The sequence below is a fragment of the Sorghum bicolor genome, chromosome 8, assembly GCF_000003195.3.
Source record: "Sorghum bicolor cultivar BTx623 chromosome 8, Sorghum_bicolor_NCBIv3, whole genome shotgun sequence".
Lineage (NCBI taxonomy): Eukaryota > Viridiplantae > Streptophyta > Magnoliopsida > Poales > Poaceae > Sorghum > Sorghum bicolor.
In genome coordinates, this window is record NC_012877.2 from 32,774,382 (window position 1) to 32,918,560 (window position 144,179).

General features: G+C 47.4%; 1 protein-coding gene across 10 annotated transcripts; it reads right to left on the bottom strand.

The window, feature by feature from the left end:
• Positions 36,427–107,953, bottom strand: LOC8086164 (SAGA-associated factor 29). Of its 10 annotated transcripts, XM_021466187.1 has the most exons (10): positions 107,606–107,953; positions 105,036–105,195; positions 88,793–88,886; positions 73,742–73,818; positions 73,535–73,665; positions 57,760–57,842; positions 57,162–57,221; positions 49,376–49,526; positions 39,637–39,650; positions 36,427–36,750 (listed from the first exon to the last, which is right to left on the bottom strand). In XM_021466187.1, exons 3-10 carry the CDS (start codon positions 88,876–88,878, stop codon positions 36,648–36,650), a joined length of 705 nt encoding a protein of 234 aa, XP_021321862.1. In that variant the 5' UTR covers positions 88,879–88,886; positions 105,036–105,195; positions 107,606–107,953; the 3' UTR covers positions 36,427–36,647. The 10 variants fall into 10 exon arrangements, with proteins under 10 accessions (XP_021321862.1, XP_021321858.1, XP_021321853.1 ...); XM_021466183.1 differs by lacking the exon at positions 105,036–105,195 and having other exon boundaries at positions 57,171–57,221; positions 73,535–73,644; positions 107,606–107,952; XM_021466178.1 differs by lacking the exon at positions 105,036–105,195 and having other exon boundaries at positions 57,171–57,221; positions 107,606–107,952.

Sequence of the window (144,179 nt, forward strand, 5' to 3'; positions counted from 1 at the left end):
CCATCCTGTAAGGCCTTTAAGCTATAGGTGCAGTGCCAGGTAGTAATTCGTAATAATAAATTCATTGTCTCTGGTTAGGTAGCATACCTGACAACTTGTCTGAAAATTCATCGGGAGACTTATTCACTACACAGTCCGGAAGATCAACATCATCGTCCAGCTAATTCACTGTAGCTGTGGGTAGAGCCTGTACCGCTACATCACATTGATTCTCTCTCCCTTTGGTGTTGTTGCAACTATGACTTTCTCTTTGCACTTAATCTCCATAATATATTTCTTCATCCAGTCCAAGCCCCTATGCCTGAAGTTCTCATAACCATAGGACTGACAGGGAAATCTGCCCCCCTTAAAATGAGATTGATCGGAGGACACTAGGGACTTGTTCTCCTATCCTTTTTGTACGCTACACATCATAGTCTTTTACATTCGTTGTACCGAGTCTCTTGATCCAAGGTTAGTTTCATCACTAAGTTCCAATTATCGATACCTTTATCACATTTAAGTTGCTTCACTCTCATGTTGTATATATAACTTTGTAGACTTTAGTGTCATCTGATTCTCATAACATAACTCTCAATACATGAGTATCAGTAATGACATAAACCTCCATTGGTATTAGCACTCTCAAAATAGCATGATATCTTGAACAAACCAACCTACCAAGCACTTGATGTCCTTGTAGATGTTCCACTCATTAACCACTTCTTCTCTTGTAACTTCTTGAATTAGGCTACCCCCCTTAAGAAAATTCAACTAGGGGACCAGATAGCTTACATATTTTCCAGACAAGTTAACTAACATTGAGAACTTATGACATCCCAAAGAGCTTCTGTGCAAGAGAACAAACATGTATCCTGAAATTTTTCACGCGATATGAAAAAACACCAGCATAGAAAAACAGGTGTAACTCTCATTCTGTTAATCCAATAGAGTTATAGCTTATATCGTTAGAAAACTTATGAAATTCACCACAACTTTCCTGTAGAAGACCTCCTTAGATTCTGTCTTTAAGCTTAGGTAAAACAACCAAACATAATATCCTTCCTGATAATGTCTCCGCAAAGGTGCTGTAAATTCCAGAAATTATATCTCGAGCTACTTAACTCATCTGGAGATGATCCTTACATTTTTGGAAAGATTAGGAAATCCTGTACAACTTTCGTATACCATGTTTTCCCAGATTCTGTCTTTAACTTGGCTGAAAATAGGAAATGCCGGATCTGTCCAGATTTTGAAACAGAACAGAAACATCCAAGTGTAAATATCATATCTCTGGTTCTACTTATCCAATTGTGTTTCAGCTTATACTTTTGGAAAGCTTAGAAAATTGTTTTCATCTTTTCTGTAGAACACTTTTCCAAATTCTATAGCTATATTTGTCTCAAATAGTAAGCAACCAAAACTAATCCAGATTCTTGGCAGCACAGTTGTATCATCTTGTGATTTTTGTAATTTCCTAACCATAATAGCTATGAGGGTGATTCTTGCGGTCAGAGAAAGATCTTGGAGTCTAGTTATTCCTAGAAAAAAATTTTGTAAACTTTGCATGATCAGATCTTCAGATACACCAGAACTATTACAGACTGCTCCAAAAACCAGCAAGGGACAGAAACAGAATTTTAACCATACCCAACTATTTAGTTCATTAATCCTTATGCCTTAGGCCTATGAACTAATGAAATTGTGAGGAAATCCCACAAGATCATTGCACTCATTACAAAGATCCAAATCAAGCATAAGCATAATAACAGACCAATTAAGCATTGAAGGTTCACACATCACTCAACTTGCGATACTATCGTTCTCTTCATATTAAGGGTAAGGAACCTATAACTCCTATTTCAAAGACGCCAAAAAGTGGTAAGACAAGGTTCTAAAAGCATATCAAGCAAGGAGTGGGGATGAGAACTGTTGACACTAGCTAACACCACTTAGATACTAGGTTGTCATCCCTAGCATGGCGCCAGAGTGTACAAAGGTATTTATAAATGTAAAGGCTCTCTAGAAAATAATCTATTCTATCCGCAAGCGCACAGATAAAACACCTCATTGTAGCATTTCACCAGGATAAGTATTCCAGGTATCGTTATTTATAATTTTGCTCAAGGGGATCTCAAGAAGATGGAATTAAATCAATGGGCAAAATCTATCAAGGCATAGACTAGAGATAAACTTGCAAGAACATGATTACTAATGAGAAACTCGTCACACAGTCACTTACTTTAGCAGGGGGTAAACCATAAAAATAATGATAATAAAGTATAAGTTCATGGGTAGATAACACAGCGATTAGAAAATAGACTACTCCTCATATATGTAGGTGATGTCGGATTAGCTAGAGAATGGATTCTAAGTTATCTACTAACTACTAAGTCATAATCTACTCTAGTTATCTACAAGATCATATATAGCATAAAAGACTCTTCATTCATGTATAAGGAACATTGATAAAGTAAATCAGAACATCGCATGACTTACTCCACAATACCGGTTCTGCCTGTCCTATCAACGGAGGGTGGACTATATAAGAATCAACGAAGCTGTCACTATCGCGAACTACCACACGACTCGGCCAATAGGATACATTTGCAGATAAATAACATCTAAGCACCACGCTCACATGTGATCTATCACCTAACTCCCTCGCGTCAAGAGCTAAGCGCTTTGCAAACTTATACATAAACTCATTATCAATTAGAACTATATCAAATATAGAACTAGAGCAAACTAAGAACATAATAATTAGAGACATAATGCAATTAGAACAATAGAATTAGAGAAAGATATGAATAATACCAATCTTTATTACCGATGATCCGAATCCAGAGCGTATTGCTCTACTTCTCTAATTGCTATCTAATCAAACCTCTAAACTTGAAGGATTAGGGAGTAGCTAATTCTAATTCTCTGTGGGAGAGAGATCTAAACCCTAACTTTGATGGCTACCTCTGAATAATGATTTCTCCTCTCCTCCTCTAGGGGCCAGGGGGTCTGGTTTTATAGTCCCCTCAAGTGAACGTGAGCCATTGGATCAAACCGACATAGATTGTATGGTTTAGATTGATCCTTTAGGTCGGTGGAGTCTTGCCCCGAAGCAGAGTCCTGATTGGCCTCTTGGCCAGGGCGGGCACCCAAGGGGGGTGGGCGGCCGCCCAGCTCTCGAGCCCGATTCGCGTCCCGTTCGTTCCCGTGGCTTCTGGATCCTTCTAGATTGAGGAAAATTGCGCGGCACGTAATTATCTCGTTGTAAACATGACATGTGGGCCTTCTCTCCCTATTTTCTGATAAACCCTTGCAGAAATAGATAAACACCAAAGCTCGTGGAATTCTGTCAGATAAAACCCTAATTCTAGATGTTTGTTTTATATTTATCCTTTTTCATGTTTATTTGATTATTAATTTTAGTACTTAAGGACTGTCAACAAACTCCCCCAAGCTTACCCTTTGCTCGTCCCTGAGCAAACAGCTAAACTCAGATGGATCAGGAGTTGCTTCGATGTTTTCTTTCCTGACAGGCACACATGCTTTTACATAAAAATTCTTCCATATTATAGTGAAGTGTTATGGAGTTTAGCACCTGCACTTAAGTCTTAAGTAATCGAAAGAAAAAATAGTTAAGTCAAGCACTATCCCCCCTGTCTATACTTCACCTTTGTTCTAGAGTTTTTTATAAGTTTTTAAAATAAAACTCAGAGTTCCCAGCAATGATTCTCTCAAGTCTCTCTATATGTGGTATTTGTGGATCCTTACCATAATGTCACTTACCTATAGCTAATGGAATATTTAAGTGGAGCTTATAGGAGTGGAAAACAGCTCATACATATGTTGTCTAATCGAGCCATGGATCCAAAGGAACTCAGCATATAATTAAATCAAGATGTGCATGTGTGATGGAGTAAATGATAATGATGGTGAGAATGCATAAGTGTTAATAAAATTTGGTTCTCATTGCTCCTCATATTGCTATCTCTCCTCTTCTCTAATCTTTGCTTTGGGAGAACATGGGCTATCTTTTTTCTCTTCTTTTTTTTCAGGTGGGTAGTAGATACCCCTAATTCTACTGTCGGACACTTGTCCATTTTTTTCCTCTCGAGTGGGCATTTTTGTACCCCTAATTCTACTTCGGACATTTGTCCATTTTTACCTCTCGTCTCACTCTTTTTCTTTCTTTTTCGAGGTTCCGGGCACTTGCCCCTTTTTATTTCCTCGCATATTTTTGCATAACCCATGCCTCTTCTGCATTGAATCTTTTAAGAGAGAGAGAATAACAATATTCGGGACAGTGAGTGAAAATATTTTTAGCAATTTTAATGATTGGTGATGAATGCTGTGGTAGATGTGTGCAAGTGAATATCTTAATTTAACCACATGAAAAGCTCCTAAGGGTCTACACAGCTCGATCAAACTCAATGTGAATATAGTAAAAGATGTTATAGCAAGTATGGCTGTGGTAGGTGGTTTGCAATGCTAGGAACTCATCATGTGATTTGTAAGTTTTCAAAATAAATCTCCAGAACTTAGTGTAGTAGGAACAAGATAAACAGTAGCTCAACTTTATATCATGTCTTTCTCTTACCTAGACTTTAGTTTTATGCTTCCCAAAGATAGTAATTTTAGTTTTAGTAATTCCTGGAAGAATTCTAATATAAAAGCTAGGTACTTGTAAGTAAGCAAGCAGCTGTTCATCATTTCCATCATGCATCTTTTTGGTCTTTTTATTTTTTTTAGAGATTAAACTTAGCAGAAAAATAAAGCACACTTATCTACACACTCTTTTTATTTTGTTTTCATGTTTATAAAGTGCAGTAAATTAAAGCAAGAAAATATTTATTTGGTTTTCTAAGTTTTCCTTTTAAGATAAATAAAATACTAGAATAGAAAAGAATAAATAAGAAGAGCAAATAAAAACTTACTTGATAAATTTAGGGAGGAACTCCCCCAAGCTGGATGTTGACGTCGGTCTTACCCGATGTTCCAGAACCGCATCATGGTTGTGATGTTGTTGTTCATTGTTGTTGTATCTTGTCTCAGCTCTTGTACTGCAGCGGCATGGTCCTGGTTCCATTTTTGTTGTTCTTCCAGGAGTCTTCCATGTTCTGCTTGCGTGTTCTGGATGTCGAGGTGGGTGTTGTCGGTACGAGTGAAGAAAGCACCGGCCTCTTGATAGTAGTCATTCGTGAAAGCGTAGGAGGCGTCGGAGTATCGTCCTGCATCAAATTGTGGTGGAGGTCTGGATCCTGAAGCTCCATATGGATCAGTGGAGTACCTGCCCGTATGAAAAGGCGGGTTTGTCCACTGGTGATCTTGGCTCTCCGGCCATGTCTCCTCCGTTGGCTCTTGTGGTTGCGCATGCCGAGCCCATGGGTCTCGAAGGACTCGTGGATTGCAATAATGCAGGTGCGCTGCTTCTTCTGGTCCAGGGTCAGCTCCATACCAAGTGCGTTCTCGGTGAGTGGTTATCCTTTCAGATGCCACTCGCTGTGGAGTTCTCTGGTTCACTGGTGTTGCTGCAATCTCAATCAAAAAGTTTTGCACAGAGTAGAGGCCAAGGTTCGGGTTAGGTAACCGAATCTTGCCTTTATCATCATACAGCATATACATTATATTTCCCTCTTTCTTTAACATCCGAGCTTGTCTAAATGTGTCATAGCCATGATAAATTCTTAATTCTTCTATGAAGTCCAATGATGAATTTTCTAGTAAGTGAAGATTAGTGGCTAGACGAGTGATAAGTGAAGTACATCCTACTGGTCCCTGAAGACTAGGTATACTAAGCCAATGTGAAACTAATAATGTAACAGGTGAAGTAGGTACTTTACTAATAGCAGCATATAAAAGCTGTAAATCTCCTACTCTTACTTTCCTAATATCGTCACGATAGAAAAGATTGTACCCAAGCCATTTGTGAAACATCCTAAGAGTGGGGTGTTCCATGTCACTGGTTCCGGCTTGACTGTAAAAATTATCTCTAGATATTTCTCTCCAAAACTGGTGTCTCTCAAAGTTGGGTAAATCGGAGTCAATGTTCAGGATGCATCTTGAAGAGAAACCAAGATGGTCGCTCAGCTCTCTCCAGGATAACATAATTTCCTGTTTGAACATCCGAAAAACAATTCCCCCCTCATAGTATTGTAAGGTGCAAAGAAATTCGAGGGTGAGAAGACGAGAACCCAGTTCGGTTATATTCCAAAAATTTGTCCAACCCATCATTTGAAAAATTAAGTCAAATTCAGTGTCCATACCTGTTTCTCGTAGTAGGATTGGATCGATAGTAGGGGTGTGAATGAAATCTTTGTTCTTCAGTTGCTGATAGACTTCCTTCTCTCTTCGGGTCTTCAGTCCAAGGTCTCCTATATTGAGAAGGACCTTGACTTGCTGGCCTGATGAAGATGATGGAGCTTGTGTGGGTGTCGGGTCGACGTTCATCTCTGATGGCTGTGAGGAGTGTCGGGATGAACTCCTTGTTCCAATGTTCTTGAGAGCCTTCCCTGCATTCTTCACCTTCTTAAACATCCTGCAAACAAAAGTTGGCAAAAACACAACTGGTGGAAAATGTGAGAATAAATGTTAGTGGTCAGTTGTCCGGAGTGTCAGTAGTTCGGGGGTTAATCGTTCAAGACAAGTTTCTATTTTAGTAGAGCTTCCCCCTAAACAACTTTTACTTCCGCTTCGACAACGGGATCACTACTTGCTAGGTGACAATCATTCTCTCAAAAGAACTCCAACTTTTCCCTTCCACTCTCCTCTTTCTCTCTACTCTCTTCTCTTCACTACAAAAGCTCCTTCTCGGGAAACTGAGTTGTGTGTGGTTTTCTGAAGTGTTTGTGTGAAGAGAAAGGGAGCTGGAGGTGGCCTTTTATAGGCTGAGCAGGGGACAGGGCGGGCACCCAAGGTAGGTGGGCGGGCGCCCACTCCTGGTGCCCATCCTGGGTGTGCCTTCTCCACTTGCGTCCTTGCTTTGATCTCACGCAGAATAATATTGTGTTGGTGGTGGTTGGACGGTGGGAAGATGTCAGGTGAGTGGAAACATATTGGTGGATGAAATTATGTGATGGGATGTATGTGAGGTGAAGTGTATGACATGTGGGACCCAAAGAGTGTGGGTCATGCTTCTAGAGTATCAATATAAATAAATATAATGCAGGAAAATCTATGAGAATTGAAACTAATTGAAAATGATAATGGAAAATATTTTTTTGTGCCTCCACAATAATTAATAAATATGGGTTGTTACACACCACAAATATTATTTATATGGGGCTTTTTGATTATTATAATTATGCTATGACTAATGCAAGAATTAATTATGCAAGAAGTTAAATATGAGAAAACTAATAATGCGGATAAATACCGATTTACCTCCCGGTGAGGGTTTGGGATTTTTAGGTCCCCCAAGCTGGACCTCCAAATCTTTTAATCTTCTGAGTTTCCTTCCTCTGGAGATGGTGTTTCCAGTGGTTCTTCATGAACTTCCTTCACTGTAGAGTCTCTCTCTGGTCTGGGTTTGAATGTGAAGTGTTCTTCTTGACCGTTTATATTGAACTTGATTTCTCCTTTTCCGACATCAATGTGGGCATTGGCAGTGCTCAGAAATGGCCTTCCAAGGATGATGGACACTTTTGAGTCAGGACTCATGTCCAGTACTATGAAGTCTACTGGCACCAGGAAATCTCTGATCTTGACTGGAATGTTCTCGGCGATGCCCAACGGGTGTCGAACCGATTGATCCGCTAGTTGTAGGCACATTGATGTTGGTTCTAAGGTTGCATGATCAAGCTTTTTGTAGACTGATGCTGGCATCACACTGACACTTGCTCCGAGATCAAAGTGCATTGTTGAAGTGTTGGTTTCCGATCGAGCAATCAATAGTGGGACATCCTGGGTCTTCCTTCTTCTTTGGTGGCTTGTTGAGGATGGCTGCACTATTCTTCTGTCAGCTTGATAACCTCAGTGGTGGGCAGTGGTCTCTTCTTGTTAAGAATATCTCTGATGTACTTTGCATATGTAGGTACCTGTATGGCATCGAGCAGAGGTATGTTGACATATAATTTTTGAATGACCTCTACAAACTTACCAAACTGCTCATCCGACTGCAGTCCTCTGTTTCTTCTGGGAAATGGCAAATAGTTGGTGTCGTAAAAATATTTCCTCATTTCTCCAGTTCTTGGTGGTTGGAGCAGATCTTCTGCTTCAACTGGGCTTTCTTCTTCTATCACTGCTGGTTGCACTGGTGCTGATGTTCTTTCTTTCTCTTTTGGGTATGGTGGATCTCTGGTAGCTTTGCCTCCTCTAGTAGTTATATTCTTTACCTGCTCAATGTTAGTAGCAACAGGCAGTGCAGCAGCTAATTTTATTAATTTAAGCTCTACCCTTTTATTAAGAGTGTTTTGCTCATCAAAGGCAGTTAGTAGAAAATCCATTTTATTCTATATATCTTTTAGAGATGATTCATTTGTATATAGCCTTTGTTTAACTTCATCATTAATTTTGGTTTGTTGAGCAATTATCTCTTTTAATGAAAGTTGCTTGAAAATATTACCTGAATTCATACCTTTGCTATTGGGTTGACTCGAAGTTGGTTGATATTTGTATGCTGTCTCAATGGCCCTTTGATCTTCTTTGAACTTAGCCCTCTGGTCAATCCAATGGAGCAAATTTTCCATCTTAGTTGATAATGCATTTACTTCTTCTGGTATTTCTTCAGTTTGATGACAATGTTGAGCTTTATCTTGGAACCAGCTTTGGTTTTCTGCTATCTTATCCAAAAGTATCTCTGCTTTTCCAGTTGTAAGCTCCAAGAATGATCCTTTCGCAGATGCATCTAGGCACTCACGAGCCTTCTGTGTTAATCCATGGTAGAAGGTCTGCATAAGTAACCATGTAGCCATTCCATGGTGAGGACAATCTGATATGTATCCTTGAAAACGCTCCCATGCTTCTAAAATGGCTTCTGTCTTCTGCTGTTGGAAACTGACAATATTTCCTCTTAAGGCAGTTGTTTTGCCTATAGGGAAAAACTTTGATAGAAAGGCATCTGACAAGTTCGTCCAGTTGTTGATGTTATCTTGATGAGTGTAGAACCACTTCCTCGCTTTCCCTTCTAGTGAGAATGGAAAAAGGCGAAGTAGTATGACGTCTTTGTCAACTCCGTTGATGTGGATTGTGCTTCCAATTTCTAAGAAATTCTGCAAGTGTGCACAGGCATCTTCATGTGCCTTTCCACTGAATTGTGTAGCTTGTACCAAATTGATGAGGCTTGACTTGAGCTCAAACTCGGGTATTCCTTCTTCTACTGCAAATCTTGGACCGGTTGGAACGTTGTCAAGACTTGGGGTAGAGAATTCTTGCAAGGTCTTTTGTGCCATAGCTTCAGCAATTGGTAGCTAGCTTCTTCTTCTCTTGATTGCTTTGGTTCTGATGATGAAGAGTTGAATGTACCCAAAGTCAATCCTGTTATACCCAGTATAAAAATATAAACATAGAAAAACAACAGGGTGAACCTGTCAAAGCAGAGGTGCCTTGTTATGATTTCTCACTTAGTAGTTGTTTTATGCAATTATTTCTCTATAGTCTAGTCTAATGTTTTATATGAATAACCTTGATTGATTTTCTGGCTTTCCTTAATATTACCCTTTTGTTCCCTTTAAAGACTTAATCCTGAGACTCATATAATTCCTATAATTCCTATAAGTATCCCCGGCAACGGCGCCAGAAATGCTTGTTGACACTAGCTAACACCACTTAGATACTAGGTTGTCATCCCTAGCATGGCGCCAGAGTGTACAAAGGTATTTATAAATGTAAAGGCTCTCTAGAAAATAATCTATTCTATCCGCAAGCGCACAGATAAAACACCTCATTGTAGCATTTCACCAGGATAAGTATTCCAGGTATCGTTATTTATAATTTTGCTCAAGGGGATCTCAAGAAGATGGAATTAAATCAATGGGCAAAATCTATCAAGGCATAGACTAGAGATAAACTTGCAAGAACATGATTACTAATGAGAAACTCGTCACACAGTCACTTACTTTAGCAGGGGGTAAACCATAAAGATAATGATAATAAAGTATAAGTTCATGGGTAGATAACACAGCGATTAGAAAATAGACTACTCCTCATATATGTAGGTGATGTCGGATTAGCTAGAGAATGGATTCTAAGTTATCTACTAACTACTAAGTCATAATCTACTCTAGTTATCTACAAGATCATATATAGCATAAAAGACTCTTCATTCATGTATAAGGAACATTGATAAAGTAAATCAGAACATCGCATGACTTACTCCACAATACCGGTTCTGCCTGTCCTATCAACGGAGGGTGGACTATATAAGAATCAACGAAGCTGTCACTATCGCGAACTACCACACGACTCGGCCAATAGGATACATTTGCAGATAAATAACATCTAAGCACCACGCTCACATGTGATCTATCACCTAACTCCCTCGCGTCAAGAGCTAAGCGCTTTGCAAACTTATACATAAACTCATTATCAATTAGAACTATATCAAATATAGAACTAGAGCAAACTAAGAACATAATAATTAGAGACATAATGCAATTAGAACAATAGAATTAGAGAAATATATGAATAATACCAATCTTTATTACCGATGATCCGAATCCAGAGCGTATTGCTCTACTTCTCTAATTGCTATCTAATCAAACCTCTAAACTTGAAGGATTAGGGAGTAGCTAATTCTAATTCTCTGTGGGAGAGAGATCTAAACCCTAACTTTGATGGCTACCTCTGAATAATGATTTCTCCTCTCCTCCTCCAGGGGCCAGGGGGTCTGGTTTTATAGTCCCCTCAAGTGAACGTGAGCCATTGGATCAAACCGACATAGATTGTATCGTTTAGATTGATCCTTTAGGTCGGTGGAGTCTTGCCCCGAAGCAGAGTCCTGATTGGCCTCTTGGCCAGGGCGGGCGCCCAAGGGGGGTGGGCGGCCGCCCAGCTCCCGAGCCCGATTCGCGTCCCGTTCGTTCCCGTGGCTTCTGGATCCTTCTAGATTGAGGAAAATTGCGCGGCACGTAATTATCTCGTTGTAAACATGACATGTGAGCCTTCTCTCCCTATTTTCTGATAAACCCCTGCAGAAATAGATAAACACCAAAGCTCGTGGAATTCTGTCAGATAAAACCCTAATTCTAGATGTTTGTTTTATATTGATCCTTTTTCATGTTTATTTGATTATTAATTTTAGTACTTAAGGACCGTCAACAAGAACAAGTCTTTAAAATAAGCAACAATGGTGAAGATGAATAGCAATGAAAAGGATATAGTATAGAGGAAAATATCAAGGTTTATAGAGCAAAGATTTTATGACAATTCCAAAACCTTAAGACGACCACTTTCTAACTAGGCTTGCGTCCTAAAGTCAGCATTGCTCTGATACCACTTTGTAATACCCGATTTTAAGGACAAAACCAGATATGCACCATATGTGAGTCTTAGAAGCCAAATCTCACATATAGCTACAAATAAGGGGTAATATCAAAAGACAATGCATAAATTATATAACGAACGTAGTATAAAAGATATAACATTTGATAACAAAACAGCGGATAGACAACTCCAAACTTTGGGTATTAACTTCTCTCTACAGGATCCAACTGACTGGTTGATCACAAGCCCAAAACATCTCCTGAGGTGTGGGGGAAATTGCAAGAGTGAGCACATATCGTACTCAACAAGTATAACCAGGGGTTCTTGAGGCTCAAAAAGCGGACACTGGTTTGACTGCATTTAGCTTTTAATAGTGGATAGCATGTTTAATCATTGGATAGCAAATATCAAGGTAGCATAATTAATCTCATAACCACATGATCAATGTATACAAAAATTTAGAATAACACAAATAAACAACATAATAAACCATCATTTATCTTCATTAATCATGTTCATCAGTGTCCGTCTATTCCATCAGTTTTCCGGGCCGCCCGTATCCGTGGGCACGGCTAGTATACCAGATTTAACACTCTGCATAGGTTGTACATCTTTACCCATGAGTCATGATTTACCCTTTCGCCCGAGGCCCGTCGACCTCTTACCTCACTTCCAAGGAAAGCCGGCAGGGTTCACTATGAAGTCTTTCAAAGGTTCGTTTAACAAGTTAGGGCCGCTTGGTTTCATTAGTCATTCCATGTGATTCACCCGCAGGAATCCACGGTCTGCTATTCCCCAATTGCGCCACACGGGTAACCGCTAACGAGTTAGAAAAGTTACTCATACGTGACTAAAGCCAGAGCCATGTAGCCCACATGGTTGTACGAGTTGTCCCAGCTTTTGCTAAGGGATAAGTCCTTATGGAGGGTCAAGATCAATCTAGGAAAAGCCAGAGTTCTTTCCACCCTTTATGTTCAAGTTGCTAGAAAACTTATTTTATTGTTTATTGTGTATCCAAACATTCATGTTACAAGATCATGGATTATATTCAAGCACTAGCAAGAACTACCCAAATGCATATCCAAATAGGTAACAAGGAATTTAGATAACAAGCATCTATGATTTTGCTAGGGCTGTCAAGGTGGACACATGCATATGATATATGTATTTAAAAGTGTGTAGGTAACAAGGATGGTCCCCAGTTATACTTGCCTTGATCAAAGCTCTCCAGAGCCTGCTGCTGGTCTTCAAAAGCTTGACCTTGATCACCAATGTAAAGCTCACCGACTAAACTCGATCATCAATCAACAACACGCAATCCAATGTAGCCAATCATACACGAAGCAAACAAGGCTACAATTAGAACAATACACCAAACAGTGGTAAATCAAATATAAAAGCTTATAAAAATATTCTACGCAGCGCTACGATCATACAAACGTAAAGTTCACGAAAATCGGAGTTGAAACGGTGAAGTTATGAGTTTTCTAAGATTTTCTATAGATCAATAATTAATTAAATGCTACTGCGAAAATAAAAAGTTTCAAAACAAAGATTTAATACTTCTAACATGTAGAGCTCGTGAATACGAATCTAACGGAATTTGAATGGACAAAAACAGAGTTAAAATGAAGATTTTATGAGCTAAACAAATCCAGTGGCAATTTAGTAAATACTGAAAACGTATTTTTAATCTAAACCGAGCTGTTTACGCTTTCAAACGGACAAAGCGTATTTTCCGAAGGCGTAAAGGACTGCGGGTTTGAAACCTAGAAAACGCAGGGGCTCTTTAGAAAAACTTCCAGCCGAAACGGTATGGATCAATCTGAACCGTTTGATTAGTTTTGCACGGTCGGGATTAAATCGGGGTTGGGAGAGAGAAGCCGGCCGGAGCTGAGGGTGCCCGCGGCGGCGCCATGGCCGGAGTTGTCCGGCGATGACCAAAACGGTGATTTAGGGCACTAGGGAGCGAACCGATAGCACCAGAGCGTAGAGGAGCTCGATGCGGACTCACCTAGAGCGAAGATCGAAACTGAGAGTGTCCGGACAATGCTCACGATGGCGGAAGGCGGACGGCGGGGCTCCTGCGCAGTTCGGCGAAGGTTAGCCGGGTACATAGAGCACGAAAAATAGAAAGAGGAGTGTGGGCGACTTCGCAAGTTCGTTACGAGGCCTGGCATCAAGCTTACGGAGACACAACCGTGGAGGAAACGTTGATCTGCGCTTGGTGTCAAACTGCAGGGTGGCGGCGGCGCTTGCAAGTTAGGATAGGGCAGGATGGAGCTCGCGTCCACGCAAACAGGGAGGAAAAGAAGGCGGTGCGATTCCCGATCCCATTTATAGAACCAAAATCCACGAAAGATTTGAAGCGGATCTCGGTGTTTTGGGTCGGATCAGAGTCCTGCTCGCCCCCGACGCCAGGTAGGAGATGAGGATATCGCTGATAGGTGGGGACCGACTGGCAGTGGAAGAAAGAAAAGGGGAGGGAGTTTGGGCCGTGGTGAGAAGGAAAGGGGGAGGGGTTTTCCACTTGGGCCAGAGCAAGAAGAGAGGATGGCGCGCTGGGCTAAGCTGCTGCTGGGCCTACGGAAATGTGAGGGAGGGTTTAGGGCCTTCGGGCCAAAACAGAAGAAGGGGAGATTTCCCTTTTTCTTTTCTTTTCTTTTCTTTTCTTTGTTTTTTTAATTCTTTTCTTTTATTCCAAAACCTCTTGCAAGACAATCTGAAAACCATTTTCAAATTAGTTTAAAACGATTTTGAACTTGGATCAATTTCACACAATACAATGAAAATAAATGCTCCAAAATGAATGCACAAGCAAGTGGCTAAGTTCTATGATAAGTTTTATTTTAATGAAAAATATTATTTTCCTATGTTTCATGAGCACAAAAATACAAAATTAAATTAAATTCTCCTATTTTAAATACTTGCAAACTTTTGGGCGTTACAGAGCTCTGATGACTCCTTCGAAGACTCCTCCAGAACCCAGGCGTAGCGCTGCTCTCCCTAACTATCAACTAGAACTAATCTACTACATTGAAATGTCTAGCCCTAATTCTCTAGAGGTGAGAGGTCATCCGTTCGAGGGACGCCTCTACATCTCCATAATAATATGGTGCCCTCAAATATGAGGGTCTATCTCTTTATTTATAGCCTAGAAAAGTCTCCCACCTCTTCTAGACAGGCGATGTGGGACTAATTCTTCCACAATTTGCTCTGTTGGACTATTATACATCAACTTGGATCTTCCAATCATCCCTCATGTGAGCCCACTCAAAGCAGCAGCTTGGGGCGCCTCTCTTGGGCCTCTATCATGCCATATGAGCCTCTTCTCACGTCATGGGCTTTGCTTGGGCGTGGGACCCATTAGTGGTAATTCTCCTTTATTTGTAAAATTAATATCTTTTTACTCCATACTTCAAATATAGCAAATGATATGTCCGTTTTGATCGTCTCGATGAGCCCGTCGCAATGGTGCAGTCCACTTCATTTGAGATACTTTTATTGAATGATTAGTTTGCCTTTAGCTCTTTTTCTATGTACCCCCTACAAAACATATATGCACCAAAACTCATGGAATTTATTAGTTCAAACCTCTAAACCTATGTTGGTGAACATTTCTTTGCAGTTATAAAAGTTATGTTAACAGTTAAAAATAGGAGTTAACTACTGTCAACAGTGCTCACCTCGTGGGGATCGTGAAGAGCAACTCTAGTAGAGCGAGACATGAAGGATGACAAGTGGTCCGGCCTGATCAAGTGCTAGAGCTTGAGGTAAGGACTCCACGTGGGAGAGTGTGACTTTTGGGTCACCACTAGCAAGAGGACCGGCGACAACCTTGGAGCTTGTCTCAACCGGGACATAGCTTGGTGGCAACCAAGTGAATCTCAGGAGAAAATCATCGTGTCAACATTGTTCTTCCCGTTGGTTTGCAAGTCCATAACATAAGCTTGTCTTTACATTTATATACTTGTGCTTGTGTAGTTGCTCTGGTAATTAGTTAGCTTGTGTAGCTTGCTAGTTAACTTCTTACTTGTGTAGCTAGAAGTAGTTCCCTTGGTGGCTAATTTTGTTTGTGTAGCCTTGTTAGTTACATTGCTTAGTTTGTGTAGCTAAGTAAGTTATGCGATCTAATTTGGCAGTAATTGACTTCTTATGGAGTTTGCTAGTGAGCTTAGGAGCTATGTGCTTTTGCTTACTAGTTGTGGCATAGGTTTGTGTGACCTTACTCTTAGATTTGGTTAGGTGAGCTCTTGCTAAGGAAGCACCCTGTTTGCTTGTTTAGAATCTTCAACAAGGTGCTAGAGAACTTAGATAGAGTGGTGTAGTCTTGGCTAGACCGATAATTTTAATTTTGCATTTGTTTTAGTTTGCCGATGCGATAAGTTTTAGAAAGTACTATTCACCCCCCTTTAGTCCGCCATCTCGACCCTTTAGTCATCCCCTCTTGCAGGAACCATGGCCTAAACATAGACCAAGGTCCCATCTTCCAACTACTCATGGCTCCTAAAGTAGTGAGGCTTCTTTCCTTCAGGATACCCCATAGAGCTAAGCACCCTCCAAAGCAAGGTAGGCATGCCAAACTCTCCTAGAAACTTGCTCTTGCATTGGGAGTTCCGAGGAGCTAGCTGGTGGCAAGGAACCCTTCCTCCAACAGATTTGTTAGCGGTACTCTTGGTGCGAGCCATCTGTAGCAAGGTAGCACTTTTGTGAGAACGAGAATTAAGTTATCAGTTTTATCCAAAAGAGATGACGTGAATGAAATGAACATGATGCACACATTCCATATGATCTCACAAACTTAGGAACAAAAATTAATTCTAGCGATATACACGGTGGCAATATGTCAAGGTACTGATCTTGATCACCAAAGTACTGCTCACCATTTATACCCAATCACCAAACATCAACACACAAGCAATCGGCCCAAACATACATGAAGCAAACAAGGCTATGATTAGAATAGTACACCAACTATAGAAATACAACAAGAAAAGTTATAAAATGATTCTACGCATCACTACAATCACACAGACGTAAAGATCACCAAAATTGGAGCTTAGACAGCGAAGATATGAATTTTCTAAGATTTCCTTTATAAAAGTAATTAATTAAATAGGGTCATGAAGTTAAAAAGTTTCAAACTAGTGAACCAGTGACACTAATATGTAGATCCTTCAAAGATGAATTAACACAATTTGAATGGATCAATCAGAAAGTGTATTTTGACCTAACCCGACTTGAAATATGTTTTCAGATTTAAGAAAGCATAAAACTGAGGGGCACCAAGGACCGTGGGTTAGACACTTGAAAAAATCTAGGGGGTTTTTATCAAAATTGCAAGCCAAAGGGGTATCTTGTATTCCTAGTAGTGGATCGTGTGATGGATGGCTGAGAAGCAATCTGGGGAAGGGAGTTGGCCGACTGCGGGCCAGAACTGAGTGTCGGCATGGTGGTGCCATGGCCACCACCCTAGAGCTCATCGGAGTCCTTCAATCCAGCAAACCCATGCACCAAACGGCAAACAAAAGACACAGAAGATAGAGGGGAACCTCGTGAACTCACCCGAGTCAAGAGAGATCAGAGTGACCACAGTGCTCGGTGTAGCAGAGAGAGGCACCGATGAGATCCAAAACTATGGTTGCATTATGGCTAGGGCTTGGATAAGTGCTTAGGGAAGGAAACAAAGGTGGTAGAGAAGCCTTTGCGTTTTATAAGGCACGAAGTAGCCAAAATCACATAGGACTAGAGATTTGATTGCTTGCGATGGGATCCAGTTGGTCTCGAGTCCATCTCGGTCACAGTGCTGTGATGAAGAAGGAGGTGTGGTCACTGCTAGTTGGGTCCTAGGTGTCAGCAAGAGGGAGGAGGGGAGGGAATGCGTGGCTTGGGCAGATGCTGGGCCCTGGTGCCACTACACGCGCTTGGGCTTGCTGGGCTGTGATGAGGTCAACTGCGAGACTTGGGCCGACCTGTCTACATGCGCGTAAAAGGAGGGCTCAGCCGCTTGGAAAGGAGACAGAGAGCAGGCCGCTACTGGGCTCTGGTTGCCACTTAGGCCAAAATCTAGGAGAGGGAGGGTTTATCCTTTTTATTTAGTGTTCTTTTTATTTCTTTTATTTCAAAGTCATTTCAAATCATTTCAAAAACATTTTGAAACATTTTGAATTTTAGACAAAACCACTCATCATAGTAAACCAAATGTACCGGCATGCATGCACCACAATGTTGCTACATCCTATGATGAACTTTAATTAAATGAAAAATATTATTTTTCCTATGTTTTTATGAGCACAAAAATACAAAAATAAATTATTTTAGTTCTATTTTTAAGGAAGCAAATTTTAGGGTGTTACAGATTGAGAGATTTCTTACTCTTTAATGGGTTCAAGATGGGCAAGCTTGACACCACTCTCTTCACCAAGAAAATTTGCAAAGACTTGTTTGCGTTGCAAATCTATGTTGATGATATCATATTTGGATCAACCAATCAAGAACTTTGTGTGGAGTTGAAAACATGATGGCTAATGAGTTTGAGATGTCAATGATTAGAGAGCTTAGCTACTTCCTTGGACTTCAAATCAAGCAATTGAAGAATAGAACATTTGTGAGTCAACGCAAGTACATAAAAGACATGCTCAAGAAGTTTGGAATGGATGATGCAAAGTCAATTAGCACTTTAATGGGGACAAATGGAAGCTTAGATAGTGACACAAGTAGAAATATGATAGATCAAAAGATGTATTGGTCTTTGATTGAAAGCCTACTCTATTTGACCGCATCAAGATCAGATGTCATGTTTAGTGTATGCATGTGTGCAAGATTCTAAGCCTCACCAAGAGAAATTCATTTAAAGACAACAAAGAGAATATTGAGGTACTTGAAGCATACACAAAATGTTGGTTTATGGTATCGCAAAGGTGCAAAGTTTAAACTTATTGGATATTCTAATTTAGACTATGCAGGATGCAAGGTTGATATAAGAAGCACATTGGCACATGTCAATTATTGGGAAGATCACTTGTTTCATGGTCATCTAAGAAGCAAAATAGTGTTGCACTTTCATCCGTTGAAGCCAAATACATTACCGCTGGTAGTTGTTGTGCATAAATCCTAGGATGAACACTACACTGAATGATTTTGGAATCAAATTCAAATAAGTGCCATTGCTATGTGACAATGAAAGTGCCATGAAGCTCATCAATAATCTGGTTCAATATTCAAGAACAAAGCTTATAGAAGTTCGCTATCATTTCATAATGGATCATCAACCAAAAGGGGATATTTGCATTGAGAGTGTGGGCACTGATGATCAACTTGCCAACATTTTCACCAAGCCACTTGATGAGAAGAGGTTTTGCAAGCTAAGAAATGAATTGAAATACTTTACTTCTCAAATATGTGTTGATGCACCCTCTTTATATGACATGCCTCTCCATCGAGCAAAGCAAGGTAGAATTGGTTGACATGTCATTCATCTTTTGCTAAGGAGTTGTTTAGTGCATCTAGTCGTTCCTTACATGTCTTACGATCATTCATGAAAATCAAATGAATTTGATGCTCGCATGGTACCACTATTGCTTCCATGTTTGAAATGATCTAATGGTAGCATATGACATGTTTGTGGACTTGCAATCTGAGTGTTTGACCTAGAATATGAGCTATAAGTGTTTAACACAACATGGTACAAGATAACCCTTATTTGAGGTGTGAGTTAAATATTTTAGGCAAGTAATCTAGATTGAACTGAATTTGGGAAAATAATCTCACGTCACATGGTTTCACACTAACCTATCTAAAATTTGAGCTCACCTTTTGTGGTCAGTGATGACAAAGGGGGAGAAGTAATTCACAGAGATATGTTAGTAATGACAAAGCGGGAGATTTGATAAAAGGATTTCATAAAAGAAGGGGATCAATTAAAATGTTGAAGCACACAAGTAGGGGGAGCAAGATCATAAACTTATATGTTGCACTACATCTGTTTACTTGCATTTTCATTAGTTTTAAAGGTTTTTCACTGATATCTTGCTTGTGTGGTGTATGCTAGTTGTAGGTTTGATTGATAAAATGAAGAACTAGCATGCATAGGAAGTGTAACTAGACATTTGTGCTTTCACAAGTTGTACTAGAGCCTTGTTTATAATGTTAATCTGATGGGGTGTTCTAGTCTTGTGAATGTCTAGTTACTAATGTTTCTAAGGATGGTGTACATTAACAACTCCAATTGGTATCTGTTGGCATTTCTTAACACAATCACCAAAGATAGACAAAAGCCTAATCCCCAGCAACAGTGCCAGAAATGCTTAATGACATTCGTTAGTGCAAAAAGAAATATAAAAGATTCCACAAACGCATAGAACATCATCATAGCATTTTACCGGAAGTATTACAGGTATCGTTATTTATATTATACCACAGGGAAGCTAGGGTTAAGAATCTAATAATTCACTATCCTACATCTACTAACTTAGAGTATCAACTAGACTAAAGCAGGGGTAAACAATATACTATAAGATAAATCAATTAAGTGCATATAAGAGAATTCAATGATAAATGTATAGATAGTCATAGCAGGAGGACAACGGGAAAGATCAAGGTTCCTATGTACTTCTCTATTAATTAGGTTCTAATATAACAGAAGATGAAAAGATATAGCAGTCAGACAATGGCACTTTGGAGCAGCAGGTCCTTTTCGACTCTTGAAGAAGACTGGGAAGAAACTAGTGGGGGGAAGGCTGCCAAAAGCTCTACGAAACACCAACCCAAACATGGTGGATTACAAAGGCCTGACAGGGCTATCACCCCTAGGTCTACCACAACTATCCATGGGATTGGGTGCAAACTCAGGTAAACTATAGCCTAGACACCACGTCTACACTAGCGTTTACTACTCTAATTACCTTGCATAACTAGAGCACTCAATACAAGCGGAGATCCCATGCTAAGATATAACAACTAGACTAATCATAAATAGGCATAAAGTAAATAGAGAAGATAATATATTAAAGCATAAGTCTTACAAAGAAGAGATACGAAGACATACCAAAACTCTGAAGACTCCTCTAGAACCGGAGCGTAGCACCGCTCTCCCTAACTCCCGACTAGAACTAATCTACTACATTGGAATGTCTAGCCCTAATTCTCTAGAGAAGAGAGGTCATCCATTCGAGGGACACCTCTACAACTCATAATAATTCTTTCCATGGGGCAGACCCTTTATTTATAGCCCCCTAGGAAGCACCACAACCCTTGAATCAAACCGACTTAAACGTGCGCTTAAGATTAATCCTCAAAGTCGGTGGAGACAAGATCTGTGAGGTTGGCTGTGATTGGCCATATGGGCCGGGCGGGCGGCCAAGCCAAGTGGGGCGGGCGCCCCTGTGTGGCTGCCAAATTGGCCCCACTTTGTCAGGGTTACCTCCTCGGGTCTTCTAGATTGTTCTAGAGTTGATGTTCGGGTCTTCTCTCTATGTCAATCTGACATGTGGACCTCCTTTTGTTCTTGTTCCGATAACCTCCTGCAAAAATAGACAATCAGCAAAACTTGTGGAATTCTGTTAGTGATAAACCCTATAGCTAGATAGTATTCTGATTTTAGTCCTTTCTCATGCTATGTTGACAGTTAAAAAGAGTACTTATCTACTGCCGGAAACTCCCCAAGCTTAACTTTTGCTCATCCCTGAGCAAAGATAGATTTAGTGATAGATGAGGAGTTGCTACAATACTTTCACGCCTCACAAGTACACAAGCGTTCGAACAAGGACTCTCCTCCGGATTAGAGTGAACTATTCTGACTCAAGATTCACCCATAGTACCTCTAACCATGGAGCTAATAGCTATCATTTAGGACTTGGGCAGTTGAAAGACAGAACAGTTAAGTCGAGCATTATGCTACTCACTCTTTAATCAACTATTATTCTGGAGTTTGCAAGATTTTCAAATAAAACTCAGAGTTTCCTTGTATGACACTTTCCAGTCTCTTATATGTGGTATTTTTGGATCCTCTCCAAGGCAAGTGAGTATGCCTTCTCTCTACTCTTAGAATCTGTGGTATTTGTATCACTAAGACATAGTTGCCTTCTCTCTCACACCTTACTTCTAATTGGCTTATGTGGAGCTCATGGTGGGAAAGACAATTCAAACCTACTTGCATGTATTGCATTGTTAAACCATGGATCCAGAGAAACTAATAATACAATCAAGTCATATATGCATGTGAGTGTAGTGAAGGAAGTGAGTGATAAGAATGAAAGTGGTTATGAGGGGTGATAACTGATGGTAAATATCTTATTCTACAATTGCTCCTTGGGGATAACATACCTCCCTAATTTGAGAACAAGGATTTGGCTATCTTTGTTTTCTTTTGCATTGGGACTTTTGTCCTCTTTCTTTCTTTTTCTTTTTTAATAGAGATCAGCCAACCCTTTTAATGCACTGATAGCAGTACGGAGCATCAATTGAAATAACTGGAGCTTTACTGGATAAGTAGAATAAGACATTAAATATTTTTGTGTGTCTTCTCCTAGTGTAGGAGTAGAACATTTTCTCAGTGGATGTGGAATGTGGATGGTTGATGAATAGAGGAATACGTACTCCTAGGGTAGGAGCAGCATAAGTGCATGTCTCAAGTATAGAAACAACACAGAGTATAGTACATATATGTGGGTGGTACTTCCAGGAACAAAAGTAGCACATAGTGAATATGGTGGATGTAAGTGGTTGCATACTTCTGAGGACAGAAGTAGCTAAGATCAATGGATGGAGAGCACATAATATTGACTTTAACTGCATGACTAGTTCCTTAGGGTCTACACAGCTTAACTATCCTCAATGCTTATAGATTGAAATATAAGTGGAAAGGTTTCCCTAATCTAATCAGCATGAGTATTTGGCTGTGGTAGGAATTTAAAATCTCGTCATAAAGGAACTCATCATGTAGCAATCTAAGATTTTCAAATTAAAATTCTCCAGCACTCTAGCATCTCTAGGAGCAAGACCGATAGCAGCTCAAAACCTTCCCATATCATATCCGTCAACTACCTAGACTTAGATCAAGCATTTGCTACCCACAAGTTTTAGGCTCAAAGCAAATATTAAGTCTAAACAGTTGTATCTAAAACTCAACAGAGTACAAGGTTGAGAACTAGGTACTTGCTGTTGACGGTCCTTAAGTATCAAATTTAATTATCAAATAAACAAAGAAAAGGATCCAAATGAAATCAACATCTAGACTTAGGATTTTATCTGACAGAATTCCACGAGTTTTGGTGTTTGTCTATTTCTGCAGAGGGTTATCAGGAAATACGGAAGAAAGGCCCACACGTCGGGATTACATAGAGATATTAACGTGCCGCGCAATTATCTTACATCTAGACGACTCCAGAAGCCACGGGAAGGAAGCGGAGGCCGAACGGGGCTAGAGGCAGGGCGCCCGCCCTGACTTGGAGGCCAATCAGGACTCTGTTTCTCGGGAGATCTCCACCGACCTAAAGGATCAAGGATAACCGTTCAATCTAAGTCGGTTTGATCCAACGGCCCATATTCACTTGAAGGGACAATAAAACCAGACCCCCTGGCCCCTGGAGGAGAGAGCCTCTCAACCCTAATTCATTATTCTTCATGGGAGAAGAAGCCTCTGATCAAGATTAGAGCCACCACATCAATTAGATATCTAGATTAGCATAGCTACATAGGATTAGAACTAGAAGGAGTCAATCTTCGATTGGTTTTCGGATCTGTCAAGAGGATTCTTGGTAATTCTCTAATTGTGCTTCTAATTGTTCTTCTAATCATCTTTGTTCTTCATTATTAGGAATATGACTTTGTTCTACTTCAATATATTGCTTATGACTTTGCTCTACTTGCTTATATTCAAGATTATATTGTTCTTAGTTTATCATGGTTATGTACTTGGCTTAGTTAGATTGGAACTATATACATGCTTAGGATCGTATAGCGTTTATCCATCAGATCCATGGGTAAATGATAGATATTGTGTAGCCGTGGTGCTTATACCGTATTTATCTGCGATTGTACCCAATATGCCAGATCGTGGGGTAGTTCGTGATAGTGACAGCTTCATTGATTCTTATATAGTCCCCCTCTCGTGTATTGGGCTGGCAGAACAACATTATTACAGGGGAGTGATTGCTATGTTTCTCATTTACCTTGCTAATATCACTATACATGGGCGTAATCTTGTCTCGCAATGATTGCTAAGTATGCTTGCACTAACTATGATAATGCTAGACTATATAGTTGAGAATAACTTAGGAAATATTCTTGTAGTTCGTTCTAATACCATGCTAATGACTTTCTAGAGTATCTAATTGAGGTGCTTATCATATTTATATGTGGCTGATCAGATTAATTATCTTTGTCACTATCATTATTTCAAATATCTTTTATGTGACACTTATCCCTGCATGAAAGAGTTAGATAACTGTTCTCAATTATACATGCAATGACAGATACTCAATCTCATATTCTATTCTGTAATCAATATTGATGATTGTTAATCCCTTCCCAGTGGTAAAAATATAAATAACGATACCTGGAATACTTCCCGGTTAAAATACTACATCGGTATTAATCTGTGCGCTTGCAGATCCCATTCATTATTTATTTAGAAGAGCAATTGCATATTTCAATACCGCGTCTCTCATGTCATGCTGGGGATGACAACTTGGCTTAAGTGGTATGAGGGATAGGTTTGGCATTTTTGGCACCGTTATCAGAATTAGAAAATTGTCTACTTTTGGTAATGATGTTAAGAATACCCAACAAGCATTTTTGGTGCCATTGTCGGGGAAGGTTGATTACTAATCAGGAATGGAATAAAAGATTTCGAGTTATCATTCACATCACTAATATGATTGAGCTTATCTATTCTCTCATACAGTTTTACCCTGATATTTTCTATTTTTATCTTATGTAGGGGAATGTATGAATAGAAGCAGGAAATTTTGTTGACAATCCCGAAGCGTTATTCAGAAAACCAAGAGCCAAGCTCAAGAAGAGATCATCAACACTTCAGCAAGAAGCTTCATCCAATCAAGAAGATCACCAGAACTTGTCTTCAGAGTTCGAAGCCATGGCGAACAAATCAATCCGCGAGTTCTCAGCTCCCACTACGGACAACATCCGCACTGGACCTGCTGCAGAGATCGATGGCAACTTTGAGCTCAAGCCTGGACTTATCAACATGGTGCAATCCAACCAGTTCTGTGGGAAGGCACATGAAGATGCTAGTGCTCACCTCCAACACTTCCTGGAGATATGCAGCACATTCACCATATCAGGAGTCCCCAGAGATGCTATACTACTTCGCCTCTTCCCATTCTCACTGTTAGGAAGAGCGAAGCAGTGGTTCTACGCTACAAAGGAGAAGAATACTACGTGGGCACTCTGCTCAACAAACTTCCTGGCTAAGTTCTTTCCCATGGGCAAGACCAATGCTCTCCGTGGGAAGATTACAAGTTTTCAGCAACAAAATGATGAATCTGTTCCAAAAGCATGGGAGCGCTTCCAAGACTACATCCTAGAATGTCCCCATCATGGAATGGAGAGTTGGCTACTGATGCAAACATTTTATCATGGGCTCGGCAACAGTGCCCGAGAGACCATGGATGCTGCAGCTGGAGGAGCATTCTTATCACTTACTATACCACAAGCCACAGCTCTTGTGGAGAAGATGGCGTCCAATCAAGGCTGGAATGAAGAGAGGACCCAGACACGCAAGAAAGGTGGAGGTATGCATCAGCTCAAGGAGGTAGACATGCTGTCTGCAAAGCTAGACCTGCTCATGAAGAAGCTCGATGATAGAGCTAGAGATAAGAAAGAAGTTATGCAATCACTCTCACATGACTTGTGAGGAGTGTGGAGATACTGGACACTCAGGCAATCACTGCCCTAAGATACTTGAGGATGTGAACTACATCATCAACAACAACTACTACTACTACAATCGTCCTCAACAAAATCAAGGTTGGAATCAACAGAGGCCTAACTACTCAGGTAATTATCAAGGTAATAATTCTTAAAACAATAATAATGATTTTCCACCTCTGAGAGAGTTAGTGTCTAATCAAGGAAAGCTAATGGATAATCTATCTAAGAAATTGGCATCTAATGATAAAATGCTAGAAAATATAAATAATAGAATGGATAATTTTTCTACTGCCATCAAGAATCAAATTAGCTTTAATAAAATGATTGAATCTCAGTTAAATCAAATAGCTGCTGCTGTTCCTACTACTAACCCCAATATACCATCACAACCGGAAGGATTAGAATTTGCAAATCTTGTAGACATGTTTGATGCAGGTAATTGGAGTAACCCCGTCACTGAATTCACTACTGACCTTCTGCCGGTCAAGAAAGGCGATCCAGGACGCCCCGTCATCCCGATCTCCATCGGCATGGTGGACGTCCCAGAAGCACTCTGCGACTTTGGCTCTAGTGTCAACATTATGCCCAGGGTAGTCTATGAAAAATTCTTTACATATCCTTTATTAGAGACAACCATGTGTTTGCAGTTTGCAGATCAGGCGATAAGTTTTCCAAAACGAATATTGAAGAACCTTTGTGTCCGAGTTGGTACCTTATATGTCCTAGCAGACTTCGTAGTGGTAGAGACCGGTAATGATGAGAGAGCACCTATCATCTTAGGGAGGCCATTCTTAAACACCGCGGGAGCTATCATCTACGCTAGTGCTGCAAAGACCAGTTTCTACATCAAAGGGAGGAAGGAGACATTTTTCTTCAAGAACAAGACTACACAAATCCCAGATCAATCCAGACGTGAATCAAGGAAGAGGACCAACAGGAGGAACAGGAACAAGCAAGTGTGGACCGAGTCAGCTAAGATGGTCACTGCAGTTCATGGAGGCTAAGATCATCAACTTAAATCACTGTTTCTAACCAAGAAGGACGACCTAAGAATGCCAAGCATCTACTGCTCCATAAATGGATACAGCTTCCACAAGACGTTTTGCAACACCGGATCGGGCGTCAACATAATGGCCGCAGTCACCTATCGGCTCTTGTTCGGAACCATGCCCCTAAGACCAACATACATTCAGCTCCAGATGGCAAATCAGACATTTCGAGAAATTAAAGGAACAGTAACTGATGTCCCAGTCAAAATAGACGATCATTTTGTCTACACAGACTTTTAGGTTATTGACATGGGAGAAGATGAATACGATCCACCCATCATCCTTGGAAGACCAATCATCTACATTGGAACCGGAGAAGTCCATATGCACTTCCCCTCAGAGAAGGTACGCCGCTATTTTATTGATCCTGACTATATTGTTGAAGAATCTAAGCAGGTAAGAAAACGACGCAAACGCAACCAGAGGAAGCAAAACATTAAGGACGGATGGGCAGACTATGAAGGAGAGGTTGAAGACGTAGAGTTTAAACAGAATTATCCAGAGGAGACCGTAGCACTAAGTCAGGTATGGAAAGACAAGATAACTATACATGAAGAGGAGGCGCCGCCGGAAGTACCGACTACGCCACCCAACGAATCCCAGGACAATTGAGAAAACGGAGAGTCCCGTTCGGAGGACTTAAAAACACCGAACGTCATGCCAAGAGGTAAACTTGGTAGTTATCCTTTCCCTTTCAATTATTTCAAATAGTTTACTTAGTTAATCATGTTCATACTATCCTAAAAAGAAAATAAAAATGTGAAAAACAGTAAGCCCCATGTGAGTATACGAGTGGCATAAACCCCATAAGTACATTCACTGTGGTGGCATAAAAATAAAATAAATATTTATTTTCTACTTTGTAAAATGAAAATATAAAAATAGGGAGTAATAATTACTAAGGAGTCTCAACATGATAAAGGCTAGATATTTATGCTAACACTTAATCAGTAGCACAAGCTTTGTTGTCTATTTGAGCTCCACAGAATTTAAGAATCAGGAAGACTAGCAGACGGAGGACATTCTAATTGCTGTCAGAATGCTGCTGACTTTCAAATACACCTCTGCCACCTGCTAGCTACATCAAGGGAAATTACGTCAAAATTCAGCTTGGGGAGAGCACCCCCACTTATCCCGATAAGTATTTCTATCTATCTATCTTTATACTTATATTATAATAAAATATAACTATGAAAAACCAAATAAAGATTTTATGCTTATATATATATATATATATCTTTTGCTTAGTGTGTTTAATAAATAAATAAAGTGGCTATGCTAATCTATATCTAAATAAAACTCTAGCATGGATATGATGAATAGTTGCTCTGCCTAATTTGCACATTTTAAGTTCTCTCTCAAGTTTAGACATAACTGTTATAATTTAAAGCTTGCTCTAGACCTAAACTTGTGGGATGAAAACTTGATCTGAAGTCTAAGTTGTTAACGGATACAATATGGGAAGGTTGAGCTGCTGTTTATCTGTTCCTAGAGGTGCTAGAATTCTAGAGAATTTTATCTTTAAAAATCTTTAAAATATTGCATGATGAGTTCCTATATGATGAGAGTTTAAATTCCTACCACTGCCATATATACATGCTTGCTAGACTTTGAGCCACACATTTACTATTTACTGCTTATGAGCATTGAGTGTGGTCAAGCTGTGTAGACCCTTAGGAGCTTGTCATGTGGTTAAATCAAGATTTCACTTACACGTTCATTCATATATGCTACTTCTACTCCGGAAGTACCATCCACATATATCCATCCATTTCCATCTCCAGAACCACCTAAAAATATTCTACTCCTAATCCGGGAGAGAATAGCCAAAAACATTTCTATTTTACCCCTGTGAAATAAATGCTCAAGTTATCTTGTTACTACCACTTGCTATATTATCTCAAGAGATGAGTGCTCTAAAAAAAGAAGAAAAAATAATACGAGGAAATAAAAAGTGGCAAGTGCCTGGAACCTCGAAAGAAAAGAAAAAGTGAGACGAGAGGTAAAAATGGACAAGTGTCCGACAGTAGAATTAGGGGTACAAGATACCCACCTGAGAGGAAAGAAAAAGAAAATACAGAGCATCTCATTCTCCTCACTATTCAAAAAGCAAGGAAGGTATGTATCCCCTCAATAGAGCAATTGCAGAATTAGACTTTCACCATTGTTATCACCATCATCACCATACACCATTCATTCGCCACACATGCACATCTTGATTAAACTTATTGATTTGTTTCTTTGGATCCATGGTTTGACTATACAATAAATGTCTTGTAAGTATGTATATTTTATCTCCCACATATGAGCTCCAGATATTAAAGCCTTATTAGAGTAGGGTGAGAGAGAAGGCAATGTCACTATGCTTTATACCACAAATACCACATACACTTTGAGAGAAGGCATATACCATCACTGCCTTGGTAAGGATCCAAAAATACCACAAAAGAGAGATTTGAGAGAATCATACAAGGAATCTCTGAGTTTTATTTGAAAATCTGCAAAAACTCCAGAGCTATAGCTGATCAAGAATAAGAGACATGGCACTTGGCTAGACTGTTCTATCTTTTAACTACTCAAGATGGAAGTGACGGTTACAAGTCCCATGGTGAAAGGTAAAGTAAGTAAGTTTTAAGTCTTGACAGTTTACTCTAACTCAGAGATGAGATCTTATTTAAAAAAGCATGTGTACCGTCAATTTTTAAAAGTATTGCAACAACTTCTAATCCATCGCTGAGATTATACTTGCTCAGGGACGAGCAAGAGGTAAGCTTGGAGGAGTTTGTTGACGGTCCTTAAGTATCAAATTTAATTATCAAATAAACAAAGAAAAGGATCCAAATGAAATCAACATCTAGACTTAGGGTTTTATCTGACAGAATTCCACGAGTTTTGGTGTTTGTCTATTTCTGCAGGGGGTTATCAGGAAATACGAAAGAAAGGCCCACACGTCGGGATTACATAGAGATATTAACGTGTCGCGCAATTATCTTACATCTACAAGACTCCAGAAGCCACGGGAAGGAAGCGGAGGCCGAACGGGGCAAGAGGCAGGGCGCCCGCCCTCCTGCCCTGGGCGCCCGCCCTGACTTGGAGGCCAATCAGGACTCCATTTCTCGAGAGATCTCCATCGACCTAAAGGATCAAGGATAACCGTTCAATCTAAGTCGGTTTGATCCAACGGCCCATATTCACTTGAAGGGACTATAAAACCAGAACCCCTGGCCCCTGGAGGAGAGAGCCTCTCAACCCTAATTCATTGTTCTTCAAGGGAGAAGAAGCCTCTGATCAAGATTAGAGCCACCACATCAATTAGACATCTAGATTAGCATAGCTACATAGGATTAGAACTAGAAGGAGTCAATCTTTGATTGGTTTCTGGATCTGTCAAGAGGATTCTTAGTAATTCTCTAATTGTGCTTCTAATTGTTCTTCTAATCATCTTTGTTCTTCAATATTATGAATATGACTTTGTTCTACTTCAATATATTGCTTATGACTTTGCTCTACTTGCTTATATTCAAGATTATATCGTTATTAGTTTATCATGGTTATGTACTTGGCTTAGTTAGATTGGATCTATATATATGCTTAGGATCGTATAGCGTTTATCCATCGGATCCATGGGTAAATGATAGATATTGTGTAGGCGTGGTGCTTATACCGTATTTATCTGCGATTGTACCCAATATGCCAGATCGTGCGGTAGTTCATGATAGTGACAGCTTCATTGATTCTTATATAGTTCCCCTCTCGTGTATTGGGCTGGTAGAACAACATTATTACAGGGGAGTGATTGCTATGTTTCTCATTTACCTTGCTAATATCACTATGCATGGGTGTAATCTTGTCTCGCAATGATTGCTAAGTATGCTTGCACTAACTATGATAATGCTAGACTATATAGTTGAGAATAACTTAGGAAATATTCTTGTAGTTCGTTCTAATACCATGCTAATGACTTTCTAGAGTATCTAATTGAGGTGCTTATCATATTTATATGTGGCTGATCAGATTAATTATCTTTGTCACTATTCATTATTTCATATATCTTTTATGTGACACTTATCCCTGTATGAAAGAGTTAGATAATTGTTCTCAATTATACATGCAATGATAGATACTCAATCTCATATTCTATTCTGTAATCAATATTGATGATTGTTAATCCCTTCCCAGTGGTAAAAATATAAATAACGATACCTGAAATACTTCCCGGTTAAAATGCTACATCGGTATTAATCTGTGCGCTTGCAGATCCCATTCATTATTTATTTAGAAGAGCAATTGCATATTTCAATACCGCGTCTCTCATGTCATGCTAGGGATGACAACTTGGCTTAAGTGGTATGAGGGATAGGTTTGGCATTTTTGGCACCGTTATCAGAATTAGAAAATTGTCTACTTTTGGTAATGATGTTAAGAATACCCAACACTTGCAAGGAATTACGGCAGAGCAACTATTCATCATCTGCATATAAGAGTTTATTCTAGAGGTTCATCTTAATAGATTCATTAAAAGCTTTCCTAGCAAAATATAATTATGAAAGATAAAATATTTATAGGGTTTATGTGAACCTCCTTTTGTTCTTGTTCCGATAACCCCCTACAGAAATATACAATCACCAAAACATGTGGAATTCTATTAGTGATAACCCCTATAGCTAGATAGTATTCTGATTTTAGTCGTTTCTCATGCTATGTTGATGGTTAAAAAGAGCACTTATCTACCGTCAACAGTATCACACTTCAAAGGTCCATTCTTTACACCTTAGCATCACTTGCTACAAATTGACTCCTATATTTCCAATTCAAGTATATGTGCAAGCTTTCAAATCCAAACTCTTAGCACATATATAGGGGGAGCAATTGCTACCATTTCAGGTTTATGTAACTTGTCCATATCCTTTACACATGGTATAAATGCTTGGGCAAGCAACATGAATCCAAGAAAACTTTATTGAAAATCTTTGTAAATGGGTTGTCATCAATTACAAAAAAGGGGGAGATTGAAAGCCCTAGTTTGGTTTTGGATAATTGATGAAACCCAAAGTACTAATCTCTATGCTAAGTGTGTGATTTAGATGAGGTTCGTACATGCCAAGTGGTGGAGCAAGAGATGATCATGGTGATGGTGGTGATGACCAGAAGGTGATCAAGTGCTCAACTTTGGAAAGAAGAAAGAGAAAAACAATACCCTATGGATATCAAGGCAAAGGTATTGCTTAGCGTTTTGGTTTTGGTGATCAAGACACCATAGAGGGTCTGATGACATTTAGCATAGATAACCGTACTATAAGGAGGGGAATTCTTTGGCTAAGCGCTCTATCGAGTGCCACTAGGTGTTATTAATCATATGCATGCATTTAGAACCTAGTGTGCTAACTTAACCATTGAAAATATACTAACACACGTGCACAAGGTGGTACACTTGGTAGTTAGCACATTTGAGCAAGAGTTCAAGAGGTGGAGAGGGGTTTGGGTTCCTATCTTTGTGCTTTCGAGAAAATAAAATGCATATTTTTTATTGCACCGGTGGAAAGTTTTGGAGAAGTTACGGTAGTGTTCCTCTCTGAGAAACACTCACTGGATGCTGGCCACGGAGGCATCGGACGCTGACCTAGTGTCTGGTGCGTTATGGCACTTTGACATACTTGACATATTTTTGAGCCTAAGCAAACACCTCCCACTTATCTCCATCATTGATTCATAATCATAGTGAGATTGAGAGTGATTCCAAGTGCATTTGCATGAGTGATTGCATCTAGTGGCACTTGGGGATCGTTTGAGCTGTGGTTTTCTTGTTACTCTTGGTGGTTGCCGCCACCTAGACGACTTGGAGTAGTGAAGGAGCATTTGCATGACTTGGTGATTGTTCATGGCCATCTTTTAGTGATTTTGGGGTTCTTGTGCCTTCCGCGGCGGAGCGCCAAAGGCAACTCTAGTGGATTGCACGTGTCATTAAGCTACCTCACTTGTGGGTAGGTTCTTGCAATGTCCTACACTAGGACGAGGTTCGTGCAACACATTTTAGCCACTGAGCCACCAAGTGTTGGTTGACACAACGGGGACTAGTGTGCCGGCAAGCACGTGAACCCAGAAGAAAAATCAGTGTCTCAATTGTGATTGATTGGTATTCTCCTGATGATTGATTGTTTAATATTCTCCCGATGGTTGATTGTTCATATTTTGGTGATTGGCATTCTCCCCTACACAGTGGTATAAAGATCACATTCTCTCTATTTAAATTCCCGCAAAGTAGTGCAATTAGCTTTAGTAGCTAGCTTTGTCTGGTGTTGCTTAGTTCACTAGTGTAGCTTGTAGTGATATAGTTCTTGTGTGCCTAGTGACTCTACTAACTGGAATTGTTACTATAGGTGGCTTGCAAACCCTCAATTAGAGATAGAGCAAAAAACTTTGCTTTTGTTGTTTACTAACTTATTGCTCTAGTGAGTTTGTAGATTTTTAAATAAGCTATTAACTCCCTCTCTAGACATATTAGCTTTCAAACATTTTCATACTTTGTAGTAAGATTCGCTTACACCTTGCCATACTTAGAAGTACTAATATTTTCTTCTCTTCTGTAACTGAACATTGACTAGTAGTAAAAAAAAATTCTCTTTCATAATAGCATATAGCCATTTACGGTATTAGAGATTTGCCATATTTGCCTCTTTAATTAAACGTAAATACCTATAATTTTATCTTTTGATTTCTCTCAATTAGCAGTAAATGCCTATATGGTAGTAGAAACACTGCAACCAATCATGTAACCGTAGTTTATTTTGTGGTCCCGCATATCTTAGCCGTAAAGAGCCATTTTGATGGCAATTAAAGCTTTTGTGAATACGATGTAGACCTCCGTCCATGCAGTTATTTTGGGTAGTATTTTTACTTTATTCACTTGAATACATAATTTGGGTCTGATCGTTTTTGAATTATCAAGATTTTTCTCATCTCAAACTGTAAAAAGCAACCATTCCAAAAGCAAAACTGTGATTCTTGGGAGTCTTCGCTTTGTAGTAATTTGGTGCTATTGCAACAATAATCAGGAAGAAAATAACAAAAATCAAATACTAACAATTCCTCGTGGTATAAAAAAATCCTCGTTGTATCAGTAACATATTACATGATTTTTTGGTGCAAATTAAACAAAATTATTTATAGTCAACAAAAATTTATCAAAAAACAAAAATCTAAGAGTTTGGAGTTCATCCATAAAACACACAAAAAAATGCAAGAAGCTACATCCACAAATGCATGGGGTAATGCATCTCTTGCAGCTGGGGAGCCGAAAGCTATTGGGAGCCCAGGGCTACAAATAACTATAGGAAGCTAGCTCCTGCGAGCCACCCTACCTAGCCCAGCCCGGCCTGTCTTATGAACTTCCGGAAGGCATAACTATTTGTCATCCAAACTCCAAATTTGGTGAACCAAAACTTGAGTTCATGTATCTCGACGAACTCATCGATATGGTAGTCAAAATCAGCGTTTGATGAAGTGTTTTTACATGTATATTGCCACCTGGATCACATAGTCAATCATAACTTGTGGATATGGTTAGAAATAAGCTCTATGACTATGGTTTATGTCATTTATATCACCAATTTAGGCATAGTTGATGGTATAAAATGGGGTGTTAATGACCATCAACAAGCCAACTTTACTTGCCATAACACTACTCCACCCCTCCAAGATAGCTTCTCCTCGAGGCGTGGAAATTGCTGGAGCGAAGACCTTGTAGTCTACTCAAGTAAAAGTTCCTGGAAGAGAGTTATCCCTATAGGAAGATAGCAAGTAGCAACAAGGTAGGGTCAGCTGGCTCATGAAGCATGCCACACAAGACAACTGAAAACCGAGGGACTAGTGGGGTGGTGGCTTCTTTGACGCCACTACATGCCGCACGGATGAATCGCCACCACAGAAAGTGTTGAAATCCCTGCTGAAGTTGGAGAATTCCTCCTTCTATTGGGCAGCCAACACTCAAGATTTTTATGATCTGTTTCACTTACCACTTTCACCAGAGGCTTTTGCACAATACCAAATCCTACAGGCTGAAGTACAGAATGTGACCCTCAATAATACTCCTGACCAGTGGTCGTATATATGGGGCTCTGTTCTTTTCTCTTCAAGCAGGAGTTACAAACATCTGATTGGCCATCATCAGATTCATGTGGCTTTCAAATGGTTATGGAAATCTTGCTGTCAAAACAAGAGAAAATTTTTCTTCTGGTTAGTTCTCCAAGACCGTTTGAATACAGAGCTCTACTCAAGCGTAAACATATGCCCCTTCCAGATTACCAATGTGTGTTCTGCAATTCAGGAATAGATGAAGACATTTTTCACCTGCTCTTCCATTGCCCTTTTTCTTTGGCTTGCTGGTCCAATTTGCAGCTAATTATCCCCAATTCTCAAGATGTGGGCTTTATTGTGGAAAGCATAAAAAGACAGCTGCATCTGCCCTTTTTCATGGAAGTATTGATATCAATGTGTTGGTCCATCTAGTCAATGCGAAATGATGTGATTTTCAGGAATATACCTCTTTCAGTCAACAGGTGTAAACAAGTCTTCAAGAAAGAATTTGCTCTGGTTATTCTAAGAGCAAAGGCGAAATACCAACCTCACATAGATTTATGGCTTCAGTCATTTGTATAGGCATAAGCATGACCTTTATGATTTTTTTCCTAACTTTTTTTGTTTCCTAATTGTAATTGGCGGTTTAGCCTTTACCTTATATTTAATAAAATTCCAGTAGGGGCTTTAAAACCCCTCCTGTTTCATAAAAAAAAAGTTGATGCTGTCAGAAGTAAAGAGCTCGGACAGCCAATACAGGTGGTCCAGAGAAGATCATCATGGTAGCCCCGCTGGAGACCTATGCTGCAGTTGTAGTCGAGGCCGAAGACACACGACTCCCCAAAATCAACTCCGTCCATGGAACCTGCTTCTGCAATGGTGCATGATCCATTCCTTCTTACTACGGGTGCAACTGAGCGGGGCTGGACTAGTGGCAATGTGGCATACTCTAAGCAGCCGATGGAGCTTTGAAGGCATGTTGCTCAGCAGGTAGGGAATCCACACGTGCAGACAACCATGGCCATGCTCGTGATGGTTGCACTACCGACTGATGAAAAAGGATCCGTGACAAAGGCACCATGACCACCAACATTGGTACAAAGGGTGATTGCCTGTGTTGGTGACCCTAGTGCTGGTGGGGTTATTGGTGAAGCCAGTGATGAGACTGTTAGTCATGGCAGCCAAGGCCTTTGCTGGTGGTGTCACAATTGTCAAGGTAGGGGTCGTCGTGGCCAGAGATACTAGTGGCTCAGAGATGATGTTGAACACATGTTACACACATGCGATATGCCATTCATGAGGCCATGGTGCTTGTTAAGGGTGACAAGGTCATGGTGACAAGCTAGGCCAAAATGATGTCAAACTTGGCAGAGATGGTCGCAGGATTTATGTCGAGGCTGGCCATCGCCATGGATGGCAATGCCTCGGTAGTGGTCTCTAATACCCATTGATATGGTTTGACTAGGCAGCAGAGAGAACCCTTTTGGTCTATACCACTATTTCTTATGTTTTTCTTGCTTGATTGCAATTGATACCAGTTTCTCTTTTATAGAGATAATTGACTTGACTCCTAAGGAAATATCCTAACCAATCCAATCTAACTTATCTCTTTCCTAACAAACCAAACCAATCTGATCTAATATAATTCAATATTGTTCACGTGCTACAGTGCCACATGGGCCCCTAGACCGACTCTGCTTGCCATAACGATGTAAGTCAATTTTTAGCTCATGATGTTTTTTCTCTGCGAAACATGACCCTCCACATCATTAAAAATCCTAATCCTAGGTGTCTCTCTAGATGACCTATGAAACTGTCTAGGTGTAGCAATGCATTGCCCCTAAGGAAATTCAGCAGATTTTTTTTTTGAAAAGAAAATTCAGCAGATTAACCACTACTAATATGATACCCTGTTTTGTTTTTTTTTTATAGAAAAGTGGTTCTACTTACGTATCTGTAAAATTCATCTTTGCTGAGCTGATCTAACTCTACCAAAAATAATTTGGGATAAGCGTTTGGAGGCAAACATTTTTTTATTACAGAAAACAATAGATCCATATCTATTTACAGGATATAAGTTGGCTATAAAAGTTATTTCATCTCAAATCGCAGGCGCTATAGCCTGCACTTCAACGTGCGCCGAGCTGCAGAGATATGACCACGACATTGTCACACTCAAGACATCTATCTTGCGTTATCGGTTACACTACAAATGCGCAACCGCGTCAAAGATCTTCACTGCCGGTGGCCCTCCGGGAGGGCAACCACCCTATAGAACGGCACAGCTCTTTGCGGCAGAGACCCGTCCTCCTCATCATCATCGAACTCCAGAATATAACTGTGAAAAGATAAGTAATAGTCACAAAATAGTTTCAGGAAGACATAATAATACTACTTTCGATTACAAAGTACCACCCACCCTCAAAATGTTATGTATTTTAATTTTGTCCTATTGACTTCTCTGACTTTTGTCTAAGTTTATCGAAAAATGCAACAACATCAAATCAGTTTCATTAAATCAACCATGGAATATGTCTTGATGGTATTTATTTGGCATTGTAGATGTTAATAAATAAATCTTATTTGTGCTTCATCAATGTTTATCTATTATTAGTCCACATTGACAAAAGTAAAACTTATCAGTGCTTCCAAAACAATTCAAATGATATAACACCAATAATACACAAGATTGAGCTGTTGCGGGGTTCAAACTTCAAATAGTGCCATAGTGTCAGTTGAATATCCTGGCTGCACAAAGCTTCAGATGAGAGGTTGAAATTGGAACAGTTGCAGGGGATAGTGCTATTTTGCCTATTCTTACTGTAGAGAGAGATAGCAGAACATCTCAGCCTTTAGTACATTTACAATTAAACCCCTATATATATATATATATATATATATATATATATATATAAAACCCCCTAGTCATAGTAGCAGGTTCATAGACGCATAGACTGGACCGAAAATCAGTAAATAACTGTACAGGAAGGCCCTTAGTCATGATATCTGCGAAATGATGAGAGGACGACACATGGAGAACACACGGATAAGTGAATGTCGATCTCAATGTGCTTGGTCTTGTGATGATGGACGGGGTTTGTTGTCATATATACAACACTGACATTGTCATAGAAAATTGAGGAGGGTAGTGGTAGATGGAGCTCCTATAGAAGCTAGTGCAACCAGCAGCACTCGACGACGGCGTGCGCGATGGCACATTACTCTGCTTCAGCACTGGAGTGAGAGAGTGTTTTGATGCTTGGACGACCAAGACACCGAGTTGTCGCCAAGGTAGACGCAGTAGCCTGATGTGGAGCTGCAGAGGTCAGGGCACCCTGCATAGTCCGCATCATGTCGTGAGAGACTGGATAGGACTGGTGCCAATGTGGAGACCAGTAGAAAGAGTGCCCTTGACGTAGCGAAGAATGTGCTTGGTGAATGCAAGGTGCGGCTCCCGAGGGTCATGCATGAAGAGGCACACCTGTTGGACCGCATAGGCCAGGTCAGGGGCGAGTAAGAGTGCCCTTACTGTAGCGGCCGCGGTGCTACGGTACTCGAATAGGTCGACGACTGGGGCACCATCTGTAGCTAAAAGCTTGGACTTGGAGTTCACAGGCATTGCGATGGGATGGCACTCGGACATGCCAACACACTGGAGAAACTCAACAGCATACTAGCGCTGCGAGAGAAACAACCCATCAGAGGAGCACGTGATGGAGATGCCAAGGAAGTGGTGGAGCACCACAAGGACAGCCATCACGAATTTTGAGCTAAGGCGCCCAATGATGCGATGCAGGAGGTCCGGACATGACGTCATCGACTTAGAGCAGCAAGTAGGCGATGCTTCTCGATTTTTATAAATAGAGACGCATCAATGGCGAAATGCGTGAAGGCGAGGTAACGAAGATACGTGCCAAACTGTTGGTGCCAAACACGGGGTGCCTCCTTTAGGCCGTAGAGGGACTTCTACAACAGATGTGATCAGGTGAAGATGGGTTGACGAAGCCAGGAGGCTGCTGGCAGCGGATGATCTCCTCAAGACTGCCACGGAGAAAGGCATTGTTGACATCAAGCTGGTGGATCAGCCAGCGACCGCAAGGAGACGATGTTGAGGACAACGCGGATCGTGGCCGGTTTGACAAACGGGCTGAAGGTCTCCTCGTAGTCCATGCCGTGGTGCTGGGAAAAACCGCGAACAACCCAGCGAGCCTTATGGAGTGACCGACACGTGGGAAAGCAAAGTAGGCATGCGGCGCGGGTGGGGTGGAGGTGCCAGTGTGGTAAAGCATGAGTAGAGGAAGGAGCGCGGCTAAGGGGTCTGCATGTGCAAAGGCCACGAGCAGAGGCATGCAGGAGCGCAGCGGAGGGAGAAGCGGCGCTTGTGAAGGAAGTCGACACGCGCCGGAAACAGCAGTGCGCAGTAGAGAATGGGAGTTGATCACGTGGCCGAGGATCTGGGGTGCAGAGGAGACTACCGTGCGCGGACAGGTGGCCGCTGAGGAAGAGTGATGGGAGGGGCTCGAGCAGCGACCGGAAGGTAACCAAGGCTTGGCACGGTCGAGGAATGACGACGCTGGAGAGGGGAGGTCGCGGACAAGGGCGCGTGATGAGGTGGACGCGTGGCTAGGGAAACAATGGCGCGGGAGAGATGCTAGAGCAGGGGACACGTAGCTAGAAGGGGTCGTCGGTGTGCTGGAGGAGAGGAACTGGGAAAGAGACAGGAAGAGAACCTGAGCGGTTGATACCACGTAGAGAGACAGGGAGATAGCAAAACACCTCACACACATTAGGGAGGGGTGACTTCCATATATATGGACACAAGGCCTTTAGTACATTTACAATTTAGACCCCTAGATATATACATATATAACGCTAACTATTTGGTTAACATACACCAATCCTACATTTTTTTATCTCAAACCTTTTTCAACTATTGCAAAATTAAATCTTAATGCTATAGTTCATTGGTGGGAATTAAAATAGAATTAGGACCTGACATTGATCAAAATGAGCAAAGTAAATAAATAAATTACAATGGCAAACTCATAACGCTAAATGGAAATTCCAGCTAAATGTAAACACTCCATTGTTTGAACCAAATGACATGACCCATGTTATAGGAGCAGACTGCAGTTTTCCGAAGGCGGACTAGTATATGAATTGAACCTAAAACAAACCGTAAACAATGAACTAGTATGAGATTGTAAATGCACAAACAACTTACTCATCAGACTTCCTCTGGAATTTTTGTAGCCCGGTTTCACATCAACATGATGACAGAAAGACAAGAGCATTAATGACTAAGCAAGCCAACAAAAAAGGAGAGCCAATTAAGAACTACTAGTATCATGTTTAGTGGTGGTCATAAAAGAGCCACAGGTGAATTTAAGAAAATTAACAAATGTCCAGCAATTACCTGCCCAACATCCATGTGGATGTACCATGTCTGTACAATGCATATAAGCATATCAGTTTATACATGGCAACACATAGTATACCCGCTGTCTTTCATGACAAATATTTCTTACATGATAGTTGTTTTTGTCAAGTGTATGAAGGCTCTTATAGATATGGCCCATGAGGCTATAGTCATCTCCACCTGTGGAGTGGTCATGCTCTCTGGTACCAAAGGTTTGTAACATGGTACCAAAGCCATGGATTGGGGTTAGGATTAGACTATTCTAATTCCCCAGTGATCCATTTTTTTTTTCTTGGGATACTTCCTCGGTTTCATGTGGTGTGTCGCCACAGCTTTCCTCTGATCCGCACGGCCGTCGCGCCAGTCTTTCTTTTCCGTGCAGCCCGTGGTTACGCTCTCTGATACCAAAGGTCCGTAACAGTTTTCAAGGGTGGGGCCAAAACACAGGCAAGGGAAGGTGCTAACTACACTGCTAGTCTGAGTATGTCTTGATTCTAAGCATAGTTTTAAATATCCCGCTATAGCTGCCGCTATAGCCCGCTATAGCCTTTTGAGGCAGAGTGCCGCTATTTGTGTTCATGTATAATTTAGCCGCTATATTCCGCTATAGTCCGATTTAGCTCCGCTATTAGCTGTTTTAGACATGAACCGCTAAACGTCTTAGCCCGCTATTTAAAACATTGATTCTAAGTATAAGATGCTGTGGTGGCAACCAGCTGGACCAGCATTTTGTAAGTTTTTGTTGCCTGGACCGGTGCTGCAGCACCAGCCCTGTCTCTGCCTGTTATGGCCAACGTACAACAGATGGCTAGGTGGTGCCTAGGATAGATGGCGCCATGATTAATGGGCTGATAGCCCAGCCCAGTTATCTTTGTTAGCTCAGTTATCTTTGTATTTGCAATTTATATTAGTCCTAGATAGGTTATTTAGCAAAATAGGTGGAGTAGAAGGGACATAAATATCTGCAAACTCTATTGATACAATTAAGCAAAGAAGCAACAATTAAGTTGCTGGCTTCCCTTGGGAGCCAGCCGTCCTTGCCCTCTCTCTCACATGAGCACTACGGCTGCAGCAGCAGGAGCGGCCATTGTAGAATGATGGAAAGATTAGGAGAACACCTCTCACCCAACGTGGGGGGGTGACATTGATATATATAGCCAATGCAATGGCAGGTTACATGCAGTACATGACAGGTGCTAATCATACTAAATATAACCTTGCCTAATATACACTTTCCTAATGCAATACATGGCAGATGCTAATCATACTAAATATAGCCTTGCCTAATATACACTTTCCTAGTAGACATATCTATCAGCCCCCCTCTGTCGAAGCGTCAGGATGCCGGATGCACAGACTGGACCGAAAATCCTCAAAGAGCTGAATCGGCAGCCACTTGGTCATGATATCGGCGAACTGATACTTGGAGGGCACATGGAGAACACGAACCTCGCCGAGAGCCACCTTTTCACGGACGAAATGGATGTCGATCTCAATGTGCTTGGTACGGCGATGGTGGACTGGGTTTGCTGTCATATAGACAGCGCTGACGTTGTCACAGTAGACAACTGTGGCGACCTTCAAGGGAACATGAAGTTCCTGAAGAAGCTGTCGAAGCCAACAGCACTCTGCAACCACATGAGCAACAGCCCGGTACTCAGCCTCCGCACTGGACCGGGACACTGTGGTTTGCCGTTTGGATGACCAAGACACCAAGCTGTCGCCGAGGAAGACGCAGAAGCCTGAAGTGGAACGGCGGGAGTCGGGGCACCATGCCCAGTCAGCGTCGGAGTAGGCAATCAGCTTGTCGACAGGTCCAATGCCAATGTGGAGGCCAGCCGACAGTGTGCCCTTCACATACCGGAGTATGCGCTTGATCAGCGCAAGGTGAGCTTCGCGCGGATCATGCATGAAGAGGCACACCTGCTGCACAGCGTACGCCAGGTCAGGGCGAGTGAGCGTCAAGTACTGAAGTGAGCCGGCGAGACTCCGGTACGCGCTGGGGTCGGCGACGGGAGCGCCCTCCGTGGCAGAGAGCTTGGCACGAGAGTCGACAGGTGTCGATGTCGAATGACACTCGGCCATGCCCGCCTTCTGAAGAAGATCCACCGCGTACTGCCTTTGGCTAAGGAAGAGCCCGTCGGAGGAGCGAGTGACAGAGATCCCTAGGAAGTGATGGAGCTCCCCAAGGTCCGTCATGGCGAACTCAGAGTGAAGGCGATCGATGATGCGGCGGAGCAGAGCATCCGAGGAAGCCGTGAGGACGATGTCGTCGACGTAGAGCAGCAAGTAGGCACTGGCGCCGCCCTCAGTGTAGACAAAGAGGGAGGTGTCGGTGGCAGAAGCGACGAAGCCGAGCTGTCGAACGTACGTGGCGAAGCGCTGGTGCCACGCCCGCGGGGCCTGCTTGAGGCCGTAGAGGGAGCGCTGAAGAAGATAGACGGCGTCAGGGCGCGGCGGGTCGACGAAGCCGGGGGGCTACTGACAGTAGACGGTCTCGTGCAGGTGACCATGAAGAAATGCATTCTTCACGTCCAGCTGGTGGATAGGCCACTGACGAGAAGCAACGATGCTGAGGACGACCCGAATCGTGGCAGGCTTGACGACCGGGCAGAACGTCTCGTCGTAGTTGATGCCGTGTCGCTGGGTGAAGCCGCGGACAACCCAGCGAGCCTTATGGCGAGCCAGCGTGCCGTCGGAGTGGAACTTGTGCCTGAGGATCCACTTGCCGATGACGACGTTGGCGCCGGGAGGCCGGGAGACGAGGCGCCACGTGTTGTTGTCGACGAGAGCCTTGTACTCCTCAGCCATAGCCGCGCGCCACTGAGGGTCAGCAAGGGCCCCTCTGTAGTCACGGGGAATGGGCGAGGCAGTGGAGGAGGCAGCGACGTGAGCAGCTGGTGGGAAGCCATAACGAGCAACAGGCTTCAGCGAGCCGGTCTGGAATCGCGTCACAGGCCGGCTCGATGTAGGAGGCGGCGGAGGAGGCGGTGGTGGCGGGGAAGGCACCACAACTGGAGTAGAGGCCGGCTGTACAGGGACAACAGGCGCCTGCTCCACAGCCGGTGGAGAAGGTGGTGCAGCGGCTGTCGCAGGGGCTGGTGCAGAAGTGCCAGCACGCCGCCGAGTGTATACCCGTAGAGGTGGAGGGCCGGCTGGAGCAGGACCAGCCGGGGCAGGGGCAAGGACCGGGCCAATCTGTAGAATAGCCGGGTCCTCAGCAAGATCCTCCAAATGACCACTATTTTGTGGCTTCGCAGCATCAGCTGGTGGCGGCGTGGCAGTAGTACGAGGCACAGGTGCAGGACCTGTAAGAAGAAAGTCCAGAGAGCTTGGCAGCACACTGGGAGGGTTAGTACTGAACGGAAATTGCGTCTCATCGAAGACAACATGACGGGAGATGATGATCCGTTTAGTTGTGAGGTCGAGACACCGATACCCCTTGTGTGAGGAGGGATATCCGAGAAAGACACAAGCTGTGGAACGAGGGGACAGTTTGTGTTTGGAAGTGGCGGTGAGGTTAGGATAGCAGAGGCAACCGAAGACACGGAGAATGGTGTAGTCTGGGGGTTGCCGGAAGAGTTGCTCATAAGGAACATGATGCTGAATGGCTGAACAGGGGCGCCTATTGATGAGATATGTGGCTGTAGCTAGTGCCTCTACCCAGTATTTAGGTGGCATGTGAGCGTGGATGAGAAGCGTGCGGCATATGTCGTTCAGGGAACGAATGATGCGTTCAGCCTTGCCGTTTTGAGAGGAGGTGTAAGGGCAGGAGAGACGTAGGTGAATGCCGCTAGAGGCAAAGAAGGTGGCGAGGGCATTGTTGACGAATTCAGTGCCATTGTCAGCCTGAACAGCCTTGACAGGAAGGCTAAACTGTGTGTGGACGAAGGCGCAGAACTGAGTAATGTGAGTAGCTACCTCGGACTTGTGGACTAGGGGGAAGGTCCAGCAAAAATGGGTGAAGTCATCGAGGATGACAAGGTAGTACTGTGCACCAGAAATGCTAGCGACCGGGGATGTCCAAACATCACATCACAATGTATAAGCGCAAACGGTAAAGAGGAAACTGAATTAGAATTTCCAAATGGCAGCCGCACATGCTTGCCAAGTTGACATGAGTGACATAGAGTTTGGGCTGATTTATTACAGGAAATCGAATTATTTTGTCTAAGAAAATGGAGGGCAGCAGCTCCTGGATGACCAAGACGATGATGCCATAGGTTGGTGGAGATGGCGAGGTTGGCCTGTGGCGTGGCAGGGACGGTGTAGAGGCCGTCGGAGCTATTGGAGCGAAGAATCACGCGTCTGGTCTGCAGGTCCTTAACAGAAAAACCAAACGCGTCAAATTCGATAGTGCAATGGTTGTCACGAGTGAATTGGCGAACTGAAAGTAAGTTGCGCACTAGAGAAGGGACAACTAAAACATTGCGAAGCGAAAAGGGAGACGCGTGGCCTGGTAATGTGGAGCTGCCGGAGCAAGAGACAGGAAGATGATGACCATTGCCAACAGTGATGGATGGAATAGAAGAGGGTTGACGGGAGAGGAGTATACCATCCGAATTGTGCATGTGAGAGGTGGCGCCGGAGTCCATGACCCAGCCGAAGTTCTGGAGCGCCATCTGGTTCAAGGCGGCGATGAGGCCGGACTGATCCCACACTGGAGCGGATGGAGCTGTTGGAGGGGGAGCGAAGACAGTGTGGGCCTGCGGACTGGCGCCCATGATGCCCTGGCCGCGCCCGCCCTGGTCACCGTGAGGGGGCCAGCCGCTGGTGCTGTTGCCCTGCTGCCACCCGCTGCCTGGAGGAGGAACGCCGCCCTGGAAAGCCCATGGGTTGTAGCAGAACCAGGGCCCCATGGGGAGATTGCCCCATTGCTGTCCACTGCCGCTGCCCTGCTGCCAGCCAGCGCCGTTGCGTTGGCCGCGTCAGCTGCCCTGTTTCTTGCCGCCCCCGAAGCTCTTGGGAGCAGCACCAGTGGCCAAAGAGGAGGGGCGGCACCCTGGAGAATTGCAGGTGGAGCCAGAGGCGGCCACCATGGCAGATGCAGCCGTGGTCTTCTCGTCGTTGGCGAGGCGCAGCTCTTTGAGGGAGAGCATTTCGCGCGCCCTGGAGAAGGAAGGCAGCACGGTGGAGTTGGCGATGTCGTCAGCAGTGGCAGTGTAGCGCGGGTTGAGGCCACGGAGGAGGCTGAGGACGAGCTGGGAGTCCTCGATTGTGTGACCGACGTCCCGGATGGCAGCAGCCTTGATCTTGAGCCTCTGGCAGTACTCGTCGATCGACGAATCACCCTACTTCAGGGAATGGAATTCCTCCAGCAGGAAGACTGCCCAGGGCGCACGATTGGAGCGGAAGAGTCCCTCGATGGCGACCCACAACTCGCGGGCAGTCTGGTTCTCGTCGGTGATGGTGAGGTCGAGAACCGAGTCGTCGACGGTGTTGAGGATCCAGCCACGGACGGTGCACTCTGCGATGTCCCACGATGGATCCGCAGCAGCAGGAGGAGGCCCGTCGATGTGGGGACGGAGGCTGAACTTCCCGCACAGAGCCTGGAAGAACGAAGCCCACTTGGTGAAGTTGGGGTTCTTCATCTCCAGGGTCACCGGGATGTGAGTTTTCACATTGACGGTTGTGTAGGGGTGGACGATGACAGCCTGGGGTGGAGCTTTGGCAGCTGCGGCGGTGGTGGCTGCGGCAGCAGCAGCGGCTGCGTCGTCGTCGCCAGGCATGGCTGCTGGGAGAGGTGGAGGGGAGGAGGAGCGGAAGCAGAAGGTCGGATCAGGGATCAATTGATCGCGGCTGATACCATGTAGAATGATGGAAAGATTAGGAGAACACCTCTCACCCAACGTGGGGGGGGGGGGGTGACATTGATATATATAGCCAATGCAATGGCAGGTTACATGCAGTACATGGCAGGTGCTAATCATACTAAATATAACCTTGCCTAATATACACTTTCCTAATGCAATACATGGCAGGTGCTAATCATACTAAATATAGCCTTGCCTAATATACACTTTCTTAGTAGACATATCTATCAGCCATGTTCTCGCCGCTACTCCGGTAGGACCCCTCATCCTATCACTGCCCTTGGTTGTCATAAAAGGAGGTATAACAATATGTCTCCTTAACAGTTATGTCAGACTACGTTACTTGCTGCTTTACACCCCAAACCCCACCCCACCCCATCCTGCACTGCAAGCATCCCTATACCCTATTAGACATATGGGCTTGGGCTGGCCGTGCGGCCCTAGCCCAACCAGCCAACCTATACATGCATTAATACATACATACCTCGTACTCGACATAATAATATCTATTGTTCTACATATTTTCCCACTTACACATTCACCAACACCTTATAAACTCATCTTGTTTTCAATCTTCTTCCAACTACATAATACCCTTCAATTTGAATGATTCTACTAACTTCACATGTTGATACTTTTGGCTTTCACAAAAAGCTCAATAATCTCAATGGTTAACATTGAATGAAGTTCTAGATGATGTGGGATCGATAGTATAATTGGCACAAGGCCAGCCCATCAGCCAATGTAATTCAGAGTTAAAAGTGGCTACATTCAGATTAGTATACTTGGCACAAGGCTAGCATGAGCACTTCTAGCACCTCCACTTTGAGGCACTGCAGAAGCTGGGGCGCAAGGAGAAGGCACGAGTACCCCAGACCGACCACGTCGAGCAGCTGTCCGACAGATGCGCGGTGACCAAGCAAAAGCTACTCGTCAGGCCTCGTAACGCGCACAGAAGCAACTCTAGCTCGTCCACGGCAACCTGTGTGGCCCTGTCACTACCAACTCCAGGAGGCCGGCGCTACTTCCTGCTCCAAGTGGATGACGTGTCCCAGTTCATGTGGGCGGCCCTCCCAACAAAAGCAGCAGCAGCAGTGATGACCACCGTTCAAAGTATGTCCACCGTGGAGGAATGCAGCCACAAGCTCCAGGTGCTGCGCACTGATAACGCACAGGAGTTCACCACGGCAGAGTTTGCCGCCTACTATGCCGACGAAGGCATCCAGCAGCACTACGCACTGTACACGCCACAGCAGAAGTGATGACCACCGTTCAACTGCCCAACCAATCGTCGGCCAAAAGTGAAGGCAAGACCCCCTACAAGGCTTGGCATGGGCACATGCGGGCGGTCGGATACCTTCATACGTTCCGCTGCCTAGCATATGTCAAGGAGCTGAACCACCTTGGCGGGAAGCTGCTTTTCACTCGGGAGCAGTGGGATGCCTGCCAAGGTGACAGGGAGAAGGGGGGGTCCTCTTCCACGATAGGCGGCCACAAGCGTGGCAAGGCACGCAAAGGTGCCCAGGCCAGGGCGCGAGGACGTGCCGAGGGTGATGGCCGTGGAGACACCCAGGGCGGCGCCGCCGGCTAACACAAGCCACAAGACGACACCTGCCGCAACTCCTTGGCTACGGCTCCGACAATGACAAGACTGGCGGGTGGTGCCTTGACACCAGCACCACCCACCATATGACTGGTCGACGGGAGTTCTTTGCCGAGCTTGACTCTAGTGTCCAAGGCTTCGTCAAGTTTTGAGACACCTCCGGTGTGGAAATCAATGGCGTCGACTCTATCATCTTCACCACCGTGTTTAGTGAGCATAAGCTGCTCACCGATGTCTACTACATCCCCACATTGAGGAACTCTATCATCAGCTTGGGACAGCTAGATGAGAACAGTTCGCGCGCGGAGGTCAAGCAAAGGGTCATGAGGATTTGGGATCACAGCTGTCGCGTTCTTGCCAAGGTAACCAGAGGCGCAAATCAACTCTATATCCTTACGTGCAGATGGCACAACCCCTTTGTCTTGCTGGCGTGTTCATCACATGGAAGTCAAGTCGGCGTTTCTTAACGGCGACTTGGAGGTCTACGTGCATCAGCCGCCGGGATTTGCGATTCCCGGTAACGAGGGCTAGGTGCTCTCCCTGCGCAAGGCCCTCTATGGCTTGCGGCAGGCACCAAGGGCGTGGAATGCCAAGTTGGATTCCATGCTAAAGGGGATCGACTTTGAGCAAAGCCCGCACAAGGCGGCCATCTACCGGCGGGGCAGTGGAGGAAATGCCCTGCTGGTGGGTGCCTACGTTGACGACTTAGTGACCATTGGCACCAAGGATGCAGAGGTGGCGGCATTCTCAGACTCCATGAGGCAACAAGGCCTGTTGTGCGAACAAGGACGCAAGGAGCCTAACCACAAACCTCACAGGGCCACAAACTCCTATGCTGGCTCTTCTTCTCAAGCCATATGGCAGGTCACGCATCCCCGACATGGCCGCTATCTTTACCTCTAGCAAGGAAACACCCCCTCCAGCCCATTTGTTAGTGTACCAAAGATGGCATATATTTTCCTCTGCATTTTTTTCAGTGTTTCTCATGTAATTTCTTTTACAAATGTTATCAGCCGTATAGCACATCTTCTGCATTTTCAGCGATATCAACTCCTAGCAGCACTGGATCTCAAGTGGCTAAGGCATCAAAGGTAAACGCCTGAGCTACTTGTACACCGGCATTAGAGCAGTCACAACCCAAAAACTAGGGGATAGATTCCTTACTTGCCATATCATATAGACACTACACATAGAAACTATATTCCCAATGGATTATTTTTACAAATATTTTTCAGCAAATCCACTATCTTCTCTCTCCTATCATCTACCTATCACACTCTATCTTGGTTCCCGTGTAGACAGTTACATGTACTAGAAAACATTTCCTTCTCTCTCTCCACCTTGATTCCAATGCAACGTCACCATTTTGCTTACTTGGCACCTAATTAATGCCATGGAAAGCATCCTAGCCATCCCATTGGGACCACCCTTATTAGCTAGATAGTGAATGTGTCCTTGTGAATTGTGATAGTGGGCTTGTGGTTGTCGCAAACAACTGTAATGCATATGTGCTAGGTTGGTTCTAGACTTCTGGCTGCATAGTAGTTGTGGTCATGTGGTGGGGTGTGGTGATTTTTAAATTGCTCTATGCTCACATGTGTCTTTCTTTTTATACAGTACATGTGAAGATATATCATCTACTACTGTCATGCTATATGGTTACTCGGGTTTCAGGGGCCCATCGGTTTCAAGGGGCCTGTCAGGTTGCGGGTGGGAGCTGATTTCCACCGAGATCGAGTCCGGAGCCAGGATGTGTTTTCATTTTAGCTTTCAGGGCTTCACCTAGCCCCCGATGCACCCTGTTGCCATCCCTAAGGGCCACACTACAGTGGACCCTACAAAGTCCTGTAGTGCATGGGCAAAGTAGCATCTCTTCTAGCCTTGCTGCCAAGAGCAAGGGCTTAATCGTGTTCCACATAAGAATCCTGAAACCATGGCATGGCATGCCACTAGAGTCATCTCACAACTACTTCCTCTACCAATAGCTGACATTCCCGCCACATAACTTTGACGAACATGACAATAATGCATAAATGCATCATATTTCAAAGTAGAAGTACGCAAGGAAATTTCGCATCATTATTATGACTATCCATCCATAGTTTTAGTGTGCATTTGAAGATGTTACCTTACGATGAGAAGCTACGGTAGCTCTGTATAATGCTGTAGTGCCGGGATAAACCGCTAAAACTTGTCGACCCTGCCCAAAATCTGGGGCACTCGAAGGATCCCCCTTCTTTGGAAATGGAATAATGTAAGACATAGGCAACTTGTACTTCCTGAAAAGCATAGAAAAGGAGCACCGTCAGTTCAAGCCAAACCTTAAGAATAGGGTCAATGAATACCAACAATTTACTTAATTTCAAATAGTGTTGCTTTAGATCGAACTTCATCCCTTATGTGATCAAGAAGATGAAACAATAAATCATTTGCTAGTGGGCTGTGTATTTGCTCGACAAGTCTGGTCCCTGGTTGTACAACAGTTAGGACTGCTGCAGTTGGCACCACAGCCTAGTGTGACCCGTTTCTTGGGCTAGTGGAAAAGGACAACTGCAGCTGTCCCCAAGGAAGCGCGTAAAGGCCTCAACTCCTTGATAATTTTGGTGGCATGGGAGATTTGGAAGCATCACAACTATTGTGTCTTTGATAATAAGAGGCCAAGCATTCAGGAGGTCCTTGGGGCTATTAACTCAGAGGGAGGGTTCTGGTGCTCGACTGGGGCCTCCAAACTCCAGGAACTTGTATTTAGGTTGCTGCCTGCTGCAGCATAAAGCACAGAAGCTTTTTGGTCGTTTCAGTGTGGGTTGTGTGAGTTGGGTCTCTTAGACCTTGTAACATTTTTTTCTACGTTAATGAAATGACGCGCAGTTCTCCTGTGCTGTTCGAGAAAAAAAAACATTGAAATTCATACATACAGCGAAAGGACACAGCCCCGTTTGGATCCTTGAACTGAAAACCATTCTAATAATCACAATTTAGACACAGATAAATCAAGTTAATATGGCCACATGGGGGAATATTACTTCTATATCGTTGTTGGCCACATGGGAGAGATACTTATTTGCTCCAGTTCTGCTTGCCAAAAAGTGTGCTATAAGTTAGATAGCAGAAATATAGCATCAGGATCTATGGAATCAATTTCTCTCTCACCCCATGAATTTAAGACAAGCTTATATTTAAACTTTGGAAAGTGGTGGAATGTCAAATTCCAAGCCAAATAGCCTAGTCCGTAAAGTGGATTCCAATTCTTCCAAAATGAAATCCAAACGAGACATAACAATTTTTAGTCGAACACTTTACATGCAGTTTTCTTAATTTGGAAATAATTTGATTTAGAGAATATGATGAGAAAATAATACCATGAAACCCAATAAAGCAGAGCTGCTTCCACTCTTTGACAAAGTAGCGGATAATCTCTCAGGATTGAAAGCTCCCTAATGAACCGAGCCGGTTGCCTAATTTAAGTTGAGGTGGTATTCTATGCCATACCAATCTATCTGATGATTGTTATGGACTTACCAAAATGGGTTATTAAGACAACTGACAAAAGCCGGAGGGGCTTTCTTTGGAAGGACCAGAAAAAGGCTAATGGTGGTAACTGTCTAGTTGCTTGGGGTCGAGTCCTTCTGTTAGAATTAATTACTTCTTTACTGTAATCTCCTAGTTAGTTGTGCCGCCTACCAGGGTAGGCTGGCCCTTTCGGCCATCCTCTAATCCCTATATAAGTGTAAACCTCCTCTTTAATCTAATCATCAAGGAATACCAAGTCTTCTGGCCTTCCTCCAATATGGTATCAGACTAAACACGTATCCTCTGCTTCCGCTCTCCTCGACGCCCGCGGTCTCCTTCGAATGCCGCGCCTGCTTCGTGTCGCGCGCGTCCCCTCTAGCCGCGCCCGCCCTCCTCCTGCCGGCCACCGCTGGTGCTGCCCTCGTCTGCGCGCCTGGAGCCACCGGCGCTGCCCTCTTCTGTGCGCCCAGATCGTCTGCGCGCCCAGAAGCCGCCCCAGCCAGGTCTCCATGGCCACCTCATCCTTAGGGGCCTCGGCCACGGCTGCTGCAGTCAAGCTTTGTGATAAAGCCCTTGCCGCCACCCAGAAGCTGGAGGAGGAGGCCGCTTCCCTGCACTCCACCAACACCGAGTGCAGCCAGCAGCTTCAGACGGAGGACGACCTCCTCAAGTCTGCTGCCGCCACTCAAGATCGCATGCGTGCCACTGCTGACGCCCTCGAGAAGGAGCACGCACAGGCCAACGCCCCGGAACAGCAGGCAGCTGCCCTCCGGGAACGTCTCCGCACGGGCTCCTTCCACAACGACGACTCTCAGGCTGGCGACAATCACACCATCTACTCTGACGCCACGGCCATCGCTCATCTGCACAGCCAGAGGCCGCCGCTGTCCAGAACATCAGGAATCTGATTCAGATCGTTCAGGAATCTGATTCCGATCGTTTTGGACTTTCGTCCAACTACTCCAAGTGGCGCGGCTACGTCCTCCTCATCCTCGGTCGCTTCGCGTTGAAGGACCACGTCCTTACCGACGCCTCCCGCCTCAACGACCCGGCGTGGTCCCGCATGGACTGCGTGATTATTTCCTGGATCTTCAACACCATCTCCACCGACCTTCCGGACGTCATCCACGAGCATGATGACATCTCCGCTCGGGAAGCATGGCTAGGCGTTGAACAACAGTACTTGAACAATCGCAAGTCATGCGCCATGCTTCTCGACGCCGAGTTCCGCACACTCTCCTAGGGTGCTCTCTCCGTCGATGATTACTACCGAAAGATGAAGGGCATGGCAGATGCATTGCTGACCTTGGTGAGCCCGTTCAGAATCGTACCCTTGTACTGAACATCCTGCGCGGCCTCAACGAGCGCTCCCCGTTCATGTCGCAGCTCATCACCCGCCAAAGGCCTTTACCCTCGTTTGCTAACGTTAGGGCTGATCTGCGCCTGGCCGAGCTCAACATGGCGCCTCCCTAGGGTCCTCCCTCGACCCTCGTCGCCTAGTCATCAAGCAAGACTCCTGCCCCCAGCCGGCCTCCGTTCCTGCCTCCCCACGCCCTCACCAGGCGGCCGAGGGGGCCTCGTCTGGCAACGGCCGCGGGCAGCGTCACAGCGGTGGACGCGGCTAGGGCAGCACGCAGGGCGGCGCACAGGGCAGCGTGCAGGGCAGCGCGCAATGGCCCTCCCTCCTCGACACGTGGACCGGGTCCATTCACATGTGGCCCGCCTGTACCCCTGGAGGTCCCCGTGGTCCCCCACCTCGCGTCCCCCCGCCACAGCACACCCTGGCGGCCTACTACGCACCTCCTCCGGCTCCTGGGACTTACTACCCGTCGTCGGCGCCACCAAAGGCGGCCTCTCCAACTTGGTCGCCTTGGACTCTTGAGTCCCTCGCCAGCGCCTTCAACACCGTTGCCCTCACTCAACCGCCCAACTCCTTTGAGTGGGTCTTCGACTCGGGCGCTTCTTGTCACATCGCGACAATCCTAGTATGGTCACCATGTCACCAACCTCCTCCTTTCCTACCTCCATTGTTGTGGGCAATGGCGCCACCCTTCCGGTTTTTGGCACCGGCTACTCAACCCTCACTGGCCCATTTCGACTCAACAATGTTCTCATTGCCCCTGACATCATTAAAAATCTTGTGTCAATTCGGCAATTCACCACTGATAATCTTGTATCAGTTGAGTTTGACCCAAATCTTGTATCAGTTGAGTTTGACCCTCTCAGTGTTTCTGTGAAGGATCTTCGTACTAGGAACCTCCTCCTTCACTGTGATAGCTCGGGACCCCTCTACACCTTGCAGCTCCCATCGTCACCATCCAGTTCCTGCACTCTTGTGGCCACTCCTTCCTCAGCAACTTGGCATTGTCGTCTCGGCCATCCCGGGAAGGCCACTCTTCAAACTCTTGCCAAGTCGTCCTCCATCATCTGCAGCAAGCCCGACGATGACACCCTCTGCCATGCTTGTTAGCTTGGGCGTCATGTTCGCTTGCCTTTTACCAATTCCTTGTCGCGCGCATCTAAAAATTTTGACTTGATACATTGTGATTTGTGAACAACCCCGATCATCAGTGTATCCGGTTTCAAATATTATCTCGTAATTATCAATGATTGCTCGGATTTTCTTTGGACTTTCCCTCTTAAGCTAAAGTCTGACACCTTTACTACTCTCTCGCACTTTTTTGCCTGTGTGCTAACTCAGTTTGGTTGCACCATCAGGTCTGTGCAGTGTGACAACGAGCGTGAGTTTGACAACTCCACGCCTCGCGCTTTCTTCTCGGCCAAAGGTGTCACCCTTCGTATATCATGCCCCTACACCTCGCAGGAAAATAGCAAAGTTGAGCGCATGCTTCGCACCGTCAACAATGTCACTCGCACATTGTTGTTCCAAGCATCCATGCTCTCCACCTACTAGGCCGATGGTCTTGCCACCGCCACCCTCCTCATCAATCATCTTCCAACCAAGACCCTGAACATGAGCACTCCTTTCTTCGCTCTCCATGGCACTCTTCCCTCCTACCGTGAGCTTCAGGCTTTCGGGGGCACCTGCTACCCCAACCTCACCGCCACCACTCCACACAAGCTCGCTCCCCGCTCTTCCTTGTTTGCCTTTATTGGCTATTCTCCGGACCACAAGGGCTACAGGTGCCTCGACCTCGCCACAAACCGTGTCATCATCTCCCGTCACGTTGTTTTCAACAAAACAACATTGTCTTTCTCCCTTCATCGACCTTCGCCACCCACACACGAGCTTGATTTTCTAACTAACGACAATTCTTCGTTAGTTTCATTTCCACCTGCAGGTACACTGGGGGCTGCTGGCATCCTGCAAGCACCTACGCCCTCCGAGCCGGTGGCCAACTTGGGCACACCGGTGTTCAGACCGCCCCCACCGAGCTTCTCCATGCCCCGGCCACCGAGCACCCTCATGTCCTCTCCAGCTCAATCTGTACAGGCGTCCACATCGTCGGCGCCGATGGCGCCCTCTGTACAGGCACCCCCAGCACCCACTCCGCTAGCACCCCCGGTGCCCTCTGTACAGGTGCCCAAGGCACCCTCTGCACAGGCGCCCATGGCGGTGCCTCTTGTACAGCCGCCTCTGACGCCCTCCTTAGGCAAACCACTAGTCGTCCATGTCTACACCCAGCGTACACCCGCCCCCAGCTCGCCAACTGAGTCCCCTGCTGGACCACCTCCTCTATGCTCCAGCATGATTCCCTCCCCGCCTCGCTACATCAAGAGTGACCCTCTTCCAACAGGAGTTGTCCCTGTTGGCATGAACTAATTGCAAAACTGGAATTGAACTGCCAGAGGGCAGCTTGGCCAGAGGCCGCTTGGATTGTATTAAACTTGCAATGTAAACTCACACACAATACAAGGGAGAGGGGCTGCTGCATATATAGCCTAGAGAGCAGACAACATCCCAACATGTCCCTGACAGATTCTAACCACCTAAAGCAAAACTGTCTAACAGCAACTTGGTTCACAAGGCACCATATTCAACTTGGCTGCCAAGGAACCTATTAGGTAAAGTAAAACACAATTACAGCAAGGTAAATGGTAACTAGGCTAACACTAGGCTAACCCTGTCAATTCTCCCCCTTAGCCTTGTTTGCCTTGGGGTTGATCTGCCTCAAGACAATTCTTCCCCTCATCTCCTGGAATTTTGCCTTGCCTAGAGACTTTGTCAGAATGTCGGCGAGCTGATCAGTAGTAGACACATGCTCAGCCTTGATGGTTCCATCTTCCAGGCAGCTTCTGAGGAAATGGTATTTGATCCTGATGTGCTTGCTCTTTTCATGGAAGACTGGATTCTTGGCCAGAGCAAGTGCTGACTTGCTGTCCATCTTCAGTTCCACCACCTAGACACTTCTGTCAAGGAGCTCAGCTAGCAGCCGTGACAGCCACAGAGCTTGAGTAGCAGCAGTGGAAGCAGCATTGTATTCGGTTTCACAGCTAGAAAGAGCCACCACCTTCTGCTTGATGGAATGCCAACTGACCAGGCAGCTGCCGAGGAAGAAGAGTGACCCACTCGTGCTCTTGCTCGTATCAACGTCGCTCGGCGAGGTCACTGTCGGTGTAGCCGATGAAGCGAGCGCCTCCTGGAGCCTTGATGTAGTGGAGGCCGTAGTCCAGCGTGCCGGCGAGGTAGCGCAGGATTCGCTTGACCGCCCCTTGATGCTCGACAGTTGGCCGCTCCATGAACCGACTCACAAAGCCGACAGCGTAGGCCAGGTCAGGGCATGTGTGCACCACGTAGCGCAAGCTTCCGATGAGGCGCCGGTAGTGAGTGGGGTCGACCTGAGCAGCCGTGCTGTTCTTGCTGAGTCGAAGACGCTCCTCCATGGGAGTGTTGGCAGGATTGCAGCCATCCATGCCCCCCAACTCGAGAATCCTCTTGGCATAGTGAGTTTGCCGCAGAGTGATCCCGGTGGCATCCTGGTGCACCTCGACGCCGAGGTAGAAGGTGAGTGTGCCGAGGTCGCTCATGTCGAAGATCTGCTTCATTTGAGCCTTGAACGCCTCCACTTCATCTTCCGCAGCGCCGGTGATGATCAGGTCGTCGACGTAGACGCCGACAAGCAGGACAGTGCGCCCACTGCCCCGCCTGTACATCGCCGCTTCGTGGTCGCTCTGCTGGAAGCCCAAAGCCTTCAAGGTGTTGTCTAGCTTTGCGTTCCACGCGCGCAGGGCTTGCAGTAGGCCGTAGAGGGCCTTGCGCAGCCTGTATACCTTCCCTTCTTCTCCAGCGACGGTGTAGCCTAGCGGCTGCTGCACGTAGACCTCCTCCTTGAGGTCGCCGTTGAGAAATGCAGACTTGACGTCCATATGATGGGCACGCCACCCTTCTTGAGCCGCCAGCGCGAGGACCCGAACATACTCCATGTCGTCTACTGTGACAATGTTAGCGCAGTCTACATGACTGCTAATCCTGTCCACCACCGTCGCACGAAGCATATCGAGATCAACATTCACTTCGTCCATGACCAGGTTGCCTTAGGACATGTTCGGGTGCTCCATGTCCATTCGACTCATCAGTTCGCGGACATCACGACCAAGGACTGGTTCGGGTGCTCCATGTCCATTCGACTCATCAGTTCGTGGACATGTTCGGGTGCTCCATGACCATTCACGAAGCATATATATATGCAAGATCACCCCCTAACAGGGTGTGCGGTGTTTCTCATTCTAGTTGTACATAAAAGAGAAAAGGAAGGAGAGCGGAAGCGGAAGGGTAGGATCAGATCCCGATACCATGTAGAGAATGAGAAACACCGCACACCCTATTAGGGGGGGGTGATCTTGCATATATATATATATATAAAGTCGGGAGGCATTACAGCCACTCCTCAGACTGTTTACAGAGGCACACACATGCAGCCACACACAACTACATCATACCAGGGCGTGCACATGCCACCGTACAACATGTCTAAATATAGTGAACGGATGCATGTCTAATACAGTCAACAGGAGAGGGAAGAAGAGAAAAACCAAAAACCTGTAGACTCAAGCACAGAAGACGATCTTCCTCATTATCGAGATCCCCCTCCTCCGATTATCTCCTATGATTTCTCACTTCACTAGTCAGCCCACAGGTGTATGTTTAATGGGAAGTCTGCTAGTGTTGATGTTGTCCTTAGGGCAATTTCAAAGGAGGCAACTATGTAGTGTCTTCTAAGCTTTAGGCTGTTTGCCTTGTGGTAGTGGAGGGGCATTCCGTTTCCCCATGTGTTATTTGTGTATCTTTTTGTTTTTAATGATATGATCACAGGTCTCATTCATATTCGAGGAAGAAAACTCAAAACTCAAAGTTGAATATTTGGAGAAAAATATTGGAGGTAATTTCATTAATTGTTCATATACAAGAAACTAAAAAAGGACAGATAGTTAGGAACTTAAACCTCTCATACTTTTGGGTGCTCTCTTCGTCATCACCTGGTTCTTCGTCAAGTACTTCATACCTGCACATGCATCAATATTAAATGAGTGATACTTACAGAACGATGGTCACATATAAGGCATCAGCAACAGGCACACTAAAATGTTATGGTCGCTAATAGGTTGTCCAGGGGCAACTAGCACAAATTGTTTAGTAAGGAGAAACCACTAACAAAGAGTTATCATAAGCATGATATCAATCTCATCAAACTATATTGCATGCCAAGCCAGTAATAGCTTGTTATTACCTCCTCTCTACATGATAAAATGCAATGCCCACTTTTCCTCTTTTTCTTATTTATTATGGTGAGATTCAGTGCTGGAGATGTCATCCTCATAGCTGTCTCAGTTTCTGCGGGGCAATTTTTAGCAGTACAGCGGATACCTTAAAATTTCCTATTGTCCCATCAATAATGTGGTGCCTTACCTACCCAGGATCTTGAAAGAAACGTTAACATTACCTCCATTCAAAGGTAATTTTTCCCCCAAGTAAACTTTTATATCACAAACAGATGTTTGCCCTACAGATAGAAAAAAATAAAATAGATTATAGATACATACTCTTTTGTTTCCTTATCGAAATGTATGACCTTCACGACAAACCACTCATCTTTTTCATCATCTGATTTTACCCTAGCAGCAACCTGAAATGGCAGAGATGAAAGTAAGTTGTAACTATTAAATAATTAAACAAATATACGAAAAGCATGCATGTGCACCAACAGAAGCAAAGAGCTAAAGCTATGTACTAGGCATTGCATTGCTAGAGCTCAAAATCTGAGTAACCAAACTTAGTCATTGTCCAATAATATGATGTTTATAATTAGTTTTAACTTTAAGACTGGCTGATAGTCTGATTAATTGTATAAATGTCAAATCAATCATAAGGATATTTTATGACCTAATAATATCCATAGCAAACATATTATCTACAAACCATGTTCCAGACAGTCAGTTTGATTTAATATTTAATAATATTGCAATGTATAATTTATATTGTGCAATAGGGCTACCTTAGTTTCTTTAGAGTCAATCTACCTTATTATCACTTAATGGGATGTTTTACAATGAGCATATCACAAAAATTTCATAACGAATTAACACCAATGTGAATTCTTATATATAACAATAACAATGTAGGCTAAGTTGAATATTTATACAAGTATTTTTCTTGAAGTACACTAATGAATTGTTTCCTCCAACACAAATTCAGTGTCAACCAAAACCAAGTTATAGTTTAAAACAAACAAAAGTTCTTGTTTGGACTATTTCTCATGTGGGGTGAGGAGTTTAGCCGCATAGATAAGGCAGGAACAGCTGGCCAGGAAAGTGGCTAATTTGCTGTTAATTAGAGGCACACCATTAGCTGGTGCAATTTAGAAACATATTAATGAGTGATTGAGAGACAGATTAGAGGAGTGATTGGCAGCCTAGTGCCTATATGTAAGCCGAATGGCTCCTGGTGAAGGATTAAGCAAGAACAATATTTCTATCTCCTAATCTACCTTCCTCGTCTTAATCTCATCCCCTTGCGGACGAGCTTTAGCACGAGTGGTTCCGGCCCCATCGTGGGAAGGCCCCAATCGTAAGTTTGACTCCCGGCTGCCACCGGCACAACTGCAGTAATGTGCAGTTTGTGCAGAAAAAAGCTCCCTCGCCTGTCCTACATTCCCAAAGCACAGGTAAAGTGGACCGGCCCATTCACAGTGTTACGGGCCCCTGTGTGAGGCAAGGCAGAGAGTTCGGGGGGTTTTTTCGGCCTGTGTGAGAGGTCTTCTACCTTAAGCACAAAGTTGCGGGGGCTGTCTGCCCACCAACTTTTTTTAATTTCATCCCCTTCAACAATAGGGTGCCGAGGGGTAAAACCTCACACCAACCTCACGGATCAAGGCTACGAACTACGTAGCCGAGGTCCAACTGTGGCGAAGTTGGGCAGCAGAGTGGAATCTACGATGTTGTCGGCGGTGCTAGAAAAACGAGGCTTGAGGCCAGGCAGTAGGTTGAGGACAAGCTGCGATTCAATGACGGTGTGGTCAACGTCGCACAAAGCGTCGGCCATGGTCTTCATCTTCTAGCGGTAGGCATCGATGGAGAGGGCACCCTGAGTCATCGAATGGAATTCGTGACTCAGGAAGACGGCGCGAGAGGCCTTGTTCGCCTGATAGATGCTGGAGATCGCCATCCAGAGCTGAGGGCGGTCTGATCCGGGGCCTCAGCGAGATCGAGGACATCGTCCCCGACGGTGCTGAGGAGCCACTTGCGGACACAGGAGTCAGCAGCAGACCAAGCCGCATTGGTAGGGCATGCCTCCTGCGTGCCATCGACATGCAGGAGAAGGCCAAATTTGCCGCACAGGGAGAGGAAGAAGGACGACCAGCAAGTGAAGTTAGGGCATTTCAACTCGAGGGTGATCGGCACATGGGATTTGACTGATCGAGGCATAGGGGGGATGGAGAAGACAGCCGGTGCCGAGGCTGAGGAGTTGTTGAGGGCAGCAGAGGAGTTGCTGGAAAGGGGACCGGTAGTCATGGTGGCGGCTTGGCAAGGAGGACCAGTGCCAGAGGTGGGAGAGGGAGAGGAGCGCGACCAAGGTGGTGGTGCAGCAGCAGGAGGAGGGGTGGGCGAGTGGACCTAGGCCTGGACTCGTGATACCATGTAGAGAAGTATAGGAATCACACCACACACCCAATGTGGGGGGGTGCAGGATATATAGCCAGTCAATACAATAGAGGCACCAAGGCTATGGTTAATCATTATCCTAAAATGCATGATCCTAATGGATCCTTTCCTAATGAGGCTCCTATATATAGTCATCTCCACTAATGGAATGATTAGACTCTCAAATCCCAAGGTTAGACACTCATCACTGATCTGCAGGGAAAATAACTGCAGGCTGACTCTTTGTACAAGTTTGTGAGAGCAATTAGCCTCGGGATTGATTGATTGATTCAAGAGGTACAGGGGTACAATATATAGGCAAGGATCCCTAAGGGTTTATAGAAACACCCAATCAACGGTGATCCTTGCCTTATCAATCTATCTTAATCCCTAAGGTGCTTAACCGCACCAGCCCATAATAGCCCATAACAGCCCATTAGGGCGCCTATTGCTAACACTCCCCCACAGTCAAAACGTCAGTCACTTTGCACGTTTAGACTGGACCTAAACTCCGTGAACACTGAGGTAGGCAGTCCCTTTGTCAAGGGCCAGGTGATCTAGGGTAGGAGGCCCTCGACTACGGAGTTCGTAGTCTCCTGCCGTGGTCTTCCGATCGTCGGAGGTTATACCCCTCTTGGCGGCTCGGGCTTGAGATCGTTGGGGGAGAGAGAGATTAGGGTAACAATACTTTCCTTGATATCTCAAGTCCTGATTACAAGTATATATAGCCAAGGGCTGAATACTAGTTGGAGTAAAACTCTCTTGAATATAAGGCTAATTATAATTCTATTTCCTAATCTAGCCCCTAATCTGTTGGGCGCCTCCCCCCTGCGACGCGCTGGCCCTGTCCCGCGCGCGCTCGGTCGCCCTGCGTACGTCGCGGGCGCGACGTCTCCTGGAGTACGGGATACCGTACATGACATCTCTCCCCCCCTCGACGACCAGCTCGTCCTCGAGCTGGAACGCTGGATACTTGGCGACGAAGGAGTCGAGGTCTTCCCATGTAGCAGAGGCAGCTGGCTCGCCCTTCCAACGGACGAGAACCTGGTGGACACCCCGCGCGACCCTCGCGCGAACAGCACGCTCCGGCTCCGGCTCAGGATCGACGGCGCCATGGTGCACAGTGGGCAGCGGTGGGGGCGCCGGCGGGGGCGCGCCAACCCATTTCTTGAGGAGGCCGATGTGGAAGACGTCATGCAGCTTGGCGCGCGGAGGTAGCTCGAGGCGCACAGCCACCTCGTTGATGATCTCGGAGACGCGGTACGGCCCGTAGAAGCGGGGCTGCAGCTTGCACTTCGGCGCTTGGGACAGAGAGGCCACCAGTCGATGGCGAAGACGGAGCAGTACCCAATCACCAACAGCATAGGACACAGCCCTGTGTGACTTGTCGTAATAGCGCTTCTGCATGGCCTGTGCCTGTTCCAGGCGATGTCGGACGTCCGCCAAGAACTGCTCGCGTTCTTCCATCGATTGGGCCACTGCAGCGACCCAAGTATCGCCAGCTTCATACGACCGGAGAGACGGATAGAAGCGGGGCTGCAGCTTGCACTTCGGCGCTTGGGACAGAGAGGCCACCAGTCGATGGCGAAGACGGAGCAGTACCCAATCACCAACAGCATAGGACACAGCCCTGTGTGACTTGTCGTAATAGCGCTTCTGCATGGCCTGTGCCTGTTCCAGGCGATGTCGGACGTCCGCCAAGAACTGCTCGCGTTCTTCCATCGATTGGGCCACTGCAGCGACCCGAGTATCGCCAGCTTCATACGACCGGAGAGACGGCGGATCGCGACCGTAGACCACGCGGAAAGGTGTCTCCCGCAGGGATGACTGGTAGGCGGTGTTGTAGATCTATTCCGCCCACGGCAGCCACCGCAACCAGTCTCGGGGCCTGTCCCCTGAAAAACAGCGGAGGTACATGGCAATGACGCGGTTGGCAGCCTCCGTTTGGCCATCAGACTGTGGATGAAACGCCGTAGTCATGTGCAATTTGACTCCCAGGAGTCTCATCAGCTCCTTCCAGAAAATGGAAGTAAACACCGGGTCCCGGTCCGAGACCATGGACTGCGGCAGCCCGTGGAGACGCACGATGCCGGAGTAGAACGCCTGTGCCACAGACTCAGCAAAGTAGGGATGAGCCAAAGGTATAAAATGACAATACTTGCTGAAACGGTCGACCGCGGTGAGGATGACCGATTTTCCTTTGACGCGCGGAAGAGTCTCGATGAAGTCGAGGCCAATGTCGGTCCACACCCCAGTGGGCACGGGCAGAGGTAGCAGAAGGCCGGCGGGGTGCAGGTGCTCCGTCTTGAAGCGTTGGCAAGTGGGGCAGGCGCGAACAAAATCCTGCACAACTCGGCCCATGTCGGGGAAGTGGAAGTCGCGCCGGAGCCGGTGGAGGGTGCGCTGCACCCCTTCGTGGCCGTCGTCATGCACCGCAGCCACTATCTCCCGAAGAAGGGCCGAGACTGAGGGCACGTACAGCCGGCTGTCATATGTGACCAGCCCGTCGATGATACTCCAGGGCGCCGATCGCGTGCCAGCAGTCAGCTCGTCGCGGATGGCAACGAGGGCGGGGTCCTGCACCTGGGCCTGACGGAGCCGCTCGATGTAGTCGAAGCGTGGGGCGGAGATGGCCAACACCACCCCCTCTGGAGTGTCGCGCCTGGACAGTGCGTCGGCGACAGTGTTCTGAGCGCCGGGCTTGTACTCCACCGAGAAGTCGTAGCCCAGGAGCTTGCCGACCCAGTGATGCTGCGGGATCGTGGAGAGGCGTTGGTCGAGGAGGAAATTCAAGCTGTAGTGGTCCGTCCGAACCGTGAAACGCCGCCCCCACAAGTATGGTCTCCAGTGACGAATAGCGTGCACCAGCCCTATGAGTTCGCGCTCGTATGCAGCGAGCGAACGATGGCGAGGAGCGACGGGCCGGCTGAAGAAAGCGATGGGGTGCTTGTCCTGGAGCAGCACCGCGCCGAAACCGTGCGTCGAGGCGTCGCACTCGACGATGAACTCTAGCTGAAAGTTGGGGAGGGCCAGCACCGGCGCCGAGGTGATGGCGGCCTTGAGCGCCTGGAAGGCCGCGGCTGCGTCGTCGGTCCACGCGAAGCCATCCTTCTTCAACAATGCGGTCAGCGGGGCAGCGATGGTGCCGTAGTCCTGGACAAACTTGCGGTAGTACCCCGCCAAGCCCAGGAATCCCCGCACAGCACGCGCCGAACGGGGCTGCGGCCAGTCAGCCACCGCCTGCACCTTGGCGGAGTCCATGGCCACGCCCGCCTCGGAGATGATGTGGCCGAGGTAGGAGATGGACGACACCCCGAAGGCACACTTGGAGCGTTTGACGAACAGCTGGTGGTGTTGCAGCACGGTGAGGACAGCACGGAGGTGTCGAAGGTGGTCGGCCCACGAAGTGCTGTAGATCAAAATATCGTCAAAAAACACAAGCACAAACCGACGAAGGAAAGGGCGCAGGACGTCGTTCATGAGGGCTTGGAATGTCGCCGGCGCGTTGCAAAGCCCAAACGGCATCACCAAGAACTCATAGAGGCCATCGTGGGTTCGGAACGCCGTCTTGTCGATGTCGGACGCCCGCATGCGGACCTGGTGGTAGCCCGAGCGAAGGTCGAGCTTGGTGAAGAACTTGGCGCCACGCAGTTCATCTAGCAGCTCGTCCACCACCGGGATGGGAAAGGCATCCTTCACTGTGATGGCGTTCAAGGCGCGGTAGTCAACGCAAAAACGCCAAGAGCCGTCCGCTTTCTTGACGAGGAGCACCGGGGAAGAAAACGCCGAGGAGCTGCGACGGATCAGCCCCTGCTGCATCATGACCGCGCATTGGCGTTCAAGCTCGTCCTTGTGCGCAGGAGGGCCGTACTGCCACCGGTGGCGCGCCTGGCTGAAGAGTGATGCCGTGATCGCGAGAACGTGGCGGGGGCAGCCCTTGCGGCTCCGCGAACACCCCCCCGAACGACGCCGGCAGCTCGTCCAGGAGCGATGGGGAGGCTGTGGTGGTGCAGACGGAGCTGCTCCCCGGCTCGGCCTCGGCGCGCCACAGAATCGTAGCGCCTTGCTGCTGGAAGGACATGGTGCGCGCGGTGAAGTCCCAAGTGACGGGCCCGAGCGTGCCCAGCCACTGTGCGCCGAGGACGACGTCGAACCCGGCCAAGGGCATGATGAAGAGGTCGGCCGTGAACGACGAGCCCTGGATGACGAAGGGCGCCTGAGGCAGGACGCCTGGACAAGCAATCCGTTCACCGTTGGCCACTACGGCGGAGAGCCGGGGTCGGGAAACGACCAGCAAACCCGTGCGTTGCGCTGCCCGCTCGGAGATGAAGTTGTGGGAGGATCCGGAGTCCGAGAGGGCGACGAGGGACACGGAGCCCACCATCACGCGGACGCGCAGCGTGTCGCTGAGCCGAACGCCTGCCACGGCGTGGAGGGAGTAGCAGGGCGCGTCCGTCCCTGCGGCCTGGTCCCCAGCTTCCGCAGCGTCCTCAACGTCGTCGACCTCCACCCCGTCCACGAAGAAGAGTCGTTTGCAGAAGCGATTATGGCCCCTGGTGTACGGCTCATTGCAGTTGAAGCAAAGGCCCTGTCGACGTCGTTCCGCCATCTCGTCCTTGGAGAGGCGGCGGATGGCACCCTCGGCGCGACCCTGCTAATTGGCGGGCAGGGGAGCCGGCAGTGCCAATGGCTGCGTGGGAGCAGGGAGCGTCGGCCGGGGCGCCGGTGCGGCCAGGAGACCGCGCTGGGGCGCTCGGGCGGGCGGCGGAGCCGGCCTCGACTGCTCCATCAGTTCCACCTGGCGCGCCAGGCTCATGGCGGCTGCCAGTCTCCGGGTGGTGGAGGCGGACGGCGTGGCTCAGCGGCGGAAGTAGGCCGCCCGTGTAAAGCTGCACCCGCTGCGCCTCTTCTAGCCTGCCGGCTCGCGGAAGGAGGGCCTGGAAGCGGTTGGAGTAGTCCTCCACAGTGCCCGTGCGGCGGCACTCGGCGATCTCGAACATAGGCGCTGAGCGGAGAGGAGGCCCGAACCGCAGGTTGAGAAGATCCTTGAAAGTGCCCCAGGATGGCGTGCCGTCATCGTCCTGCAGTTGTGTGAACCAGAGTTGCGCGACATCATCAAGATGGTAGGACGGCATGAGCACGCGTTCCTCCGCCATGGTGCGATGTTGGCGGAAGTAGGCCTCGCACTTGTTGAGGAAGAGCATGGGGTCGGACGAGCCATCGAAGCGGGGAAAATCCCACTTCTTGTGCTTAGGGTGGAACTCCTGGTCGCGCAGCCCCTCAGCACGGCGATCGTCCCCGCTGCCGGATGACGACGAGGATTGGGCCTTCATGGACGCCATGTCAGCTTTCATTGCTGTCACGTCCGCGGTGAGCGTCTCCATGGCCTTCAGTAGATCGGCCAGGGTGGGTTCCGCCATGTTAACAGAAGTAGCAGAGGTGGGGGACGACGGACAGATGTTTCTATGGTCGGCGGCGGCGGTGGCGGCGGGTGCGTGGCTAGATGCAGCGGCGGTGGAAGAAGATCGGCGGCTAGCTGATACCAGGTTGTCAAGGGCCTGGTGATCTAGGGTAGGAGGCCCTCGACTACGGAGTTCGTAGTCTCCTGCCGTGGTCTTCCGATCGTCGGAGGTTATACCCCTCTCGGCGACTCAGGCTTGAGATCGTTGGGGGAGAGAGAGATTAGGGTAACAATAGTTTCCTTGATATCTCAAGTCCTGATTACAAGTATATATAACCAAGGGCTGAATACTAGTTGGAGTAAAACTCTCCTGAATATAAGGCTAATTATAATTCTATTTCCTAATCTAGCCCCTAATCTGTTGGGCGCCTCCCCCCTGCGACGCGCTGGCCCTGTCCCGCGCGCGCTCGGTCGCCCTGCGTACGTCGCGGGCGCGACGTCTCCTGGAGTACGGGATACCGTAGATGACACCCTTGGTGAAGATCTCAGCATACTACGAGGAAGTAGGAACATGCAGAACTCATAGATCACCAATGGCGACTCGCTCCCGGACGAAGTGAAGATCAATCTCAATGTGCTTGGTGCGCTGATGCTGCACCGGATTGGAGGTCATGCGGACAGCACTGATGTTGTCACAATACACCAGTGTGGCGCGCCTAAGTGGGGCATGCAGTTCCAAGAGAAGCTAACGTAGCCAGGTCGCCTCTGCAACTCCAATTGCTACTGCACGATACTAGGCTTCAGCACTTGACCTTGATACTATATTCTGACGCTTGGAAGACCAGGAAACAAGGTTGTCACCAAGGAACACTGCATAACCCGAGCTGGATGTGCGAGTGTCAGGACAGTCAGCCCAATCAGCGTCGGTGTAAACAACAAGATCAGCCAAAGTAGTCGGTCGCAGCAGTAGACCGAGGTGAAGTGTGCCCCGAACATATTGAAGAATACGCTTCAGAGCAGCAAGGTGAGGCTCTCGAGGGTCATGCATGTGAAGGCAGACCTGCTGAACTGCATATGCAATATTTGGGCGAGTGAACGTCAAGTACTGAAGAGCTCCAGCAAGGCTACGAAAGTATGTAGCATCAGACACAAGGGCCCCCTCATCTGCAGCAACCTTGGAGTTGGTGTCAACTGGTGTAGACCACGGCTTGCACTCGGCCATCCCGTCGCTGTGAGAGCAGTAGTCCATCACCACGCCGCTGAACATGCATACCGAGAAAGTGATGTAGTTCACCAAGATCTTTCATGGCGAACTCTCGCTGAAGAGCCAAGATGATCCGCCTAAGAAAGAAGGACGATGAGGCTGTGAGAACAATATCATCGACATAGAGCAACAGATAGACTGTGTCTGATCCGCGCTGGTAGATGAAGAGTGAGGTATCTGATTTGGTTTCGACAAACCCAATGGACAGCAAGTAAGAGACCATCCGACTCTACCAAGCACGAGGAGCCTGCTTCAGGCCATAGAGCGACTTCTTCAAGCGACAGACATAATCCGAATGAGCTGGATCTTCGAACCCAGACGGCTGCTGAGAGTACACTGTCTCAGTCAAAGTCCCATGAAGAAAGGCGTTCTTCACATCCAACTGGTGAATTGGCCAGTGACGAGTGAGCGCTAAGGAGAGCACTGTGCGGATAGTAGCGGGTTTCACCACAGGGCTGAAGGTCTCATCAAAGTCCACACCAGGCCGCTGGGTAAAACCACGAAGAACCCAACATGCCTTGTACCGCTCGAGGGAGCAATCAGACTGAAGTTTGTTCTTGAAGATCCACTTTCCAGTGACAATGTTGGCCCAAGGAGGACGAGGCACGAGATCCCAGGTGTGATTCTGCACGAGCACCGTGTTCTTCCTCCATAGCAGCTCGCCCATTGGGGTTAGCCAGAGCGCTACGGAAGGTCTTCGGCACCGGAGAGAGAGTGTAGAAACACCGCACACCCTAATCAGGGGGGGTGACATTCATTATATAGCCTAATAGGCTAGGGTTACAATGTACATGGGCACAACATCAGTAGTGTCATCGGCAAGAAACTCGAGATCTGCTAGAGTACTTTGACCATGACACTCAACGAAAGGGAAGGCCGTTTCATCGAAGACGACGTGCCGGGAAATGATGACTCTATTAGATGATAGGTCAAGGCAGCGGTACCCTTTATGATGAGCTGAGTAGCCTAGGAAGACACACAGGACAGGCCTGGGGGCAAGCTTGTGAGGAGCAGTGGCAGACATGTTGGGATAACATTTGCAACCGAAGACTCGTAGATGATCATATGTGGGTGGTTTGCCAAATAAGGCAAAATGAGGAGTGGAGAATTCTAGAGTCTTGGTGGGCAATATGTTGAGTAGGACAGTCGCCGTGGAGAAAGCCTCCACCCAGTAGGAGGGAGGCATGGATGCCTGAAAGAGCAGGGAGCGAACAACATTATTGATAGACCGAATAACGCGTTCAGCTTTACCGTTCTAAGGCGAGGTGTAAGGGCAGGACATGCGAAGGTGGATGCCCTGGGTGAGGAAGAACGGGTACTAGAGTTGTCAAACTCTCTCCCGTTGTCACACTGTACTGCTTTGACGCGGGCGCCAAACTGAGTGGAGACGTGGGCGATGAATTGAGCCAGCGTGCTGAAAGTGTCAGATTTAAGGCGTAAAGAAAATGTCCACAAATAATGAGTGCAATCATCGAGGATGACCAAATAATATTTATAACCAGAAATGTTGATAACTGGAGAGGTCCATAAATCACAATGAATAAGATCATACTTGCTAGATGCACGGGAGGTGGACAAATGAAATGGCAGACGAACATGTCGCCCGAGTTGACACGCATGACATAAATCTGAACAATCCTGAATAGGGAGTGAAACACTAGACGCTAGCTTTGACAGAGCCTCGTGGCTAGGATGCCCAAGACGCCGGTGCCACAGTGGAGAAGAGCCCTGATCGGCAAAGGAGAGTGCTAGTGGAAGACGAAGTGGGTACAACGGCCCAGAGCTATTGCACCTGACGATCTCTTTCCGAGACGGAAGAACCTTCACTGAACAACCAGCGAGGTCAAACTCAACAGAGCAATTATTGTCAATAGTAAATTGGCAAACAGAGATAAGATTCTTAATAATTTGTGGTGATACAAGGACATTATTAAAACGCAATTTGGATGATAACTCTGTGGAGCCAGTGGCAGTGACAGGAATAAGAGAGCCATTACCGACAATAATAGATGAAGGGTTAGGGTACCGCGGGACAAGAACATGTGAAAGTGAGGAGGGCTGAGATGTCATATATGAAGTAGCACCTGAGTCGAAATACCACTCGTTGGACGAAGGAGGGGTCAACGATGTCGTGCTGAAGGCGGCGGCGAGACCCGTCGGGTCCCAGGAAAGCAGGCCGGTCATAGGGTTGTAAAACCACGGAGCAGCCCACTGACCAGCGGGTTGCTGGTGAGCAACAAGCGCCTACTGCTGCTGCTGAGCAAACAGGGCCTGCTGCTGAGCCTGATGCTGCGCCTGGAGATGAGGGGGCACCGGGATGGGTGCCAGTAGCGAACGAGGACATCCTGTCCACATCTGGATGGTGCCAGACCAGGGATTGTAGAAGCTGGGCCAAGGGCGCCCTCCCCCAGCCGGCTGCTGCTGCTGTGTGGCACCACCAGGAGGGCGATAGCCCTGTCCTGAAGTGCCACTGTTGCCTTGTCCTTTGCCGCCGCCACCGCGCTTGCTGCGGCGGTTGTTCGAGGCCTATGAGCCCCCTCCAGTGCCTCCAGAACCTACGGAAGGTGGCGGTGCCGTGGTGGGAGGGGTGGAGGCGGCGAGGGCAGTGTCAGGAGCCTCCTTGCGATGTCCCATGGTGAGTTCCTCGAGGATGAGGTCCTCACGAGTCTCCAGGAACGTGGGGAAAGGCTTGGCTCGGCGGAGAAGCGTGCCGACGTGAGCAAAACGCTCGTTGAGGCCGCGGATGACGTTGAGGACAAGGGTGCGATCGGTGATCACCTCGCCGAGGGCCGTGAGGTCATCGGCCATCTTGTTCAGCTGGCCGCAGTACTCGGTGGCGGAGAGGTCGCCTTGGACGAAGTTGCGAAACCGCGTCTCCAACTGAACGGAGCGAGCCTCGCGGTTTCCGAGAAATTGCAACTCGACGGCAAGCCAGGCGTGCCTGGCTGTAGAGCCCTGAGCACGGATGATCTCGCCCAGGTCATTCGTGAGCGTGGCTGAAAGCCCTAGTTTGGTTTTGGATAATTGATGAAACCCTAATACTAACCTCTATGCTAAGTGTGTGTAGACTTAATGAGGTTGGTACATGCCAAGTGATGGAGCAAGTGATGATCATGGTGATGATGGTGATGACCACAAGACGATAAATTGCTCAACTTGGAAAAGAAGAAAGAGAAAAACAAAACCCTATGAAGTTCAAGGCAAAGGTATTGCTTAGGGTTTTGGTTTTGGTGATCAAGACACCATAGAGGGTGTGATCACATTTAGGATAGATAGCCGTACTATAATGAAGGAAATTCTTTGGCTAAGCGGTTATCAAGTGCCACTAGGTGTCATTGTTCATGTGCATGCATTTAGAACCTAGTGAGCTAACTTAACTCCTTCGAAGAAAATGATTGTGAAAATGCTAACACACGTGCACTTGTTGGTACACACTTTGTGGTGTTGGCACTCTTTGAGAAGGGAGTTGTAGTTGGAAGGTAGAGAGAGGATGGGTTCCTCTCTCCCTCCCGCCGAGCTTGCTCGGCCGGATTCGGCGCTTTTCGAGAAAATGAAGTGCATATTTTCTATTGCGCCGGTGGGAGTTTTGGAGAAGTCGCAGGAGTGTTTCTCAATAGGAAACACTCACCGGGCGCTTTGCGCGGAGGCACCGGACGATGACCTTTAGCGTCCGGTGTGCTGTCGGGTGCAGCAGAGTGCACCGGACGCACCGGAGAGAGTCCGGTGCTTAGCGTCCGGTGTGCAGGCGGTTTGGCGACCCTCTCTGCGCATGAGTCCGGTGAGCACCGTACGCTTAGGGTGCGTCCGGTGACCGTGCAAGTTTGCGGAGCTCTCTGCGCATGGGTCCGGTGTGCACCAAACGCGTCCGGTGGAAACTTGCTCAGCGTCCGGTGCTCTGCAGGTTACCGTTAGATTCTGACACGCGGCTGACGTTGGAGCACCGGACGCAGGTGTTGAGCGTCCGGTGCCCCTTTAAGAGCGTCCAGTGACCCCGAGTTAGACCCAGTAAGAGAGCCAACGGCTCTATTTGTTTGAGGGGTCTATAAATAGTTGTTGGCCGGCTTAGGGCTCACTCTCTTGGCATTCTTGACTACTAGACATCCTTGTGAGCCTAAGCAAACACCTTCCACTCATCTCCTTCATAGATTATTCATCTTTGTGAGATTGGGAGTGATTCCAAGTGCATTTGCTTGAGTGATTGCATTTAGTGGCACTTGGGAATCGATTTGGCTGCGGTTTTCTTGTTACTCTTGGTGGTTGCCGCCACCTAGACGGCTTGGAGCAGCGGAGGAGCATTGGCACGAGTTGGTGATTGTTCGTGGCCATCTCCCGGTGATTGTGAGAGGTTTGTGCCTACCTCGGCGGAGAGCCAAGGGAACATTAGTGGATTGCTCGTGTCATTGAGCTACCTCACTTGTGGGTAGGTTCTTGTGGTGTCCTAGTGAGGACGAGGTTCGTGCTACACCTCTTAGCCACCGAACCACCAAGTGTTGGTCGACACAACGGGGACGTAGCGTGCCGGCAAGCACGTGAACATCGGGAGAAAAATTGTTTGTCTCCATTGTGTTTGTTCATTGGATTTCTCCCGGTGATTGGACTTCATCTTATTGATTGGTTCATCCCCTCTACGCGGTGGTATAAAGATCAAACCATCTCTCTGACATTCCCGCAAACTACAATAGCTTACCTACTTGTATAGAAACTTTAGAAACTTTAGGTAGCTTTCTAGTTTAAGTAGAGACATAGCTCTTGTTTGCCTAGTGATCATATCAACTAGAATTGTTGGATAGGTGGCTTGCAAACACCCCTTTAGAGCTAGAGCAAAAAGCTTCGCTTTGTTATTTACTAACCTCTTGCTCTAGTGAATTTGTAGAATTTTTAAATAGGCTATTCACCCCCCCTCTAGCCATATTAGGACCTTTCAGTGGCGACGATCCAGGACTTGACGACGCAGTCCATCCGGGCCCAATCACGAAATATCGGGACTGGAGGGTCTTCGCGGACATGGCCCTGGATAGAAAACTTGCCGAGGATGAGCAGAAACTGGTCGCACCAGCGGTTGAAGTTACCGGAGTCGACGTCAAGGATGGTGGTGACGTGGTTCCGGATGTTGCTGACGGCGACAGCCTGGGAGTGAAGTTGAAGCAGGGCCACGGTTTCGTGGTGAAGCATGGTTGCACGAAGATCAATTGGCGCAGGGGTTCCTCTAGGCGACGCAGGGACTCCTCCCAAAGGCTCGGGCGCGATGGCGGCGTCGGTGCTGCCCGCTCCATGGCAGCGCGCGCGAGAGCTGCGCTGGCGCGTTGGGCCGCCTCGTCCCGCTCCTTGGCGGCGGCTGCAGCCTGCTGCTCGGCTTCGAGGGCGCGAGCTAGGGCAGCGTCGCGCGTGGCCTTGTGGTCGCGTTCCAGGCGCTGTGCGGTGGCGGCGGCGGCGGTCGCCCGCTCCTGGACGATCTCGTTGGTGATGGAGGCGTCTTCGGTGCCTTTGGGGGTGGGCGGAGAGGAAGCCATGGCGGCGCAGCACAGCAGAGGCCGGCGCGCGTGGGGCTGTGGGCACGCGGCTGAGGGCCTGCGCGCGAAGGTAAAGCTGAGGGCCTGCGCGGCTGAGGGCCTGCACGGCGAGGGGCCTGCGCGCTGTGGTGAAGAGCGCAGCACGGCGAGGGCCGGCGCGCACGAAGAGAAGGGCGGCGCGGCAGGCAGCCGACGCACGCAAGGAAGGTGCAGCGGAAACGGAAGGCTAAACCTAATCTGATACCATGAGAGCAATTAGCCTCGGGATTGATTGATTGATTAAAGAGGTACAGGGGTACATTATATAGGCAAGGATCCCTAAGGGTTTATAGAAACACCCAATCAACGGTGATCCTTGCCTTATCAATCTATCTTAATCCCTAAGGTGCTTAACCGCACCAACCCATAACAGCCCATTAGGGCGCCTATTGCTAACAGTTTGAACCAGAACTCTCTTACAAAAACACAAGACAAGAGCGAATGGTTGATAGATTTTTCAGCTTGATCACAGTGAGATCTTCCGGATGAGGAAGCCCTCTTTTTGATAAACAGTCTTCTGTCCAACACTAGTCATGAGCTACCAACCACGAGAAGAATTTACATATTCCTGGAGCCCAGGTTCTCTTTTTTTCTCAAACACGCAGGAGGGCTGCGTATCATTATATTATAGAAGATAAAAGACAGGAAAAGAACCCAAAGTAGACTTGGTTTAAAAGGTTAGACTTGCCAGTGCTAAAAGAATGGAGCCCAGGTTCTCCAAATTCTAGAGACCAAAACTAAGTCATTCCCTGGAAGAGGTTTTTGTAAGCCGACTTTGCCAAATACTGCCCACTTGAAGATAAATGCCAAATACGAGAATCTTTGACACCAGGCTGCAGGATGACATCCCTGACAAGATCCCAAAGAGATAGAAATTCTATGATGACTCCCACAGTTAGAGTGCCTTGGATATCATGACCCACAAATTATTTGAGAGGGTCTGCTGTACAGTCCTGCTAGCTCTCCTGAACGCGTGGTTGCCATTATGGATGTTTTGAGGGAGGGACATATGCAAAATCATTGCCTCCAACAAATTGCAACAAGTGCTACAGTACTACTCCATCTATCCTGAAATATAGGGCATTGAAGCATTTACTATTGGTCCCAAATTATAAGGGATTCTAGGTGAATTAATTTCCCTAGGCGCCCCAATCACATGCCTACCTATAGAACCCAACACAATGTTGATTGTCAACCGAACCACCAAGCACAAAATATGGTAAGCACAATATCTCACCACGATTAGGGGAGGGGGCTTTATGTGCATAATTTGCTTTACCCCATAACATGTTCTAGAAATCCTAGGATAATTATATTTCAAGATGAAGGGAGTACTTCAAAACACAGGGAAGTTCCTATCTTTTCCTACATGGAAGGTACAAGCTTGCCTAGTAAAGCATGCACTGATGAATACAAGAAATATAAAAACTAACTGATGTTATTAAATAAAGCTGAAGTTGAAACCTGCTCTCCTTTCAGGCTTGCAGCTTGGTCAAGTTGATTCCTCATAGATGCAGCAGAAAATCGTGCAGAATCTGTATCCGACTTGATCCTCTTCTTTTTCTGCTCACCAACTTCTGAAATGTAGAAAGCAACTGTGGTACTGCATGCTCTGAGTTAAAAAACATGATCCTAGCATGCAAAATCTTGGTTCTAAATTCCAATACTCACCTATCTTTTTCTTTTGTGCAGTTGACGCTCCAGATTGCAACAAACCATCTAGTAATCCAATCAAAGCGTTTGAGGCACTGCAAGAAGGCATAATTGTGAAATTTGTCCACTGCTGCACCAGACTCTTCAAAGTTCAAACTGTCAAAATTAGCATGCAGCAATAGCAAAAATGGAAGCTCAAAGAGCGATGTCCAATTGATATACTAGTTCCCAGAATTCAAAGCAAATATTAGAGTGACTGCATTGGAATACAGTAGTCAAATCCTATTGACATTCGAGGGTCTCAGTTGTTAGGGAAAAGCATCTTAGATCTATTCCAATACCCAAAGAGCTAGATATGAAGATGTACAAAGTGCAGATAGCACCCTACACTAGTGACTAAATACATACACGGTATATACATCTAACCCCTCTCCTAATACTCATGGTGGGTCAACAACACTTAGTTTGGAGAGCAAATAGCCATGTTATGCCCTAGTTTGTGCCTTCATGAAAAAAATAAGCTAACCGAACCTCAAAAGGCACATGGTGGAGAGTCACTATATGATCATGCACTTATGAGCCGGTCATGTGGTTGCTGGCGCCCGAGTGCTAGTACCACCTCTGCTCCACACCGCCGCCCACTCGTCCAAGGTGGACTTGGGCACGCGACTCATCAAGGAAGATGCCATGCGTCACCTTCCCCTGCTCTGCAGCCGCTATCTCCTACCTCACCTCCAGCTCTAGCTCGACGTCGCGCAGCGCGCAGAACACAACCATCAGAAGGGTAGGCTCTGTAACGTCCAGCCTCCACGAGGCCGGGCCCGCTTACATCTGGTAGTTTTTCTAGGACAGACTTTTTTCTAGAACATAGACTGCCCTCACAGACCAACACCAATCTTTTCTGCACACTTTGTCCTCACTCGTGTGCACCCAGGAAGTACTTCCCGATCGGTCACCTATCCCTAAATTTTTCTAAGTCAAGCACGCTTAACTTTAGAGTTCTTTGGAGCTAGGCTTCCGGAAAAGAAGTTGCAACTTGTTCATATGAGTATCCTATTAATCCTATTAAGCCCTGGGCCAGGATGTTACAGGCTCCTCGCTTTCCACCTGTATGAGGTGCGCCTCCTCCTTGGGATTCTTGCAATTCTGGGCCAAATGGCCAGTCTTCCCACGGCGTCGACAAGTATCTGTGTTGAGAGGCTCACTGTCCTTCTGCGGGGCCTTGTCGCGACGCTTCCCATTGCCGCCATGGCTGGAGGAGCCTTCCCTAGACCACTTCTCCCGCATCCAAGCTGTCCACTCTTCAGTCATCAGCAGCTTGCTGCCAGCCTCTATCATCGCCATCTCCACGCGCTCGTCCACCGCCCTCAAATGCCCTATTCACATCCTCGGGTGTGAGGGTGGACACGTCGATCAGCATTTCCATAGAGGGTGTGATCTATGTACTTGGGCGGCACCACGCACAGGTACTTAGCGACGGCCTTCTCGCCAGTTGAAAGCCTAAGTTTGGTTTTGGTAATTAATGACACCAAGTTGCTAATACCTTGTGTTTAAGTGATTTGAGTCAGACATAGCAACACATGTGATGAAGGTGCAAGGTGGCATGGAAAGGTGGCCACATGATTACAAAGAGATTAAGCATGAAGTGGTGATCATGGTGATAGACAAGGAGTAAAGTGATCAAGGCAAATGTGTAAACATAGGGTTTTACTTTTGCTAGTCTAAGTTGAGTAGAGATGTTTTTGACCGGGTTTAGGATAGATAGCCGACTATCAAGAGGGGAAATAACGGTCATCTCTCCAATCAAGTGCTACTAGGTCCATATCTTGAGCATATGCAATAGGATCTAGTAAAGTGTTAACCTAACTCCTTTGATGAAAATGTTTGTGAAATGCAAACACACATGCACTTTGGTGGTAGACACTTTGTGATGTCAACACATTTGCAAAGGAGGTGGAGTTCCAAGGGTAGAGAAGGGTTTGGGGGTTTGGGTTCCTCTGATTCAGCGGTTTTGAGGAAAGTGAAACGCATATTTTCTATTGCGCCGGTGAAATTCGTTGGGAAGTCGCCGGAGTGTTTCTCACCGGACGCTGGTCACGGAGGCACCGAATGCTGGCCTAAGCGTCCGGTGTACTGTCGGTGTCTGGCCTAAGTAAGCAGAGCGCACCGGACGCTCAGCGCCAGACGCAGGGGGTTTGCTGTTCGTGCGTCCGATGGTTGCTGGTGTCAGTGAGCAAGTTTGCGAACGTTTCTGTTAAGAGCATCGGACGCACCGGAGAGCGTCCAGTGGTCTGCGTCCGATGACCCAGCACGTTTTACACCCTCTCTGCGTTCGGGTCCGGTGAGTACCGGACGCGTCCGGTGCTCACTTGACTGCGCCCGGTGGTTGGAAAGCCGTTAGAGATTGACGCGCGAGTTTTAAAAGAATGACACGTGGCCGTCATCAGAGCACCGGACGCATGGTTCCAGCGTCCGGTGGCTCCCCGTTGTGCGTCCGGTGACCCCGAGTTTTACCCAGAAAAAGAGCTAACGGCTATATTTGTTGAGAGGGCTTATAAATAGGAGGTGGCCGACTTTGGAGGTTTGACTCTTGCACTTTGGAACATTTGAGACATACTTTGAGCTAGAGAAAACTCCCTCCACTCATCTCCTTGCTTCATTACTAATCCTAGTGAGATTGAGTGAGATTCAAGTGCATTGCTTAGTGAGTTGCATCTAGTGGCACTTAATTCTTGAGTTTGCTGCGGATTTCTTGATACTCTTGGGTGTTTCCCGACACCCTAGACCCCTAGACAGCTTGGAGCAGCGGAGGTGTTGAGCTCGTGATTAGAGATTGTTTCGAGACTCACCAAGTGTTTTGTGAGGGGTTCTTGAGCCTTCCCCGCGGGAGATCGCAATTGGCTCCTCTAGTGGATTGCTCGTGGCTCAGAGGATCTCCATCTTGGAGGGGATGTGCGGCACCCGCTGAGGGTTTGGCTTTGAATTGCCAATTAGCTTGTGATCCATTAAGTGGGTGTATCGCCACAACGAGGACTAGCTTGCCGGGAAGCAAGTAAACCTCAGTAAAAAACGTGTGTCATCTTGTGTTGAGGATTCTCTCTTGTGATTGTGTTTGTAATTGATTAGATATATCCCTTCTCTACAATGTCGGTATAACAATCACTATCCACTCTTTTACATACTTGCTTACCTTGCTAGTTGTTTAGCTTATGTAGCTTAGCTCTTTTTTAAAGTAGAATCGTTGTGTAGCTTTCACTTGTTGTAGTTTAGTGTTTAGCCTTGTTCTATTTTGTACATGTGGCTTGCATAGCTTAGTTAAGCTAGTGCTAGAATTACTTCGCCATTTGTTTTACTAATCAACTTGTCTACTTGAGTTTGTAGAAAATTTAAATAGGCTATTCACCCCCCTCTAGCCATTTTGGACCTTTCACCAGTCATGGCGACGACCTTCTCGTCAGCGATGGTGACGGCTAACGCCTCCAGTTGGCTAACGAGCAACTGCAAACGGTGGAACAAGACTGCCTCGCCGTCGCATAATGACACCACCTCGTACTCTAGCCGCAGTTGTTGCGCCTTCGCCTTCTTTGCACGGTCAGACCCGACCCCCATAGCCTTGGCAGAGTCCTTTGCCCCAACAACTTCACGTACTCATGAGGCACGGCAGAGAGGATCGTGTCCATGGCCGGCAGTCGTCCTCATCCTCGGTGCCTTCCTTGATGGCCTTCTAGAGCTTCCACGCCCTAAGCTTGACCTACATCAGCGTCGCCCACCCGGCATAGTTTGTGCAGGTGAGGACCTACCAAAGCTCCGCTAACCTCCCGCACGGTCCTCTGCATGATGACACCCTGCTCCACCATGCTGCATCATCGACGCAACGTCCTCGCCTGCCATCGTTGGCGATCAGCCTCAGTGGCAACCTGGCTCCGATACCACTTGTTGGACCTCATCTCCCTACACAGGCGTGCAGCTGGCTCACCAACACTAACACAAACTCACATGGCTAGAGGTTAAAGAGAGGGTGGAGCACAGCAAGCACACACACCGCACGAGCAGCAGCTCAAATGTGGCAACTAAACTGTTCCATTGCCTTTGCTCTAGTAAGTATACAAGTGCTAGTACCTCTACCAGGTACAATAAGGTATGGTGAATACACCAACTCCTAGTACTATGAGTACATGGCTTAGCTCAGCCCCAACTACTCTACATGGCTGATGTAAGCCACTACAGCTATGGCCTATTGCCATACTGCTACAGCGACTAGAGACGCAAGGGATGACCAGCTGCTAATCCTAATGTGCAGCAATCAAACAAGAGGAAGTAGCGAATTATTTTACAGGGGGCGGGGGGGCATGCGCAGCTGGCGGTGGCAGCAGACGCGGTTAGAGCCTGCGCGCCGTTGAAGGCGGGGAAAGGAAGTAAGGGGAGTGGGGGAATTGGAGTTGCTTGCCGCCGTTGAGGATCGGGTCTAACCCCAGGGCTTCGATATCATATTAGGAAAAGCAACTTAGATGTATTTGAATGCCCAAACGGCTAGATATGAAAATGTACAAAGTGCGGGTAGTACCTAAGAGAAAAATATTGTTGAATGGTAGGCAGATTCGGCTAATAAGCTCAAATGAACAGGTTAGTGGGCATTTCATTTTTGTTCCAGTAACAGATTGTTGGTTCTAGCTTTTATAATCCCTAGGCCCGAGTGTAGAATGATAGAAAGATTAGGAGAACACCTCTCACCCAACGTGGGGGGGTGACATTGATATATATAGCCAATACAATGGCAGGTTACATGCAATACATGGCAGGTGCTAATCATACTAAATATAGCCTTGCCTAATATACACTTTTCTAATGCAATACAATGGCAGGTGCTAATCATACTAAATATAGCCTTGCCTAATATACACTTTCCTAATAGACATATCTATCAGCCCCCCTCAGTCGAAGCGTCAGGATGCCGGATGCACAGACTGGACCGAAAATCCTCAAAGAGCTGAATCGGCAGCCCCTTGGTCATGATATCGGCGAACTGATACTTGGAGGGCACATGGAGAACGCGAACCTCGCCGAGAGCCACCTTTTCACGGACGAAATGGATGTCGATCTCAATGTGCTTGGTACGGCGATGGTGGACTGGGTTTGCTGTCATAGACAGCGCTGACGTTGTCACAGTAGACAACTGTGGCGACCTTCAAGGGAACATGAAGTTCCTAGAGAAGCTGTCGAAGCCAACAGCACTCTGCGACCACATGAGCAACAGCCCGGTACTCAGCCTCCGCACTGGACCGGGACACTGTGGTTTGCCGTTTGGATGACCAAGACACCAAGCTGTCGCCGAGGAAGACGCAGAAGCCTGAAGTAGAACGGCGGGAGTCGGGGCACCCTGCCCAGTCAGCGTCGGAGTAGGCAATCAGCTTGTCGACAGGTCCAGTGCCGATGTGGAGGCCAGCCGACAGTGTGCCCTTCACATACCGGAGTATGCGCTTGATCAGCGCAAGGTGAGCTTCGCGCGGATCATGCATGAAGAGGCACACCTGCTGCACAGCGTACGCCAGGTCGGGGCGAGTGAGCGTCAAGTACTGAAGTGAGCCGGCGAGACTCCGGTACGCGCTGGGGTCGGCGACGGGAGCGCCCTCCGTGGCAGAGAGCTTGGCACGAGAGTCGACAGGTGTCGATGTCGAGTGACACTCGGCCATGCCCGCCTTCTGAAGAAGATCCACCGCGTACTGCCTTTGGCTAAGGAAGAGCCCGTCGGAGGAGCGAGTGACAGAGATCCCTAGGAAGTGATGGAGCTCCCCAAGGTCCGTCATGGCGAACTCAGAGTGAAGGCGATCGATGATGCAGCGGAGCAGAGCATCCGAGGAAGCCGTGAGGACGATGTCGTCGACGTAGAGCAGCAAGTAGGCACTGGCGCCGCCCTCAGTGTAGACAAAGAGGGAGGTGTCGGTGGCAGAAGCGACGAAGCCGAGCTGTCGAACGTACGTGGCGAAGCGCTGGTCCCACGCCCGCGGGGCCTGCTTGAGGCCGTAGAGGGAGCGTTGAAGAAGACAGACGGCGTCGGGGCGCGCCGGGTCGACGAAGCCGGGGGGCTGCTGACAGTAGACGGTCTCGTGCAGGTGACCATGAAGAAATGCATTCTTCACGTCCAGCTGGTGGATAGGCCACTGACGAGAAGCAGCGATGCTGAGGACGACCCGAATCGTGGCAGGCTTGACGACCGGGCTGAACGTCTCGTCGTAGTCGATGCCGTGTCGCTGGGTGAAGCCGCGGACAACCCAGCGAGCCTTATGGCGAGCCAGCGTGCCGTCGGAGTGGAACTTGTGCCTGAAGATCCACTTGCCGGTGACGACGTTGGCGCTGGGAGGCCGGGAGACGAGGCGCCACGTGTTGTTGTCGACAAGAGCCTTGTACTCCTCAGCCATAGCCGCGCGACACTGAGGGTCAGCAAGGGCCCCTCTGTAGTCACGGGGAATGGGCGAGGCAGTGGAGGAGGCAGCGACGTGAGCAGCTGGTGGGAAGCCATAACGAGCAACAGGCTTCAGCGAGCCGGTCTGGAAGCGCGTCACAGGCCGGCTCGATGTAGGAGGCGGCGGAGGAGGCGGTGTTGGCGGGGAAGGCACCACAACTTGAGTAGAGGCCGGCTGTACAGGGACAACAGGCGCCTGCTCCATAGCCGGTGGAGAAGGTGATGCAGCGGCTGTCGCAGGGGCTGGTGCAGAAGTGATAGCACGCCGCCGAGTGTAGACCCGTAGAGGTGGAGGGCCGGCTGGAGCAGGACCAGCCGGGGCAGGGGCAAGGACCGGGCCAATCTGTAGAATAGCCGGGTCCTCAGCAAGCTCCTCCAAATGACCACTATTTTGTGGCTGCGCAGCATCAGCTGGTGGCGGCGTGGCAGTAGTACGAGGCACCGGTGCAGGAGGACCTGTAAGAAGAAAGTCCAGAGAGCTTGGCAGCACACTGGGAGGGTTAGTACTGAACGGAAATTGCGTCTCATCGAAGACAACATGACGGGAGATGATGATCCGTTTAGTTGTGAGGTCGAGACACCGATACCCCTTGTGTGAGGAGGGATATCCGAGAAAGACACAAGCTGTGGAACGAGGGGACAGTTTGTGTTTGGAAGTGGCGGTGAGGTTAGGATAGCAGAGGCAACCGAAGACACGGAGAATGGTGTAGTCTGGGGGTTGCCGGAAGAGTTGCTCATAAGGAACATGATGCTGAATGGCTGAACAGGGGCGCCTATTGATGAGATATGTGGCTGTAGCTAGTGCCTCTGCCCAGTATTTAGGTGGCATGTGAGCGTGGATGAGCAGCGTGCGGCATATGTCGTTCAGGGAACGTATGATGCGTTCAGCCTTGCCGTTTTGAGAGGAGGTGTAAGGGCAGGAGAGACGTACGTTAATGCCGCTAGAGGCAAAGAAGGTGGTGAGGGCATTGTTGACGAATTCAGTGCCATTGTCAGCCTGAACAGCCTTGACAGGAAGGCTAAACTGTGTGTGGACGAAGGCGCAAAACTGAGTAATGTGAGTAGCTACCTCGGACTTGTGGACTAGGGGGAAGGTCCACCAAAAATGGGTGAAGTCATCGAGGATGACAAGGTAGTACTGTGCACCAGAAATGCTAGCGACCGGGGATGTCCAAACATCACAATGTATAAGCTCAAACGGTAAAGAGGAAACTGAACTGGAATTTCCAAATGGCAGCCGCACATGCTTGCCAAGTTGACATGAGTGACATAGAGTTTGGGCTGATTTATTACAGGAAATCGAATTATTTTGTCTAAGAAAATGGAGGGCAGCAGCTCCTGGATGACCAAGACGATGATGCCATAGGTCGGTGGAGATGGCGAGGTTGGCCTGTGGCGTGGCAGGGACGGTGTAGAGGCCGTCGGAGCTATTGGAGCGAAGAATCACGCGTCTGGTCTGCAGGTCCTTAACAGAAAAACCAAATGCGTCAAATTCGATAGTGCAATGGTTGTCACGAGTGAATTGGCGAACTGAAAGTAAGTTGCGCACTAGAGAGGGGACAACTAAAACATTGCGAAGCGAAAAGGGAGACGCGTGGCCTGGTAATGTGGAGCTGCCGGAGCAAGAGACAGGAAGATGATGACCATTGCCAACAGTGATGGATGGAATAGAAGAGGGTTGACGGGAGAGGAGTATACCATCCGAATTGTGCATGTGAGAGGTGGCGCCGGAGTCCATGACCCAGCCGGAGTTCTGGAGTGCCATCTAGTTCAAGGCGGCGATGAGGCCGGACTGATCCCACACCGGAGCGGATGGAGCTGTTGGAGGGGGAGCGAAGACGGTGTGGGCCTGCGGACTGGCGCCCATGATGCCCTGGCCGCGCCCGCCCTGGTCACCGTGAGGGGGCCAGCCGCTGGTGCTGTTGCCCTGCTGCCACCCGCTGCCTGGAGGAGGAACGCCGCCCTGGAAAGCCCATGGGTTGTAGCAGAACCAGGGCCCCATGGAGCGATTGCCCCATTGCTGTCCACTGCCGCTGCCCTGCTGCCAGCCAGCGCCGTTGCCTTGGCTGCGCCAGCTGCCCTGTTTCTTGCCGCCCTTGCCCTTCTTGCCGCCCCCGAAGCTCTTGGGAGCAGCACCAGTGGCCAAAGAGGAGGAGGGGCGGCACCCTGGAGAATTGCAGGTGGAGCCAGAGGCGGCCACCATGGCAGATGCAGCCGTGATCTATACTAGAATAGTTCAGAATTAGTCATGAGGAGAAACTAGTGCTAAAGGAATATGTTTATCTGATTTCTTGTCTTTGCTTTGTTTTTTGCCACATCAATGCATATTGTGTGATCAGCTCATGTTTGATAAGAACAGACACACGTTTGACTCATTCAGGAGTCCTATCGGCGGAGAGAGAGAAGCAGCTAATAGACATCAGAGAGACTTTGGTAGAGATGAGGCATGATGGCAAAAGGCAGATGAGGATGATGATTGGCCTGGGAACATGTGTAGCAGTAGAGACAGAGAGAGAGGGTCCTCTGACCACTGATTTTTACTCCGCTTCTGAGCTAGTGTGGCTTCCTATGCACTAAACCTGTGCTAGTGTGGCTTTTGTTGCCACCGGTGAGTCTTTCCCTTGAGTACAACACTTAGTGGATCTTCTAAGTATAGCCTTTTTTATGATTGAAAGCCAAAAAAAATACTTCAGTGTTACAATTTCTGATTCATTGATTAGGCTAACCCTAGGAGGGTAGCAATATAGTATAGCATACATGGGCCTCATGGACCTAGCCACATGGGCCAATACTCACTCCTATACTCCAACCCCCCCCCCCCCCCCCCCCCCCCCCCCCCCCCCCCCCCCCGCAGTCTGGACTACCGGCGCAGCGGAGTTTGTAGACTGGACACGAAAAGAAGTACAACACATGAGCCCCCCACAGACGCCAACTAGCCACAGGTGATGTTGAGGCTGGAGCGGAACTCGGTGATCGTCGAGGACAGGAGACCCTTGGTAAAGATGTCGGCGAACTGGGAGGTGGTCGGGACGTGGAGGACGCGAACATCGCTGATGGCGACCCGATCGCGGATAAAGTGTAAATCGATCTCCACATGCTTGGTCCTCCGGTGCTGGACCGGGTTGGTGGAGAGGTACAACGCACTGACGTTGTCGCAGTAGACCACTGCGCTCCGAGAGAGAGGGCTGTGAAGCTCGGCGAGGAGCTGCCGAAGCAAGGAAGTCTCAGCCACGCCGTTAGCGACAACGCGGTACTCCGCCTCGCCACTGGAGCGGGAGACGACCGGCTGGCGCTTGGACGACCAGGACACCAGGTTACCGCCTAGGAAGACGACGTAGCCGGAGGTAGAGCGGCGAGTGTCTGGACACCCAGCACAGTCGGCATCAGTGTAGACGACGAGCTCGGTGGAGGACAACCGTCGGTGAAGGAGACCGAAGTGGACGGTGCCGCGGAGGTAGTGAAGGATCCGCTTGAGAGCGGTGAGGTGTGGCTCCCGGGGATCATGCATATGGAGACATATCTGTTGAACTGCATAGGTGATGTCCGGCCGGGTGAAGGTGAGATACTGAAGTGCCCCGACTCCACTCCGATAGGCAGTGGGGTCTGTCACTGGTGTACCCTCTTCCTCTAATAGCTTGCCCTGTGTGTTAACTGGAGTGGAGCAGGGCTTGCAGTCAGTCATCCCAGCTCTCTCCAGGATATCAAAAGTGTACTGCCGCAGGTGAAGGAGTAATCCAGCAGGGTGAGGCTCAACACTGACCCCGAGGAAGTGATGTAGTGCACCCAGATCCTTCATAGCAAACTCCTGCTGAAGAGAGGCGATGATCCGCCGAAGGAGTGACTCACTGGAGGTTGAGGACAATGTCATCAACATAGAGCAGCAGGTATGCAGTCTCAGCGCCATGGTGATAGATGAACAAAGAGGTGTCTGACTTGGCCTCCACAAACCCCAGAGTGAGTAGAAAGGCAGCAAACAGATGGTTCCACGCCCGGGGGGCCTGCTTGAGGCCGTAGAGAGACTTGTTGAGCCGACACACCATGTCGGGACGAGAAGAGTCAACAAACCACGCCGGCTGACTGCAGTAGACTGTCTCAGTGAGAACGTTATGTAGGAAGGCATTCATGACGTCTAGCTGATGCACGGGCCACCCGCGCGTGAGAGCCAACGAGAGCACCGTGCGGACGATGGCTGGCTTCACTACCGGGCTGAAGGTCTAGTCATAGTCGACACCGGGGCGCTAAGTAAAGCCCCGGAGAACCCAGCGAGCCTTGTAACGCTCAAGAGTGCCGTCAGCCCGGCGCTTGTGGGTCCAGATCCACTTGCCGGTAACGATGTTGGAGCCCGGCGGACGAGGGATCCTAGTCACCGCGTTCTCGGGTCGACCAGGTCAAGGAACGGGAACGAGGAACGTGGTACGCCGATTTTCAATATTGTTTGGAACGACGAGTATACAGCTTCAACACATCCCAAATTAACATGGATCGAGATCCAAGTTAATTTGGGACGACGTTCCCGGAACGATGAGATGGAACGAGGGAGAAGTGTAGGGACTGGAGCAGAGAAGAGGGACGAGGGAGAAGTGCAGGAGCAGATCCACCGTAAGTGACCCCGGCAGAGGCAGCGGCGCCAGCCGGGCACGTCGCTGGTAGACGCACACCGGCTGGGCGAAGCGTGCCGGTGGGGTCGGAGTCGCCGGTTCGAGACCCACAACAGTAGCACGTCGCTGGTAGACACGCACCGGCTGGGCGAAGCGTGCCGGTGGGGCCAGAGTCGGAGGCGTCGACCCGGGACCCGTGTCGTGCGCAGGGGCTGGGCCGGAAGGTGACCCCTCGGGACCCGGGCAGGGTAGAGGCCCCGAGGTGTCACGGGCGACAGGCGGCATAGCAGTACCTACAGGAAACACCGGCAAAGGTGGCTCGGCCACCGGGTTAATAGGAAACACAAAGGAGAGGTCAAGCTCTGAGGTGGAGGCGGGAGTGGTAGTGGTGGAAAAGGGAAAGACAGACTCATCGATCACCACATGGCGGGATATGAGGACTCGACGAGAGGTAAGGTCGTAGCATCGGTACCCCTTATGATCCGGGGAGTACCAAGGAAGACACATAGAGTCGAACGAAGAGCCAGCTTGTGAGGAGCAGTGGCGGTGGTGTTCGTATAACACGCACACCCAAAGACTCGAAGGTGATCGTAGCGAGGAGGGGTCCCGAAGAGAGCGTGGTGTGGCGTGGGAGCTGGGCAGTCAGCGGAAGGAAGGCGGTTGAGGTAAGTGGAGGTGTGCAAGCTCTCGGCCCAGAAGTGAGCAGGAAGCGAGGCCTGAAGCAGAAGAGTGCGCACGGTGTCATTGGTGGTGCGAATCATGCGCTCAGCCTTACCGTTTTGAGAGGTATAGGACAAGACATGCGCAACTGGACACCGTGAGAGAAAAAGAAGGCACGGGAGCTGGAGTTATCGAACTCCCGACCATTGTCACACTGGACAGCCTTGACGGTGAGGCCGAACTGTGTGGACACCCAAGCGAAAAAGTGGACGAGCGCGGGAAAGCATCAAACTTTGCACGTAAAGGAAAAGTTCATGAATAATGCGAATAATCATCCACCATCACAAGATAGTACTTGTATCCAGAAATACTGATGACAGGAGATGTCCATAAGTCGCAATGTACAAGGTCAAAAATGTGGAACGCATGAGAAGAACTATGAAAAGGAAGTCGAACATGACGACACAGTTGGCACGTATGACACAAATGCTCATCGTGAGCCCGAGTACATCGAATATCGAAACTACGACTAAGCTGCATCAGGGCATCACGTCTAGGATGGCCGAGTCGCCGGTGCCAAGTAGTGGAAGTAGTGGTGGCGAAGGCAGCTGACAAAACTGGCGAAGGAGGCGAGGCAGATGCCGGAAAGCGAAGGGTGTAAAGGGGACCCGTGCTGTCACATCGAAGCAGAGGACGCCGGGAAGCCAAATCCTTCACAGTAAGACCAGAAGAGTCAAACTCCCACAGAATAAGAATTGTCAGCTGTAAAACGACGAATTGAATGAAGGTCGTGAACCATAGAAGAAGCAACAAGAACGTCAGGAAGACGAAAGGAACCATGAGGGCCGGCGGCACCCACAGACGTGACAGGAAGACACGACCCATTGACGACCATAATGGACGAAGGAAGAAAGGAAGATGGAGGGTGAACAGAAGAAAGTACATCGGGGTTAGGAGTGGTGTGGGCCCAACTGGTGGTCTCAGGGCCATGGTGCTGAAGGAGTGGGCCAAGGCCACCTGGTCCCAGCTGGCATACCTGAGCCACGTAGACGCGGGTGGTGCCGTCCACGGGGTCGCAGAGGGAAACCCCAGGGAAGCACCAGCGAGCATGGCCGCCGGCGGGCGAGGCTCACCACCGGGAGCCTAGAACGGCCACATGGAGATGCGCCCTGACCATGGGTTGTGGAAGGATGGCCAAGGTGCACCTTGTGGGGGTGGCGGCGACGTGTTACCCCCACGACCTGCTCCACGTCCCCCGCCACGGCGACGGCGGCTTCCCCGCCCCCCCCCCCACCCCGGTCGGGCCGGGGGAAGAGGAACAAGAAGTGACGACTGTGGTGGTGGGGTAGAACGGGGCCGAGGAGTGGCAGCGAGCAGTCGAGGAGGACGAGAACCCCGAGGCGGAGGTGGACCCAGGCTGGAGGCCGTGAGTAAGCTCCTCCATGACAAGGTTGTCACGGACCTATAGGAAGTTGGGGACGGGCCGCTGTCGGGTGATCCACATCCGGAGGTAGGAGTAGCGGTCACTGAGCCCGCTGAGGTCGCCAAGAGAGTCCTCCACGGGCCAGCCGAGGTCGCCAAAAGAGTCTGTCATGCCCTTCATCTGGCAGCAGAACTCGCTGACGGAGAGGTCGCCCTGGACAAAGGTGCGGAAGCTCGCGTCGAGCCGGAGAGCCCGGGCTTCGACGTTGCCCAGGAACTGGCCCTCGAGCGCCAGCCAGGCCCCGCGAGCGCTCGGAGTGTTGCGGACGAGGTCGTGGAGGTCCAGGAAGATCGTCCTCAGAATCCAGGAGAGGACGATGTTGTCAAGGCGTAGCCACGAGGGGGTCGGGACAGCGCCCGTGGTGTCGAGGAGGACGCGGTCGTCGAGGGCGTACCAGCGGACGGTGAGGAGGACCAAGTCCCTCCAGCGAGCGTAGGAGGACGACTCGGGCTCGAGGATGACCGGGACGAGGAGGCGGATGTTCTGGACGCCCCCAGCCTGGTAGTGGAGCTGCGCCACGAGGGGGTCGGCCGGATCGTGCCAGATGACCACGGCCGATCCCGAGGACGTGGTCCCGACGTCGGGCGAGGACGAGAGGCCGAGGAACTGCTCCACTTCGGCGATCTGGCGGGCCAAGGTGTCGGCCGCGTCGCGCTCGTGCTCCCAAGCGAGGGCGGCCTCACGCACGCGTTCCCGGCCTTCCGCAGCCGCAGCGCGAGCAGTGACGAGTGCGGCGAGGATGGTGAAGTCCGGACGATGGGTTACGGGCGGCGGAGGTGGTGCGGGGAAGGGGGCCGTGCCTCCCGCACCCGCTGGCAGGGCAGCCGCGCTCGGGCCGGCGGCCAGCCCCCTGGAAAGAGCGCCCGCGGCCGTGAGCAGCGCCCCAGGCAGAGTAGCCGCGTCCAGGGGCATGCCGAGGCCTGCAGCAATGGCAGTGGCTACTCCCTGGGCGTAGGCCGCTGTGGTGGTGGCGTCGGCCGCGCCCAGGGCGTCCGTAAGGCGTCCGTGGAGACCGGCCGCCGGCATAGGCACGTCCTCGACGGCCTCTGCATCCGCGGTCACTGGATCCACGCGCGCCGCGGCCTCCGCAGCTCCCGCTGGCCCCACGCGCGCAGCCAGAGCAACAGCCGCACCAGCAGCCAAGACACCAACGTCGCCGATAGAGGTGGAGGCAGGTGCGGCGGGTCTAGGCTGCGGGTTGCGCGCAATTTGCGCCCAGGTGGAGCTGGGGAGAGGAGGGAAGGAGTGGAAATAGGAGGGAGGAGTAGGCTGGCCGGTCATGGTTGCCGGCGGCGCGCCGACCAGAGGCGGCGGCTGGGGTTGGGCAGGGCAGGAAGGTAACCCTAATCTGATACCATGTTACAATTTCTAATTCATTGATTAGGCTAACCCTAGGAGGGTAGCAATATAGTATAGCATACATGAGCCTCATGGGCCTAGCCACATGAGCCAATACTCACTCCTATACTCCAACATACAGTATATATGCTAGACGAATCCCTGAATCCTTATTTTCTGAACTTGATGAATCTGACACCCACAGCCATGTAAGACTCTACCTTGCACACCCATTTCACAACACATGGGGCGAAGCAGACTTGTCCAAAGATAAAATTATATTTTTAATCAAATGGCATAAACCAAATTACTTTGAAGAGATGAATATTCTACAACATTCTTAGTAAGGAAAATAGATTTCAACTGTGAATCCCAATGCCTCAATTCAACATAATGGTATTTTAATAAGAAAACTGTCAGCAATAATTTTTTGGAAGAAAAAACAGCTCAGAAGACAAATTGATACTTTCTGATTTATCATAGTATTGTCCTTCCAGACAACCAGGGGCTAGGACTTTGTGATATATTACCTGATTTCATTCTCAGAGAGCTCCTTTGCACGGGCATATAAACCACGAAGCTTAAGCAAAATGGCGTCAACTGATTTATCAACCATCTCTGGGGCTATAAAACAATGTTAAGTTGAGCAATGTTAATAGTTCCATCCTTACAAATGGTGTATCAACTAGTAACGAAAAAGAATAGGTCAAGAGAAGTAAGTTTGCTATAGTTTAGACAACCAACTGAAACCTTACATTGGGATTATATTAGTTAGGTGTGCATTAGGGAAAAAAACTGCAGACAACCAGTTTGAAGTAATGTTTGGCCCATCAATACCAGCTTTGACTTGAATCATACATATTTGGATCAGTATGGCTACTTCTATCATGGTGTGCAGGTCCATGGGACAGTGGACTGTGGACCTCACAGGATACTGCACAGTGCACAAGCCCTAACCAAATACAAGATTCTTTCAAACCACATGTATGCAATATGTACAATGATCTGATGAAAAAAAAACAAGACTCATTGTGGTATTCCATATTTATTTCAAACATACATTTTTTTCTCAAATATTTGTAATGTAAATGTCATTTCTCAGTGTTCACTACTAGTCCAACCAACACAATGGTGTTAACAACCGAAAGGTTTACATCACAACTATTAACTGAACCAAAAGGAATAAATCATTCTAATTATGGGAATAATGTTTCACATTTTTTTTCTCGAACACGCAGGAGTGCTGCGTATCATTATATGAAGAAGAATAAAGAGTCTAGCTGACTAAAACAACCCCTTAGAAGGGCATGACCAGTACAGCAGAAGAAAACACAAAAAAAAACCCAAAAACTAAGTAATACCAAGGACTGACAAAACAATCATGGCCATACGGAGCCCTTTGGCTCCCGCCATACACCACAACTTGGCCTATCTCTAATATCCTGCATGATGGAACTAAAATTGGGATGAGATCCCTCAAAGACAACAATTTCTATGTTTCTAAATCCACCACGCCACCAGGATGACCAAATAGATGGTATTCTGACTATTGACAATCTGACCATCACAACCACAAAGCAGCAAATCTTGAACTCAACAAGCTCAGATAAAATACCACCATTTCATTGAGATTCCACCAAAACAGAAATATCAAACAACCATCTCTAATAAAGATTGTTAGGAGTATAGATACGTTTGACTAGAGATATCTGAAGTTGTGTACAAACTATAGAGATAAAGACAGAATCCTAGAGATGTAATAGGTTTAAATCTAGTACAAGTATCGTAATCCAAGTGGACTTGAGTCCTGCTCAGTCATATACCAATGTCCTATTTGGAGTCAAGACATGTATCAACTGTGCCAACTATATAATAACCATAGGGAGCAACCTAAGGGCTTAAGTCGTTCCAAACATCCTATTATCTTTTACAAAGTATCTAGAGCCACGAACCAACGTTATTGATCCATAGATTAGATTAGGTTCTCAATTTCTAAATTCCCATGCTATTAGATTAAAACCCTAACCTTATTTCTCTTCGTGGTGGCCAAATACAAGAACAACAACACGTTACCCAGTTCCAACGGTGCACCTACTAAAGAGGATCACAGCAAAAGTGGACGACAGCAACAACCTCATCTTCATCCGACTGTCCTCATGTGGTGTCCATGCTAATGTCGGCAACCGCTGGTTAAGCCAACCTCCATGAGAACATCAGCTTTGTTGGTGCACCGTTGAGTGATGAGGTGAGGTCGAGGCACCTATAGCCTTTGTGATCAGGCGAATAACCAATGAACGCACAGAGAGTGGAGCGTGGGGCAAGCTTATGGGGAGTGGTGGCTGTGAGGTTAGGATAGCAGGTGCATCCGAAAGCTCGGAGGTCATGATAGGAAGGATGAGTGCCATGAAGGGCGAAGAAAGGGGTGTCCATGTGTAAGGTCTTGGTGGGGAGACGATTAAGAAGGTAGGTGGTAGTGGCTAAAGCATCAGCCCAATACGAGGGGGCATAGAAGCTTGGAACAAAAGAGTGCGTGTGACATTGTTAATGGTACGTATCATGCGCTCGGCTTTCCCATTTTGCTGCGATGTATAAGGGCACGACATGCGTAGGGAAACACCTTTGGCGTGAAAGAAAGCGCGAGAGGCGGAGTTGTCAAACTCCCAGCCGTTGTCAAACTGCACGGATTTGATAGTGGAGCCAAACTGAGTGGACACAAGGGCAAAAAAATTGGAGATAGCAGGGAAAGCATCAGACTTCAAGCGAAGGGGAAAAGTCCAAAGAAAATGAGAGCAATCATCAAGTATAACTAGGTAATATTTGAAACCAGATATACTGAGGATGGGAGAGGTCCACAAATCACAGTGAATCAGATCAAAATTCTTAGATGCTCTAGACAAGGAACTAGTAAAAGGTAAGCGAACATGTCGACCAAGTTGGCATGCATGGCAAAGGGAGTCATCTTTAGACTTGTTGCAGACAATGGAAGAGGACTGGGCGAGACTTTGAAGAGTGGCCTTGCCAGGGTGACCAAGCCGCCGATGCCAGATAGTTGAGGAAGGAGTGGCCACAAGAGCACAAGGGCCTGATGGAGACGACGGGAGCTGCAGGGTGTAGAGGGGTCCCGAGCTGTTACATCGGAGAAGGGTATTCTTGGTGCGAAGATCCTTCACAGAAACACCAAGGGGGTCAAATTCAACAGAGACAAAATTATCTGTAGTAAATTTGCGAACAGAGAGAAGATTCTTAATGATGTCAGGAGCAATAAGAACGTTGTTAAGGCGAAAAGGACCAGGTAAAATGGAGTAACCAGTGCCAACAACCGGGAGGGTGGCACCATTGCCCACGACAATGGTGGAAGGAAAAGAAGAGGATGACGAAGTGGTAACCATACCGGGATTGGAGGCAATATGAGAGGAGGCACCCGAGTCAATCACCCAGTCCGAGGAGCTGGATGGCGGGGTGAGGGCGACGGTGCTGAAGGCGCTGGCGAGAGACTCAGGGGTCCAGGGTGACCAAGCAGGAGAGGGCGCCTGGTAGTACGCCCCAGGAGTCGGAGTCGGAGCCGGAGCGTAGTAGGCTGGGGGCACGCCGGCCACCAGCGCGTGCTGTGGCGATGGAAGCAGACCAGCACGTGGCGGAGGACCGCGCTGACCAGCCGGGGTGGACCCGGGCCACATGTGGATGGACCCGGTCCACGGATTGTGGAGGGAAGGCCATGGCGAGCCCCCCTGCATGCCACTATGAGGGCTGCCGGGTGTGCCTGGGGGCTGGCTGCCTTGGCCGCGTCCACCGCGACGGCGCCGGCCACGGTTTCCACCAGAGGATCCCCCGGTGACCTGATGAGGGCGCGGAGGAGCAGGGGCTGCTGTCTTGGATGCCGGCGAGGGAGCAGACGACTTGCTGGTCGAGGAAGCGACGAGGGCCGAAGGTGGTGCCGAAGGGGGCGCCATGTTGAGTTCAGCCAAGCGCAGATCAGCACGGACGTCGGCAAAGGAGGGGAAAGGGCGCTGCCGGGAGACGAGCTGGGACATGAACTGGAAGCGCTTGTTGAGGCCGCGCAGGACGTTCAGCACAAGAGTGCGATCCTGAACGGGCTCGCCGAGGTCAGCAAGAGCGTCAGCCATGCTTTTCATCTTGCGGCAGTAATCGTCGATGGAGAGGGCACCCTGGGAGAGAGCACGGAACTCGGCGTTGATGAGCATGGCGCGGGACTCGCGGTTGTTGAGGAACTGTTGTTCCAGACCAAGCCAAGCCCCCCGAGCAGACACACCTTGATGTTCATGGATGACATCCAGAAGGTCGGGGGAGATGGTGTTGAAAATCCAGGAAACGACCACGCAGTCCATGCGAGTCCACGTGGGATCGTCGAGGTGAACGACGTCACTGAGGACGTGATCCTGCAGAGCGAAGCGGCCGAGCGTGAGGAGGATGTAGCCGCGCCATTTGGAGAAATTGGAAGCCTGGAGGTCCAGAACGATCGGGATAAGGTTCCGGATGTTCTGAACGGCAGCGGCTTGGCTGTGCAGGTGGGCGATGGCCGCCGCGTCGGAGGAGATGGAGCCGTCCAGGGACTCGTCGTCGTGGGGCTCCACTGGGCGGAGGCACTCCCGGAGGACCGCGGCTTGCCGTTCCAGGGCGTCGGCCTGCGCGCGTTCCTTCTCGAGGGCGGCAGCGGCGGCACGAACGCGTTCCTGAGCAGCCGCAGCGGATTTGAGGAGGCCGGCCTCCGTCTTGAGTTGCAGACTGCGCTCAGTGTTGGTGGAGTGCAGGGAGGCGGCTTCTTCCTCCAGCTTCTGGGCGGCGGCGAGAGCTTCATCGCGAAGCTTGGTTGCGGCAGCCGCGGCGGACTCGCCAGACGGAGAGGCAGCCATGGACGTGGCGCAGGGCGGGCGCGGCGAACAGAGGCGGGCGCGGCCAGGGGCGGCGGACGCGGCACGAGGCGCGCGAGAGACGAGGAGAGGGGGCGCGGCACGAAGCGGGCGCCGGGATTAGCGGAAGCAAAAGGATCGGGGTGATACCATATTAGAGTAAGACCAATCGGTCTGTATTACTTGAGATTGAGATTACAGGAGAGTTACATATATATAGGGGCCCAAAGGGCCTAAACGGGAGAGCATTCACATAGGAACTAGATACATTAATTATATAGTCTAACAGTTTGTTACTTCGAGAGTGCCATGGTGTTCGATCATGTCAAACTACCTCCTCCAGCCCCTACACGCCATTGTCACAACCTACAAGACCAGCTGTTTCCATTACATGGGCCATGACGAAGCATGGCACTGCTCCAGCTACCACACCATCGTCCAATATAAAGTTAGCTCATCGACATGCTCCAAGATTGTAAAGCATGTTTACATTAAGCGGAGTACCTACATGCATGGACATCATTTAGAACTAAGATCAAACAGACCAGGCACATAGAACTATGCTCATGTACGCATGCATGGGCATAATCATATCTCTCTACAAGTACCGCTACTTGATCCACCACCATCAGCTCTACGATTACATCAGCAACACATATGTCACCACTCAACACCGATGATCTTTGTTAGCGTGGTTTTCATCAACACACCACCTCCACGTTGTCCACAAGATGGACATCCCCTAACAATTTCTACAATACAGTAGGACTACATCGTCTACAAGATAACAATAGCATGACTTCATCAACACAATTTCCTCTAACATATTCAAGACTATGATGTGTCCTTGATATATGTATGTTATGACCGGTAACGTATACATGAGGAAGGATAGGGCAGCAAGTGGCTGATTAGGGGGGCTGTGCTGCGCACGTTTGCCCCCAGCCACGGCTCCATCAGGGCAGTCCCTTGTTTTTAGGAGTCTTAGTTATTTAGTTCTATCTACAGGGATTTGTTAGCAAGAGTTTGTTAGGGATTAGAGTTGTTACCATATTGTGTAAAGACTATAAGAGTTCGGTTTGGTTAATGAAAAGGGCTCAGCCCAGGATTGAGATTTATATCTCCCTAGGGCGCCTGGCGCCCCGTCTCCTACCTCTGCTCCCGATCTCCCGCAACCCAGCCACAGCTCCAACTCGCCGCAGGCCTGCTCGCCCTCGCCTCCTTGTCTCTCCTCCATACTTCCTTCGCAGCAAAATGCGCTGTAACAACCTGGTATCAGACCCCATGGCAACGACCAGGGACTCTTCGACGGCGGCCTCCCCGCCCTCCGCTGCCCCCACCACCGGATTGCCCACGTCCACAGCGTCCAGCTCTGGCGCCTCCCTACCGCTGATCAGCACCTCCGGCACGATGTTCCCGCCATGCCAGCCGCGCCTCCGGTTTTCACAACCACGGAGGCGCTACAGGCCTTGACGGCACCGGTCTCCAACTGCAGATGTTGGCCATCAACCACCAGCTGGCCGACCAGGGAGCTCGTCGCTCGGCACTCGACGGCCACCCTGTGCTCCCGCAGTTCGGCCTGCCAGGTTTTGGGAGCATCCCGGCTTTGCCTGCGACATCCACGCCGGTGATCTCGGAGGTTCCCACGGCAAGCGACTTGGCTGGGGCGCCAGTGCCATCCGTTCCTCTGCCCTTGTCGGCGGCGCACGGATCGCGGCTGGCTGCTCCAACTCAAGGCAGGGGCGTGCCGATCAATCAGATCAGCTTCCCGCACTCCCCTCACCGGTGCCCTCTTTCGCCTCCATCATGCAGGAGCTTCCCCAGATGCCCTACCCTCCACATGGCAGCGGCGGCACCGTATCCCCCGCTTCTGGAGTGGGAGGGTAACACCGTGCCCAAGTACCACAAGCTCTTTCCCTGTCTACGAGGGCAAGGAGGATCCGCTCGATTGGTTCAACAAATGCGAGCAGTCCACGGTCAGCAGACGCGGGAGGCTGACAAGGTGTGGATGGCTTCGTACCTCCTCACCGGCGTCGCGCAGCAGTGGTTCTGCGTCGACTATCGGGCGCTCAACGCAGCACGGTCAAGGACAAGTTCCCTATCCCCATCGTCAAGGAGCTCTTGGATGAACTTCGTGGGGCTAAACTCTTCACCAAGCTAGAACTGCGCTCGGGTTATCACCAAGTCCGCATGCACCCGAACGATGTGGCCAAGACAGCGTTCCATACTCACCATGGCCACTTTGAGTTTTTGGCCATGCCGTTTGGTTTGTCGAATGCTCCCTCGACGTTCCAGGCTCTCATGAACCTCATCCTCAAGACGTTCCTTCGTCGCTGTGTTTTGGTGTTCTTCGATGACATCCTCGCCTAAGCTCGTCATGGACCAAGCATCTGCGGCAGCTGCACGCTGTCCTCGCCGTTCTGCATACACACCAGCTCCACTTGAAGAAGTCCACGTGCTCTTTCGCGACGCAATCCGTCCAGTACCTTGGCCACGTCATCTCATCATGGCCGCAGCCCCAGTCCGCCCGCGGTCTCTGGGGATTCCTCGGCCTCGCCGGATATTATTGACGCTTCATCAAGGAGTACGGCACAATTGCAACTCCCCTAACTAGCCTACTCCGGAAGAACGCCTTCCAGTGGTCGGTCGAGGCAAATTCCACTTTTGCGGCCTTGAAGGAGGCGCTCTTGGCGGCGCCTGTTCTCCACCTTCCCGATTTCGGCTGTTACTTCTACGTCGACTATGAAGCGTCTGGTTTGGGCCTTGGGGCCGTTCTACATCAAGGCTACGGTCCCATTGCTTTCTTCAGTCGCCCCTTTGTTGCACGCCACCTGAAAGTGGCAGCTTATGAGCGGGAGTTGATCGGCCTTGTACAGGTCGTGCGTCACTAGCAACCTTATCTTTGGGGTCCCTCCTTCGAAGTCCGCACCGACCACTACGCATTGAACTTCCTGCTCGATCAACGGCTGTCCACCATACCACAACATCAGTGGCTTAGTAAGTTAATTGGGTATGATTTCAGGGTGGAGTACAGGCTGGGGCGCTTCAACATGGTGGCTGAAGCACTCTCCCGGCGCGATGGCGACTCTCCGCTGCTAGCTGCGTTGCGTAGCGTGGAGTGGGAGCTCGCTGTGGTCTCTGTTCCCACCTTCCAGCTATTCGCCGACATCCGACGAGAGATGGCTGAGTCCGCTGATTTGAGGGCGTTCCGTGATGAGGTTGCGGCTGGCAACCACGGCCCGGATTGAGTCATCCAGGACGGCCTCCTCCACCAGGGCTGGGTTTTTGTCCCACCCTCGTCATCTGTCCTCGAGGATGTGCTCCAATTGGCACATACGGGAGCCCATGAGGGGATCCAGAAGACGCTGCAGCGACTTCGCACTGAATTCTACCTCGAACACGACTGCAGCATCGTTCGTGACTTTGTTCGAGCATGTGCAACTTGCCAGCGCAACAAGACTGAAGCTCTGCACCCGGCAGGCCTCCTGCAGCCGCTGCTAGTGCCCTCCAGAGTTTAGGCTGACATCACTACGGACTTTGTGGAGGCGCTGCCCAAAGTTCATGGCAAGAGCGTCATTCTCACCATCGTCGACAGATTCTCGAAGTAAGCCCACTTCATTCCTTTGGGCCATTCGTACACGGCGTCTTCCGTCACTCGTGCCTTCTTCCACGACATTGTTCGACTACACGGCTTCCCCGACTCCATCGTCAGCGACCGTGATCCAGTTTTCACCGGACATGTATGGCGGGATTTATTTCGCCAGGCAGGACATCGTTCGACTACACGGCTTCCCCGACTCCATCGTCAGCGATCGTGATCCAGTTTTCACCGAACATGTATGGCGGGATTTATTTCGCCAAGCGGGCGTCTAGCTACATATGAGTATAGCTTTCGACCCTCAGACGGATGGTCAAGCGGAGGTAGTGAATAAGATGATTGCTATGTACCTTCGGTGCCTCACCGGTGATCGCCCCCGTGACTGGCTGGATTGGCTATAACACCGCCTACCACTCCGTCCTGCGCACTTCACTGTTTACTGTTGTTTACAGCCACACTCCTCCGAAGCTCTTGTTGTACGCCCCGGGAGGTGACTGGACGGACGCTGTGGATGCCCTACTCAACGACCATGACGAGTTTGTCGCTGAGGTGCCAGAGGACATCATTCTTGCAAATGTGCAGTGTGTTACATTGTTAGAGGACGCCAGACACTTCCAATGGCATCCTCTGACATAAGCAAGATGTCTCTTCTACGAACTACAGCTCTATCTACAATATTGCTCAGCATCCTCTAACATATGCAAGACTATGATGTCCTCTAACATATGCAAGATGCCCCCGATGGCATCCTCTGACATATGCAAGATGCCTTTTCTATAAAGCTCTATCTACAATATATCTCAAGTTTTTGTGCCTTCGGCAATGAGCGGCTATGTCAACCATGACTACATCGAAGACAACTACTAGAACATCATGATCAGTTATCTCGATCGTGTCTACAGCAAATCAGTGGTAATAATTCGAGTCAAAGCATTTGTGTCATCACTATTGTTAGGAAGATGATGGTGGTGAAGCATAGGGGCAAAGGGGCAGCCGCTCCAAGCCCCAGAAGGAAGGACACCTCCCAGATACATAATATGTAATATTAGCCAATTGACATCGCCTAAGCCGCACTACATGAAGCAAGTCGCGACGACTTGCCTTACCAAGGCTTCGATTGTGCTTGGACTCACTGCCAGCCATCTTCATAAGCAATGTTTTCAAGACGGCTGGTCGTGTCTGGACGCCAGGGGACCGTCCAGGTCGTCCAGGACGATTAGTCGTCGTCCAGGACGATTAATCGACCCTGGACGAGTCCCCTGTTCGTCCTGGTCGTCCCCTACATATGGGGACTGATAAATACCATATATATTATGTAGCTATATACAATGCACATTATACCATATATGTATATACATGTTCTAGGCTCTAAAGTCTAGATAGGTCAGCTGGCCACTTACTTGGCTGCTGCAGAGCCCTTTCTTGTCTTGCTGGCTGCTGCTGCCAAACTGAAATTATAGAAAAATAAAGCTGCAGAGCCCTTTCCTCCCTTGCACAGCTGCACGCTTGCAGCAGCCGCCGCAAGGAAGAGAGGGAGGGCAGCTGGAAGGGAGGGAGGAGAAGCTGGGAGACGGAAGGGAGGAGAGGAGAGGAGGAGGAGCAGCTGGGAGACAGAAGGGAGGAGAGGAGAGGAGAGGAGACGAGGGCAGCAATGGAGGTGGCTGCTGCTGCTCGACAGGAGGAGAGGAGAGGAGTGAATGTATTGTGCTGAAATGAGTGAGGGGTAGACAACATAAACCCTAATAGGCTTGGGCCAAAATATAAGGCAGCTAGCTAGACCCAACTCTGAGATGCAGCCCATCTACTGACTGGACACCAGACAACTTGGACGGACGATTAATCGCGACTGGACGACGACTAATCGGACGACCAGTTTCCTGGTCGTTCTGGCCAAGTCAGAGGCCCTGGCCGAGTACCTCCAACCGTCCAGGACGATTAGTCGCGATTAATCGCGATTAATCGGACGTCTTGAAAACATTGTTCATAAGTGAGTGACTCAGTAACAGCAGGACCTAGTACAACTTAAATCATACCCCAAGTGGACCTATAATCCTACTTGGTCATGTACCAAAGTCCTATTCTGGGTCAAGAAATGTACATATTGTGCCCAATATGTTATGTGGGGAAAGCCATATCAGCATAGAGGCAAGAAAGGCAAGGAGTTAGCTGATTAGCAATAGAGGCTAGGAAGGTATTGTGTTATGACCGGTATGGTCTATCAGAGGAGGGAGAAGGAACGTGGCTGAACCAGACCAGGAGGGCAGCCTGGACGTAGTCACCACCTGGCCTATTGGCCAAGTTATCTAGAGTTTGCATTAGTTAAGATTTACTTTAGTTAAGATTTACTTTCCATAATAGATTAGATCTATTAGATTGGGACTGCTATTGTATAAAGAGTGGAACTCGTATTCAATGAGAGGTTAGCCTGGGATTGAGATATTCTTATCTCCCTTGGGCTCCCGGCCCTTGTCTCCTGTTCTCCGTCTCCCTGTTGCGTGAGTTCCCTCGACAACGGCACCTGCACGCCGCCGCCCAGCTCGCCCGCACGCCCCTGTCTCTCCCCCATACTTCCTCCGAAGCAAGCTCCGGCGTCGTAACAACCTGGTATCAGAGACCATGGCTACGACCGGCGTCTCCTCCAGCCCCGTCGATCCTGCTGCCGGCGCTACTCTTCCCCAAAGCACCGCCACCCTCCCCGCTGCCGACCCCACAATACCACCTGTATCTTCCAGCGCCCTGATTCCCACCCTCGCCATGCCGCTCACCACCCACACACCGCCCCCACAGCTGGTGTCCATGCCCAGCGACACCCTGAATTTCTTCACCAACACCCTGCAAGGGATCCAAAACCAGCTGTCTGTCCTCAACTTCCAGGTGGGTGATCTCGCCACGCGTGTGGCTGTCATCGACGGCCGGGAATTGGCTTCGGGCCAGCACCTTCCCCAGATTGCGCTGCCAGGGTTTGGCTCCATGCCCGCCCTGACTGCGCCCTCCGCGATCTTCGGCGCCCGCGTCGACACCCCATGTGCCAGCGGCATCTTCGGCGCCCGCAGCAACAACAATGGGTTCCCTGTCCTTTGGCTCGGTGCAGCCGACGTCCGCTGCACTAACAGCGGGGGTGCCAATCAATCAGATCCGCTTCCCGGCTTCACCGTCTCCGATCCCTTCACTGGAGACAATCCTGAGGGGCGCACCAGCCATGTCCTCAGCTCCGATGGCATCACCGTCACCACATGTCAGCGTGTCCCCGGCACCGGATGGTCACGTCGTCCCCAAGTACCACAAGCTTACGTTTCCCACCTTTGATGGCAAGGAGGACCCGCTGGGGTGGCTGAACAAGTGTGAACAATTTTTCAATGGGCACCAGACGCGCCACACCGACCGAGTCTGGCTTGCATCTTATCACCTCACCGGGGTTGCCCAGCAGTGGTACCTCGTCCTTGAGGCTGACTCCGGTCGTCCACAGTGGGAGGAGTTCCGCACGTTGTGCCATCAACGCTTCGGGCCGCCCCTCAGCACCAACCATCTCTCAGATCTCGCGCGCCTACCTTTCACCTCCACGGTGGATGCCTACATGGAGGCGTTCCAGGCTCGCGCAGCCCACGCCGGGCGTCTCTCTCCGGGCCAGAAGGCCAAGCTGTTCACTGGAGGCCTGCCCCATCACATCCGCGTCGATGTCGAGCTCCACGACCCGCAGGACCTGCAGCGTGCCATGTACTTGGCCCGCGCCTATGAACGCCGGAACACACCGGCGCCCCTTGCCCTGCCGGCACCCCCGCGCCGCCGACCGACCAGCACCACTTCGACGCCGGCTGGCGCGGTGACCCAGGCGGAGAGCTCCTCATCCTCAGCACCGCCGCGCCTCTTCAAGCGGCTCACCCCAGATGAGATGGCCGAGCGCCGAAAGCAAGGCCTTTGCTACAACTGTGATGAGCCGTACGTCCGTGGCCACAAGTGTGCTCGGCTGTTCTTCCTGGAGGTCACCGATTATATTGTGGAGGAGCCTGAAGATACGGACAGCGGCAGTACGCAGCCGGCTGAGGACGCGCCCTATGACACCGACAAGCCCCTGATCTCCCTGTCCGCGATCACCGGCATTCGAGCGCACGAGACGATGCAGCTCCGCGTACATGTGGGTCCGCACGAGCTGACTGCGCTGCTGGATTCGGGATCCACTCACAACTTCATCAGCAGCGCCGCAGCCCACCGCGCAGGTCTCCACTTCAAGGACAGCGAGGGGGCTCACGTCACGGTCGCCAACGGTGACCGCGTCCTGTGTCGCGGCCTCGCTCGCGGAGTCAACCTCCAGATCGGCATGGAGGTCTTCAAGGTCGATTGCTACGCCATTCCGCTGGACTCCTGTGACATGGTCCTTGGCATCGCCTGGCTACGCACACTCGGACCCATCTTGTGGGACTTCGACAACCTGCGCATGGAGTTCTCTCTACACGGCCGCCGAGTACAATGGCGCGGCGAAGGGACGCCATGCTCAGCAGCAGTACCAGCAGCATCGGCCCCCAACACCCAGAGCCTGCAGATCTTCTCGGCCAAGGGGACCGAGCCGGCCCTCCTCGAGCGCCTGCTGGACGCATACGCTGACGTGTTCGCAGAGCCGGACGGGCTGCCACCAGCCCGCGACTGTGACCATCGGATCCACCTCAAGCCGGCCACGGAGCCCGTGGCGGTGCGCCCGTACCGCTACCCGCAGCTCCAAAAAGACGAGCTCGAACGCCAGTGCGACGCAATGCTGCAGCAGGGCACGATCCGTGCCAGCACCTCCCCGTTCTCAGCACCAGTTCTGCTGGTCAAGAAACAAGATGGCTCGTGGCGCTTCTGCGTGGACTACCGCGCGCTCAACTCAGCCACCGTGAAGGACAAATTTCCCATACCAGTGGTCGAGGAACTTTTGGATGAACTCCGTGGTGCTCGCTTCTTTACGAAGTTGGATCTCCGCTCCGGGTACCACCAGATTCGTGTACATCCTGATGACGTGGCCAAAACGGCGTTCCGAACCCACCACGGCCACTTTGAGTTCCTGGTCATGCCGTTCAGCCTCTCCAACGCGCCGTCGACATTCCAGGCCCTCATGAACACGGTGCTGAAGCCCTTTCTTCGCCGATGCGTGTTGGTGTTCTTCGACGACATCCTGATTTACAGCGCCACGTGGACTGAACACCTCCTCCAGCTGCGCGCCGTCCTCGACGTCCTTCGAACCCACAGCCTTCATCTCAAGAGGTCCAAGTGCTCCTTCGCAGCGACTTCAGTTCACTATTTGGGCCATGTGATTTCTCATGCAGGGGTCTCCATGGACGTGTCCAAGGTGGCGGCGGTCCAGTCTTGGCCACAACCGCGTTCAGCCCGTGGTCTTCGAGGCTTCCTCGGCCTCGCGGGATACTACAGGCGCTTCATCAAGGACTATGGTGCTATTGCGGCGCCGCTGACCAGCCTCCTGCGCAAGAACGCCTTCTTGTGGACAGCCGAGGCTGAGGACGCGTTTTCTGCATTGAAGCAAGCCCTTTCCGCCGCCCCGGTGCTGCATCTTCCGGACTTCAACCTCGAGTTCTTCGTCGACTGCGACGCGTCCGGCTCCGGCTTCAGGGCTGTTTTGCATCAAGGCGAGGGCCCTTTGGCGTTCTTCAGCAGGCCATTCGCTGTTCGCCACCTGAAGGTTGCTGCATATGAGCGCGAGCTGATCGGTTTGGTCCAGGCAGTGCGGCATTGGCGGCCGTACCTCTGGGGCCGTTCCTTCATCGTCCGCACCGATCACTATGCGCTCAAGTTCCTGCTAGACCAACGCCTATCAACGATCCCGCAGAATCACTGGATCAGTAAACTCATGGGTTATGATTTCAGGATTGAGTTCAGGCCAGGGCGCTTCAATGTCGTCGCCGACGCGTTATCAAGGCGGGATGGCGACGCACCCTTGCTGTCCACGTTGCCGTCGGCTGAGCCGGTACTGGCAGCACTTTCGACAACAACATTCCAGCTGTTCGACGAGCTCCGCCAAGAGTTTGCTGCCTCCGATGAGCTTCGGGCAGTCTGCGAAGAAGTGGCTGCGGGCGGCCGCGGCGCGGACTGGGCGCTGCAGGACGGCCTCCTTCTCCACAAGGGGCGGGTCTATGTTCCAGCCTCTTCCTCGGTCTTCGACGACGTGCTACAGCTCGCGCACACCAACGCACACGAGGGGATCCAAAAGACGCTGCAGCGACTGCGCACTGAGTTCTTCATAGAACATGATCGCCGCACTGTCCATGACTACATTCGGGCCTGTGCAACGTGTCAGCGCAACAAGTCAGAGGCTATGCACCCGGCTGGTTTGCTGCAGCCCCTACCGGTGCCATCGAAGGTGTGGGCTGACATCGCGATGGACTTCGTCGAGGCGTTACCCAAGGTGCACGGCAAAAGCGTTATCTTGACAGTGGTGGATCGCTTCTCCAAGTATGCCCACTTCATTCCTCTGGGACATCCATACACAGCCTCGTCTGTTGCTCGCGCGTTCTTCCGCGACATCGTGCGTCTCCATGGTTTTCCGGACTCCATTGTAAGTGACCGTGATCCGGTGTTCACGGGGAATGTGTGGCGCGATCTCTTCAAGCAGGCTGGCGTCCAACTTCGCATGAGTACCGCCTTCCACCCACAGACGGATGGGCAGTCCGAGGCTGTGAACAAGACGATTGCAATGTATCTCCGCTGCATCACAGGTGATCGTCCAAGAGATTGGCTTGATTGGCTGCCGTGGGCTGAGTTCTGTTACAACACATCCTTTCACTCAGCACTGCGTGCCTCTCCTTTCATGGTGGTGTATGGACGGCCGCCGCCACCACTGCTGCCATATGGTCCCGGGACAGCCCGCACCGAAATTGTGGATTCCCTGCTAGCTGACAGGGATGAGTTTCTGGCAGAGGTTCGTGCTCGTCTTCTCCAAGCCCAGGAACACGCACGCCGCTTCTACGACGCCAAGCACCGACCTCTCGAATTGGCTGTGGGTGACTGGGTGCTGCTCCGGTTGTTCCGCCACAACCAGTCTGTTGCACCGGGCAGCACCGGCAAGCTGGGCCCCAAGTACGCTGGTCCGTTCCAGATCTTGGAACGCATTGGCGAGGTGGCATATCGGCTCCAACTTCCTGACGGTGCCCGCATTCATGATGTGTTCCATGTGGGCATCCTCAAGCCGTTCCGGGGGCCGCTGCCTGCAGCTGCACCAACATTGCCTCCGCTGCATCATGGTCGGCCCCTTCTTCGTCCACAGCAGGTGCTGCGTTCTCGGCTCAGCCGCGGCGAGTGGCATGTTCTCGTCCAGTGGGCGAATCTTCCACCTTCAGAAGCTACTTGGGAGCCGGTGTCAGACTTCCGTGCTGCTTACCCTTCCTTTCAGCTCGAGGACGAGCTGTTTCCGAAGGAGGGGAGAGATGTTATGACCGGTATGGTCTATCAGAGGAGGGAGAAGGAACGTGGCTGAACCAGACCAGGAGGGCAGCCTGGACGTAGTCACCACCTGGCCTATTGGCCAAGTTATCTAGAGTTTGCATTAGTTAAGATTTACTTTAGTTAAGATTTACTTTCCATAATAGATTAGATCTATTAGATTGGGACTGCTATTGTATAAAGAGTGGAACTCGTATTCAATGAGAGGTTAGCCTGGGATTGAGATATTCTTATCTCCCTTGGGCTCCCGGCCCTTGTCTCCTGTTCTCCGTCTCCCTGTTGCGTGAGTTCCCTCGACAACGGCACCTGCACGCCGCCGCCCAGCTCGCCCGCACGCCCCTGTCTCTCCCCCATACTTCCTCCGAAGCAAGCTCCGGCGTCGTAACATATTGGGTCTAATAGAGGGGAACTAGCCCCTGACTAGTACTTGCTTGTATTGGCTGGTGTCCTTGTAAACCAAGCTGGTGTACTCAGTGGGGAGCAAGAAATGAAATAGTCTTCTCCTACCTCTCCCTCTCTCCTGCCTAATCCTTCTCTTCCACCATAGGGTGCAGGGGTGTCAAACTTCGGCCTGAAACAAACCACGACTACCACCTAAGGAGTCCTGGTCCTCCACCCCCTAGGCCCTAGCCATAACAGAATATATAATAAACATAGGCAGTAGCCCTGGCTTAAGCCATTCCAATTATTTTCTGCAAAAATAACACAATGCTTAGCCAATCTTTTGGTGGGAAAAGGAGGTCATAATACAAGTATCTAAACAGACCTATAGGAAAAGGAACCAAATTGGCGACTTTCTATTGTGCTCCAATTCTGGTCGAGTTCTAATTGTCCAAGCAAAACAGAATGTGAGTATGGAAGGTTAGGTGTAGGGTTCGGAACTCGTTTACAGCAACACATCTCCCTGTGCATGATGTTGATCTTGGCGATCATAACCTCCTGCACTTTCCACAATACCACAACTGATCCAGATTGTTGAGCTTCTCACACAGAAGCCCCAATCCCCCTCCCTCTGCAAGCGGCATCTCCAATTCTCCTTACCCTGGGAACGTAAACCAGAACTCAATTGGAAATCTAGGGCAGATCTTGGAAACTCTAAGGGAGACAGCTTTCAATAGCAGGTTATTTAGATGAGAATAAATGAATACTACGTTTCTAAATGGTGGGTTCGGGTGTGCCTAGGTTATAAATGGTGGTTATTCAGATGAGAATAAATGAATACTACGTTTCTAAAGCTTTGGAAACTCTAAGGGACATGGCTTTCAAGGGAAGATCCGATGGGTTCCATTGTTGATTATAAGGGCAATGGGTCAATTTGCCTGTCTTAGCCTTCTTCGATTATGCCAATCATAGACGATCATTTATGCTATGCGGGACCAATGTGAATTTTACAACTTACATACCAACATAATCTTGAAAACTACAGGATCAAGTAAACAAAGAGAATCACTATATATTCTGTTTACAAAAAGAATATTATGTTTACTACAAAATTTTTAGACATCTTAAAAATTAATAATAGATCAAGGCATCATACCAAATTAGAAGCTTTCTCAAAACAATAGATCAATATTTGGCAATTAGAAATCTTCAATTGTTGCATCCCTAATAAGCAGGTAAGTTCAAAATTAAAAAATAACCAGACTCTCCAACAGCACCTTTCGCCACACCACAGCACACATGTCCCAATTCAACCGCAACCTATCCTAAGAAATAATGTACAGAGGCAGCAATAAAGTTATGTGTGGCTTGACCTCCTCAAGTAAACAAGCAACTGGAAACATACAAGTCTGTTCCTTCTTAAATGGATACCTAATTTTATTTTTCAGAAAAGGGTAAAAGCATTTATTTTCCACCAACATAATCATAGAACTACATGTCAAGGTGGCCAGTTCAAACAAAATATCAATTCCCATCAGCACAAGTTTTTGACATATAACACTTCACATAGAACACCTGCGTACCTCGGTCATCACGCACATGCAACCACTATAAGTACTCTTTTGTTTTTTTCAGTGAACCACTACAAGTAATCAGAAGTGAAAATAGCAGATTGTGTGGCATAACAAGCAGGTTCTGATTGCTTAAACTGGAGGAAAGTATAAAAGGAAAAAAGTAGCATAACAGAAAACAGGCAGGTTTGAAACATATAATATCACACCCCCTTCATCCATAAGAAGCATCTCTTTCAGTGTGTGTTTGATTCGTTGCCTGGCTGATGGTTAACTACAGTTGTAGTGTTTCCTACGATGAGGTCAAAGGTCAAGGTGAGCGAGCATCAACTAAGACAGTATGGGGCTGTTTGGTTCTGACCCTGGCGCAAGTGCCTGGGACAGGCAGCTCCCCAGGCCGTTGATTTTGAGCGCCTGGTGGTCAGATGGACCTGCCTGGGCGAGCACCCCCAGGCCACGCTGCGAACCAAACAGCCCATATATGTACTTACCTAATTCAATTAACATAAAATGGAATATTCTAAAGATTCCTAATCCACCACCCTCCCAAAAAAATTTCTCGAAAACACAGGACAGCTGCGCATCATTATGTTAAGAAGAGGAAAAAAGGGACAAGTGCCCATACAACCCAAAAACTCAAACACACACACACACACGCGCGCGCGCGCACATGCGCACGCACGCACTCTGCTGCTGCCCTTAGGAATACTCGTGCCTGTGAAAGAAACTACAGATGACCAATTGACCATAAGACAGGGCACTAACCACCCAGAGGAATGGCAGCTAGGAGGGATAAACCTCGAGCCCCTGCCACCAACCATGTATTTCCCTCATCTTCAGCTACAGTCAGTCCGCCTGCAGCAATATTTGGGGCTGCGACATCAAAAACGCACTTGTTGCGGTCTCCATAAAGTCCAGGCTCCAAGGATAATGAGGGAGTTGATTCAGTATCTCTACCGACCTACATGGCACTTTAATTTGGTTCTATCACATATGTCAAAAAAAACTAACATCGTCTTTATTTTCGCCTACATGTCCCATTAATTTGGTTCTTTTTGCATTTATGTTTTGCCACATGGCTCACAAGCAAGCCGAATGGCTTTCCAATCAACAAAAGTACAAAAAATAAAATGGATGTCTAATGCTGAAAGACAAAAGACCTCTTTAGAGTGAGGAACCCCACCCTTAAACCAATGCACAAACCTACGAGTTCTTCAATTAACACGGAGTCCAGAAGCTACACACATAGGTGCATACACTCCAACAACATTCCCTAACAAGCTTTTTCAGTGGACATTCCGGCAAAAGTAATGTAATTAAGCACAGCAAGAGCTGGAATTCCTTCTCGACCGCCCTAAATTGACAATGAAGCTACCAAACTCATTTGGTAATTAGCCTACGAATCCAGGCAGCAGATCAAACAACGAATGAATAAGTCAGCGCTGAGGGGCGGAACAAGAACCCGGGGCGGCGGTTAACAGCAGCACGAGAGTAGCTTACATGCGAGGACCTTCTTGTGAATCTTGTTGATCTCGACAACGATGTCGTCCTGGTCCTTCTTCAGCTGGTCCAGCTCCTTGGCCTTCTCCAGCAGGCTGGCGATGTCCGTTCCTCCGCCACCCGCGCTGCCGACCCCAACCGACGACGACATATCCGGCCCCTCCGCCAATTCCGCGAAAGATCGAACTCGGGAGGGGCAGAGAGAAGGGGATGGCGGGCGGGGGTAGAGATCCCGTCGGTGGGCAGCTCGGGGGCCTGGTGGACTCGTGCAGGCGTGCAGGTGCGGACTGCGGCAGGCAGGAGAAGAGGGAGATCCTATCCATCCACTGGTCTAGACTCTGGAAGCCTAGCTAAGATGAGATTGGTAATTTGGTAGATTAGGCCGTGTTTAGTTTGTGAGGAGAAAAATTTCGCGACACCGTAGCACTTTCGTTTGTTTGTTATAATTATTGTCCAACTATAGATTAATTAGGCTCAAAAGATTCGTCTCATAAATTTCAACCAAACTGTATAATTAGTTTTTATTTTTGTTTATATTTAATACTTCATGCATGTGTCTAAAGATTCGATGTGACAGGGAATCTTGAAAAATTTTGGGTTTTGGGGTCGAAGTAAAGAAGACCTTAGAGCATCTTCAATAGTTCTAAAAAGATATAATAATTAGGCCTTGTTAGATGTGAAAAAAATTAGATTTTGACTTTGTAGCATTTTTGTTTTTATTTGACAAATATTGTCTAATCATAGAGTAACTAGGCTTAAAAACTCGTCTCGCGATTTACAGGCAAACTGTGCAATTAGTTTTTATAATGCTCCATGCATGTGTCGAAAGATTTGATGTGACGGGGAATCTTGAAAAGTTTTTGGTTTTGGAGGTGAACTAAACAAGGCCTTAGTAAATCAATGAGTTTTTCAGGTGGCTAAAAGTTATTGTGAGCTTATTTGTTGGGTTATTGCAGCTGTTTTCAAAATCTCATTCTAAAATATAGAAGATAATTTTGATTAGGAATCCCTAGCTATTTATAAATCGCATCATCCATTTATGTCTGGTACATTTGCATTAGCAGCCCTATCCTGCTCTTTATTTTTTCAATGTTCTTTCACCATTATGTTAGGCGGATCGGCATGTGGATATTTCCACGGATTGTTTTTCCCAAGTGCGGAAAAATTGGGAGTTGAGATAGAAAGTTGGGCCTTGTTTAGTTTCAAAATTTTTTTGGTTTTCGAAACTGTAGCACTTTCGTTTTTATTTGACAAACATTGTCCAATCATAGAGTAACTAGGCTTAAAAGATTCATCTCGTGATTTACAGGTAAACTGTGCAATTAGTTTTTATTTTCGTCTATATTTAGTGCTCCATGCATGTGCCGCAAGATTCGATGTGATGGAGAATTTTGAAAAGTTTTTGGTTTTTGAGGTGAACTAAACAAGGCCTTGTTGAAAACAATTTTCCCATCTAGTTGACTAGATTGAGAGTGGCTTTTGGAAACTCTTATGCTCTTACCATTATAATGATACTTATATTTATTAATTACATGCAGCTATGTTTTATACCACATTATGTTTCAAATTATAACTTATTTTGACTTTTCTAGGTATATAGTACATAGAATATCAAGATATAATGGTAATGACTTCTTTCATGCTAGCCATGCCATTGTCCCATCGCACACAACACCAATCCGACATGTAACATTCAGCGAGTCGTCACGTCATCAACTCAGCGCACCTGCTCCCAGCCTGCACACCCACCCGACGCATGCTCGACATCTCCACTCGACCACTCCTCTTCTACTTCCCTCTATCTTGCTTTGTCTCTCATGTCCTCGGTGTCTGGCGAGGTCCTCCCTGGCAGCGACCGCCTCCCCGTGTCTGTGTCGTGCCCACGCCCGCTAAAAGCATCTAGGCCCCTAGTGAGTTTTGATGATTAATGACAATGTTGATTACTACGACTAATGTGTGTTTTGCAGCAGCAAAGTCATCTCTACTATAATTGAAATCTTCTCCAAGCCACCTCCCTACTTCAAAATCAACGGCCCAGAATACAACCCCACCAAATCGGACGTCTCAGATTGATTTGTTAGAAGCGGCTTCCAACTCTCCTCTCTCACGCGCTCTCCTCTCTCACGCGCGCGCGTCTTCAGAAAGCAGGTCGCGGGTTCGAAGCCAGAAACCTGCAATTGCATTTTTTCGTTATTATTTTTTCTTCCAGGATCAATAGATCACGCCTCCATTGTCGGTGTACAATTCAAATGAAAATACCTTTTCAATCCTGGCGCCCTGATTTCCACTGCTCCTTCGCGTGGCCTGGACGTGAGTGCGGCGGCTCCGTCGGTGTCGTGCTCCATCCAGATCTGCCGCGACATAGCACATGCCTATTGCCTCAGAGTCTATAGTATCGTACAAATGCCCGTAATCATCATAGCACATGCCTATTGCCTCAGAGTGTATAGTATGTTAGAAATAACAGTATTCATCATTGCACAAGCACACGGTCCCAGATTAAGAAAATCATAAAAAATTTGCCTCAGCTTATCTTGTAGAACAAAGTCATTGGTGGCTGTAATATAGATAACCAGCACGGGCAACTTTAAAAATAACCAGAAACATGGCACCAATGAAATCTAATAAAACATCCACTATTTGCCATCACCTTGAGTATGACCCAAGTGTTGCTAAACAGTTGATGATTCAATAACATACATCATCATAATAGCACGGGCATTATAGTAGAGATAAGAGCAAAAACAATACTTGAAAAACAATGGTAAGCAGTGCATGATTCAATAACATACAAATACAGCCACCTCAATCTTTACTTATACGTGCATCATAGGCCAAGTTTAAAAGAGTCACCCAAATGCATCATGTGTAGCATCTCAGGAAAAAATAATTCATCATACAATATGTCCCAATGATGTGTAGCATGTCAGTCAACAAAAATACATCATATCATATGTCCAAAATCTTAGAGCATTTTACTTTATAAAAAATGAACAAGTCATCACAGCATGTGTCTAGAATCTCAGACCATATGGTCATAGCCTGACAACAAACGTTTTCTCCAGAATAAGATGACATACAGTTAAGGATAGTAGCAGCAAAATTCATAAATATGATATGCTCCCTTATTGTGCAGTCACCAGCTCATCAACCCCATTAGAAATTCATAAATATGATATGCTTCCTACCAATAAATATTACACTGTGTCATTGGTACCTGGCTGTAGTAATCCCTTCAAAAGGTGAGATACAAATATTGGACTTTTTTGAGAAAAATGAGCAGTTGCCAACATCTCCGATACACGGTAAAACCTAAAATTTGTGTTCACATACTTCTTTAAATATATTATTGTAGTGAAATATTCATAGTTAACCTTGGGGTCTTGATTTTAACAGCTAATAGGTATGGAGAAACTAATAAAACATATAGTAGACAAAAAACAACTAGACACAAGTAAATGGCCAAAGGGTATTGAAGTGTCTTCCTGGGAACTTCAACATATTATCACAAACAAAATGCAAGAGGATGGGTAATGTAACTTCCCATATTGTGTACTTGTAATTCTCTCAGCACCAAAATATCTATATACCTCACTTTTTAAAATTATGCACAGATGTAGTTGTGGATTATGGATGATAAATTTTATGGAGTACTGGACTGGTACTACTTTATCGGACCATGTCACACAGGTAATTCAATTCGAATAATGTTCTATCTATAATAATTAGATGAATTAATTATTCATATTCATACTAATATACAATCACTTAATCGTGTTTTCAGGATGACATAAATAAATTTAGGTTTAAGCTACCTGCAATATTGTACAACTCCCCAATAAATGAGGCAAGAGGGTTACCAATAACTCCACAACCAAATAAAACTTCAGATGAAACAAATGAGGGGGTCATAGAACTCAATGAAGATGACTTGTTATTCTCTGGTAGTGCCAAGTTGTTAAGTAAACTTAGGTGGACAAGGAAGGAACAGGTTTTGCTAAACATGCGGTCAATCATCTTGTTGGGAGACGATGATAAGACCTTACAGTAAGTCTTTCTAAATGGTCTAGCTTACCTATTGCAACAATGAGTATTTTCATTCTGTTTATTTGTTTATTTATAGGGACGAGTGGGTACGAAGTACACAACCACATCGGATTTCTTTGACTGTTAGTAAAATTATAAATATTTTGCGTGAAGGCAAACAAATGGATCATGACAGCTTTAATATGGCTATTCGGATCCTCGCGAACAACAAATACAAGCTGCTCAATAAACCAACGTACCACCTCATGGATCTCAAGTTTGCGGTAAGTTGTTGTATATATAATAAATCGTTCTAAAATTATCTAAATCATCATAGAATTAATATTTTTTCAACATCAACAGGAGGTAACTAAGTTTGGACGAGATCCACGATGTTGTGGGAAGATTGACATATTATATCATGAAAAATTAAAAAAAGTACTTGAGTGTTGGCCAGGCATGCAATATCACATTGACGACTGTACCAATGTAAGTTTTTTACTATTTACTACTTTGTACAGGTACTTTTCATATTATGTACATTACCATTTATACTTTAATCTCTATGTGTTCTAGATTCTACTACCGTATTATCAGGATGGATTCTACATTTTATTTATACTAGATATGCAGAACAAAATAGTGCGCATTATGGATCCACTACAAGATCAACCATGTATGAAGGGTTATAGTCAAAGTATGGTATACGAATCTATGCTCCATAATATTGGTAGAATGTTCAATCTCGCCATGGGACTATCAAAATCAAAGAGAAACTATAGTATATATTCATGGAAGCGAGAATACCCTGCATACGTAACAAAGGTTCAAGTAAACACGACAGACTGGTAATCGCTTGCCATTTGATAGAGAGTTTGATAAAACATAATCAAATATTTCAGTTTTGTACACCAAATAAACAACTCATATTCTACAGGAACTTGGGAGGCTTCCTTGTATACAATTTCATGAAGCTGTGGGACGGTGTGACATTGCCATCGATCAACAATGTAAGCATGTGCATTGTCTAACTATATTTTGCACAATACATAAATAAATAAATATTTACCTTTCATTATCTACCATGAACAGCAATCAACATCACTGAGGACAGAGTTCTTGGCTGACATCTTGACAAGTCGTGGAAACGAATCTTATGACAACATCCCTGAAGATATTCAATATCTGAGCAAAAAGTTAGAGAATATGTAAAAATTAATTCTTATATGCAGTGGTGACACGAATATTGTGCAAAGGTTAAACTCTTTCAAAAAAAACTTTTCTTAGAAAAAACCCGTAGCGTTAGCACGGGCATTATACTAGTTTGAGTTAGGTCATGGTAGGTGATAGATGGACTAAGTAGTTCATGCCTACTTGATGGTGGAAATCGTTTTTAGTTTTCAAAGGATTGATAGGACATAGTCAAGACTAGACTAGGTCTAAGTGCCATTAGGAGTTGAAGGGCACTTAGAGTAGTTTAGGACTTTGTTTTTCCTTTAACCGTACTATTAAGGGGGGCATTAAACAGGTAGCTTGACCTAGACAAGGCTTTAGGTTTAGGTGTGGTGCACACTTGATAAATCTAGCACTAGACAGCTCAGAGAAAGTCCTTAGATCGAGAGAATCAAACTTCATTTGGAAAGTTCATGATTCGATGAAGTATTGGTTGAGAAGTAGCACCGAACACAGGCACCGAACACCACAGTGTGACTGTTGGCGTGTCCGGTGTATGCTGGAGTTGAGCCAGCGCGCCGAGTGCCTAGGGTTAGGCACCGGACACACGCACCAGACCCTACGAGGTGCGTCCGGTCCCTTACCCAAAGAGGTCTCAAAATGGTCTTTGTGCGCTCATGAGCTATGGACGGAACTTTGTGCGCTCCATAAGGGATCCAAGAGTGAGCGTGAGGAATGCTTTCATCTTGTCATGCACAAGCTTAATACATTTGATATGCTTCCAAAAGAAAATGCTAATGAAATATATTCTTGCTTAAATGTCATTGTAGAGGAGCTAAATGGACTTGGACTCAATAGGATGAGTCCGGCGGATGTGGCGAGAAAGATACTATGTATCCTTCCCATTAAAAAATATGAGCACATAGTCACCGTGCTTCATCAAGGAGATCTCTCAACCACCACACCAACATCCGTCTAGGGGATGATCAATGCTCATGATATGTACATGCACATCAACCACCAAGATAGCTCCTCATCTTCCAAGAAAGAGAAGAAGGATTTGGCTCTCAAGACCACACTCAAGGGCAAGTCAAAGAAGATTGAAGTTGAATCATCAACTTCAAGTGATGATGATGCCACCATTGCTCTTATGGTGAGAAGAACAACCAAGATGCTTAAGAAGCTCAACAAGAATGGAGTCAACTTCTTGTGATGACTTACTTGTGAAGAGCATTGGCAAATGTGGTAGTTGCAAAGGCAAGAATGTGGTAGTGGCCGAGAGTTATGAGGACACTACCAAGATCAAGGAAGAGAATGAAAAGATCAAGTGTGAAAATGTGAAGCTCAAGAAAGAATTGTAGAACAAGCAAAACACAACACCGTGGTGATTGAAACACTTGATCATGACAAGGATCTTACTTATGAGGAGAACAAGAAGCTCAAGGAGGAAAATCAATATCTCAAGCTTGGATTGTTGTATGACAAGCAAGAAGAAGATGAGTCCTTCATCTTGGAAGAGCTTGATAGCAAGGATGATCCCATCATCAAAAGGCTGACTCAAGAGAACAAGAAGCTTAAGCTAGAGAAGGAACATCTCACCAAGGGGTTAGCCAAGTTCACTAGAGGCAACGACTTACAAAGTGAGCTCTTCATGAACACCATCATGAAGATGGACAAGAGTGGAATTGGCTACAAGGCTCAACAAAGCAAGCTAATCAAATCACTGACCATGCATGATCAACCAAGCAAGCCCAAGCCAAATAGATGCTTTGAGTGTGGACAAGAGGGTCACTTTGCTCATGAGTGTGAGGCACGATGTTGGTATTTTTAAACGCAAACAAAGAAATCCGCAGGCGCACGGATACCGATGTAGCTTTCACCCAAAAGTATTCGAGAGTATCGATTTTCCACGAGGACCGCGAAGTGTACCAATTAAGGTTCAAGGTCGTCCAACAGTAAAGATCAAAGTATTTTTAGTGGATAGAGAGGATGTTTCTAAGGTTTCTCTAATGGATCTATAAATCAAATTGACTTTAAAGTCTACTTATTTTGGGACATCAGAGCACTAGCCATAGACAGATGAGAAAGGTGGCTAGGAAGGTCTGACTATAGTCCTACAACACCAATCCAAACGTGGTGGAATACGTCAGCTGTCAGGGCTGTCACCACCTGGGCTACCACAATTATACGTAGAACTAGGTGTAATTCTAGGTAATATATAGACTAAGCACCATGCCTAACCTATTAATTACTACTCTATCGTTGCAAATAGAGCACTTGATGCAAGAGGGAAACTAATAAATGAACTTAAAGTACTACAAATAAGTAAATAAAGAACTTAGAATAGTAATTAAGGCACCTGAAGATTGCTAAATGATGAACCAGATACTACAAAAGTACAATGTTGAGGAAAATCTGACAGATCTGGCTCCTCCTCCGCTCTCTTCTCTTCTCTCTCTCCCTCTTCTAATTACAACTAGATGAACTAGAACTAGATGAACTAGAAGGACACTACAAACCTTAATTTGTGTAGAGAATATGAAGCACCGAGGTGGGGTAGGGGGCAAGGAATCGCCACATCATCGATCCACGTCTTCATCTTGTGTGCATTGTCAGATCAAACCGACTTAAAATCAACATAGGGATACTTTGCTTGGCTTCCAAGGATGTGTGGGAGGAAGACTTCAGAAGGCGGTGGCCAGAAACCCTAGGGGGGCGCCGGCCCCACCTTCTCTCCTCTGCAGGTCTCGTTCCTTTGGGTGACTTCTAGACCCTTCTTGAGCCTGATGACGATATTTTCCATCGCGGATAAGTTTCGTGGTAATTATGCATTAGAATCCCTCTTTTCAGCTTTTTTTAAATTCACCCTAGAAAATACAGAATATGCAAAACTCGTGGAAATTGTCAGATAAAACCCTAGACTAGTGTGTTTTTATATGTTCCCTTGTGTCTAAAGTTCTAATAAGGGTTGATGTTATCCACCATCAACAAGTTCCCCCACACTTGCTCTTTGCTCGTCCTAGAGTAAAGGTTAAAGATAAAAGTAATCATGATCATAACATCTAGAGATATATAGCTAAAAGTTATTCCAAAACATTACTCACACAAGTGGGATATGTGGCATTGGTTAACATATGTCATTGGGCGGTTGAAAAGTGGAACAGTTCTTGAAGTGAAGTCATCTTCCCAGACTGAGCTATTGGCAGCTCTTGTTGAGGGCCAATGCATGCTCAATGAGGCTATGCAAACTATGGCGCAGCACAACCGGGGTGGTCGTCATGTCCGTCAAGGTGGAGAGGCCAATCAGTACAGTAGTTTCAAGGATTTCCAGGACACGAAACCACCACTTTTCGAGGAGGCTGTTGAACCTCTAGAAGCTGATGAATGGCTCAACACTCTTGAGCAGAAATTCCGATTGCTGAGGGTAACCGAAGAGTTGAAGGCGGAATATGCAGCCCACCAGTTGGAGGGCAAAGCGGATGTCTGGTGGAGTCATTACAGGACCAGCTTACCTGCCAATGCTGAGGTGACCTGGGATCAGTTCAAAACTGCTTTCAGAAACACCTATATTCCCCAGGGCTTAATGACTATCAAGCACAATGAGTTCATGCACCTGACATAGGGAACTAAAAGCTTGACTGAATATCTTCATGCTTTTAACAATTTGTCTCGCTATGCTCCTGAGATGGTTGACACTGAGGCCAAGAAGCTTGCAAGTTTTAAGAGGGGACTGGGTCCCAAGCTGTCCAAAAACATGGCTGGTAACAAGAGTACCACCTTTAATGAGTTTGTGAGTGATGCAATGACTCAAGAGAACTCCAATGCTGTGTATGCCGCGTCTAAGAACCGCAAGAGGGCCTATGAGGCAGGTGCTTCACAGTCTAAGGCTCCAGTGACAAGCAAACCGGCTTATCGCCCACCCAATGCTGTGACAAGGTACAGGCCGCCGCAGAAAAAGTCAAATGTGAAGACGGGAGTTCGCAAGTCCTTCATAGTTGCTCTCCCAAGAGGTGCCACGGGTCAAGGAGGTCCCAAGACTCCTCCTGATAACCGTCCCTGCTTCAATTGCAAGCAAGTTGGTCACTGGGCGAGAGATTGCCCTTATCCTAAGAGAAATTCTGCAGCTGGAGGCAATAACCGTATTGGTCGTGTGCACTACACTACGGTTGAAGAAATCCCTGAGGGTGAAGCAGTCACCGCTGGTATGTTCCTTGTAAATCAACACCCTGTAGTTGTCTTGTTTGATTCTGGAGCTTCGCATTCATTTATGAGTCAAGCATTCGTATCTAAGCATGGGCAACATGTCATTGACCTTGATAGTGGGAAATTTTGCATTAGTGCTGCTGGTAATCAAATTGCTACAAATCAAGTAGTGAGGGATGTACATATTGCCATAGAAGGGCGTAATTATGCAGCAGATTTAGTAGTATTGTCAGGCTTGGGGATAGATGTTATTCTGGGAATGAATTGGATGAGCAAGCATGGGGTGTTAATAGATACCTCCACGAGGGTAGTCATGTTGCGAGAGCCTGATAGCAAAGAAGCCTTCTTAGTCCAGCTTCCCAAGAATGATGACATCCGTCACGCTGCCAATGCCATTCGACCACTCACCTTAGTAGAGATTCCGGTAGTGTGCGAGTTTCCGGATGTTTTTCCAGAGGATCTGCCCGGGTTGCCACCGGACAGAGACATTGAGTTTAAGATTGATCTAATTCTGGGTACCGTACCTATCTCTAGAAGGCCATACCGAATGCCACCCAATGAATTGGCAGAGTTGAAAAAGCAATTGCAAGAACTCTTAGAGAAGGGTCTTATTCGGCCTAGTTCTTCTCCATGGGGTTGTCCAGCTCTCTTTGTCAAGAAGAAGGACAAGTCTCTACGTATGTGTGTAGACTATCGTTCGCTCAACGCCGTGACTATTAAAAACAAGTATCCATTGCCTCGCATTGATAACTTTTCGATCAATTAGCCAAGGCCAAGGTATTCTCCAAGATTGATCTGAGATCTGGTTATCATCAAATCAAGATCCGACCCGAAGACATTCCTAAAACAACTTTCTCTACCAGGTATGGGTTGTATGAGTATTTAGTCATGTCCTTTGGTCTGACTAATGCCCCTGCTCATTTCATGTACCTGATGAATTCGGTGTTCATGCCTGAACTGGATAAGTTTGTGGTGGTGTTCATCGATGATATATTGGTGTACTCTGAAAATGCACAAGAACATGAGGAGCACCTTCGGATTGTACTCACTAGATTGCGAGAACATCAGCTCTATGCCAAGTTCAGCAAGTGTGAGTTTTGGCTGAAGAAAGTGCCTTTCCTAGGCCATATTTTATCCGAAGAGGGTATTTCTGTTGACCCGTCAAAGGTGCAGGAGGTTCTAGACTGGAAGGCCCTGACTTTAGTGCACGAGGTTCGGAGTTTTCTCGGTCTAGCTAGATATTATCGGCGCTTTATTCCTGACTTCTCCAAAATAGCTAAGCCTATGACCAAGCTACTGCAAAAAGATGTGAAGTTTGTGTGGTCCCAGGAGTGTGAAGTCGCTTTCACCACTCTACGCCATTTGCTGACCACCGCTCCTGTTCTGGCACAGCCTGACATTGAAAAGCCATTTGATGTCTTTTGTGATGCATCTGGCACTGGCCTAGGTTGTGTACTTATGCAAAAAGGCCGAGTTATCGCCTATGCTTCTCGGCAGTTGAGGAAACATGAAGCCAACTACCCGACCCATGATTTAGAATTAGCAGCAGTGGTACACGCATTGAAGCTCTGGAGACATTACCTGTTGGGTAATCTATGTCATATTTACACTGACCATAAGAGCCTCAAATATATATTCACTCAGCCCGAATTGAAAATGAGACAAAGAAGATGGTTGGAGTTGATAAAAGACTACAATTTAGAAGTGCACTATCATCCAGACAAGGCCAATGTTGTGGCCGATGCTCTCAGTCGGAAACAACATGTTAACCCTCTTCTGGAGGAAGGCTTCAATTTATTACATCCTGTGGTCTTGCACAACATCATAGTCAGCTGCTCGTTAGAAAGTCAAATCATAGAGCTCCAAAAGTCTGATCCTGGTATTTTTCATATCAAAAGGAAAATGCAAGAACAAGACACCAAGCATTTCCGGGTAGATGAGAAGGGTGTACTGTGGTTTGACGATCGACTAGTTGTACCTAAAGACCGTGACCTACGCAACAAAATTCTAGATGAAGCTCATTCTTCCAAATTGTCCATTCATCCAGGGAGTAGCAAAATGTACCAAGACTTGAGACCTCGTTTCTGGTGGACCAAAATGAAGAAGGAGATAGCAGCTTATGTTGCTAGGTGTGATACTTGCTGCAGGGTAAAGGCAGTTCACCTCAAACCTGCAGGTTTATTGCAACCTTTGTCGATTCCAGGTTGGAAGTGGGAAGAAATCAGCATGGATTTCATTGTTGGACTTCCCCTTACTCAGAAAGGACACAATTCCATATGGGTGGTTGTTGACCGTTTGACCAAGTCAGCTCATTTTATTCCTGTACACTCTACATACCGACCATCCGACTATGTTGAGTTGTACTTCTCTCAGATAGTTAAATTGCACGGCGTGCCTCGCACCATTATTTCTGACAGAGGTCCTCAGTTCACTGCTCGCTTTTGGGAGCATCTGCATTCACTCCTTGGTACAAAGTTGGTTCGCAGTTCAGCCTACCACCCTCAAACCTCCGGTCAGACTGAGCGTGTGAATCAAATTGTAGAGGATATGTTGAGAGCATGTGTTATATCTTCCAAGGGTGCATGGGAGAAATGGCTACCCTTAGCTGAATTCTCTTACAATAATAGTTATCAAGAAAGCATCCAAATGGCTCCTTTTGAAGCTTTGTATGGCCGCAAGTGTAGAACTCCTCTAAACTGGGTCGAACCTAGTGAAAGGAGGTACTACGGAATTGACTTTGTCAAAGAAGCCGAAAGACAAGTTCTCATTATCTAGAAACACATGAAAGCTGCCCAGGCTAGACAGAAAAGCTATGCCGACCGAAGAAGAAAACCAATCGAGTTCGAAGTAGGTGACTTTGTGTACCTAAAGGTATCACCTATGAAAGGAGTAAATCGCTTTGGCGTTAAAAGAAAGCTTGCCCCTAGGTATGTGGGTCCCTACCAAATCATTGAGAAAAGTGGCAAGGTAGCTTACAAAGTACAACTACCTCCCGAAATGAGAGCTATTTTCCCCGTATTCCACGTGTCTCAACTCAAGAAGTGTCTTCGTGTGCCCGAAGAGAGGGTTGAAACAAGAGATATCAAGTTGCAGTCTGACCTATCCTATGAAGAAAAGCCTGTACAAGTCCTTGATGTCAAAGAACGAGTTACTCGTGGGAGGGTGATCAAACTTTTTAGAGTTTTGTGGAACCATCAAAATGAGAGGGATGCCACTTGGGAAAGGGAAGACTATTTACAAGTAACTTATCCCTCATTCTACGAAAAATGGTATGTCTTTCAAATCTCGGGATGAGATTTTTGTAAGGGGGGAGGGCTGTAACACTCCTAGTGTTAGCTTGCATGTTAACCATGAGCATTGCACCAACATAAGCACCATCATGCTCCTTCATAAGCATCCATCATGATCACATGTCATCTTATGTGCTCCATGTGTAATTAAATTGCTTGTGTGACTTATTTTGAGTGACCCTAGTGTGTGACTAATGCTTACAAATGTTTAATGTCTGCCAAAATACTTTAATCATGTTTAGAACATCATTTGGAACAAAGTTCATGCTGAAGGTTTTGGCCAAAAATGCCTCTAAGTCATGGTTAACCCTAGAATGACCTTTTTGACCCCCTAGACCTTCTTTCAAAGATGTTTTATGAAAGTATTGTTAGAGACCTTGCATGTCTGTGACACCTGAAACAAAGTTGTAGAGAATTTCATAAGCTACAAAAGTTATGTTGATGACTTTTTATGAAATAGCTTGGAACACCTCCAAAAATTGCTCACAAGCCAAAAATCAGGGCTGATTTCACACTTAGCCAAATTTGGCTAAGTCCTGACTGACACAGTTTCGACATAGGGTGATTGGGAGTCGTGTAGATTGAAATCCAGATCGAGTTAGGCTTTGATCTTGTAATCAAACTTATAGAACTCGTATAGCTCTATCCAGAGGATCAAATCCCAGCCAAAACCATCGATTGAGCTGAGAGTAAAACGTTGTTGAAGATCGGGTTTCAGTCACTGTTGGCGACGACTGAATCGCCCGATTCAGTTTCGTCAGTCACCGGCCGGCCGACGCGTGGACGACCCGTGGCTGCCGTACGTCGACGACGACTCCGCCTGTCAGCCCCGGCGCCTTCACTTGGATACCACGACGCCACCCCGAGCCCCGGCCGTCCTCATTTCGCCTCCCCAGCGCTCTCTCCCTTCTCCATTTCGCCTCGGCGAGCTCCACCGTGGAACGGCAGCGTCGCCCGAGCTCTCCTCGCTGCCTCCGGCCAAGCCAGCCCGCCCAAAGCTCCGCCTCGACGTCCTCTACCTCGACGTCCACTCCATTTCCATAGCCGAGCACCGGGGAGGTCGCATTGCCAACTCCGCCAAGAGCTCCACCTCGCTGGAGTTCACAGAGATCACCGGCAACGTGGCCAGACCTCTCTGGTTGACCTCTGGTCGTGATTCTTCTTTCTATAGCTTTGCCTTGAGCCGCTCTTGCTCGTCCGCAACCTCTACCGCGTCGCCGATGCCTAGGTTCGCCGGCGTAATGCCGTGCAGCACCGCCGCTCCGCCATTCCCGACGGCGAGCACCCTAGAGTCCAGTAGAGCGCGGGTAAAGTAGGTCAACAGAGTCACCTTGATGAGAGGAACACGTAGATACCCTTGGATCTGGCCGAGACCTCGTCGTCGTTGAGCTTCGCCGGCGACGAGCATCTCCTCTGTCTCTGTCTCTCTGACGCGCGGGTCCCGGGTGTCAGCCTCTCCCTCTCACTCCCCCTGGTTCATGTTTTGCAGAGCCTGTGCTGTTTTTGTAAAATCCATATCTGGAGTTTTAGAGATCCAAATGACATGGTTCCAATTTTGCTAGGTTCCAGTATGAGTCTAGTTTTTAATAAAAATATGAAACATGCCATGTTTTTGAGGAAATCATTAGATACAAATTAATCTTAGATTTTTGGGAGGTAATTATATCTTCAAATCTATTGATCTGCTGGCCCTACAAATTTAGGGTGTTGTTAGTTGTGATATAAATAAGCTCTGATAAAGTTATCATGATTTTTGGAAGCCTGATTGTGAAGTTAAAAATAATTCTTGCTTAAATAGGAGTTTCTTGTGGTATTTTTAATAATTAAGTTATAGCTTCTTTTGTGGTGAAACTTGCTGAGTGTTGTACTCATATGTAGATAAGGCTAGGAAAAATCTGAAATCTGTTGTTTGACACTTTTTGATAGGGTTTCACATTTATGCCTTGCATGCCTTTACTAGCTTGTTGTTTTTGTATCTCACAATCTGTATGTGCAAATGTTCTGAAAATTTTACAGTGATCTTATGTTAGCATAAGTAGCTTGCTGTAATTTTCTTAGGAATTTTAGAATATTTGGGATGCAGGTTCATTAAATCACCTTAATAATTAAATAAATGGAAAAGGTGATGATAAAAATGGGTTTAGACCTTGCCATGATGTTTTCTGGTGTTTCTTAGATATGTTCTATCGACTGGTGCATTTGGATTGACCCTTTGATGTATTCTTGTTATGTGCAAAATATTATTTTTGCTATTTATGCCTTCCTAGAGCATTTCTGTGTAGCTGAGAGCAAATGCTTAAGAACTAATTAAAGATGACAGTTTCTGGGAAACTTGTCTACAACAAACTTGTAGCTAACTTGCTTATCTACTTCGTGTCCAAGTTTCATGACATTTGGTTGAGTAGTTTAAAGGTTATGCATGTTACAAGTAGCTGCTGTGAAGTGCTTGCTCTCTGGATTTTCCAGGACAGCCAGCCAACTTTGTATGTTTTAGCATAATTCGGTTGGGAATCATTCTGGGATGTCTAAAATTGAATTGTAGACAATTTGCTAAGCTTTCCATAGAGTGCTTACTTGCTTTGTTTGGTTAACTGATGCTTAAGTTATGGCTGAAACTTGTGACAGGTTGGTTTGTCTACTAAACCAGTGACTGAGTAGGAGTAGCTAGGACTTGTTTAACTTGTCTATTTAGTCTCTCTACCAGAGAATAAGTATGCACTTACCTGTTATTCCATGATTCATTTACTCTTAGAAGTTTATGCTCATGTTATACCTTGTTTTATGTCCCTTTGGCTCTTCATCATGACATCATGCATCATATGTGCATTCTCTATATTCATCTCCTTGTCATGCATACATAGGTGTACCCAAGGGCGTGACGGTGTTGGAGTTCGAGCTGCCGGAGTCGGAAGGATAGCAAGGGGAGCTACCTCAAGGAGCTGAGGAGGAGGAGGACTTGCCGGAGTGTCCTGATCACCATCTCTCTACTTACATCGAAGGCAAGCCCCGGAGCATTATAAGCCTCCTACTATTTTATTATCATGTTCAGCTATCAAATGACTATGGTTATATATCGTTGCATTAAGTGGTAGGCGTTGATATGACACCCTTGCTGCATACTGACTACCTTGTCCACCTCATACCTCACCAAAGTAGGTCTAGGATCGAAGTAATGCTTAGCCATGCTTAGCTCGGTAGAAGCCGGGTGATTTCCTGTCACCTGCGCGAGAGTTAGGTGGATGATGATCACGGTTGGCTATATTTGCTATCGTGGAAATAACCATGTGTTAATAATGAACTTGAGACCGGGCAGGATGACGATAGTGCAGCAACAAGGCATGGAGGTCTTGGGTGTGAATCCATCCCCGTCTGTGTCGTTTAAGGACCGAATCGCTGTACGTCCCCGTGTCATGTTGAACGCATGCCTATCACTTAGTTGGCCGGATAAGTCGTTCCGACCGCGAAGCCTACGAGTGCAACTCCGGCCGGATACCCCGATCTGGTTAAAGTGCGCACCCCGGTTGGCAGTAAGGATGTGCGGGGAGTCAATGGCGTAAGACCGAGGTGTCAGGTTAGAGTCCTGACCCTGGAAGATTGGCGGTCCCTGGGGGTGCGGCGCCGTACGGACCTGCGAATTGGTCCGGAGTTGTGCTAAAGGTGATCCGAGCTGCCATCATGAAGTATGCTTGGGTGAGTGTTAGGAATACCCCTCCAGCTGGATAGGAATCGATTCGAATCGCCGTCTCTCCCGGATAGTGAGAACTTGACTTGGGCAGCGGCAACGTAGAATTCACTAAATAAACTTAATGGTTATGATGAGAATGATGATAGCTAGGTGAAAATCCGGATATGGTTATTATTGTGATGCTTAAATACTCAAGGGTATGCTTAGAACAGGTGCTAATCTAGTGGATAGTGGTAGCTAATAAACCTGCTGCTGAAATTTGATAATGGGTTACTTACTACAAAAGCTTTTATGCAAAAAGGAGAGTCAAACCAGTCCACAAAGATCAGCCTTGCATACTCCTTGGTGTCACTTTATTTCTGGTTTATGACAGGTAAGTCTAGCTGAGTACATTCTCGTACTCAGGGTTTTATTTACCCCTGTTGCAGATGATGTCGTTTATCACGGCTATTGCGCTAACTGTCATCACCCGGCTGCGGATGATGAATAGATCATGGGCGTGATCACTTCTCTACCTTCAGTTGTGCTTTTGTTTGGACTTGACCATGGAACTGGCATGTAATATAAACTGAGTGGTGTTGTCTCAAAACTACTTTGTTTCCGCTATTGCTTGGTTTGTAATAACCACTTCTAAACTCTGATGAGATGTAAAACTATGTTCTGTGATGAATGTTTGTAATCTGTGATGGTGATGCTTGATCATGTACGATCTTGGTTATATGTTGGTTGAATCGAGGTCTTTTGAGATTTCGTCGGACTACCGGGTTTATATGGGTTCAAGTCCATTAGCTTGACTGCTTCCGTGGTCGCTAATTCACTTGAATTCTTATAAATTGTACGGTTCTGTTACAGTCCCTGTCACGCCTAGCCTGCTCCTCAGCTGCCCGCCGTTGATCGGCTCTCATCCCCTCTAGAATAGCAAGCAGAGCGGGGTCTGAAGCACTCGAGGAACCTCTTGCCTCGTGGTCGTGCGGCCTCGGAGGAAGGTCTGGCATTGGAAGATGATAATCATCGTCTGAGCTGTCCGAAGCAAAGTCAAACTCCTCCTTAGCCTCAGCGTCTGCAAACGCCCCAATGGCGATATCCTGCTCCTCCTCAGTCTCTGGAACTACTCTTGAACTGTGAGTGCCCCTAGGAGAAGGTGGTGGCACCTGGCCACGTGGTGCTCGAGGAGGTGGTGGAGCTCGAAGGTCATGATGCGCTCTCAGCATCTGCCGGGGGTCATAGTGAGGGAACACTGTGTCGGAGTGTGTCAGCTCTCTCTGCAGGTGAGCTGGGAGAGGCTCTAGCCTAGCACGAAGTATAAACAAAGTGATCCAGTGTGCGTATGGCAGCTGACGACGACTCCTGAAGCTCTCTGAAATCGTGTCCTCAATCTCTGACACAATCAAGTCCCACAAATCTAATGGCGTCTTCGAGATCAGGTGGGCTACCAACCACTGCTGAATCCTGGTGAAGCCGTCTCTGTAGCCGGACCTAGGAAAGAGTGTCTTCCTCAACACGAAGTCAAGGATCTTGACTGGACGAGTCAAGTCACCCACTGTCCTGCTGGAGCCAGGGAGCCACAAAGTCAACCGATGGCAGAGCACCACCGTGAGGACGTCGAGGAGGCTCGAAGTTCCTGTAGCAAAGCTGATGGATCCGAGTGGAATAGGCTCACAATCCAAGAACCTCTCTGGCCCTCTCTGCTGTCACTCTGTAGTCAGTGCCTGCCAGTGCGTAGTGGATGTAGCTATGGTCTGGAGAAACCCACACTGAGGCATAGAACTCTCGGACCCACTCCTCACAATAAGTGCCCGGTAAAGCAAGTAACTCTGGGAGACCAGTCAGATAGGTGAAATACTGTCTAATGTCCGCACCGACCACGTTCCCAACTATCTCAAGGTCGAGCACCCCGTGCTCCCTGAACTGAGCCTGTGAGCGGACAAGAGCCTCGTACATATCCTCCTGAACAACTATATAGAATCTGGCACTGGCTCTCGGATCCCTGGAAGCTGGAAACCATGTCGGAAAAGGAACGAACCGCAGCTCTTGGATCTCTCAAGCGGAGACCTAGGTGTAATCTTTATGTATCCTCACTGGCGCTGGACGTGGAGCTGGAGTAGAGCGAGCAGTGGAGGTAGACTGACCCTACGTACCAGTCCTAGGGATGGCCTGAGTACGAGCGTGAGTTGACCTCCTGAGGGGCTGCTCCTGCTGCTGTGCCTCTGTCGGACCCTCTGCCTCGGCCACTGTCTCTGTCTCAGTCTCCGGGTCCTCCTGAGCTGGCTCTATCACATTGATCCTAACACACTAACCTCCTAGCATTACGGTGCCAGGAGGAGACCCATGAAGTGCCTCAACCTCAAGAACTGCACGCCTCTGCCGTGGCGTGAGATCGGCTCCAATCCTCAGGGCACCTGAGCGACCACCCCTCTCTGCTACCTCAGCTACTGTTGCTACTTCCTCGGCCACCTCTGCCTCTCTGTCACTGGCCTTTCTCTTCTTGGTGTCCAGTTTCTTTCCTTTGCCCTTCTTTGCGGCTGACAAGCGATGGGGAGGATCACCTCCACCATCACCTCCTAGAGAACCACCTGAGCTGGCTGCCGGACCACTGACATTCTTGCAACGTGCCATTGCAAGAAGACTGCCTCTAAACGACTGCCGACAACTGAGCAACTGATAGACTGCCAAGAGAGACCAACGCGCTGCAAGAGATGGAATAGATAGGGTATACATAAGCAAACATAATAACTAGAGATGAGAGACCCTATAGATCGCACAATTTAGATAAAGAACGGGCGCGAACTCCTTACAATCGGTTGACGAGATGCGTTCCGCATGAAAGATCGCAAACGGGAATCACCGGAGAACGCAAATCCACTCCACAAGGTGCTATGAAGGGTAAACGAAGTAGAATATTGTTAAAAGCAACATCCAAATCCGTTTAGGCATTAAACCAAACACCTTAAGTGCGCAGAGAAAGGAACTCACCCCAAACCCTAAAACTTCGCGCGAGAATCAGTCCACGACGCGAGGAGAGGATGGAGGAGCCCTTGGGGAAGATCTTGTGCGAGGAGGAAGAGATCTCGCCGGGGAAAGCTTGAATCCGCGGGCGGCGGCGGTGGAAACGGCAATATTGGCTAGGGCTCGGGCGTTGGAGAGGTCACGGGGAGAAGAAACCGTCTGCGCAAAAGCCCCTGGGTGCGGGTTATATGCGCCCACTGCGGGGTCACTGGACGCTCATTATGTGGCACCGGACGCATCCGGTGACCACCGGACTAAAACACAGAGAGTGTTTTAAATCGGCGGACCACCGGACGATGGCCACCGGACGCTGGCTTTAGCGTCCGGTGCCCAAAGGCACGCCAGGGTGCTGCAGGGACACTGTTCCTGCGTCCGGTGAGTGCTGTCCAGCAGACTCACTGCACCGGACGCTCTGCAGGAGAGTCCTGTGCATCGTCCGGTGCACATCTGAGTCCTTTTTCAACTTTGAACTTCGCCCAACTTTTACCCAACCAAGTTCCAACTTCAAGAAGACTCAAATAAACACAAATTGGAACTGGTATGAGTGACCTCTCTCAAATCCTCAAATTTTCAAAAAATATTTAGCCTTAGGCTTAGTAGATTTTATGAAAATAGTCAAATGAAAGCACCAAGGAGCATCGTGTAGCCATAAAGATAGGGGTTTAAATCATAATGAGCTTTGAATGCTCCCCCTATCTATGGACGAACACAACGTATGCTCAAAACATAACAAAAAAGAAACGGTCAACTAACAAGCATGCATAAGATATGAGGTGAAATGTAATACTTGAAAGTAAACTAATGCTTGTCAAGTTTGATCCAAGGTTAGGTTTTCTCACACACACAAGGGGGTTATCTTAACCATGTTAGACAAGCCCTACACACATTTCTTTTTGTATTTTAGATTTGGTATGCATGATATGCAAAGCAAGAACTATTTACAAGTTTCAACACACAACTTCATTTTTTAGAGAAGTTAGAGAGATCAAGCACATTAAGTTCATTTCTCAACATACAAAACCTAGCTTCATCTAGGGGTTTTATGAAGATATCCGCCAATTGATTTTCCATTCCCATATTCTCTAGAGATATGTCACCTTTAGCAACATGATCCCTAAGGAAGTGGTGGCGGATGTCAATGTGTTTTGTGCGGGTGTGTTGAACCGGGTTGTGTGCAAGTTTTACGGCACTTTCATTGTCACACAACAAAGGTACTTTGTCTAGTACTACTTCATAGTCTAACAAAGTTTGTTTCATGTAAAGTATTTGTGCACAACAAGCACCGGTGGCAATGTATTCTGCCTCGGCCGTTGACAAAGCAACACTATTTTGTTTCTTTGACATCCAAGAGACAAGTGATCTACCTAGGAAATGGCACCCTCCGGATGTGCTTTTTCTATCAATCCGGCACCCAGCATAATCCGAATCGGAATAGCCTACAAGTTGGAATCTTGCACCTTTGGGATACCATAAGCCTAGGCAAGGTGTGTATTTTAAATACCTAAGAATTCTCTTGACGGCAATCAAGTGAGATTCCATAGGCATTGCTTGATATCTAGCACACATACACACACTAAACATGATATCGGGCCTTGATGTGGTGAGGTAGAGGAGACTTCCTATCATGGAACGATAGAGAGTCTTGTCAATTGGGTTACCTCCCTCATCCAAGTCGAGATGCCCATTTGATGCCATGGGAGTCTTGATTGGCTTGCAATCCATCATCTTGAACCTCTTGAGAAGATCTTGAGTGTACTTCTCTTGAGAGATGAAGACCCCTTTATTTGCTTGACTTGAAATCCTAGGAAGAAGGATAGCTCGCCAATCATGGACATCTCAAACTCCTTGGACATCAAATCACCAAATTCCTTGCAAAAATCTTCATTAGTTGAGCCAAAAATAATATCATCAACATAAACTTGGCAAATGAAGATTTCCCCATTCATTTTCTTGGTGAAGAGTGTTGTGTCAACTTTCCTAATCTTGAAGCCCTTCTCAATGAGGAAGTCCCTAAGCCTCTCATACCAAGCTCTAGGAGCTTGCTTGAGACCATAGAGAGCCTTGGACAACCGGTAGACATGCTTGGGATACCTAGGGTCTTCCAAACTGGGGGGTTGCTCAACATAGACAAGCTCATTAATATAGCCATTCAAAAAAGCACTTTTCACATCCATTGGAAACAACTTGATATTATGACTAGATGCATATGCAAGTAGGATACGGAATGCTTCAAGTCTTGCCACCAGTGCAAAGGTTTCACCGAAGTCAAGACCTTCCACTTGTGAAAAGCCTTTTGCCACGAGCCTTGCCTTGTTGCACACCACTTTGCCTTGATCATCCTTCTTGTTCTGAAAGACCCACTTTGTTCCAATCACTCTTGCATCTTCGGGTCGCTCTTCAAGTGTCCACACTTGGTTGCGAGAGAAGTTGTTCAACTCCTCTTGCATGGCAATGATCCAATCCGCATCACGAAAAGCTTCCTCTATAGTCTTTGATTCATCTTCAAGAGACACAAAAGCGTGATGTTCAATAAATAAAGCATGTCTAGAGCGTGTAGTTACACCACGTGATGGACTCCCGATGATGAGATCTTGAGAGTGATCTTGGAGGAGATGTGATGATCTTCTTGGCGCCACTTGAGGGGTTGCTTGGGGAGCATCAACATCTTGTGCTTGTGCCACCGCTTGCTCATGAGTGACTTGAGTGTCTTCATGAGCATCTCTCACATTCTTGTCTTCATCTTGTGGTACATGTGAGGTGGATGGTGGCTCAATGACTTGCACATCATCATCTTCTTTTGGCTTGATGTCTCCCACCGACATGTTCTTCATGGCATCCCTCAATGGTTCACCAGCTACATCATCATGATTATCACTTGCTCCTTGGGAGCCATTAGTTTCATCAAATTCAACATCAAATGTTTCTTCAACCATGTTTGTGGCAAGGTTAAAGACCCTATATGCCATGGACTTTGTTGAATAGCCAACCAAGTAGCCAATGTCACATCTTCTTTGGAACTTGCCCAAGTGTTGGCGCTTCTTGTAGATGTAGCATTTGCACCCAAACACTCTAAAGAATGAGACATTGGGCTTCTTCCCATTGAGCAACTCATATGGTGTCTTCTCTAGGAACTTGTGAGGAAAGAGCCGATTCGATGCATAGCATGCGGTGTTGATTGCCTCGGCCCACATCTTCTCCGAAGTGTTGTACTCATCTAGCATTGTTCTTGCCAAGGTGATCAATGTACGGTTCTTTCTTTCTACAACCCTATTTTGTTGTGGTGTGTATGTTGAGGAGAACTCCTGTTTGATTCCAACTTCGTCACAATATTCTTCAATGTTGGTGTTGTCAAACTCTTTGCCATTATCACTCCTAATCTTCTTGATCTTGACATCAAATTGATTTTGGGCATTCTTTGCAAACTTCTTGAATATTGATGCAACTTCGGCCTTGTCTTGCAAGAAGAATGTCCAAGTGTACCGGGAGTAATCATCAACTATGACCAAGCAATATTTGTTGCCTCCAAGACTAGCATATGTGGTTGGACCAAATAAATCCATGTGAAGTAGCTCAAGCACTCTTGAAGTAGAGAGATAGGCCTTGGTTGGATGAGTGTTTGCAACTTGCTTGCCGGCTTGACATGCACTACAAAGCTTGTCTTTTTCAAATGTGACATCCTTCAAGCCTCTAATCAATTCTTTCTTCATCAACTTCTTGAGTGTGCCCATTCCAACATGTGCTAACCTTCTATGCCACAACCACCCAAGTGAGGTCTTGGTGAATAAGCAAGTCTTGACATCAACTTCATCGGATGAGAAATCAACTACATATAAGTTGTTGTGTCGAAAGCCTTTGAATACCATTTCATTGTCATCCTCCTTGGTCACTATTACTTCCTTCTTGAATAAGCATTCAAAACCAAGATCACAAAGTTGTCCAACCGAGAGCAAGTTGAAACTTAATGATTGCACATAGAGCACATTGGTGATGGAGTTGTCATTTGATATTGCAACTTTTCCTAGACCCTTGACCTTGCCTTTTGAATTGTCACCAAATGTGATCTTCTCTTGGTTGTCAACATCTTCATCAAGTGAGGTGAACATCCGGGGATCTCCGGTCATATGTTTAGTGCATCCACTATCAATTACCCAATGTGATCCACCGGTCTTGTAGTTCACCTACACACAAGAGATCAAGCTTGAGATTTAGGAGCCCACATTTGCTTAGGGCCCTTGACCTTCTCTACTAGTTGCTTTGGCACCCAAATCTTCTTTGGCCTTTGCTTGTTGGGCGGCCCCATGAAGCTAACCTTGACCTTGCCACTCTTGTCTTTCCTTACAATGTAGTGAGCATTGAAGGCAAATGGTCTAGCATGCTTAGGCAAGGGTGGTGGTAGTGGTGCCTTACACTCATGAGCAAAGTGTCCTTCTTGACCACACTCAAAGCATCTCTTTGGCTTTGGCTTGCTTGGTTGATCATGAGTGGCTAGTGACTTGATGAGCTTTGTTTGATGAGCCTTGTAGCCAATCCCACTCTTGTCCATCTTCATGACGGTGTTCATGAAAAGCTCACTTTGAAGGTCCTTCCCTCTTATGAACTTTGCTAACCCCTTGGTTAGATGTTCCTTCTCTTTCTTGAGCTTGCTATTCTCTTGAGTTAGCTTCTTGATGATTGGGTCATTGTTGCTTGCTAACTCATCTAAGAAGAATGTCTCATCTTCTTCTTGTTTGTCATACATCAAACCAAGCTTGAGATATTGATTCTCTTCTTTGAGTAACTTGTTCTCATATGCAAGCTTCTTATCTTGATCAAGTAACTCAATCATAATTGTATTGTGCTTGGCTTGCTCTAGCATCCTTGGCTAATGAAACTTCTTGGCTTTGCCCTTGTGAGAAGCTTCTTGGCTTTGAACTTGAAAATGAAACTTCAATCTTCTTGGCTAATGAAACTTCTTGGCTTTGAACTTGAAAATGAAACTTCAATCTTCTTGGCTTTGCCCTTGTGAGAAGCTTTGAGGGCCAAGTCCTTCTTCTCCTTCTTGGTCGATGAGGAGCCATCTTGGGGGTTCATGTGCATGTACATCTCATGAGCATTGATCTTCCCCAATATGGCCATTGGTGTGGTGGTGGAGAGATCACCTTGATGAAGCACGGTTACTATGTGCCCATATTTCTCAATGGGAAGCACACATAGTATCTTCCTTACGACATCCGCCACACCCATTTGAGTGAGCCCAAGTCCATTTAGCTCCTCTACAATCACATTCAAGCGAGAGTACATTTCATTAGCATTTTCTTTAGGAAGCATTTCAAATGTATTAAGCTTGTTCATCACAAGGTGATAGCGTTCCTCGTGTTCACTCTTTGATCCCTCATGGAGCGCACAAAATTCCTTCCATAGAGCATGGGCGGTTTTGTGGTTCCGAACGCGGTTGAACACCTCTTTGCAAAGACCTCTAAAGATGTGATTTTTGGCCTTTGCATTCCACTTCTCGTTCTCTTGTTCTTGTGGAGTAAGAACGACGTCTTTTGCCGGAGGGGTAAACCCTTCGGTCGCGGCTTTTAGGCACTTTGAGTCACATGCCTCAAGGTATGACTCCATCCGTATTTTCCAATACGGGAAGTCATCCCCATCGAACATGGGTGGCGGTCCATCCTCGTTAGACATCTTTCTCTAGGCGGTGAAGCCTAAATAATGAGCACTAGGCTCCGATACCAATTGAAAGGATCAAGATGCCCAAGAGGGGAGGTGAATTGGGCTTCTCTAAAAATTTAAGCAACCTATAAGCTCCAATTCAACCCCTTGTGCCTAGTGTGACTAGAGAGCTACTGGATAAAAGTTTTGGAACCTAGTTCCAATTCTAGCATGGCAATTCTAGGAATGTAAAAACACAAAGTAAATTCTAGAAAGTAAAGGAGTAGTGGAAGAAAGTGCTCGGTGATGTTTTGCCAAGGTATCGGAGAGTCGGCACTCTCCACTAGTCCTTGTTGGTGCACCCGCGCAAGGGTCTTGCTCCCCCTTGGTCCATGTAAGGACCAAGTGCTCTCTATGGGCTAATTCTTCGACACTCCGTTGCGGTGAATCGCCCAAAACCGCTCACAAGCTTGACACGAGCCACCCACAAGAACTCCGGGCGGTCTTCGTGCCTCCTGTTGACACCGTTTTTAGACACGTACCTAGGATCAGTAGAGTGTAGATCGGCAAGATAGGGCAACAGTAACTGGTCTACAGGAGAGTTGCCGATGATGGTGGTTGCCGATGAAGGGACAGCTGAATGTGACTAAGTCCATGGGTGGTGACGTGTTCATGCCAATGGTCAGCATTAACCTTCGCCGATGGCTACGATGAGGAGTTTGCCGATGATTCGGAAGGAGAACCTGAAGGTTGCTGATTGGTCTATGGTGGTGTCCCAGTTTGTCACGGGAGGATAGTTTTATGTTTTCCTTAGTTATTTAGATCATTTTGTATACGGATTATGTTTAATTTGGAATTCGAATTCTAGTCGTGTCTGATTGTGGCTCTTTGAGCAGGGTATAAATGTAGACCCGGGGGCCTTGTAATGAGATATCTATCAATCAATCAAACACAAGTTTTTACTCATATTCCAGCATCTACTTTTTCGACGACTTTGTCATATTTTCCTTTTTTCATTACGAGTTCTTAGGAGTTCGTCGACTTAAGCTCGGCGTATTCTCGAGTTCCGTGTGAATACCTCTTGGCCGTGGCATCTGGGCGCATCGCTGTTGTCGGGACCAAAGTATTTGAGTTATCACCTTTGCCGATAGTAAGGTCAAATCAGCTGGCACGCCTTAACGTTTGAATCGGGTATTTGCCCTTTGTGTTTGCAGATCCACTTTTTGCATCAACACATCTTTTGGCACGCCCGGTGGGACCAGATTCAAGACCGAGATCGACATGGTGACTAGCGATTTCGATTTGGAGAATGTCATCCCCGTGACAGAAGCCAACCTCAGAGATGAGCAGAAGCAAGCTCTTGCAAAGGCTATGGAGGATTACAAGCAACAATGTTTGAAGTCCTTCAGCGTAAACAGGAGTGGCAGGGTGATCTAGAAGGAAGCACTGCCGATGCCTTGGCAGGTTACTTTTGAAGCCAATCCTGGTAAACTTCAAGACATGGTCGATAATGCTATTAACCGTGCCTTGATCAATCAAGCTGGTGTGCTGTCCAATACGGTTTTCAATGCCGTGGCTAGGACTTTCAAGGAAGGGCAGTTACCACCAAATTATGTTGGTCCTTCTCATCATCAGCCAGGATCACCAGTTGTCACAGCTCCATCGGCTGCAACAGCCGCTGCAGGCGCAGAAACAGTTGTTCCTCCAAGTACGTTAGGAGTCACTAACGCGCAATCCACGCCAATGCCGGCCAATCCATCAACATCAGATGAGTTGATCAAGCTCACTACAGACCTATTGGCATCGGCAATGTCGGGATCTATTCCTCCTAACTGGTGGGGTTTTGGGATGCCCCTAGAGTTCATGTTGAAGACACCTAGTACGTCTCAAACGGCTGATATGAGGGGCAAGGCTCCTATGGCATCGGCACCTCCAAATGTGCCGATGAATCAGAGTCCTCAGTATGCTACAACTACTACTGCCAGACCTTACACTAGGAATTCTCAAGCTCCAACGTTCCAGATGCCTAATGCATCGGCAGATTCAATGCTGATGCAACAGAGGTTTATGACTCAGCCAGGGTATGTCAATTCAATGATGATGCCCAATTACCAGTCATCGGCAGGACCTATGCCGATGAATGCTAATGGTAGATGGCTTGGGCAGCAAGTCTTTATACAAATACCCCAACAGAATCATCAGGCTACAGGGTTTCAACAAGGCCAGATCCAACCTGGATTCCATAATCAAGGGATGGTCAACCAGCCGATGAATTTTGGACAGCAGATTGGTGGTCAACAAATTGGTGGCCAATAGATTGGTGGTCAAATGGCTAACCCAATGTTTCATGCAGATCGTGCACCGCATAGACACGGGGAAGTGTATCAACAGGTGCCAGATCTGCAACCGCCTCATCGGCAAGATGCCGATCCTTATTGGGCCGATAAGATTGCCGAAGTAATGAGAGACCAATTTAGGATAAAACCCAAAGTCAACACTTACTCTTATCGGACACCGTATCCTCCTGCATACAATTTGATTCCACTTCCAAATCGGTACAAGGTGCCGGATTTCACTAAATTTTCTGGACAGGATGATACGTCAACCATGGAGCATGTCAACAGGTTTATCATCCAATGTGGAGAAGCTGCTAACAGGGATGAATTGAGGGTTCGACTGTTTTCATCATCATTATCTGGATCGGCTTTCACTTGGTTTATATCATTGCCTCCTAATTCAGTGATTACTTGGGCCGATCTGGAGAAGCAGTTTCACAAATACTTCTTTTCAGGAGTTCATGAGAAGAAGATTACCGATTTGGTCAGATTGAAACAGCGTAATGATGAATCGGTTGAAAGTTTTGTGCAGAGGTTGCGGGAAGTCAAGAACAAGTGCTACAGTCTGGTTCTAGATGATCGGCAGCTAGCTGATTTGGCTTTCCAGGGTTTGTTGCTGCACATTAGGGATAAATATGCTTCTCAGGAATTTGAGAGCCTGAGTCACTTGGTCCAGAGGATTTCCAACCGGGATATTAAGCCCTTTGAACCTAAAAGGGCTTGGAACAAAAAGGTGTCATTCGTTGATGAGGCAGCAAGCTCAGATTCTAATGAGGAACCAGTCATTGGCTTGGCAGAATAGGTAAAGAATAAGAAGCCGATGTCTTGCGCTTTCGGCCATAAGGAACCAGAAAAGTTTGCATTTGATATCACCAAGGCCGATAGGATATTTGACTTTCTACTTTAGGAAGGCCAGATCAAGTTGTCGCCTAATCATGTGATTCCATCGGTTGAAGAGTTAAAGAGGATGAAATACTGCAAGTGGCATAATGCAACTTCTCACAGCACCAATGAGTGCAAAGTTTTTAGACAGCAGCTACAATCGGCTATAGAATCTGGAAGGATCAAATTTGACAGCTCCAAAACTCAGAAGCCGATGAAGATTGATCAACATCCTTTCCCAACAAATATGCTGGACGCTAAGGGAAAGGCCAAGGTCTTAACATCAGAAGCAGCTGAAAGAAGTGTATCGGTGGATCCACAGCATCAGATCACTACTGCCGATGCAAAAGGAAAAGGCTTGATCCAGGAGGGAACTAACTCAGGAAGGCCTCACCGATCTGGTATTGTGATAACTCATAGAAGGCCTCAGGAAACTTGGCAGCAACGTGAGGATCGGTATTGGCGCCAGCAAGAAGACTATCATCGGGAAGAAGAAAGACGCCGACAGGAGTGGAATCGGCACAAGGATCACTAGAACTGCCCATTCTTTATCCATTGCTGGGAGCAGAACATCAAGTTACCTACTGTTAGAGATTGCCCTGAGTGCAACGGTTATGATCGGTATGACAGGTCCGATCGACGCTATCATGATGATGATCGGCGGTTTAATGGGCCGATCAGGGGGAGAGCGTCAGTTCATGATCGACTGGGGGGCAGGCTCAGTGTACATGATAGGCTCGGTGATCGTGTTGAATATTTTCCCAGGAACCAGGAAGAACTTGAAAAGATGGCTAATGCCCGAGTTTTCGATGAGTTCATATTTTGCAGGGATGGTAATACTCATCGGATGGAGTCAAGGGAATATCGTCGTCCATCAGCAAGGCAGTCTCCACTTCCCCCATGGTGTCCTGAGGGGTTGACTAAAACACAGAAAAGAAGACTGCAGCACGAAAGACGAGAAGAGCTAAGCAAGGGCGAGAACTCTAGCCAATCTGGGGATCAGCAACGATCAGATCTTAAGGGGAAAGGGCCATCGGCAGATGTCAACATGGTATTTATGTTGCCGATGGAATTCCTTGCGCCGTCCAGCGATGATGAGGAGTTGGAGTTTTCCGACCAGATAGCTCAGTTGGCTCTGGATCCGATGACGGCTATCTTTGAAAAGCCTGCCGACAACGAAAGGCAGCATCTCAAAGCTTTGTTTGTCAAAGGAAGGGTTGATGGTCAGCCAATGACCAAGATCTTAATTGATGGTGGAGCCGCTATCAACATCATGCCGTATGCAGTATATCGGAAGCTTGGAAAAGGGGATCAAGATTTGACCAAGACCGATATGATGTTGAAAGACTTCGAGGGAAATGTGTCTCTGGTTAAGGGGGCAATATGCGTCGAGTTGACCATCGGCAGCAAAACCTTGCCGACAACTTTCTTCGTGATCAGCAGAAAAGGTGCTTATAATTTGCTGCTAGGAAGAGACTGGATTCATGCCAATTGTTGCATCCCGTCTACAATGCACCAATGCTTGGTCCAGTGGGTGGGTGACAAGATTGAGATTGTCCCAGGGGATTCTTCTTATGTCATCACATCGGCAGAGGCAGATACCTATGAGAGGACCAGGTGTATCTTGGGAGAAATTTGGGAGAAGGATTTTCTCAAAGTTGCCGATTATGAAGTACCACCGATCCAAGCAGTCGGTTCTGATGAAGGTTTTTAATGGATAGGTTCGCCGATGATGGAAAATTGGGCCAGGGATTCACATCGGCCGATGATTTGGTAGAAGTAGATATAGGTAGTGGTGATAAGCCTATACCTACTTTTATTAGTGCTAGGTTAAATTCTGAGTGTAAGCAGCAGTTAACTGATTTGTTAAAAGAATATAAAGATTGCTTTGCTTGGGATTATACTGAGATGCCTGATTTGGACCGGTCGATTGTTGAACATCGGTTGCCTATCAAATCTGGATTTCGGCCACATCAACAGCCAGCTCGCCGATGTAATCCTAATATTCTTCTTGATATTAAGGCTGAAATAACCAAACTTATTGAAGCTAAATTTATTCGGCAATGTCGGTATGCCGAGTGGATTTCCAATGTTGTTCCGGTTTACAAGAAAAATGGGAAGCTTCGGGTCTGCATTGATTTCAGAAATCTTAACAAAGCTACACCGATGGATGGCTACCCAATGCCGGTTGCCGATCTACTAGTTGATACTGCGGCTGGGCATCGGATCATCAGTTTTATGGATGGCAATGCAGGATATAATCAGATATTCATGGCTGAAGAGATATTCCAAAGACTGCATTTAGATGTCCTGGTCATGTAGGGTTGTTTGAATGGATAGTCATGACCTTTGGCTTGAAAAATGCTGGTGCTACTTATCAGAGGGCTCTGAATTTTATATTTCATGAGTTCATCGGCAAGCTGGTGGAGATTTATATTGATGATGTGGTGGTTAAGTCTGGAGACTTCACAAAACATCTTGCCGATTTGCGAAAGGTGTTAGAATGCAAAAGGAAGCATGGTTTGAAGATGAATCCCAATAAATGTGGATTTGGGGTATCGGCAGGACAATTTCTTGGTTTCATGGTGCATCAAAGGGGGATTGAAATTAGTCGGATATCCATTAATGCTATTAACAAAATAGTTGCTCCTACTAACAAGACTGAGCTCCAATCCTTGATCGGCAAGGTAAATTTTATCAGGAGGTTTATATCTAATTTGTCTGGTAAAATTCGTGCTTTCAGTCCTTTACTTAAGTTGAAAGCCGATCAAGAGTTTATCTGGGGGGAAGAGCAGCAGTTGGCCTTAGATGAAATCAAGAATTATTTAGTGAATCCTCCAGTTCTGATTCCACCTCAGCAAGGGAGGCCCTTCAGGTTATATTTGTCTACCGATGGGATGGTCATCGGTTCGGCTTTAATTCAAGAATTTGAAGGGAAGGAACGTGTGATTTACTATTTAAGCAGGAGATTGGTTGATGCTGAGACTAGGTATTCAGCTATTGAAAAATTGTGTTTATGCCTATATTTCTCATGTACTAAATTGAGGCACTATCTACTATCGGCCGAATGCACTGTTATATGCAAAGATGATGTGGTCAGGTATATGCTATCTATGCCGATCATGAGTGGCAGAATCGGTAAATAGATTTTGGCGCTGTCGGAATTCGATCTGCGTTACGAATCGGCTGAAGCGGTTAAAGGGCAGATTATGGCCGATTTTGTGACTCAACATTGCGGTGCAGTGGGGACTTTGGAAATTGTACCTTGGATGCTCTTCTTTGATGGATCCACCTGTGACCGGGGGGCAGGGATCGGCATAGTGTTAATTTCCCCTCGGGGAAGGAAGTATGAGTTTTCCTTGCCGATTGTGGCCACGTCAACAAATAATCAGGCTGAGTATCAAGCTTTGATAAAGGGGTTGGAATTACTAAGGGAAGTTCATGCTGATGCTGTTGAAATCTTTGGGGATTCTATGCTGGTTATAAATCAATTGGCTGGAAGCTATGAATGCCAAAGCGAGGTCCTGATAACTTATCATGAAAAGAGTATGCAATTATTAAAGGAATTTAATGATTTCCGGTTAGAACATGTTCCTCAATTGCATAATGAAGAGGCCAATCGGTTGGCTCAGCATGCCTCGGGATATTAGCCCATGTTAAACGCAATGTCGACAATTGGTGCAGATGATTGGAGAAGAGAAATCATTGATTATTTAAAAGATCCATCCAAGAAAGTTGAAAGACGTGTTCGGTTTCAAGCTACCAAGTATGTGCTCCTCGAAGATGAATTATATTATCGAACAATTGATGGAATTCTTCTCAAATGTTTAGGTGATGATGAGGCTAAGAGTTTAATGGGGGAAATTCATGAAGGAGTGTGTGGAGCACACCAGTCAGCATTTAAAATGAAGTGGATGATCAGAAGAAATGGGAATTATTAGCCGACTATACTTGAGAATTGCTTTAAGTATTTCAAAGGATGTTAAGGATGTCAGAAGTTTGGCAATGTTCAAAGGGCACCCGCATCGGCCATGAATCCCATTATTAAACCTTGGCCGTTCCGAGGATGGGCTATTGATTTGATCGGCCAAATTTACCCGCCATCAAGCAAGGGACATAAATTCATCTTGGTTGCCACCGATTATTTCACTAAGTGGGTTGAAGCTATTCCTTTGAAGAAAGTTACATCGGCCAATATGATTGATTTCGTGAGAGAGCATATTATTTACCGATTTGGAATTCCTCAAACAATTACTACCGATCAGGGTACTATGTTCACATCAGGGGAGTTTGATGAATTTGCAATCGGTATGGGAATTAAAGTATTAAACTCTTCTCCTTATTATGCTCAAGCTAATGGGCAGGCCGAGGCCTCTAACAAAGGAATTATCAAGCTTATTAAGCGGAAGATTGAAGAAAATCCTAGAAGGTGGCACACGTTGTTAAATGAAGCTTTATGGTCGTATCGGATGGCTTGTCATGGATCGACCAAGGTTTTACCTTATCAGTTGGTGTATGGGCATTGTAACACTCCTAGTGTTAGCTTGCATGTTAACCATGAGCATTGCATCAACATAAGCATCATCATGATCACCCATGAGCATCATACCATGATCACATGCCATTTGCTACATGTACCATGTAATTAAATTGCTTGTGTGACTTGTTTTGAGTGACCTTAGTGGGTGACCAATGCATACAAGTGTATGTTGTCTTTCAAAATGCTTTAATTATGTTTAGAACATCAGTTTGAACAAAGTTCATGTTGAAGGTTTTGTCCAAAAGTGTCTATAAGTCATGGTTAACCCTAGGTTGCCCTAATTGTCCCCCTAGACCTCTTTCCAAGGATGTTTTATGAAACTGATGTTAGAGACTTTGCATGTAAATGACACCTGAAACAAAGTTGTAGAGAATTTCATAAGCTACAGAAGTCATGTTGATGACTTTTTATGAAAAATCTTGGAACACATCCAAAATTTGCTCACAAGCCAAAAATCAGGGCTGATTTCACACTCAGCCAAATCTGGCTAAGTCTAGGAATCGCAGTTTCAACGTAGGGTGATTGGGAGCGTTGTAGTTTGAAATCCAGACCGATTTAGACTGAGCTCGTGTAATCAAACTTGTAGAACTCTTGTAGCTCTGTCCAAAGGATCAAGTTTGAGCCAAAACCGTTAAGTGAGCTGAGAGTACAACGCCGGTGAGCTTTCGGTTTCACACACGGTCGACGACGACTGAATCGCGCGATTCAGTTTCGTCAGTCGCCGGCCGGTCGACGCGTGGACGACCCGTGGCGGCCGTACGTCGACGGCAACCCCGCCTGTCAGCCTCGACGCCTTCACTTGGACGCCACGACGCCACCCCGTGCCTCAGACGCGACGTCCACTCCACCAGAGCCTCCCATTTCGCTCCGCCATCGCCTCGGTGAGCTCCGCCGCGTTTCGGCGAGCTTCTCCGGCCGCTCCACCGCGCCTCCGGCCAAGCCAGCCCGCCAAAAGCTCCACCAAAGCTTCCTCTACCTCGGCGTCACCTCCTTGGCCACTGACGAGCACAGGTGAGGCGGCATTGCCGAGCTCCGAGCCGTTCTCCCTCGCCGGAGTTCCGCCCGAGCTCACCGGCAACGTGGCCAGGCCTCTCTGCTCCACCATTTCCCTCCATTCTTGTTCCTATCACTTCCCCTTGGCTCATTGATGCTCGGCGCGAAGCTCTAACGCGTCGCCATTGCCTAGATCCGCCAGCGTAACGCCGCGCAGCGCCGCTGCTCCGCCATTCCCGACGGCGAGCACCCTAGGGTCCAGTAGAGCGCGGGTAAAGTAGGTCACTGAGTCCGCCTTGATGAGAGGAACACGTAGGTGCCCTTAGATCCGACCGAGACCTCGCTGTCGTCGAGTTTCGCCGGCGACGAGCGTCTCCCCTGTCACTGTGTCGCTGACCAGCGGATCCCACCTGTCAGTCTCACCCTCTCACATCTCTGGTCACTGTGTAGCAGATTCTGTGCTGTTTTTGTAAAATTCATATCTGGAGTTTTATAGATCCAAACGAGGTGATTCCAATTTTGTTAGGTTCCTGTATAAGTCTAGTTTTTAATAAAAATATGAAACATGCCATGTTTTTGTGGAAATAAATGGATATGATTTAATCTTGGTTTATTAGGAGGTAATTATATCTTGAGATCTGTTGATCTGTTGGCCATGCAAATTTAGGGTGTTGTTTATTATGATGTGAATAGGCTCTGATAAATTTATCATGATTTTTGGAGGCCTGATTGTGAAGTTATAATTATTTCTTATTTAAATAGGAGTTCATTGTGGTATTTTTAATAAATAAGTTATAACTCCTTTTGTGGTAAAATTTGCTGAGTGTTGTACTCATGTGTAAACAAAGCTAGGAAAAATCTGAAATCTGTTGTTTGACACTTTTTGATAGGGTTTCACATTTATGCCTTGCATGCCTTTACTAGCTTGTTATTTTTGTATCTCACACTCTGTATGTGCAAGTGCCCTGAAAATTTTACAGTAAACTTGTGTTAGCATAAGTAGCTTGCTGTAATTTTCTCAGAATTTTTGGAACACTTGGAATGCATGTTCATTAAATCACCTTCATAATTAAATAAAAGAAAAAGGTGATGATAGAAATGAGTTTAGCCCTTGCCATGATGTTTTCTAGTGTTTCTTAGACCTGTTCTATCCCCTGGTGCATTTGGATTGACCCTTTGATACATTCTCAATGTGTGTAAAATATTATTTTTGCTAATTGTGCCTTTCCTAGAACATTTCTGTGTAGCTGAAAGCAATTGCTTAACAACTAATTGAAGATGATGTTTTCTGGGAAACTTGTCTACAGCCAACTTGTAGCTACCTTACTTATCTACTTAGTGTCCAAGTTTCATGACAATTGGTTGAGTAGTTTAAAAGTTATGCATGTTACAAATAGCTGCTGCAAAGTGCTTGCTTTCTGGCTTTTCCAGGACAGCCAGACAACTTTGTATGTTTTAGCATATTTCGGTTGGGAATCATTCTGGGATGTCTAAAAGTAAATTGTAGACAATTTACTAAGCTTTCCAGAAAGTATCTACTTGCTTAGTTTGGCTAGCTGATGCTTAAGTTATAGCCGAAACTTGTGACACGTTGGTCTGTCTACAAAACCAGTGACCGAATAGGAGTGACTAAGGTTGTTAACTTGTCTAGTTAGCCCCTCTACCAGAGAAGAAGTATGCACTTACTTGTTATCCTATAATTCACTTAATCTTAGGAGTGTATGCTCATGTTATACCTTGTTTTATGTTTCTTTGGCTCTTCATCATGACATCATGCTTCTTATGTGCATTCTCTATATTTATCTCCTTGTTGGGTATTTTAAACGCAAACAGAAAAATCCGCAAGCGCACAGATACCGATGTAGCTTTCACCCAGGAGTATTCCAGAGTATCGATTTTCCACAGAGAATGTGAGTGTACTAATTACGATCCAAGATCGCCCAAGGATAACTATATAATTATTTTTGGTGGGAAGAGAGGAAGTTTCCTGCGAGTTCTCTAGTTGATCTAAGAATCAAAAATTACTTCAAGATTATCTATTTCGGGACATCAGAGCACTAACCACAGAAAGAGATGAGAAGGGGGCTAGGAAGGTCTGACTACGGTCCTACAAACACCGATCCGAACGAGGTGGAATACGTCGACCGTTAGGGCTGTCACTACCCTAAGGCTACCACAACAATCCGCAGGATTGGGTGCAATTCCAGGTAATTGCAAGACTAAACACCACGTCTAATCTATTAATTACTACTCTAATGTTGCAAAGATTAGAGTACTTGATGCAAGCGGGAATCCAATAAATAACTTGAATGTAAATAAAAGTAATTAAAGAACTCAGGATTATGAATTGAAGAACCTGGAGAACGATGAAGAACGAACCAGTTGCTGCAAAAGTACAATGATGAGGAAGATCCGACAGATCCGGCTCCTCCTCCGCTCTCCTCTTCTCTCTCCCTATTTTCTAGATTACAACTAGAACTAACTAGAACTAGAACTAGAACTAGATCTAGATGAACTAGAGGTAGAACTAGAAGAACTAGAGGGATCCTCTCTACTTGGATGAAGAATTGAAACCCTAACTTTGATTCTGTAGAAGAGGTATGATCTCCAGGGGCCAGGGGGGTCTGGTTTTATAGTCCCTTCATGTGAATCTGGGCCGTCGGATCAAACCGACATTGATCGTGTGGTTTTCCTTGAAGTATTAGGTCGGTGGAGCATGATCCCCGAGCTTCGCCCTGATTGGTCCAGGGGGAGGGCGGGCGCCCAGTAAGGGAGGGCGGGCGCCCAGTGCCCAGCTCCGTTACGT

What these genes read in the sequence shown, in the direction of transcription:
- LOC8086164 (XM_021466177.1), bottom strand. Translation starts at nt 107,756, where the DNA reads ATGTCGTCGTCGGTTGGGGTCGGCAGCGCGGGTGGCGGAGGAACGGAC. An exon ending in CTCTCTGAGAATGAAATCAG is followed by an intron (nt 73,819 to 88,792) that starts GTAATATATCAC and finishes GCCTTCTTGCAG; the next exon opens with TGCCTCAAACGCTTTGATTG. An exon ending in TGCACAAAAGAAAAAGATAG is followed by an intron (nt 73,666 to 73,741) that starts GTGAGTATTGGA and finishes GCAGTACCACAG; the next exon opens with TTGCTTTCTACATTTCAGAA.